We start from the raw sequence: 144,179 nt of genomic DNA, 5'->3' as shown, positions 1-144,179 counted from the left end.
GCTAGAGATAAAGCCCCACAACCCACCAGTGAAAACATACTTGAAGGTCCATCTTCTTCTCTGTCAACACTCTCCCTTCCTACTGTTTTCTTACCTAACACTATTGATTAATTCCCTTTAAAAAACTATCCCATTTTTCTGTTAACTTTCTGTTACCTTGTCACTACCAAGCTGACACAAAAAGTTCCAAGTGAAACCACATACCTTTTGCACTCTGCTCTTTACATTTCAGTAAGTGTGCTATCCACATCTCAGCATTCCTTATTATCTTAATAACTTCTATGTTAACAGACAAATTCTCAAGATATTAAACAGAAAAAAATGACAGTTTCTTAGCATTATTTGCAGTATGTGTTATAATAGTATCATAAGATTAATTTTCACACAGTTATTTCTTTTATTCTTGTTATGGGGAAGGAAAAGAGAAGGTGGAGCCTTGAATATGGAATGTATGCAATCATCACAGCTTTCTGTGCTAACATGACACTTGACTGCACTAGAATACATTAAGAATTTATCAACAACATGGATTGCTGAAGTAAAAAAACCAAACCAACAAACCACCAAACAAAACCCACCAAAACTAACCCCAACAAGATGCATGGAAAAATATAATTAAGAGTGTAATGGCATAAAAATTATTACCAAGATTCTTCATCTTTGATATACTAATGTTATTTGTTTCATAAAGGGCTATTTAAATGTCTACTGCATCCACAAATTAAAACTATAAGTCTGGGTATCCACAAATTGCTACTTAAAAAATTATTTCATTTTTATTATTTACAGTATTTATTCTCCTCCATAACTTGTGAGATGTTTTTGATTCACTTTAAATGATGGAAACTTTTTATGTCTTTCACTGTTAGCTGTCATTGAGCATATTTTTTTAAAGAAAAAAGATAACTTTGTCAGGTGTTTGTTTCTGTGACCATGGATAAGTTCTTCCTACATCAACACCAATTGTAGTATGAGTGTTGCAGTAATGTTTCACGGCTGTGTCTTTCACATTACTATTTTCAGACGTATTACCTACATTGTCTTTTAATATCTACTGTAACGCTTGCTTCAGTCATGTATAATCTCTGTGATCTCTACTGGACTTACTTGTTAAAGATAAGCTAGTTTGGATAGAAAAGGACTTTATAATGAGCCCAGTGTTGGCCAGTGATACATAGAGACCCCTTGAACTGATTTTTCTGGAAGTTGATGATGGGGGCCTTTGGTCCTGTCAGATTTTCTATATAGAATAGCCTAAAGCAAAATAATAAAGATCAATCTTTTCCTCATGGATTTTTTTTTGTAATTTATACTAAAATAAATATCAGAAGCTAAAACAAACAGCTCTCTTTTATACACATAAGAGTTTACAATAGAAAAAGGCAAAGGAAATGCTGTAGAATCCATTTCACAGACTAAGGAGATACAAAGCTTTGTCTAAAGTAAAACAAGAAATACACAGCAATACTAGGGACTGAAAAATACCTTGGAAGCCTTGAGAAGCCAGAAAGTTATTTTTCCTACCAGACCATATGATATACACATTGTTGCAAAAATGCCAGCCATGAAGGAAAAGGAAAAAGTACTTACCTTGTTGCAGCAAGGTTCATTATTCCCTCTTCTGACAGCACTGGAGAGAGCAGTTTTCTTCAGTTCCAAGGTACTTCAACTGCTTTTACAACACAAATGTATTTCTCCTATTTTCTGACTCTTTTGCTATAGAGAAAAGTTCACTGCTCTGGATTGTAAAGTCCATGACTTTGTTTTGCTCTCCACATTTATCTGAAGCCTTTCTCTTTGCAGGCATTTTTTTCAGTCTTTGACCAAAACACTGCAGACAATTTTCATGATTTCCCTAATAGAAGCTGTAATATTTTCTAGCTATATTATTGTGAGTGTTGACTGTACTCAGCTTTGTGGTAAACATGAGTTCTTTGACTCCAACATGTATTGACACTGCAAATAATACCTAAATTCTCCTCTAGGTAATGTACTAAAGGCCTGGAGCTAAAATAAAATACAGAAATGAGTCTCTGTTCACCTTTCTATATCCTTTAATGTGCCTACACAGGTAAGTTAAGAATAATGAGTTCTACACTTGCTCTTTCCTACTCACCATTTAACTTTTATAGAAAAACAAATTTGTAAACCACAAGAAAGTGCAAATTAACTTGACCAAGCATTTAAATATCCCTTTATTTGCCTCTGCTAAGCAAAAAGTGACTTAAGAGAAATCCTACTAAGGGGTGAAAAGAGATTTTGGTATTACTGTAATACATATGTCTGAACACACAGATAGGATTCAATCTGGAAGATTTACAAAATACTACTACAACACAGAGACAGTAAAGTTACAATAGGACAGATAGCAAATGTCCTTTTGGGTGGAAAATACAACGTTAATTAATTCATATAAGCCACAGAATGCAGCATAATACATCTCATCAACAGCTTATTATGTAAACATGATGCAAGACATGAAGTGCCCTAGTGCACTGTAAAATATAAATTAAAATAAAGACCAAACTGGGAAATATGTTAACATAAGAGTTAGTACAATTGCCTAGTATAGGAGCCATATATCTATTATCAGGGACACACAAAAACACATATATTGTTGATTTTTCAATATAGTTCTGTCTATTAAGAACAGAAAGATGACATGTGCCAATGGACAAGCACGGACAAATACATGACAAAGCTATGACAGGGTGAAAATTTCCAAAGCACTCACATTCATTTTTTAAGATCTAAATCAACATTTTCAACACCAATCCTTCCATCTGCCCACAGCTGAAAACTGACCAAAAGCTTTCAAAACACTTACTGTCAATACTTCTTTTCAAATGTATAGTATGAGAGTGCTCCTATGTTCCACCTTTGACAAATAGCCTGGATAACATCACTTGTAAAGGTAGGAATGCAGGTGTAAAAAGGATGAGTGAATCAAATGACACAAAACTATCTGGGAGGACATTTGCCCCAAAGTGTTCATAATAAAGCAAAGGAGAAACATCAGCTGGATTAACTGAGAAATTGAAGAGACTTCTGAAACAAAGAAGTCAGCCTTAAAAGGATTATACAAGCATGAACATTTATGAGAGAGAGGAAACCTTGAGGCTGACACAGAAGTAATCAAAACCTGGGTTGATGCTGCCACAAGTTGTCCCACAAGCAGAGCATCCTCTATCAAGGCCTTACAGAGAATCTTCATCCTCAGACATGTTGACCCATGACACATCAGCCAGGAGAGTGAGACCTCATGGTGCACCAAGGAGGGACCCACACTTGGAGTGGGTGTATATCCCTGGGGGAGGGTGGAAAGGTTGGGGAATTATCAGCTCATCCCTGGGGGTATTAAAACTTTGTGGATTAGTTACATAGGGCTATTTAGAAACATTTTGTAAGTGTATAGATTTAGGGCTTATCTGATATAGATCCTGAATATAGTTCACTGATTGTATATTAACTACACGCTGTTAAGTACTCAGTAAAGTGTTTTGATCCCAATCTGAGCAGTGGTTTTCTTTGAAGCATAGTTTACATATCACAACATTTTGTACTTTTCTAACATTTCAGCTGGACAAAGCTTATGTGCATACACCATACAAAAAAAACCACCAAAGCATTATTCACTTCAGCACTTGTTAAAACTAGTCAGGAGAGAAGAGTGAGAGCAATAATTTGCTCAATCTTAGCTTTTTAAAATATTTAGGATCTGATTCCTGACCAGGGAGGTGGCAGTTGTGGAATCCTCCTCCAGCTGACTACAGTGAAAATGCAGTTACTTGTTGTGACAGCTACTGAATGACCACAAATTACAGCCTGACGTATCATAGAGAACCAAAGGTCAGTTTCAGTTTATTTCAGTACACTGTGCTCTGAGAGTGTGATATTTCAGCTTCTGCTTGTTGTTAATCAAACTGAACAGCTCGGTGCATCCCATTTCTGAGACAGAGGATGAGCAGTGGGGTAGAAGCTGCTATCCATCCTCTATTATGTGACTTGCTCTTGCAATAGCAATTTAAATGCTTGAAAATCTCACGCATTTCTAGAGCTGATTCTTTTTAAATAGCAACACATGAAACATTACATGAGGAAAAAAATGAAACAAAAAATGACTAAAAACATGAAATTTATAAAGTCATCTACAATTTGGATTTTGCCAGTTTGACATGACATGCCATAACCTGTTATTTAATGGCTATAATGTATGTAAGAATAAGAATCATAGAATCATAGAATAGTTAGGGTTGAAAAGGACCTTAAGATCATCCAGTTCCAAGCCCCCTGCCATGGGCAGGGACACCTCACACTAAACTATGTCACCCAAGGCTTCATCCAACCTGGCCTTGAACACTGCCAGGGATGGAGCATTCACAACTTCCCTGGGCAACCCATTCCAGTGCCTCACCACCCTAACAGTAAAGAACTTCCTCCTTATATCCAATCTAAACTTCCCCTGTTTAAGTTTCAACCCATTACCCCTTGTCCTATCACTACAGTTCCCAATAAACAATCCCTCACCAGCATCCCTATAAGCCCCCTTCAAATACTGAAAGGCTGCTATGAGGTCTCCATGCAACCTTCTCTTCTCCAGGCTGAACAGCCCCAACTTTCTTAGCCTATCTTCATATGGGAGGTGCTCCAGCCCCTGATCATCCTCGTGGCCCTCCTCTGGACTTGTTCTAACAGTTCCATGTCCTTTTTATGCTGAGGACACCAGAACTGCACACAATACTGCATATACTGAAATATAATTTATTTCTATTATTCTTCAAGTTATTTATTCACTAATCCCCCAAATTTGTTTCATGCAGACCTTTGTTATTTTACACTACCTAACATTTCCTGAAACAATTTAGGTGCCATTATATACTACATTTAACAGAAGTTAATGAAGAAATAAATTTTCAAAAGTGAAAATTATTTCATATATGCCAAGTTGTCAGTTACAAGTGTTTCTCATACTATTTCTCACACCATTCTCATGAAACTAAAATGAGATTTACTATTAGAATTCTCACACACATTTGAATCTTACTTCTGAATATGAAAATTATAACACAAAACATCACATTTGATTATCAAACTGTAGAAGATAGAACAGGCTAAACTGTAATAGATTTAGTAAGCTTAATGTGTTCTGTTGGGGGTCGAGCATGGGCGCTTGAACAGGCCTACAGCAAGCTGTGAGAAAGTGAACCTCTGACCCAGGCTAAAAGAAGAAGCGTCAAGATCAGCAAAACAGGAGAGCAATAACAAGATGCCAGAAGCATGATGTAACGCTAAGCTGAAGCGAAGGTGTGAAACCAATCAGGAGAGGCAAAGTGGAGCGTGTACCCCTCGTGGGCAAAGTGAAGCAGCCAATCAAGTAATGCGTGATCGCGTGTAAGACAGTATATTAAGAGCAGCCTTGTAATCAATAAACGGAGCATTTTGTGAACCTACATCGTATCGGTGTTTTCTCCCCTCCACCTGGCCGCGGCATTCTGGTGACCCCAACGTGATACCAGGAGAGAGAGAGACCGTGGACGAGAGAAGGTGGAGATCCCGGCTGCCCGAGAGAGGCAGGCTGTCCGAGAGAGGCAGGAAAGGAGCTCAAATTACGTGGCCACGGCTGACCGGTGAGTCAGGCAGACTGCGGTCTGGTTCGGGATGGGTTTCGCTGTATCAGCGATAGAAAAGGCTACGATAGAAGCGTAGCGAAGAAAACAGGGTACTCGATACCCCGACAGGAACTTGTGGACTTTTTATTTTGGTGCCGACGAAGGGGGTTGTTAGAAAATACGGGACAGTTATTCTCCAAAGATGAATGGCGTAAGATAGGGGAAGAACTGTGGGAGTCGGTGAAGCTTTTAATCTTGAGACTTGGGAGAAAATTACTAAGGAAGAAGCCCCTGATTTATGGATGTTTTCAGTCCTTCTTAAGGTGAAGGGAGCAACCCTTAAAGAGACAGACCTAAAGTTAATGTCGAAATGGTCGAAGACATGTTACCCAGAGATTTATGAGTCTACCGGATTTGAGATATCCTTGTGGAATGGGGCAAGAGTTAAGCTGTGGAATGCAGCTACAAAAGGCAATGAAGCTGTGAAAGGAGTTAAGCTGTGGAATGCAGCCACGAAAGGCAATGATGCTGTGAAAAGTTTGTTAGTCATTTGGAGAACTGTTTTAGAGATGTTAAAGTCAAAAAATGAGATCATGGAGACCAGCGTGCCCCCCCTCCCCCCCAAACCTCCGCTGGTTGCTGCCATGGCTGTGAAGACTGAAGATGAGGATGAAGATGATCCTTTCGACTCAGGCCCTATTGACCCCGAGAAGGAGCCTGTGCACGTTCATCAGTTTGCTGTTGCTGATCCTGAGATCCTGACGCCTGATAATGCCAATGCTGACCTGGATGGTGCTTTTGACCTGGATCCTATTCATCCGGAAAAGAAGCCTGATTTATATCCCCCATATCCTCACTATAAATGGGTAGCTGTAAAGGGAGAAGTGAGATGGGTGGGGGATGTGGATGTATTGCACGGTTTCCCGTGGTGTGTGTGCTTCCCACCTGAGATGGGAAGGTCTCTTGTATGCTCTTATCAGGGGTAACGGGCAGAATGTGTCAGACCGTGGAGTTGGGACCCCATATACAACTCCTTTGATACAGTCTCTCTGTGATACTCATGTACTAGAAGTTGGTAAATATAAGTATGTCCATGTTTCTATCGACCCTTGCAGACCTTTATAGATATTGCTGGCAACTTCTTCCAACATAGGCTGGCCACCTGTGTCGGAATGAGTGTGCATTTTGGTCAGTAAAAAAGCCCAAGCCTCATGCGATGTGAGGGAGGCAGAGCCTCTGCGGGGACGCCCGCTAAGGTTGAGCCTGCCACCCCACACTGTGATGATGCTTCTCGGAGCTGGTTTCCTGATAGTCTTTACAGGGTCCTTGTGCCACGTCCTGTATGTGGGACTGTGCAGTGGGAGCAATGATTGTCTGGATTTTGTGTTTCAAATACTGTAGTTGTGTGGAGTGTGCTTGTGGGATCCCATGCGTGTCTGTGTCTGTGTATGTTTGTAATGAGGGCAGACAGTGTTCTGTGTATTTTTTGTTGTCAGGTTCATGTAAAAGTTTTAACAGGTAGCAGTTTAACCTTTCGGGCGAGAAAAGGTTAATGCAAAAGTGCAGATGCCCATAGGCCGGTGGTTTTAGCTGTGCAAAGCAGGGTGAGCGACTTTGAAAAAAAAAGAAAAAAAAAAAAAGATAGAAAAAAAAAAAGAAAAAATATAGAAAAAAAAGAAAAAAAATAGAAAAAAAGAAAAAAAATAGAAAAAAGGTAATGATAACACATTCTAGCTGTTATTAATGACTGTAGTTTTGATGTATGTTGCTTCAAGCTTGTTTTCCAGACAATATGCATGTGTAATCAAAAAAAAAAAAAAAACACATCACTTGAGGGCAACTGAAAATTAACACCTTGAATATGCGTGCTTGTAAAGTAGCTATTATTAGAGGTTGTGATTTTGCATATAAAACCACCTGTATTTACTAGCCAGTTGCTAACAAGAAACTATACCTTGTATTGTATGGAATTGTCACTTGTGAAAGAGATGTTAGAGCATGCAGATTTGCAGTAGCTACTAGAAAATGCTAAGGTAAAAGCTAGAAAGATTCTAATATGATGGTAGTGTTATAAAGCAGGTAATTGAACAAATTAAGAGGGTGGGAGAACTCCACTGGTAAGAAGTTTTTTTGGTTAGTCCCTTGCTGTCATCAGCATCTTCAACATGCTGATGCACTCTGTGATAGTTACTCTGCTAATGTAAATCTGTGTGTGCTTTGCTGTAGTAGTGACTTGTTACTGGGTTAAGCAGGTGAAACTCTGCATTGACAACAAGGTGCAAGGACTGAGATTGACCAAATGCCTGCTACCACAGTCAAGGGCAAGACTGGGTTGGCCTCTGTGTCTGCCACCAAGAAGAACCTTTAGCTCCGCTGTTGGCTGCAACCCAGCAGGTGTAGAGCGGTGGAGACACATGCCATGCCAGACCTTGATGTGAGGGATGGCCTCCGCTGTTATCAGAGAGCCATACAGGAGAAAAAGGGTAGGCCCAGCTGTGTACAGCTATCAACAGGACCATACTGACAGCAAAAAGTATAAAGCTGCAGAACAACATAAAGAAACAGCAATGATAGAAATCTGTGTAAAATCTTTGTAATATCTGTTCTATTATGTGTGACCATGTGTAATGGACAATTATACTGAGCACATCTGTTAAATCCCAACTATTCCAACTTGTTACATGGTGTGTAGGATTCACTGGTATGCCACATGTTATAAAGGTTCAAGTGACTTCAAATCAGACTAATCTTACTGAAATAATGCTGCCTAGAGTAGTGGGTTGTAATGTTACACAAGTCCAGCAGTGATAGAGCAGACATACGAAATTGTAAAAAACTTTTAGTAAAACTAAAAAGGGGGAGATGTGGAGACTGTGTTCTCACAGGAAAATGAATATTTGGTGCATGAGCTCTGAATAACTCCGAGGGATACAGCAAGGCCATGGGAGGCCCGAGGAAGCCTAAGCAAACAAGATAAGAAGAAGCTGTAATTCACTGAGTTATGAGAACTGTGGACTGTTGGCAAGCGTTCGAGGTCAAGTTCTCACACCTGTGCTTAACCAATTATATGTTAGTCACTAAGGGTCTTCAAGACAAGTATCCAATCATGATATGCCAAATTGCTGTAGGTGTGTGTCAGCAATAGTATATAAGGAGTTAATGCTTTGCGATAAAGGGCTTCTTGTCTGATCAAAAAAAAAAAAGAAAAAAAAGGGGGAGTATAACTCCTTGACTGTTAACACTGTACAGTTTACTTCTGCAGCTGCTTCACATCCCCTTTGCATTAGAATGCTTCTGGTCATGTGTTGTATGAATCTTTCTGATCATTCTGAATCTATTCACAAGAAATTGTTTGAACTTAAAGAAAATATGAAAGAAGTTACTGTAGAAACAAATCCTATAGACTCTTGGTTAAAATTGTTAGGAATAAGTAGTTGGTTAAGGAGTTTAATCATGATGTTTAGCGGACCAATAATGATTATGTTGTTAATTTTGTTTTTTGGACCTTGTTTGTTACAATGTATTATGCAATGCGTGCAGCAGATGACGAACGCCTTATTTGAAAAAAGAGGGGGAGATGTTGGGGGTCGAGCATGGGCGCTTGAACAGGCCTACAGCAAGCTGTGAGAAAGTGAACCTCTGACCCAGGCTAAAAGAAGAAGCGTCAAGATCAGCAAAACAGGAATGCAATAACAAGATGCCAGAAGCATGATGTAACGCTAAGCTGAAGCGAAGGTGTGAAACCAATCAGGAGAGGCAAAGTGGAGTGTGTACCCCTCGTGGGCAAAGTGAAGCAGCCAATCAAGTAATGCGTGATCGCGTGTAAGACAGTATATTAAGAGCAGCCTTGTAATCAATAAACGGAGCATTTTGTGAACCTACATCGTATCGGTGTTTTCTCCCCTCCACCTGGCCGCGGCAGTGTTCTTAATGAATTCTATCTCAAACTGCTGAAACTTTCACACAATTGGCAGTAATGACAGCCAAAATAGATCACATGGTTATTGTTCATGCCTATCTCCTTTTAACAAAGAGGAAAAGGCCTGGAGACCTAAATACAGTATGTGCTATTACTCAGTATCACAGATAATTAGCAGGGTCTGATTTATATTGACATCATTCTAACAAGAGCTTTCAGAAAGCAGTGTTTCCAAATATTAGATATGTAGAACATAAAAACAAAGGTCTGCATAATCTGTAAGATTTGAGGGATTGTTCAGTAAACAATCTGAAGAAAACTAGAAATTAATGATTAACAGAACAGGTATTATGAAGTTAACGTAGTTCAGAAGTGCATGGCACAGATAACAGTACAGTGTAGAACAGATCCAGTTAATAGCTCCTGCAAATCACCATCAACGAGTATTTTTCCTCATATCTCCGCAATGAGATGCTTTCTCAGAAGAAAATATTGTGTTTCTCTGAGTTTGACAGCTATATTGATGGTATAACAACAGGTTTAAATAATACCCATAGTTGAACTTCCCCAAGAAAGTTTTGATGACAAAGGGTAGAATTTCCTTTACGCTGGCTCATTCTAATAAGATGTTCAACACAATAATTTTGTCTCAAAGAGCAAGTTCTAAATATCTGTGAGTTGATACTTCTGGGTTTGACCAGTAGAGAGAGACCAGTGTTGTTATGAATTGAATGTTGCAGTGTTCCTGGTGAAAACCAAATGTTTTACCTGTTTTGGGTTGTTTTGGTGCTTGTTTTTTTTTTTTTAACACAGGAAGTGACAGAAACTCTTTTGATGTTTATACCATCATTTTTTTTATCCCACTTTTCTCACTACTTAGTACGTAGGCAGAATGTAACTTTAGATCTAAAATATCTGATATTTAAAAGCAGCCACAGTGAATTAGAAACACCACTGGTGCTAATTCTACTCCATTCTGCACACTGCAGTTTGTCGTAAGTATCAGCTACACGTGCCACTTTACTATTCAAACCAAAAAGTGAAATGCATTACAGATTATGCATCTGAAACATCAAGATTCTCCAAAATATAGTCTCTTTACAGAATAAAGTTGTCAGGTGTAAAATTTGTTCAAAATTAAAGTATCATAAAGTAATATAAAAATAAATCTCAATTAGAACTGTTTCATTGGACTGATTATGATTAGCTTTGCAAAGCAGAGTAATCTCTGGTGCAAAACTGGAAGGAAGGAAATTAATACCTCATCACACTGATTTCCTAAAGATAATATCAAAGCTACTCAATAAATGTAAATTTTGAAATAGTATGTAAATAACACAGAACAAGTTAAGTCTATTTGCAATTCAACATATAGCACTTTGGCAAATTATGTTTCAGAGAAGAAACATTAGATGTTACTCTGGACACTCTGTATTTATTGACCCACTATTTCCACTATAAAAAAAGACAACAAATGATTTAAACCTGATCTGTTAAAACTTGTAATTGATTTCCTTATTGGCAGAGAAAGAAAAACGAAACCTTTCTCCCTTCCTTTTTGTTGTGGTTTAAACCCAGCCATGCAGCTTGTTCCCTCACTTCCCCCCTTCCTCCCCCAACTCCCAGAGAGCTCCCACAGGTTGAGACAAAACCAGTCCACTAACTAAGGTATAACACAAATCAGTACTGCTACTATCAATAATAATAATAATGATAAAGGAAATAATAAGTGAATACAACACCTCACCACCCGCCGACTGATAACTCATCCCACCCCGCCTGACCGAGTACTGACCGATACCTCCTCCAACCCCCTGCCCAGAGAATTAGCCCTTCTGCGTAACTCTCCATTACATCCTGGGTATGATGTGCTATGGTATGGAATACCTCTTTGGTATTTGGTAAGGACAGGACACCTGACCCAGGCCAGGCAAAGGGGTATTCCATACCATAGCACGTCATACCCAGGATGTAACTGAGAGTTACCTGGAAGGGCAGGGACTCTGGGGGTTGGTGGAGACATCAATCGGTGCTCGGTTGGGCAGGGTGGGATGAGTTATGGGTCGGTGGCTGGTGAAGTGTTGTATTCTCTTCACTTGTCATTTGCTTTATCATTATTACTATTATTAGTGGTAGCAGTAGTGATTTGTGTTATACCTTAGTTATTAAACTGTTCTTATCTCAACCCATGGGGGCTACATTCTTTGGATTCTCCTTCCTAACTCTCCAGGAGTTGGGGGAGCAAGGGGGGGAGGAGTGAACGAGCTGTGCGAATTGGGATTAAACCACAACACTCAGAAAGTCCTTGGACAGACCAAACATTTGAGCAGTAACTAAAAACATAGGTGCTATCAGCACCATTCCCAGCCCAAAAGTAAAAACACAGTGCTGCACCAGCTACCAAGAAGGAGAAAGAAATGACTGCTACTGCTTAACCCAGGACACTTTTATATATGTGAGAATTATGGCAATGAAAGACATAATGATATCAAGAAACACCCTCAACAGTACACAGACTGCCACCTAATAATAGTGTCATAGCTATCTGTATTTTCAGACATATATTAACTTAGTGTCCCCTTCTGCAAACTCCAATTAAATGTTTTTTTTTTTACAAGGTCACTGAAGGTAGTGGAATAGTTCCACAGAACAGAGAGGACAGCACATGAGAGATACTGCTAATTACTCAAGGTGGTATTCATCCCATGACTGCATTTGGCAGATGATCTATGATGATAGGGATCCTTTGCCCCTACTTACAGCTCATACCAACTTTCCTCCTTTCTTCCTACTCTGCAAATGAAGCACTGTGCAATGCTGCTTCATCATCCTGACATTTTGCACCAGCTCACTGCACTGTAAGCCATAACTACACAAATTTGAAATATGCTTCTGCTATACTGGGGCTCTATCAATACAAACCAAGGTAAAAAGAAAAGAGAGAAATAAGATTTTGTCACACATAGGTAATAAATGCATTTTTTAAACATTAATTCCATTTATGGAATTTACATGTATTCACCTTCATGCTTTATCCAGTGGATTACCAAAAGGATTACCAAACTCCACAGACTTCTTTTAATCCTTCTCTCTTGCTGACCTGATGATCATTATGGTTTATAAATAAAAGCAGAGTATCCTGATAATTTCCACTGTGCGTAAGTCACATTGCAGCTACAAATATTGTCAGAAATTATTTTAGTGGTTTTCCTCCTCTTCTGAAGTACTTCCTCCTCACATAATATGTTTCTTACAGAAATTTTATCATGTAAGAATGATAATAATAATCACTTTATTTAAGAAATAATCTGCTTTAGTCTGGGACAATAAACAATAAATTGCTTTACTCATAGTAGGATATTAAAAGTGTGAAGCTTTGGGGTTTTTTCTATATATCTTTCATAGCTAATATAAAACAAAAGACTTTTCTTACCAATACCTTTACCACTGAAAATTATAGATTACATATATGATCCCCCATATAGATGTAGGAAGCGAGGCCTAAGTTGATGCAAAAGAAGTCACTGCATCTTCATTGGATATCACATGGATAGACTTACTTCCTTATCCCCCCTCAAATACTGTACATAAAACTATTAAAAGCAACAAAGATGATGCAAGGCTTAGAGGGCATGATTTATAAGGAGCTGCTGAGGTTTGTTCAGTTTAACAAAGAGGAGACTGAGAGGTGACCCTTATTGCTCTCTACAACTTGAGGGGGAGCGGCGGGAGAGCTGATGATCTCTTTGTGTCTGGTGATAGGAACCTGAGGGAATAGCTTATAGCTGCACAAAAGGAAGTTCAAATTGGATATTGGAAAAAAGCTCTTCATTGAGGTGGTGTTCAAGTGCTGGGTTCCAGCAGAGTGGTCATGGCCCCAGACATTTTAGTGTTCAAGAAGAATTTGGACAATATTCTTAGACATATGGTCTAAATTTTAGGTTACCCTGTGGGAAGTCAGGAGTTGGACTTGATGAAACTTGTGGGTCCCTTTCAACTAAGGATAAAAAAAAATAAAAAAAAAAAAATTAATTTAAATTCAATTATAGTCCATTCACAACATTCATTCCTGTGAAATATTAGGATGTCTTATACACTCTAAGTGGTCTGACTGCTGTCATTTCAGGCACCCTGCTCTCTGCTCTTTATTCATCCACAAAATGGATAGAAACATGCTGGGAGGAAGTACCTGGCAGCCTGTAACAATATGTAGCCACACTGACCTGAAGGTGCCAAAACTAGCTCTGTGCTTGGCCTTGGCTGCTGCTGCTACAAACATGAAGGAGGTTATCAGGGCAGCTGTGGTAGTGAGTCTCAGTGTCATTCCTTTGAGAGTGAGAAGCTATTTCCCCACAAGTAAGCATATATTATCACTCTAGGATAGACTTGTGACTAGCCAGTTACTAAAAATGCAAACTTTGAGCTGAAGAATGTCCCTTTTTAAGTGGTGTGACAAATTAGAATCAGTGCTTTCTTTTGCATGTGTCCTGGGTAGTCCAGTAGTCCAGTAGCAGTCATTTTCTCCTTAGCAGCTGGTGCAGTGCTGGGTTAGATTTTCAGCCTGCGAACAGCACTGATAACACCGATGTTTTCAGTTGCTGCTCAGTAATGTTTACTCTAACCAAGGACTTTCTCAGACTCATGCTCTGCCAGGGAGGAGGGGAAGCTGAGAGGAAGCAGAGACAGGACACCTGACCCAAACTAGCCAAAGAGATATTCCATACCACAGCACGTCATGCCCACTGTATAAACTGGGGGCAGTTACTCAGAAGGGTTAGATCACTGCTTGGTCGGGCTGGGTATCTGTCTGCGGGTGGTTAGCGGTTGTATGCTCTCCCCTTGTTATTTCCCTTACTATTATTATTATTGGTGGTAGCAGTACTGGTTTTGTGTTATACCTTAGTTACTGGACTGCTCTTATCTCAGCCCATTAGAGTTACATTCTTTTGATTCTCCCTCCCAGCCCTCCGGGAGTGGGGGGGAGGAAGGGAGGAGTGAGCGAGCAACTGTGTGGTTCTGGGTTGCCGGCTGGGTTTAAACCATGACAGCATGTTACACCGAATGCAAAGAAAAATATCATTTTCCTTTATGCTATTTGCCACATTCTCTTACTTAACACGAAATTATCCCAGCAGTCTTTTTTTCTCCTCCTTCTCTGTAATGAAATCTGATTTCTTAAAAGAAAATTAAGAAAATTACACCCTTTCACTTTATGTCTATAGTGGTTTTTATTTTTTCTTTCACTTCTGCAAACAATTCTTCTTTTCCATTTGGATAAAAAAGACTCTGAAGAATCAGAAGGATCAATTAAATTTGGTATATTCATGCATCTATACCCACACTTTAGGATACTCTGATGGAGCAAAACTTGGTATGAAATCCCAGGCTTACTGAAAAAAATCATAAAATCACCATCTCCTCTTTCCAAGAAAGTTTCACCTTCTGTCGCCAGTTAGGCCTGAATGTCTTGCCTCTACTTCTCATTCAAGTCTGACACTATCTGCAAGGCTCTCAGCTCCCTGTTGTAATTCCATATTCCCACATGTAGGTCTGGAGACTCTTCTGCCCTAAGCGGGCTCAAAAGTTGTCAAGTAGGAAGCAATCTCCCATCCCTCCTCCCAGACATCTTAAAAGAGCGTTAACTCAAATGTGAACAAAGAAACACTATTCATCACATATTCTAACATCTAAGCCCAGAGGAAACAGTGCATTTTGATAAGATATGAACGTGTCAATTTATTTTAAAATGTTCTAAAATGAAATACTTCCATCTGCTCATAATATAACCCAAGACAGACATAACCCATTATAAAATGGGTAGACAGAGATGTGAAGCAAAATGTACATAGAAGAAGAAAGAGCACAGATCTTGCTAAGGAGTTATTTAAGAATGATGGGCAGCTAAAAATATGTCATGCAGTTATTTCAATAAAGTAATGCAAATAACACAGTTTTTAAAATAAAATATTCAAATGAGACGCATATTCAAGCCTGTGACTCAAAATGTTTCTACTGAACATGGCCATCAATGGAAAAAAGGTGAAGAGGTTGTTTTTGATTTCACTTAGCTTTGGATTTGAACCAAGATGACTACATTATCTGTTGATTTGTTGTTTTTCTTGAAAGGTGTTTCAATTGTTTTATAAAGGACAAAAACCATCAACAAAATAGCAAAATATTTGTGAAATATTTAATTTTCAAGCAATTAACTGCAGCAGTGTTACTGTGACCATTTTTCTTCACTGTTTCAGGGTATGTCAGAAAAAATTATCTGTAGGAAGCAATATGAAAAAGAAGACAAAGACGGAAATTTTGAAATGAAAAGGTTAATTAAATATTTGAAACATATCCATCATTAAAAGGAAAAAAACACTGATGAAACTTCATTAAAAGCTATTTTGAATCAATATCCATTCATTTTCTTACCTTTAGGTACAGCTATGGTAACATTCTCTTTAAATACTAACATATTCGCATTATTTGAGACTTTGCAAAATATTAATATAATATAACCTTGAAGTTTTACCTTTACCTTAAGTACAAAACCAACTGTAAGACTCCTTGTAAGTGTTTGAAATCTGTCACTAGCAAGTGACACTACATTTATTTATTATTCACATAAATTAAATATTGTCTTCACAAAATAAAGACATATCCACCAAATACAGGAGTTATTTTATGTATGTTCTCTCCAACATAATGCAACAGCCTCTAATCCCATGTGAAAGAGGAAACAGCAGAGACCAAGCTGCAAAACACCCATCCTTCCTTATTTATGTTTAAAGGTAGCTCTACTGTACCACTGATGAATGAGAAAGTTGACAAGATACATGCTGAAGGAAAACCGGTGGACTCCTAGAATCTTCTGGCAGGCTTTTGAGAGGCAAATGTTTTTTGTCCTGCACTTGAAATCTCCTTCTGAGATTACAGGATTTTAGCCCACTAACCTGAGATGATGCATCATTTTGCATCTCTTGGCACATTCTTCTATGAGATTAAATTTACACTGAACTTAGTGTAAAAGAGGGTAGCAAATAAAGTTAATGGTTTATTTGCAGTTCTGGAGACTGATTTTACCGCTCTATTGTGGTTTTGTCCTGTTTACCCTTCCTTATCTTTCTTTAACCTTCTGGTAGTGGAATTTTTGAAGCTGTTAGAATTCTTTTCCCACTTTAACCCAAGTAATGTGCATTATTTCACAACTTAATTTGTTAAAAGTCATTAGGGGAGTTGTTTTTGTCAGTGTTCATTAAGTTTCTAACATCTCGTGAGATCTTGTGGGAGTAATATGTACATATTACCAGGATCTTTATTTTTTCTGCTCACTCTTTCTAGGCGCTGAAATAACAACTGTACTGTGTTTTCCTCTCTAATTAGACTGCAATTTACATTATATTGTCTGCATTTTTTTGCCACAGATATAAAAATAATAAAAAATAATGCTATGTTCTTATTATTAATTTCATAATAATAAAGCATGCTTCCTGTTGACTATAGAGGTATTTGTCAATATCACAGCAATATCCTCCACCAGTCCTCAGTCTGCTGGGTTGACTTTGTGCTCATGAAAATAGCTTATACCAAAAGCGGTTTTCCCTTTTTCTAAGAGAATCTTCAGGTCTCAAAGCTTAAGTTGGCAATAGTCAGTCAATTTATTTATTTATGACTTCTCTGACTTTCTATTTGTTCAAGGAATGTAATTGTGGCTGTGAAACAAAGATTGTGATTTAATAATGGTTTATCACTAAAGAACTTAATTTAAACACATAGATAAAGCATCCAGATTCCCAAATCAATGAATAACATTAACTGTTACTGTAAACATTTTATGAAATGTAGAGATGCCATAAACCCACTCTGTAATTTAGGATCTGCTGGAAATTTTCCAATAAGGAAGGAAAAGCAATATGTAGTGTACTATTATTTACCCTTTGAAACTGCCTCTTGCTCTTGAATATCCCAATCATCACCAGCATCTTGAGGGCCGGGGTGGTCACCTTAAAGTGAAACTGCTGCACAGCAGAGCCAATCCACCTACAAACTAACCTGGAGAATATGACATTTTGAATGCCCATTTTACTCTCTTGTAATCTCTTTTCTGTTACCAAGTGTTGTCTTCTCATCTAGCATTCCATTTTCTCTCATAACCTGTAGTTGAGACCTTTTGTGTCAGCTCTGGAAGAAATCTGAGTGACGTGTAATATGACTAAAGTGCACTTATACAACAGGCAAGGAAAAGAACAAATGTAATTCTAAACCTATGTGCCTGGGGAGGTGCCAGCCAAAGACTCTGATATAACTCTTCCCTAAGAGCTTAGTTGCATTAATGCTCCAGTGGGTGATTAAATTATTTTGTTACTTCTTTCTACAAAATACATCCTCTGCTCAACACAGGAGTATTACAAAAATTAGGAACATCACAGCTTGTTCTTCCAAAACTCAACATTTCCCCAAACACGAATACAGAAATTAAAGGCTATACATAACAGCAGATTCTAACAGCCCTCCTCGTCATAGCCCCATGGAACATATTTTCAAAAGGGATTTATAGAGGTATAAAAATTCTGTATATATATGTTTCATACCATGTTTTAAAAACTGGGCAAGCTACAGCACTACAGCAGTACAGGACATTTGATGTGGTTTTAATAGGGCTTTAAAATAAATAAATAATTTTATTTTTTTTAAGAAAAAAAGGTTTGTATTGGTGTTTGTTGAACAATAGCAATGTCCTTTCATTTATTAATTATTAAATTTTGCATGATGAAGACCATGTCAACATGTTAAAACCTTTGTCACCTTTGTCTTTCTGACCCTGACTGGGAAACAACTAGCAACATGATAAAATCTTTTTGGGCCTCAAGAACACATTTGAAGTCAAACAGGTACTATAGGTTTGAGTGAGATAGAGACTTTAAAGTTTGCCACACATGAATTTGCAAACAGATTTCACTCTAGAATTTGCTCACGATCTCCTCATTTTACATGTTCCTTTGGTGATTTGGCTGCTGTATATTTCACTAATGTATTCAGTGACATAATTCATCTGCAAATGAGATGCCCTTTTCAATTACATTTCTGGAAAGAAAGTGTTTTCTAGGCCAACTTTTTGACAGTACTTTTGGAAGAGTGGGAATGGAAAGAATAAATTCTTGAAAAAGTGAAAAAAGGGGGGTTGGAATATTTTTCTTCCTGTTGGCTCTTTTAAGTTTTGCTTGTTAGGTTAATACTCTTCCTCCATATTATACTCTTTCAGCAACAATTACTTGAGTGTTGTAATTAACCGCTACACTGCTTATAGCTGTATAGGCAAAATTTACAGTGATTAAATCCAAATCAATTATTTCCACACAAATACTAGTAGAGTGGAATATGTTTGGGTGGGGGTGGAAATCTTTTGCATTTCCTAAGCTGTCACAAACTGAAAATTCATAACCCCTCCCAGAGCAAGGGTTTTAAGAAAACAGACTAAAATGCAAAGAATTAACTTAAAAGGTTTCTTTATGATTTAATTAGAATAATGGATGATATATGACAGGTCAATTTTGGTTAATTGGCAGCTCTAGACCACAAACCAAGGGAGGTTATGAAGTAACCCTCTGTAACATCCACAAATGCAGATAAGTCATGATGGACACCCCACTAAAACTGCATAATGGTCAGATAGCATAAAATACCCCACAAGTGCACAGTTTCATCCAGAGAGAAGCATTAAGGCCCCCAGTTCTTTTTCTCCTGGGCAGAGGTGACATGACTCACTCCTAGGATGTTGACACAACTCCCTTGTGCTTTGGTAGTATGACAGAGGAGTTAGAGAGCAGGCATGGGTTGCTTTTGCATTTATACCACATCTTGCACAGATTTTTCTGACTTCTAAGGAAAGAAATAATCTGGATTACTGGCTACCACAGTTTCACAGTAGATGTTTTAACTGACAGAAGATGCTGTCAGCAAATCAGAGTCCTTTCCAGAAACCATGACCGTGAAGCAGATTATGGTATACAACCCAGGTTCAGGCTGGCAGAAAACCACCATAGTGTACTTGAAAGTCTTCATAAGCAAAACCTTGTAATAGCTAGATTCTGGGAATATGGATTTAAAAGTATACTCTTGTAATTTGTTTGGTAAGAAACATTTTTGTCACCATCTTTCCAAGTGTTTGAATAAGTAAGCAGATGAGAATTAATTTTGCCACAAGGGCTATTACAATAGAGACTGACATTCTTTTTGTCAGAGGACTTGTAAATAGAAGCAGACCAGCTGCACTTCCTAAATAAATTAATAATATACAAACAATTCTTGCTTTTCCAAGATACTGCACAGTATAACACACAATACAGTTTTCTGCATTTATCTTCAATGTGGAAGTTTTATCTTTACAATGGAACATTTCTCTGGGGAAATGACAACTGTGACAATGGATGACAATATGTAGAATGTGCTTTATAGTTATTGTACTACAACAATAAAAAAAAAACAACAATTAAACCAATAATATCTAAATAAGCATTATCATATAGATACATCAATGTTAGATAGTCTCCAGTTCCTTACTCCAGCACAGTTTTCCTTCTGTATTCAAGCTTTCTTCTTAATATCTACAGTCAAGACTCCAGTATTCTAGTATCAAAATAACAAAAGTGACAGGAATACTGTTTATAGCACTAATAGGAATAATCATGTTAGCTAACAGCTGCTATCATTAATCTGTTATTGACACATTTTGTAAAGGGTTTGTGAGGGCTTGTTTGAAATATTTGGCTGATCTCATTCCGAGAGGAAATATTTTCAATGGCCTGACAGAGCAATTGGCAAAATACGAATAAACATGAACTAGAGCAACAAAATTCTTTTCTTCCTGTGAAGCTTTATTAGTGCAGATATAACTGGAAAGAATATAGGAAAATAATTCTCTGAAAGTATAATGTAAGTAAATCCATACTTGCCACACATTCCTCATGTAAGCAGATATGTTGATTATTATGCAAGAAGAGTTATTTCTACTAGAAAGGAGCAATTTTATGCTAAATTAAAACATAATGAAACAAAGCAAAAAACTGTAATGAAACAAAAAAACATCTTAAGCAGATTAGGAAGCCATATTCTGGAAACAGAGTACAGTTCGACAAAATCAGTCCTGAAGTCATAACAAGTCTGGTTTCTCCTATCTTCCAAGTCTTTCTTGACTGACTTATGGGTGGTCAAAAGGAACAATATTTAATTTATAATGATCATATAATTAGAATCATAGAATCATAGAATAGTTATGGTTGGCAAGGATCTTAAAATCATCTAGCTCCAACCCCCCCTGCTATGGACAGGGACACCTCACACTAAACCATGTCACCCAAGGCTTCATCCAACCTGGCCTTGAACACCAACAGAGATGGAGCATTCACAACCTCCCTGGGCAACCTCTTCCAGTGCCTCACCACCCTCACGTAAAGAACTTCTTCCTTATATCCAATTTAAACTTCCTCTGTTTGTTTTAACCTCTTGTCCTATCACTACAGTCCCTAGTGAAGAGTCCCTCACCAGCATCTTTATAAGCCCCCTTCAGATACTGGAAGGCTGCTATGAGGTCTCCACGCAGCCTTCTCTTCTCCATGCTGAACAGCCCCAAATTTCTCAGCCTGTCTTCATATGGGAGGTGCTCCAGTCCCCTGATCATCCTCGTGGCCCTCCTCTGCACTTGTTCTAACAGTTCCATGTCCTTTTTATGTTGAGGACACCAGAACTGCACACAATACTCCAAGTGAGGTCTCACAAGAGCAGAGTAGAGGGGCAGGATCACCTCCTTTGACCTGCTGGTCACATTCCTTCTGATGCAGCCCAGAATACGGTCGGCTTTCTGGGCTGTGAGCGCACACTGAAGCTGGCTCATGTTCATTTTCTCTTTGACTGACACCTGCAAGTCCTTCTCTGCAGGGCTGCTCTGAAACTCTTCTCTGCCCAACCTGTAGCTGTGCCTGGGACCCAGCTCTGACCCAGGTACAGGACCTTGCACTTGTCATGGTTAAACTTCATAAGGCTGGCATCAGCCCACCTCACAAGTGTATCAAGGTCCCTCTGGTTGGCATTCCTTCCCTCCAGCGTATCAACTGAACCACACGGCTTGGTGTCATCAGCAAACTTGCTGAGGGCACAATCAATCCCACTGTCCTTGTTTCCGACAAAGGTATTAAACAAGACCTGTCCCAACACCAATCCCTGAGGGACACCACTTGCTACTGTTTTCCAACTGGACATTGAGCCATTGACCACAACTCTTTGTGTGTGGCCATCCAGCCAGTTCTTTATCCATTGTGTGGCCCATATATGAAATTGATGTTTCTCCAATTTAGAGATGATTGTCATGTGGGACAGTGTTGAATGCTTTGTATGTATTTTTATACATGAATAAATTATCATCACAAGATCTGCAAATTTATTGAAGACAATAGAAACCTCTCTCCCTCATGAGACTGAAATGTTTTTATTAATTTGTAATAGTCTGACAGAAGGTAGAAAGCCACTTATCAACCTTATAGATGGAATTGGTTAATAGTCAAGCAGTTTCAAAACAATTCAATGCACTAAGTTTATTCTCACCACCCTTATACCCCAATCCTCTCATTTCAGTACTGCACAATCACAGCCACTCACACACAACTCTCACATCCTATGTACTTCACATACCGCCTTCTCCACATCAAGTAACAGCATGATCCACTACCTTAGTAACCCAGGTGTACCATAGCAAGCACTTTACTCCAATAAAATCTAAAATCGCACAGGCAGAATCTCCACAACATACTGTGAAGAAAAGCAGTCTGTAAAACCCTAAGATAGTATCTGTTAATGAGATGCTTAATATTCAGTGGGAGCGAAAAACAGAAATAAACTACTCACAGAAGTGGCTATTTAGGAGACAATACAGATAAGATACAAAAGATTGATTCAACTCCTAAGTAAGGATATCTTGGCACATAACCTGAAATTAACCCCTCGTTCTTTGCAGAAGTCACTCCACAGAAGCAAAAATTACCAGGTCTTACTCAGCTAAATTATTTCAGAAAGGGGTACCCTTACAAGACTGACAAGGGATAGAAAGTAAGCTTAAAATCTGAATACGATGGAAAACAAAGTCTGAACAGGAATAACATATCAATAATAATTTCTAAAATCTACCATATAAAGAAAACAAAATCTTCAATCAAGTGATAATTTTGAAATCCTTGCCCAGTGAAATGAGTGCATCTCAAGAAAGATCAAAACCACAGTGTCTGGGCACTAGTGACCTGCTTTATGTCACTCCTAGGGTTCAGAGCAAAAGCTGATAAGAACACCTTTCTCAAAACCAGTAGTGACAGCTTAACCAAAATGTTCTGTTTCCCCTGTTCCTTCCCAGAAAAAAAGAAGTGCTCATATAAACACCCAGATATTAAAAAGCAAGTAAACAAAACTGGACCATTTCTGTCAGTTTCTGATGTTTCTTGCCTGACAAACATCCACACCCATGCCACAGAGCACTGGAATTTTTTCAGACTTTAATTAGAAGTTTTAAAGATTCTCCCAAAGTTGTTTATTTTTTCTCTCATTCTCACACACACAAGCGTATCTATCACCTTTTTCTCTCCTTCCTCCACAAAATGGCTTCTTTTCAAGTAAAACTATTTTCATAGCTTTCTGAAGCTACGATGAAGCAGACTGACCTGTTGCTTCATTTCCTACAAAGCCTATATGTGGACTCAGTATTTTGAGAGGAAACTGGGGAATGAACAGTGACAGTTATGGACTGCCTCCTTGTTCTTGACCAGTACAGTTAGTGTACAAACCTAATGCAACACAACTTTCTATAGTACCTGCTTTCCCTGGAATGTCATAGACAAGTGCCATTAATTCCTTTCCTTCTTGCATGACTATGTGTTCTACCTCTTATCCAGATCCTGTAATGCTAGGTTTTTTTTTCCCTTTAAAGTGCCTGGTCTTTGAAGCATGTAACTCTGAGACAATATCAAATTAAAAAAGTATTTAGGTTTCAAGACAATGGAGTATGAAAGCAATAAAAAGAAACCTGTATTTATTTTTTGATAAAAAAAATATTTCAAATGTTTGGGCCTACTATGATTTATCTAGAAGAACAGCAGCAGCTCTGCAGATATACCATAAATTTTGCTTACTGTCACAGGGAAATAAGGAGATGGCTTATTTCTCAATCCCTTAACAAAGGCAAAGGTTTCTTCAGGTCTTTTCATATTGTGAAAAGTTTGCTTTCACTAATGTTACAGGGTAATAATCATGCATTAGCAAAGAGAGGATCAAAACAGCTATCCATTATGCATAAATATTTTCTTCTAATTATACAACATAAATTAGATACAGGTGTTCATGACCTTCTAGATGTGCTCTCATGGAAATATAGAGTCTTTGTCTTTCTCAAAGATTAAGAAAATCCCTAGATGAGATGTTTTAGTGCTATATAGATGGATATTTATGATTTGTGGCATGTAATCATATAATAGCAGTGGAACTACATATGGTTTTACTTGAATACCTGAAGAGTTTGCTATTTTTGAAATGACTGCAGTGATTCCATAAAAAACAGTGATCTGGTCTTCTAGTACATAAGTATGTCAAGCTGACTTGCACTAGTAAAGTCAAGGAGAACCAGACAGCACCTAATAGGTGAAAGCACATCACTATCTCCTGAAATTTTATGAACAGTCATGATGTCATTTATGTTCCTTCACCTGGAGGGTTGGTTTTTTTTCAGTCTACCTCTCACTCCTGGATTTTTCCAGATCCTTGACTAAAAGTAAAAAGTAATTGTTATGGAGATCTTTTAGGCTACCCTCACTCAGTGAACTAACATGAACATTTCTTAATGCCAGATAATGGCTAAGTCTCAGATCTTCATATGATTTAGCCCAATGGCTCTATTTGCAAACATCACTGTTATTTAACCTGAGTAGGACGGGAGGCTGAGTCATACTGTTTTTTTAAGAGTGATGTCACCTTACTTTCTACAAATAATTAACCTGAGACATCACCCCATTTAGCAGGTGGTCTTGCTGAACTTCCACTCCTACCTAGATCACTCAGAGAAGGAATGAGCATTCAAAGTATGTTCCTTTTTGTTGCAATAAAAAGGGTAAAAATGTTTGGAGAGAGGTGTTAGAGTTTGACAATATTAGACATTATTAGTGGAATCACCATTCCTGGAAGTATTCAAAAAAAGTGCAGACAAGGCCCCTAATAACACGGTTTAGTGATAGACTTGACAGTTGTGGGGTAAAGGTTGACCTTAATGGTCTTAAACGTCTTTTCCAACCTAGTGGATTCTATGATTATGTCCTGCACTACAAAGCAAAAAGAAATTGGCAGGTGATCAATTTGTCATGCAATACAGTCTTGGCCACTTAGATGAATTGTAAAAAGTACAGGGCAGGATATTTAGGCGCACTGAATTATAGTGAGACATTTTAGTGTTCTGTGATTAAAGGAGTTATTTTGATCCTTAAGCAACTGGAATATGGGAAAAAATCATGCTGTGCCAATCTATATGAATTTAACAGACAGTGACAAAAAATACTAAACAGTGGCTAGCAACCCTTAATAATGTCACTCATTCTAAACTATGAAAAACTGCATGGTTTCTTTGATTCTCCTATACTGAATATCCTATAAAAATGGAACAATGACAACAAATCATATAGGACCTTTTGAGAAGCAGGGTTTGCACACAAACTCAAAGTAGGGCTTTTTTACCCATATAATTGATGTTATTATTAGATGAATAAAAACTACACAAAAAAAATGAAACAGTTAATATGTCAAGTAGGCAATTTCACTGGATCCTGTCACAGTGATTTTAAGTGAGGAGCTTAATATTTGTATATTTCTTATAAATTACTTCAGCTGTCAGTCAGCATTATCTGTTACGAAAACATAGTCTTCATTCACACATGTATCAGTAGATTAGCACCAGAACCTTTGTGTAATCATTTAAAACTCTGCACCTCAAGTTATGTTCCAACAGAGCTACATTTTCTGTCACATGAATAAATAAAGAAATCACAAATTTGAGATAAATCAATGACTCTTGCAAAATATCCTTCCATTCAGTCTAAGAAGCTGCAGTTGATTACCAGAGATATAACATAGTCTAGAATAGCAGACTTTATGAAGGTGTCTGTTTTTCCAACAATACTTACAGTGCAATGATACTGCATGCAATAAGCTTTACATCACCTTGTAGAAAATACAATTTTTCATAATATTCTTTGCCTTTTCAGTGAAAAAATGTTAAAATTGATGATAGCTTACATTTTATACCCTTAGTCATCACTAAAATTCATATGAATGTTATTTATCTACACAAACTTTGCTCCCAAGGTATGCACAGCACAGCTGGTTTCATCAATACAAATTCTTCAAGAATCTTGAATGAGAGATGTTCAAAGCATCATAACAGTAAATTGGCCAAGCACTAGTCCTCCTCTGGATGCAGAAAGTGATGAAGCCCTATGGAGTCATGTGCTCCAACTCTGAACTGGTCAGACCAAGCCTAGGCTTAGAACTCCTTGCACATACAATGTTCTCATTTCTCTAAGTAAGTAGTTTTCTTATGAATCAGGAAATTACACAAGGGTAGATGGCTCCCTCCACACATGGACCCATGGAAGTATAGATTCTGCATAGAAGCAGTAGATACTTAGCAAAATTTTTTAAAAAATTACAATTTTTAATACATTTTGCTCAGTGAAGATTGTTGTGGCTTTGCGTGAATGTGAACCCATACCTTGACCTTATTTAATATATATGCTACTTACGGAAAGAATCACACTTCTTGTAAATCAGTGCAGACAAGAAATATGAAAGATTGCATGGACTGTGAAGTTGTTAGTCTAGAAAGAAATTATGGCCAGAATATGTTAGACCTTCATCCAGCAGTGTGTGCCCACTCCTTCTGGAGTTAAAAAATACTTACTCTGCATGACCCAACTTGTGAATTACACGTGGTGCAAACTAATAACCCTTTCAAGGCTCTTTCCAATTACTGAATAGCACATGGTTTAAATAACCCTGCAATTCTGTTACTATGTAGAAACGTCACACATAAATACCATAAGTTGCTAAAAGTCCATAATTATTTCTTTGCAAACCAGGTTATAATGGACCCAAACAAGGTTCTACATTCAACTATGCCAGTTATTCTAGGCTACCAAATGGACTCTTTCATCTGTTCCTTGAAGGTGCTTTTCTGAGCATTAATGGCACAAAAGACAATGATTTCAACTTACATTTAGTTTTAAAAATTAAAAGAAATTCAGAGATAAGAATAAAATTGTGAAATTACTTATACTGCTAGATCTCCCTGCCCATGGCAGGGGGGTTGGAACTAGATGATCTTCAGGTCCTTTCCATCCTAACTATTCTATAATTCTATGATTCTATGTTATTCTTCTCATAATGCCATAAGTGTAGATTGCTTGGCTTGTTTTGGTTTAAACTTATATCTTTCATATCAATTATGTATAGAATGGATTATTTCTTTAGAGTGTTACCTGATCAATTATGGATAATATAAAATTGTTCTTTAGGTCTTAACCACTAGACCCCTCTTTCTAGATAATGACATTATTTTTCTGTCAGATAAATCAAAACCCTCTTGCTGTACTTAAGCACATCAATATAAACGGCTACAGCCTGGTACTGAAACTTCCTTCTCTCCAGTCAGGTTTAGTGAAACAGATTCAGGTAATAGCTTTTGAGTAAAAGATCTATGCTAATACAATTTGGGTAGATTTAAAAACAGGTCTCATAAGTCATTTCTCCAGTGGTGTTTATTTTTATCTTTGTTCCTGATTCTCGTAATGAAAACATTAATCTTGTAGGCTGTGTCAGCCTTTGTTATAGCCTTGATTTCTTTCATTTAAGAGAAAGTAACTTGTCACAGCATTAAAAGTTAATGGACTCTCTAGTTTGCTATGCAAGTTTCTAAAATTTGAGCCAATAAGGTACCAAATAATCTCAGCATGTATTGCATTAGTATCTTTAAATATATATAATTATATTCTCCATTAATTAAAATGTTGATTTCACACATTCTGCAGTACTGTGCAGAAGAGCTCAGATTGATCTACAATGAATGGTTGGATGGAAACTTGAAGGTGACACTGAATTTAGCTAGCACAGACATGAGGGACTACGAGAGAAAAGGCAGAGTTCCACTGAGTGCTGGGTAGCAGCAGAAAAAGATCTGAAAAGCCAGGCTTGTTTGTGACTGTTACTGCTGACACTGCCAGTAGCAGTCAGCAGCTGTAGTTGGTCTAAAACCTTGCTTACCCCATGGCAGTAGTAGCAGCTTAACAGAAACAACAGCAAGGCCCACTTCTCAAGGACCGGATGTAGGCAAAACAGGCAGTGGTAATATTGCTGTTTCATTTCCGAAAGTAATGTTCTGATTCAGACAGCTGCTTCCTTCCTTCTGGCTAGGAATGGTTTCAGGACGGATGAATCTGTTTCTGAATGAAAACTGCCAGATGAACAGCTCTGGGACATGAATTTCTCATACATTTCAGGACAGGAGTAGCATATACAATGGAAATATATGCTCCATAAATGAGGTCTGCTTGAAAAGTAACCATGGAGAATCTGGGTTATGTAAGTCTAATATTCTTAGTCCAATACCTTATGCAGTGTCAGCTGTTCTGACTTGGTAATTTTTGCAAGGGTTCAGATAGCTACTTCTGCATGGCATTCTGTCAGGGAATGTGTGCCCTTAAGGCATGAAATCAATGATCTTCTATAAACGTATATATTTTGTCTACATATACAAAAAAAATTGACAAAATATTGGGGTTGGAACTAGATGATCTTAAGGTCCTTTCCTTTTCCAACCCTAACTATTGAATGATTTTATGAAAACATGTAAAAAAATAATCTCTGGTCCTTCCTATTCCACAGTATTTCTTTCTTGCTGCTGAAAGTCTTACATCTGTAATACAAAAATATTATACAAGATTAAGTGATTTAAGCCAAGTTATTTGGCAAGACTGTGTCAGAAACAGGAAAATAATGTCAACTTCCTAGTTCCCAGTTAAGTGAATATATTTCTATATTATTAAAGAGTCAGGTGTTCAGCATGCTAGGCTATCTTAGTCAAAATCAAATAAGCATACCTTATCCTGAGGAAGTAATATTACAGATAGGATGTATGAGGAATAGACAAGGTCAAAGTTGCATTTCTCAGCAGAATGAATTTTTACTTATTGTGTTTACTGTTCTCCCTAAATATGCATGTAAATCTTCAAAAGTGCACTTTATAAATTACTTCAGTAATGTTAAATTTGAGGACAACTATCCAAAAGGACTAATATGCACAACAGAAAAGTGCATGGCCTCCAGGCTTGAGCATATCTTTTCTGAGTCTGGCTGTACATGACTTGTTTGTAACACCTCTGATTTAACTTTGTATTATTGTCCTTGTTAGGTTTTTATGTCAAAATATTGGTGCTATTTTAAAATACCATTCCCCTGAGGGTGTCCCTGGGAGTACATAATGGACACAATCAAAAGGTCAATAACAACTTCCAGCAACACCATCAGCCTGATTCTCCAGGGCTGTTAATCTTCTACATCTACTTAAATTTGTGTCAAGAGCATACAAAACGTTACAATGGGCATCTGTGAATAGAGAATACCCACTGGGTCATGGACCACAAACTCTCTGCCTAGGTGAATTACAGAGACTCTTCACACAACTACCCAAAGTGAACAGAAGCAAAGAATGAGGCCTATTGCTTTTGATGAGGGAATTATACAATGGTCACAATATTTTATTTTACTTTCCATCAATGTCTGATTCCCCTACTAACTCTTGGAAAGGGGTAGCTAACCATCTTACTGATGGGCATATGTAACTTGAACTCAAACACCTAGGAAGCCCCAAAGAATATAAGGCTGCTAATTCCAAAAGTTCAAACACTCGCTCCATAACAGAGAAGCAAACACAGGAGCAATTTTACTGGCTGTCATTCTTATTGGGTTATCTTACACAGTGAAGCCCTGCATTACTCTGTTTAGATTGACAAGGCAACTTGTGATTATATAGTAAATTTACTGTTTGAATAGGATGAGCATCAAAATAGCAGAAAATGCCACTGACTGCAGTTTCAAATTCCAATAAAGCCTAGCACGCTCCACTGCCTATGAGCATCTCTGAAGTAAAACACTGTAGTTAAGCTTTCACCTTGCATGCTAGTCTAGAATTCATAGAAAGAACAGGAAAGAAATAATAAGAAGCCCTAGCTATTGTTCAGGTTTACTGTTTTACTGTTGGTGAGACAGCATATCTAGATGCTTCTCCGTAACCACTTTTTCACTCTGCTTCTCTCTCCTGACCCCATCTCTTTTACAAGTATTGTCTATAGTGCAGCCTAGAAAACATAGTATAGGGTGTGTGTGTGGTGCTGCGGGAGACTGAGGTGGGGTTTTAAACCACAACAGTTCTTTTTGGTGCCCAACGTGGGGCACGAAGGGTTGATATAACAACAGATCTGACAGGATTTATAGTCACTTGTCACAATACTGATTTATTGGCTCTCACAGTTGTTTCTCTTGAGCTCAGAGTTTCAGAATCTTGTCAGTTACTTTGGGCATGTATTTGCTGTGTTCGTGTTTATCAAGCATGGGGTTTGGGCTAAGTTTCTTGTCTCATTGTACTTTATGTTAATGACTTGTAATACAATAGAAGCATTGATCATGAAACTGATCTGGTTTATGTTCCTGGTGTGGTCACCAACTTTATACTTTGGGAGGTATATAATAGAAGTGCTTAGCAATTTCACATCTTTTTTCTCCTTCTTGGGTGGTCAACCTGTGAAGGAGACATTCTTCTACCTTCCCAGTGCCCCCTCCAGACGGTTTACAGCATCATTTGAGAGTTTTGAAGTTTTTGAATGGCCTTTTAATACTGTTGAGACTTGTATGCTGATTGTGATGGGGATCACTATGGTAGCACACATACAGAGCGTGTTTTGCCCACAGTCATTTTGTCTGATTTCAAGAGTTAAGCGGAATCAGGTTTGGGCCTTTATTGGGGTTAAACAATGATATAGGAGGACCAAGAGATTTTCCCAGAGGCTGGACAGCCATGAGTGGCAGGGTGTGTGGGATAGGATGGGCAAGTATCTAGGTCAGTGGGCCCCTCCAGTACTTTGGAATTTCACTTCCGAACAAGTGCAAAATCTGAAAGAATTAGTAAAACACCTAATGAGGTGTGCTGTCGTTCTGGCCATACCAGAGACGGACAAATCACAGCAATGTGCTGGGGCTTGGCCTATGCCTACAGGGCCTTGTTCGACATTATCCAGCACCTTCAAAAGGAAAAAAATGTTCCTGGATCTGAGGGCAACGCAGGAGTCAGCACAGCTGCTCCAGCTCCAAGCAGAGCAGCTACACCATCGCCAGCGACAAGTACAGTTGCTACCCAAACTTCAGCTGCAACAGACAGTGCAGCTACCCCAGCAACAAGTACAGCAACTATTCAAACCTCAACTGCAACAGACAGTGCAGCTACCCCAGCTCTAAGCAGAGCAGCTACATCACCCCCATCAACAAGTACAGTTGCTACTCAAACTACAGTGATAATCACTGCAGCTGAACTAGAGGACCAATTCGTACCAATATCGGTTGCTCCAGTACACAAGAGAAAGAACAAAAGAGAGGCAAGAAGGAGGAGGCAAGATGAAGAAACTACGTATTCACCACCTGGTCTAGTATCTGATCAGGGGTCATCATCACATGACGAAGAAGAAGAAGAGGTGATTTCTTGATCTCAGACCTCAACTGAGCTGTGGAATATGCAAAAAGATTTCACCCGTCAACCAGAGGAGCACATCATCACCTGGTTGCTCCAATGTTGGGATAATGGGGCTGATGGTCATGGACTAGAAGGTACAGAAGCCAAGCAGGTGGGATCACTAGCTGGAGAAGGGGGAATTGATAAAGCAAATAACAAGTAAAGAGAATACAACACCTCACCAGCAACCGACCCATAATTCACCCCACCCTGCCCGACCGAGCACCAACCGATCCATACTCCATCCACCCATCCTAGCCCTTTTGGGTAACTACCGGTTACATTCTGGGTATGATGTGCTATGGTATGGAATACCTCTTTGGCTAGCCTGGATCAGGTGCCCTGTCTCTCCTTCCTCCCGGCCTCCCCTCCTCCCTGGCAGAGCATGAGGCTCAGAAAGTCCTTGGACAAATCAAATATTTGAGCAGTAACTCAAAACATACTTGCTATCAGCAACCATTCCCAGCCCGAATGTCAAAACACAGCACTGCACCAGCTACAAAGAAGGAGAAAAAATTACTACTAGTGCTGAACCCAGGACAAGTTTCCATGGACAAACAAGCCAGTAATTCAGTAATAATTCCCTCCAAATCTCAACCCACCAGTATTTTAACCTTATTGCCTTACAATGTAGGCTGAAATGAGAACAGCTCTACAAAGCCACTCCTGATTAAGGTCAGATAGAAAAATATAATTTTCTCAATTATATAAAGAAAAGTTAACTATGAAATTAAACTGATGGAAACTGTAGATGCCCCATAACAAGCACCTATAATTACGCAACACATAAATTATACATCTGAATACAGAAAACCCTGACCTATCATCTTGCATGCTCCCTCTTTTCTCCAAGGTGACTATACTATATTTCCCTCCATTCCAGGTTATTAAATGGTTAGCAAAATATATTGAGTTCTAATAGAAGGACAGCAATATATAAGCCCAAAATTACAAATCTGCATTTTAGAGTTACCTTACTTTTATTCAGGTGTCAGTTTCCAGACATTTCATTTAAGTCATTCTCCAATAAACACCCTTTTCCTACAAAGTACTTTTTCATTTTGAAAATATTCATACATAGTGAGAAATGCCACCTCTCCATCTTCCCTGGTGATCAACTAATTTGGCCAACCTCTTTTGTGTCTCTCTAGTAAGTAATAATCTCCAATTCATATACATAGATGTTTTGTTTCTGTTTTTGCATGGTCAGAAGATTTCCAACATTCTTTTGAAGAACATGAGTGCTGGAACTTCACACAGAATTTCGGTAGCAAAAAAAGATGAAAGTCTTTCCCTTCTCACAATCTCTGCTGTAAACAGCCAAGAATCCCCTTAAACCTCTTTCCATAGCTTTGTCTTGAAAGCCCATTTTTGTTTATCCACCTTGACATCTATATTTCTTACACAATTCACTTTTTTAGAGAAGATAGAAAGACTCATGGAATTAATATTCACCCTCCACACCTAATAAGCTGATCAAATTATTTTTCTAATCAGAGACAGAATAATACAATGTAGCTTAGGTAGTTACTGATCAAAAATACAGAAGTTGAGAGCTCTTAATCATCTCCCATAATTTCTGTTTAGCCCCATACAATACTCTCAGCAACCATGTCTTGTAAAAGTCAATATGTTAATAAGCCAGGGAGGGATGGAAAGAGAAGGAAAGGAGGAAAGAATGCCAATGCTCTGTCACGTGGCTGTCAAAGGAAAGCTTTCCTACCTAAACCTCTGCTTAGGCAATCAATTTAATTTATTTATTTATTTTCATAGTATCTGGCCAAAACAGAATTAAGGGGTTTCTATGAAGAGAGCTGGAAACTGAGTTGCACTCGGCAGAAAAGCTATGCCAGTAAAGAGGTGAATTCACAAGGGTCAAGAAAACAGTTTGCCTAGCTTATTTATTTCTCTGTAGAACAAGGAAAAATAAATTATAGGAGAAACAATTAGCACCGTATTTGCTTGCTATCTCTTTCTGACATGACACAACATAGTATAACTTGGAGAGACCAAGGGTAAGAGTGAGTCTTGAATACTTTCAGTGATAGTGGCTTGTTTAATTAAGAGACACCATCACCATTCTTAGCTCTATATAGCCTGTTGAAACCATCCAGAAAATTACTCTATAAGAGATGAAGAAACATCAACTATCTTTTTGTATGTATTTCTCTTGTTCTATTCACTTTTGACAAAAATTAGAAAGCAAGAATGTTCCAGTGTTCATGCCTTCAAAAGGTCAAATAGGTCCCCCAAATCCATCACCTCTCTTACTTAATGTCTTCTAGCTAAAGAAGCATAGGTTCTTTTTATAACCTGTCACATGCTTGTGTCAAAGTTTCAATAATTTAAGCCTTAATTTGAGCTCAAGGTGGAATCATTTCATGTTTCAGTAGACCTCAACAGTTAAGTACCATGAACCAGAGGAACCAACAAAGAAATACACTTCATGCACAGTGCTGTTAAAGGCTAAAATGACTGAAGCATGACATCAACCTGAATTCTCTAGAATTACTTATTCTAGGAGCACCTCTTGCTGAAAATTCCTAGACAGTCATATTAATTCTACTGCTGCACCTAATTGTCCAGATCTGCTACTTATTTCTTTCTTCAGTAGCATGGACAGTCTGTGTGGTATGTAGTATGTATGAGTGATTTCCACATGTATGAGTCATTTCCAGATCTTACCTGCTGTTTTTCAATCAAATAGTTTTTCAGCTGCTCTATTAACACAGCATTCTTCACTCAGCTGCTGAATACATAAATAAGTAATGTGTTGTTTGAACCTGTCAACTTTCTATTTCCTTCAAGGTTTTTAGATGGCTGATGGCACAATAAATTCAATGGTATGGAATCGACTCATTCTTTGATGTTTAACAAGTTATGTGGTCATGAAAAATAAATAGCAATGATTTGAAATTCATCTTATTTACAAGTGAGGGATAATCAAGTAGGATAGCTCTTTATTATTCTGAAACAGCTAAACAACTTCATTGTTTTGGTAGGATCAGTTTTGTGACTGGACAATGGAGAAAGTTTTCCCATATATTTGCCTGGTATTTATTTTTAATTTTTATTCCCCAAAGAGCCTAAATGTGTATTTACTTTTCCATCAGAGAGGGAAAGACAAAACAACCATCTAAGCTTCAACACTCCTAGATCTTCAAGTGTCCTTTTCAGAAGCCAAAGAAAAAGGCAGTTTTTATGGAACATCTTCCTCTGTGGTAGGAGGGCCAACACTCTGTGACAGACATCACTTCTTTCTTTTTTTTTGAGTACATTTGCAAATTGCACTGCAGAAAGTAGAGGCTGGACACAAGAGAAAAACATTTTTACAGCAGGATAGCACAGCACTGGACAGGTGACCAGAGAGACTGAAGAATCTCCAGTTTTTGAGGTTTTATGAGACTCAGGTAGACACAGCCTCAAGTAGCCCAATCATCTGTTGTCCAAAGGTCTATTTTGAGCAGAAACTTGGACTTCTTGATCACTAAAGACTTCTCCTGGCCAAAACTTAAACAATTCTGTGTAATTGCAGGCAAATCGCAGGTCCAACAGAAATTCCCCTTTTGGCACATTTCCAAACCTTGACTCAGACAGTCCTAGCACAGCATTTCTTTTCTGCAACTCAGAGTTAGCATATGTAATCTATAATTTGTGGCTCAGTTTCTCTGTGTGTAAATTGGGATTGATGCATTGCCCAAGAGCAGCTCTCAGGATGACACAGCTAAAGAGTGTGAAGTGTTTTGATGCTTTGAGACTTTCTTTCTGAAGGAATTTGAAAACACAACTCACCTATGCCATGGCGATATCATCATTATATTTCAATTGCTTGGGGAAAAAACAAAACCAAAGGATTTAAAGGTGGCAAACACTCTCTTTTCACTGACCATTGGTAGTACAGGAAAACACAATTTCTTTACAGAGACTGATGAACATGTTATCATATCCACACAACCTGCCAAATTCCTGGGGCATTCATTGCATATACAAAAATGTCCTAACACATTTTTTCGTTAAATATTTTCCTTAAAAGAAGAAAAAATAAGTCACCCTACCCCAAAAATTAACTAAATCACAGAAAAAAAAAATTGGACTTTCTTTTTTTAATTATTGCAATACTTAGAATCATACAATGACTAGGGTTGGAAAGGACCTTAAGATCATCTAGTTCATAGAATCGTAGAATCATAGAATAGTTAGGGTTGGAAACGATCTTAAGATCATCTAGTTCCAACCCCCCTGCCATGGGCAGGGACACCTCACAATAAACCATGCCACCCAAGGCTTCATCCAACCTGGCCTTGAACACTGCCAGGGATGGAGCATTCACTACCTCCCTGGGCAGCCCATTCCAGTGCCTCACCACCCTCACAGGAAAGAATTTCTTCCTTATATCAAATCTAAACCTCCCCTGTTTAAGTTTCAACCCGCTACCCCTTGTCCTATCACTACAGTTCCCAATGAACAATCCCTCACAAACATCCATATAAGCCCCCTTCAAATACTTGAAGGCTGCTGTCAGGTCTCCGCGCAGCCTTCTCTTCTCCAGGCTGAACAGCCCCAACTTTCTCAGCCTGTCTTCATATGGGTGGTGCTCCAGTCCCTGATCATCCTCATGGCCCTGCTCTGGACTTGTTCCAACAGTTCCATGTCCTTTTTATGTTGAGGACACCAGAACTGCACACAATACTCTAAGTGAGGTCTCACAAGAGCAGAGCAGAGGGGCAGGATCACTTCCTTCGACCTGCTGGTCACACTGCTCTTGGTGCAGCCCAGAATACAGTTGGCTTTCTGAGCTGCAAGTGCACACTGAAGCTGGCTCATGTTCATTTTCTCATCCACCAACACCCCTGAATCCTTCTCTGCAGGGCTGCACTAAATTTCCTTTTTGCCCAACCTGTAGCTGTGCCTGGGATCGCTCCGAACCAGATGTAGGACCTTGCACTTGTCATGGTTAAACTTCATGAAGTTGGCATCAGCTCACCTCACAAGCGTGTCAAGGTCCCTCTGGATGGCATTCCTTCCCTCCAGCTTTTCAACCGAACCACACAGCTTGGTGTCATCGGCAAACTTGATGAGGGTGCACTCAATCTCACTGTCCATGTCACCAACAAAGATGTTAAGACCGGTCCCAACACCAATATCTGAGGGACACCACCCGTTCCTGGTCTGCAGCTGGACATTGAGCTTTGCACAGCTACAGGAAGATGACATCAGCTTCTCTACCCCTGTCTGTCAGTTCCGTAGCCCCATCGTAGAAGGCCACCAAATTGATCAGGCAGGATTTCCCCTTAATGAAGCCCTGCTGGCTGTCACCAAGCACCTGGTTGTTTTTCATGTGCCCTAGCATGCCTTGCAGGAGAATCTGCTCCCAGATTTTGCCAGGCACAGAGGTGACACTGACTGGTCTGTAATTCCCCGGGTCATCCATTTTCCCCTTCTTGAAAATGGGGGTTATATTTCCCTTTATCCAGTCATCAGGAACTTCACCTGACTGCCATGATTTTTCAAATATGATGGCCAGTGGCTTTGCAACTTCATTCGCCAGCTCCTTCAGGACTCGCAGATGGATTTCATCAGGTCCCATGGACTTGTGTACATTCAGGTTCTTAGGATGGTCTCAAACCAGATCCTCTCCTACAGCGGGCCCAAGGTCTAGGTTTTCACAGTCCCTGCGTCTGCCTTCCAAGACTTGGGTGCTGCGATCAGAGCCTTTGCCAAGGCAAAGAAGTCATTCAGAACCTCAGCCTTCTCCAAATCCAGGGTAGCCAGTTCTCCTGAAAACTTCCGGAGGGGGCCTATGCTGTCCCTAGTCTGTTTTTTTAGCTGCCACATACCTATAAAGTCCCTTTCTGTTATCTTTAACATCCCTTGCCAAGTTTAGCTCCAGTTGGGCCTTAGCTTTCCTAACTTGCTCCCTAACTTCCCAGACAACATCCCTGTATTCATCCCAGGCTGCCTGTCCTTGTTTCCACCTTTTATAAGCCTCTTTTTTTCCTGTGAATTTTTCTCAGCAGCTCCTTATCCATCCAAGGGGGTCTCAACCCCCCCCTGCCATGGGCAGGGAGACCTCACACTAAACCATGTTGCCCAAGGCTCTGTCCAGCCTGGCCTTGAACACTGCCAGGGATGAAGCATTTACAACTTCTCTGGGTAACCTGTTCCAGTACCCCATCATCCTCACAATAAAGAACTTAAATCTAATGAGAACTTCCCCTGTTGAAGTTTAAACCCATTATCCCTTGTTTTATCACTACAGTCCTTAATGAAGAGTCCCTCACCAGCATCCTTGTAAACCTCCTTCAGGTACTGGAAGGCTGCTATGAGGTCTCCATGCAGTCTTCTCTTCTCCAGGCTGAACAGCCCCAGCTTTCTCAGCCTGTCTTCATACAGGAGGTGCTTCAGCCCCTGATCATCCTCGTGGCCTCCTATGGACTTGTTCCAACAGTTCCATGTCTTTTTTATGTTGAAGACACCAGAACTGCACACAATACTGCAGGTGAGGTCTCACAAGAGCAGAGTAGAGGGGCAGGATCACCTCCTTCGACCTGCTGGTCACACTTCTTTTGATGCAGCCCAGAATATGGTTCACTTTCTGGGCTGCGAGCGTACACCATAGCCAGCTCATGCTCAGTTTCTTGCCTACCAACACCCCCAAGTCCCCCTCTGCAGGGCTGCTTTGAATAACTTCTCTGCCCAACATATTGCTGTGGCTGGGATTGCCCTGACTGAGGTGCAGACTTGTTAAAGTCTGTTTCTAATTTACAGGCAGCCAATATAAAGAAGATGAAGGTCTAACCTGTCCAGGATTGTTCAAAAGCAGAGAACAAATATGTCCTTGATTTCTGAAGAAGCAAAACCAGAGCAGCTACTCTGCTGGAAGCCTGACTGAAGAGGAATTGCAATAAATCAAGCACTGCACTTATTAGGAAGATGTCTTGCAGTTGCCAGGTCAGCATAGGACAAATAAGAGCAGAGGACAAGCAAAATGTACTGAGAAATTTTCATACCACATCCAGAAAACATGGCTTACCACAGAACAGATGTAGTTTGCAACAAGTGACAGAAAATTATAAGATTACTACAATGTCAGTCTTCAGCAGTAAAATAAAGTAGGCAAACTACTACATTCTTTACATATCCATAGCATCACTACTGTTTGTGTCAGAAAACTCTTGTGTCCTTGCAACAATACTCTGTAAGCTTGTCTGGGCAGGAAACATGCATTTATGTACCCGTTGATAAAAGACACCCTGAACGACCTCCACTCAGCAGCCAGGCTAATGTTTTTGTAAAACTAAGAACAAAATAATTTGTATGCATCCAGATGGCAATGTCATGTAAGCAGTTCTCCAGAGAAGAGACTAAGCTCCACAGGGTACAAGATACACAGCTGTGCATTATGAGAGTGCTGATGTTATTCTATGCTGTGTTAGGAAACAATTTTGTCTAAAGGCTTCACATATCCTTTGAGCAACAAAGATTTGGAGACAGATCTTTGAAATATGTCATTTTTTCATACCTCTGGGCACCATCTCTACAGTTTGATTATTTCTTACTGGTCTTGAGAGGATAAGTTCTAATACTCCAGTAGCATCTCTTAGTTGCTGAAGCAATCACCCATGATGAGTCATATCAGATGTTGCTGAAGCATCTGCTCTAAAACACCTATATATTTAGAATCTGCAGTTAGATGGAATACCTGCCTGAAAAGCTGCTGGTGTCTCAGAAGTGATGAGTAAAGAAACATACTCTTTTTTTTCACGAAGTGAAAAACCTAACCAAGACCTGATAGAGCAATAGATAGTTTCTGAGCAAAATGTCAAGGTCCTTGCTAAAAGCTGTCAGCATCATTCCAGCTTTCCAGAATACATTTTTAATACATCATAACCATGTTTTCAAGCAGCTAAGTATACACCACAATCAGAACTGCATATGTCACACCTCCTAGTTATTTTTCACTTCTTACTTGCCCATATAAAACCAAGCAAATCTGGAGCTCCCTTGAAGAAACTTGAGACTATTTCCTCTCATCCCATCACTTGTTAGTTGGAAGAAGAGACTGACACCCACCTTGCTACAACTTCAGGTAGCTATAGAGAGTTGTAAGGTCTCCCCTAAGCCTCCTTTCCTCCAGACTAAACAACCCCAGCTCCCTCGACTGCTCCTCCTAAGACTTCTGCTCTAGATCCTTCTGGAACTTTGCTGCCCTTCTTTGGACACACTCCAGCACCTCACTGTCTTTCTGGTAGTGAGGGGACAAAAAGTGAGCACAATATTCAAGCAGTGGTCTCACCAGTGCTGAGTATAGCGGGACAACCACTTCCCTATCCCTGCTGGCACACTATTTCTAATACAAGCCACAATACTACTGGCCTTCCTGGCTGCAATCTGGCTCATATTCAGCTGGCTGCCAATCAACACCTCAGAGCCTTTCCTGCAAAGCAGCTTTCCAGCTACTCTTCCCCAAGCCTGTAGTATTGTATGGGGTTGCTATGGCCCAAGTTCAGGTAGCAGCATTTTGCCTGTTGAGCCTCATACCATTTGCCACAGCCCATCTATCCAGCCAGTCCAGATCTCTCTTCAGAGACTCCCTACCCTTCAGCACATCAACACTGCCACCCAGCTTGGTGTCATCTGCAAACTTACTGAAGGTGCAGTCTATCCCCTCATCCAGATCACTGATAAAGATATTAAACAGAACTGGCCCCAATACTAAACCCTGGGGAACACCACCTGTGACTGGGCACCAACTGGATTTAACTCCATTCAACACCACTCTTTAGGCTTGGCCATCCAGTCAGTTTTTTACCCAGTGAAGAGTACACCCCTCCAAGCCAGTTTCTCCAGGAGAATGCTGTGGGAAACAGTGTCAAAGGCTTTACTAAAGCCTAGGTAGACAACACCCACAGCCTTTCCCTCATCCACTAAGTGGGTCACTTTGTCATAGAAAAAGATTGAGTTAGTCAAGCAGGACCTGCCTTTCACAAACCCATGCTGACTGGGCCTAATCAACTGGTTGTCCTGTACATGCCACATGGTGGCACTCAAGATAACCTGCTCCATAACCTTCTTGGCAGGGAGGTCAGCCTGACAGGTCTGCAGCTCCCTAGACCCTTCTTTCAGTCATTGTTGTAGATGAACATCACATTTGCTAACTGAAGTCTACCTCATTAGCCAGGACTGCTGGTAAATGATTGAAAGTAGCTCGGTGAGCACCTCTGCCTGCTGCCTCAGTACCCTTGGCTGGATGCCATCCAGGCCCACAGACTTGTTAGTCTAAGTGGTGTAGCAGGTGACGACTATTTGCTCTTGGATTATGAGGCTTCATTCTGCTCCCTGTCCCTGTCTTCAGGGGGCTGGGAACACAGAGAACAACTGGCAAAGACTGAGGCAAAGAAGGCATTATGCACAGGAAAAATTTAGACACATCTGAGTTGTGTCATGGGCACAGTTTACCCAGTAATGGATACAATCTACATAAAAAACACTGTAGGGAACCCCTGGTTACCTACCTGGCTAAACACAGACACATTTAATTGCCTTGTGGAACCTATATTTTATTTGTGAAGTGCTATGCACATAAATGAGGATGTATGGAGGATGCTATTATTTACCTGATAAGAATATTAACATTCTAGTTGTGAGCATTTTCAAGTGACTTGTTTTTCTTCTTTCTTTTTCCTCCTGAGTCTTAATGTAGGATATCTCCTATAAATTACATTGAGGAACTGCTTCAGGGGTAATTATTCTGATTCTTCTTATTCATCATCTGTCATTGGTCCTGATTTTCAAGTAAAAAGAGTACACATATCTGAATTAGCTTACGCTTCTTTTAAATAGAAACAGTTAATTCAGACAATAGCCACACAAGAATGGATCAGAAATAGTTAGCTCCTTTAAACCAAAACCTTGCCATAATACAAATGAATGTTAGCAGATTAGACCTTCATTATGTTCAGTTTCACATCAGTGACAACCCTAAGATCTTGTAGCTTGTGAATCAGCAAACTGCAGTACCCACAACGTCCCTAGTCTTAAAAGTATTTTACACATTAGAACTTCTACAGAATGACAGTCTTGGCAGTGGGTTACTTAGAAGGCTGGAGCTAACATTTACAAAAAACATGTAGGGCCCCCAGGATGTATTTTGCATCTGGAGCACAGGGCAAGATCCTGAGAGGACTTTAGCCGTCTTTGACATTGCCGCACCATTATGCATTCTATCAATATGTGTACAATTTCTTTCAACTAAGGCATATAATTAGTCATTAAAAACATAATACAAATAGGCTCTACTCAGAATCAGAACAGTTTTTATTCTGGTACCGGAAAGAAATGGCTTCCAGCATGAAAGATGTGAGAAACCTTGTTCCCGTATTGTGTTTTTGCTGCCCTTGGCATTGGTTGTGGTACAACAGCACCCTGTCATGACTTGCCATTGGAGGCACATGCAGAATGGATCACAGTGATATTAAAATAAAATAATAATAAAAAAAAAACACAACAACAAAACGGGGGTGAAAAACCGAGTGCGCTGTCTCTGCTAACATAATAAGCTCAATATTGCCACCTGCTGAGAATAAGTTCAAAGTATTGGTCTCTCTGTGGCCAGTGGCTCGTTCAGACAGTATGTCTCATTTTATGCCGTCCACACTGCTCATAGTATGATCTTTTCACAGTTCTGCTTTTCATAACATACTACAATTAGGCTCCCTTCCCCGGGCGGGTTTCATCCTCTTTTAGAGGTGAACAGACACAAACGAGGACAGTATCTATCTAGCGGTTGTCCAGAATCTGTCTCAGCTGAGGTGTAAATGAACTGCAGATTTAGAAGGTGACATGTTGTGTCTTCCTTGCATTACATCAGTTTAAAGGATCTATCTTCAAATCAGTCTTTATTCTTAATATGCTCTCCTCCCTTATCTTAATCAGGCTTTTGTCATCATATATTAGTAATGCTAGCAGCCCAAGCGATAGGAGTTCTTTTCCTTCATTATGCTAAGAGATAAATTATTTCAGAGGAGGATACAGCCAGTGTGCATGAAGGTAAGAAAGGGAAACAGACACAAAACTTAGTTTCCATTGTCAAGCCCAAAACTGAAAAGACTATAGATCTCCTTCTGTAAGTGAATGCTTATGCTTTCACATCAAAAGATCTCAATCTATGTCCACACTGCACAGCTTCTATATCAGTTAACGTAGCCTTCCTATTAAACCTCAAAAACAAATTATTATAGTTAAGGTCATGCATCCACAAAGGGCAAATACTGAGCTGAAGATCTAAATCTTCTTTGGGGCTACTTCACCCTAGTGCCACTCAGAAACAGGGAAGAATATTTTCAAGCACCTGAATGGAGTCCATGCATCAGAAATCTTGCATATCTCCAAAAGACATGGACTACTATTTGTAAGACATAGCCTGCTGTTCCTATATGTATATACTTAGAATTACCCTTGACATAGATTGCCCTGGAATGGATGGATAATTCAGGATCCTGAAGCACATACATTTTGCTTTTTGTTCCCTGCAACATCTTCTCATGGTAAAGAGTGAAAACAAAAGGGGGAAAAACCACAAACCACATTACCTTTTTTCAAATTAATGGTAACATAAAGAAGGACGGCAAGGCTACAGACAGAGTGATAACAGTCCCAGTTCGTAAACTGTGCTTCCTAGTGTGGAAATGAAGCCTACATGAATACCCTGTTAGCAAGTCTAACTCAGGAAATGTTCTGAAGAGAAAAATCAAGTGCAGCTCTAACAGTTCACAGTACACAGCTTCTATAAGTATGAGGAAGGGCATCTTAACCCACACATCTGAAAATGAAATTGGTAAACTCAGTCAGCTTCCAGGATCTATCATGTCACAGAAACCTGCAGAAAGCACCCTGTTTCTGTGTGGGTTTTTTTGCTTTCAAATGCGGCGTATCAAAAATCATTTCATCAAAACTGCTTGATCCCCTCTTTCACTATGGCACTTTTAAATTGTTAGAGTCTACAACACTATTCAGAGAGAAAAAGTGGTTATTTCCCATAAATATTCAAGTTCTTAAGTGGCAGTCATGTACATTGATGATACCTGCAAGTTACCAAGTGAATTATTTATTGGAGGGTGCGCTAGACTTGGTCACCCCCTTCACTTACTAACAATTCTCCTGTAAAAGTAGACTTCTCCTTTTCTAATGTGATGAGTGAATTACAGTCTGAATAGCAGATGCCAAGAGTGTGTTGACTATTTATATCAAATAACAGGCAGACTATCAGTGATCTTCACTGTATTTTCCTAATCTTCTTTCCAACTTTCAGGGTATGCACAGGAATTCACAGTGTGTGAAAGCTTCCAAATGTGACGTGCAGAACTATTTTCATAAGTATTTTGAATTTTATTGTCTCTAGTATGCCATATAAAATATCCTGTATTACAAGAAAATTATTTCAAAGAAGAAAAAGTCCTGTTGTGCCATGAGTCTTCTGAATTCTCTCACTATATGCAAGCAAATGAGAAACATTAATTTATTTGTCAGGCACATGCACCTAATTTTCCAAGACACATTTCAATCTGCACTAATTCTATCTTGATGACTATCCTTGTCAAAGTATAGTTTCCCCTTTAGTTTCATATGGTGAGGAAATTTTCTTATAGCGTTCATCAGGATGACACTGTCAGCTTACTCCGATTTGCTTATGCAAATGTGAATGTACAAGTAAACATGGAAGATATGCCTTGAAGTGACCAACTAGGCAGGTAACCACTAATTTCTGTGGGACAATTTATATAAAATGTTATCTTAAATAATAAACCAACATATCTATTTAGTTCCATGCCAGAGGCATCAATAGCAAACTAGCAAAGTCTGTACCCTATAAATTGCGTGGTGGAAAGGTAAAGGTAGAACCCAGAGATCTACATTTCCCTGAGATGTAATACATCACATAAGTGGGCTGCTATGTGTTAAAGTTCCCTGATATACATGTAAAAAAATAATAAGCAAGCTCAAATTCTCGCTTACACTTCAAGTCAGTGTTATTTTCTGCAGGCTGTTTAAGCAGGCTTCTTCTAAGTCAGCTGCATACCTAAGACAGTGGAATTGTGGCCTCCTCATTTTGTCTAAAGTTGCCTTTTTATTCACTCTGTAAGATCTCCAGAATTGCATAGTACTATTCAGCCAGAAATGGAATAGAGGATAAAGGGAATCACATCCAAAACAGTGAGGACAGATGAAATAATCTTGAAGACATAATCATATAAAGTAACACCTAAATCATCTCTTTCATTCATAACTTGGTTTTTCCTTATACTTTTAAAGGGGACAATATGAATTTGTTTGAGTTCAATGCCATTTAAACCTCAGGCCTCGTTAGTTGCAAAAACAATGGCAGAGTGAAACTTTTAAGTCTTTTGGGCTTGAAAGGATTTTTCTGCTGATAGGAATTTATGCCAAATTTTGCAAAGAAAGGTTTGACTCAGTTTTCAAGATAACTTTTTCCTGCCTCTGGATGGTGCTGGCAGGAGGAATAAAAAGCTTCTCTGTATGAAATTTTTGCTCTCCATACTAGTGAGAAATTTTTGCTCTCCATATTAGTGAGGCATGCAAGCAACCCGATGAACAGAATCATGGAAGCATCTGTTCTTATTAACAACTTTAATATATTTAGATTTCCAAGAGAACATTAAAAAACATAGTCAGTGGATGCCAGGGCTATTTATATAACCACATTGCCATGAAATGCAGATGGATGTTCTAACGCAGAACAGCAGTACCAATCATGCTAACAGCCAGAAGAACCACACATAGTTGGGTATTGAGAGGCACTCAGTAGCAGCTGCCCTTTCACAACAGGTGCAATACCTGTATTATTCCCACTCTACAAACAATACTAAGCCATAGAACCTAAGTAATTTGTCAGAGGGATCAAATCTTTGATTACAGCTCAGACAAAGGCTGAGCTTACTAAATTAGATTTCAGTTAGATCACTTTATATCTTAGGTGTTTCAATTCAATATGGGCAAAGATGCACCTTTTGACAAATTTCTGTACTTTTCAGAAAGCTGCCCCTACCACCTACCAGAGGATGACTATTCCCACCCCACAATTCTCCCACCCCCTCTGCCTTCTTCTCATCCTAGGCCTAATGCAACTATGAGATAAAGTGTTCCCAAAAGATTATTTTGGACTGTTGTCCTTCACTATTATCCCAAATTAGACCAAGATGATACAAATCATGGTTATAAGGGTTAATCAGCTTTCAAATAAACCAACATATCTTTGTCTTTTTTAATATCCACCTATAACACTTTGTACTGATCTGTTCCTGATCACATGGTAATTTCATGGGCAACAACAACAACAAAACACTGTAATATTTAAATTGGATTGATGGAGGGACAGGATTATCAGACTCTAGAAAACAACAAGTCCAGCTCTTTTTGGTGTACATGTAAAGCCAGCTACTTGTCATGGCTTATAACCAGCCAGCAACTAAGTACCACACAGGAAATTGATGTGTTACCAGCATTATTCTCAGACTAAAGTCAAAACACAGCTGTGTACCAACTACTAGAAGAAAATTAACTCTATCTCAGCTGAAAAGAGGACTTTACACAAAATATCCAGATCCACTACAAAACTCCTTACAGGACTCATCCAAGTTCTATTTCATGTCCTATTCTCAGGGCTGAACAGCGTAAACACACTAAATATCCATTAATCAGCAAAGTCACCATGTGCAAACAAAAGTGATCAGACCTTTAAAGATAGTGAGAATATTATTTTTTTTTGTAATAAGAGCTTTCAAAATGTGAAGTTTCCCTGCAGAACTTTAATAGAGAACAGGCTTCTATCTAAATGTTGCTTTACCTGTACTCAGGATTTGACCTGAATCATTTGTCCTTGCTATAAAATTCTATATGATTGTAAAACCTAATAAATATCATCTACTAAATTTTATCTAAGACCATAAGCACTGTCCTCACTGCTGTGTTTGGGATTTTGTCACCAGCTTCAGTAAGGTCTGGCTTTACTCTAAATTAGTTTTAAAGCCATTTTTGTTCCATTATAATGGATGCTGCAAGACTCACTCATATAAAATGTCCCGAACAATATTAGACTAGAATGTAGATTTTAAAACCATGTGGATAAAAGAAATGAATACTTGACTGCAAGAAGCCAGAATGTTCTCAGAGGTACTCATTAAGAAGGATGTGTCTCCTGAGCCACTGCAATAGGGAAGAGGCATGAACAATAGTAAAGTGCATTATCAAATGTGGAGATTGAATGAGCCAGGATAAGAGCACCATGATATGTAGTCATGAGGACTTAATTTGAAATTCAGTGTTTCTATTTACCCACTTACACTAAGGGGACAAAACAGCAATAACCCATTTACTAGCTTATAGTCTTTCTAGATCAGGGTCTATCCACCAGGGATGTTCCCATCAGGGAACATCCACCCACTAGGAACTTCACATATATTAAACACAGCATTCCCCCCACAAACCTTAGTCAACATAGTTCTGTTATGTCATTAGCCATCAACACTACTTTCACAGCTATGTAATCTATTATTTTGACAGACCTGTAATCTCCCCTAATGTGCAAAAAGAAGTCATAGTACAACAGCTTTGGCGTTCTGTAAAGGAGACATTCACCCTACCAGTATTATGCTATACCATCCCATGCCAGAAAATTATGGAATGCTGGCAAATACTAGAAAGAAACTTGGAACAGTATGAGATCACAACTAAAAACAGTGGTGCCTATGAAGGCCGGTGTGCAACGATCAAAAGCCAGTGTTACAAAATTGATTATCCTTCACGTAACTGGATGTGAGAAAAAAGCTGCAATATATCAGGGACATCTCATATGGTACAAGGTTTCATCTTGCAAAATACTGGTGACTACATTTAGGACTTTCCCTTTGTTTTCAGTTTCCTCGTTTTTTACCTCATCACAGACATTTATCAGTTTGCGAGACTTCTTTGGGGAGATTTCTTTATGTCTAAATCTTAAGTCAAACTACCATGAAAGCTTAGATTTTTTTACCTGTTTTGGCAATAGATATATGGTAATTGTTTGCTTTACTTTTTCTTTCTTTCTTTTTTTTTAAGACTGTAACTTAGTTCCTGTTGAGCTGCTTAAATATGCATCAGTGTCTAACCGGTATTCAGAGTTTTTTCCTATGTGTCTCCAAGATGTCTACTGAAGAATAACAGTGGTTACCTAAAAGAACACACAAAATCTTCCCAATTTGCTTTCAGTTCTATTGACCTCACTTTGCTGGCTGCCTACGGAAATTCTTGATGGTAATAGAAGCAGATGAAAGGTTGTAAGAATTCTCTACGTAGAGGCTCAAGGCAGCATGAAGTCAGATACACAGGACTCCCAGAGAATTGATTAAGGGTCTTGACCCTCAACCATGGGTATTAGAGCCAGATGAAATAGAGGAAAACAGCTTGATTACTCCATGTTCTAGTCCCAGGAGAAGCAGGACAGAGCTACGTCTCTATTATAGCAACTATCCCAGGCACACCTACAGGTTGGGCAGAGAGGAGATTTAGAGCAACCCTGAAGAGAAGGACTTGCGGGTGCTGGTCAAAGAGAACTAAACATGAGCAGGCAGTGTGTGCTCACAGCCCAGAAAGCCAACTGTATCCTGGGCTCCATCAAAAGGAGCATGACCAACAGGTTGAAGGATGTGATCCTGCCCCTCTGCTCTGCTCTCGTGACATCTCACTTGGAGTATTGTGTTCAGTTCTGGTGTCCTCAACATAAAAAAGACATGGAACTGCTGGAACAAGTCCAGAGGAGGTCACGAGGATGATCAGGGGACTGGAGCACCTCGCTTATGAAGACAGGCTGAGAAAGCTGGGGCTGTTTAGCCTGGGTAGGAGAAGACTGCATGGAGACCTCCAGTATCTGAAGGGAGCCTACAAGGATGCTGGTGAGGGACTATTCATTAGGGACTGTAGTGATAGGACAAGGGGTAATGGGTTAAAACTTAAACATGGAAGTTTAGATTGGATATAAGGAAGAAGTTCTTTACTGTAAGAGTGGTGAGGTTGCCCAGAGAAGTTGTGAATGTTCCATCCTTGGCAGTGTTCAAGGCTGGGTTGGTCAGATCCTTGGGTGATGTGATTTAGTGTGAGGTGTCTCCTGGGTTTAGCAGTAGCAGTCGTTTTTTCTCCTTCTCAGTAGCTGGTGCAGTGCTGTTCTTTTGACTTTCGGCCTGGGAACAGTGCTGATAACAGCAATGTTTTTATTTACTGCTCAAATGTTTAGACTGACCAAGGATTTTGTGAGTCTCATGCTCTGCCAGGGAGGAGGGGAAGCCGGGAGGAAGCAGAGACAGGACACCTGACCCAAACCAGCCAAAGAGGTATTCTGTACCACAGTACGTCATGCCCAGGATGTAACTGGGAGTTACCCGGAAGTGCTAGGGCCCTGCAGGGTTGGACTAGGTATCAGTCAGTGCTTGGTCGGGTGGGGTGGGGCGAGTTATCAGTCGGCGGGTGGTGAGCAGTTGTATTCTCTTCCCTTGTTATTTCCTTTACCATTATTATTATTGGTGGTAGCAGTAGTGGTTTCTGTTATACCTTAGTTACTGGACTGTTCTTATCTCAACACTTGTGAGTTGCATTCTTTTGATTTTTCTCCCCATCCCTCCGGGAGCTGGGGGAGGGTAAGAACCGAGGAGGGGGGAGGTTGAGAGGGAGACTTCGTGGCTGACTGGTTTTAAACCACGACAGGTGTCCCTGCCCATGTCAGGGGGGTTGGAACTAGATGATCTTAAGATCCTTTCCAGCCCTAACTGTTCTATGATTCTATGCTATTGTAGTATGAACTTCATAACAGTTACTTGTAAGCATGTTCTCCAAGAATGCAGGAATGAAAATACACAAGTTCCACTACAACTACTTCAAGTATCAACAACTGCATGAGACTAGGAACTTTTAGAATGATAATACTTGTAATGACGTCAGTATGTAAGAAAAATACACTGATCTCCTCAAGGTATTCTTCTAAGTAATATTTAATTCTTCACTTTAATGTCAGCTAAGCCACCATAATTTACTTATTTTCAGTATTTTCATGACGCATCTCTACAGTTTCTCAATTCACCAAGCAAAAAATTAACCAAAGGGTTCTTGAATATTATTAGTCTGTAAGTATCATTCTGAATGATTACCAATTTGGCTCATACTGAATGAATATTTAGCAAGGTGCAAGAAAATAAAAATTAGTCTACTTAGACTAATCTAAAGCATGGAACTATTTTTATATTACTCTGGGACTGTTGTACATATACCATTTCTTTTCTGTATTAACTATTCTCTTGGTTAAACATTCTCCCCTAGTAATTTTATAACTGAGACACTAGTTTCATTTTGAAGCTTAGATAACGTACCTTCTTTCTATATAATAATGGAGATTTCAGACTGAGAACAAACAGAATTAGTAATTACACTTGCACGTCTCCAACACAAGCATGTCAAAATTCATAGTTATGAAAAATCACTGAGTAAAAAAGTTCTTAATAGTAATAGCAATTACAACAACAATATGAAGAATTTTTGAAGTCCTTTTACAATGCTAGGCTATCAAATCAGCCTCTAAGATGCAAATCACTGAAATTAATGCGAAGAGTCTTGAGATACTGGTTGATTCAGAAAGAAATATTGCATAAAAAACCAGCACCAGACTGCAGTGGACTGAAAGACATGGACTCAGTGCATGATCTAAGTTGTTTATTTTTTTTATCTTGTCCTTTTTATAGCTACAGTCTAGGATCTTGACTATGCAGCCATGTTCACGTACTTAGCAATCTCACCTCCTCAAAAACATGCAAACATTGTTCCAGTGTTCTGAAACAGAAAGTCATCAGTTTTGCCCTGTGTTCTGGGAACAGATCAAGTCAGCACGATAATCACACTCTTTCTCACATTTTCCTAAACACACTCCTTTTGCACACACAGCTGTGTACTTTTGAATTCCTGATAGTGGCTGGCCAAGAATCCATTATTATTTATAATCTTGCTTCCTTTTAGAGAGCCTGAGAGAGACACAACTGCACTTCCTGCATGTCCTCACTTTTGAAGCATTTGCACACAATACCTTTCCAGCTGTCATTCTCCACGTTGTTATGATGAGGAAGAAAAGCCATGCTGTAAAATTGTAGTCATGAGGTTTCTGGTAGGAGCTATAAAGAAGGTTTTCTGTCTCACATCTCCAGCTTGAAGAAGGTCCTCTAGTGAACACATGAAAATTAATGATCATATTGATTTACTATCCATAAAGCCACGATGTTTCAGAGAACAGTAGCTTTTGACTTAACCTAAAAATTGAACATGTAACATTTGATGTTACAAAAAAAAAAAGTGTTTTGTCTTCAGTATATCTATGCTCTTGCATCTATCCAGGCACATCTTAGTAGAAGCACATTCAGTTTTACAAAACTTTAATTTCAAGGCCTAATGAACATGATGAAGTCTCGGGTAATAAAACATATCACAGCTTGAGTGTCGTTCTTCTTTTTCAACACATAAAAAGATGTTTGCTTCTCAGTTATCAGAAATATGAACCCCCACAGGCTAGAAGAACCAGTTATTGTAGCTGTAGCCATTTGTTCTATTGAAGAATTTCTGAAATGTTGGAAAGAATTTTCTCAAAATTAACAGTGTGATGAAAGACCACATATTAAGAGAGGGGAATCAGTTTTGGAACTCTGAAGTTGAGTTGGAAAACATAGGTTTGGGAGAAAATACTGAATTCTCCAAACATTCTCTGCTTAGTATTAAAAGCAGAAATTAAGCCTTTGATGTAGAAATCAGTATTTACAATTAAAGTAGGAGGCTATTATTATCTTGCTTTCCTTTCCTAATTCAATCCTTTTGACTGAGCATTCTGAAAGAAAAATAACACATTTTATCTGAACTACTGGTGAAAGGCACAATTATCCATTTTTAAGTTTGCTTTTAATTGCTGCTTAATGTTCATTAGTTATTTTCATGTCTAAAAGGCTTTTTCTCCCCTATGATGCTAAAGTTTAATACCAAGATAAACTGTAGCTCCTGAAAAGGAAACCTTGCATATCAACTTTGCCTGTCTAAGTGTCCATGCTTCTGTTGTTATAAGTTCATGGGAGAAATCCTCAGCTTGTGTACGTTGACACAATTCAACTGATTCTACAGAAGCTTGCACTGAAGGTCTGACATTTCATTATGAGAATTTGCAAAACTCTGTTCTGTTGCAGGACTCCAGCTGAGTTCTCAGTTCAGAATAGGGTATTGGCTATTTCTAGATGCCTTGCTCCAAGCTGTATATTGAGAATCTCATTAGTCATTCAGATTGTTTCAAAATAAATCCTGCTTTTAGAGTGTTTTGTCTAACCTTGTAGCAATCTCATCCTCCCACAAAGATTCTCACTGAAAATGAAGCAGTACTCAGAATACCTCAGAAAAAAATAAATAATGTTGACAAAGATTTGCTTTATTCCCTTGCAACTGATACATTTCATCTACAGTAGTAACGCCACAGGACTCTCGCCAGAGCTTCTTAAGGGCATACTTGCCTCCCATTGTGACAAAATATTAACTAGTGTCAGTCACCATTTCAGCACATTAAAAAAAAAAAACACCTATATTTAACTGATCTTTGAGTTGACCTGTATCAGCACATGAAAACATCAGGAACAGTGCTTTGACAACACTCAGCCAGGATTACCATCTCAATCTACTACCGTGCTTCCTCAAGGTCTTATGCAAGACCTCTGTAATTTTCCTTGCATGGAATTCAGAGATATTCATCAACATCATGTGCTTAACAGTTTTCCCTGACCACTCCTGTGGACTTAGATATGCTCTGAATCATTTTTACCAAATACTTGCAGCAGGCTAAATATACTGAACCTTTACTTACTCCTTTGCTCTCACTTCATCTGCTTGCACATATCCACTGACAATGGCTAGGCTCTAACAATGCAGGCATTCTTCTTTCAGTTCTTAAATAAATGCTAGCAAATAATCACCCATGCATGCTAGCAAATAATCACCAGAGCATTGTTGCTCTGGTAATTTAAAATGAAAACTACAAACTTAGCTTTTGCAACTTCATTAACTCATGTTTTAGTATTTTGGTATCACTTCCTACCATCTTATTAAATTGGATACTTCTTGTAACATGTATTTCACTAAAACCATCTTAATTTACCCACTAGATTGTGATCTATAATCAGACTACATCAACTGCATGATATCTAACAGAAATACAGACATCCCTGTGCCCTTGCTCCCCTGTCCCTGAAACATGGAAAAGGCAAACAGTTCGTTGATGGTTGAGAGATTGTGGGCCATGTTTGCAGTTCCAGATTAATTTATACAAACTACACGAACTGTCTTAGCTTTACTTAAGAGTAAAAATCGCTAAATTACTGTAATTAGGTAATTCAGGCTGGGAGTATGGCTTTTCTGTGCTAACATTTTGCAGTATTTTCTGCATCCTCTTATCCTGAGAATGAGCTCTGGCTATCTGGCAGTCACAGTCAGAGCTCACATTTTTCTGAGATACTTCTGTTCATTCCCTTCTTAAGTTTAGGATGTAGAAATGAAAGTAAATAACATTCTGTACCTTGAAAATTCACTTACATCTATGGATAATATGGAACCTTAGAGAGTAATTCATCCATTTTACAGTATACAAGTAAATTTCCACCTCTGATAACATTCCTTTATGTATGTTTTAAAAATATTGATCTAATGAGATAGTTCTGAAAATGCTATATTGTTCTGTGGGCTCTATCCTGCTCTTTCTGAAGTTATTTTCTTCATATAAAGATTTTAGGGAATACCTGGAGACATAGAGGCATGCATATGTAGCTAGTGATAGCTAGGAGAGAAACACAACAAGCTTGCAAAGTGAGTAAAATTACAGCTGTAAGGAACTCCCCTAGAAATATGGACGTACACACTTGTACATCTGGATCAGAAACAAATCCTGATTTTTAAGGAAAAGTATGACGAGATTTCAAAAGCAGAAGGGGAAAATAGTGCCCATTTTTAAAAGAGTAAAGGAGTACCTGAAAATCACAGATCACCCAGCATTATCTGATACGCAGGAGGATCCTGGAAGAGTTGCTAAGCATTCTCAGAACACTGGTAAATAGATAAAATAATCCCCTCCATGATGTATGGTCTTACCAAAAATGTCTTACTAGAACAATTAAATTTCCTTGTAGGTAGCTTAATGAACAAAGTCAAGCAGTAGTTTCACCACACCTCATTTTCAGTGAGGTATTTGACTGTGACACTATAATAAAGTGGAAATATTTGCAGAACGGTAAGCAAAATAATAATCTCAAAAACTAATAGTTTATGTCTAATGACTAACAGTCATTATCACACTAAGAGGTCTGCCCTGAGATTTTTTTTTAACTATACAAGCCTTAATATCTGTAAACTATTTGAGTAATGAAATAAACACACAAAATTCACACATGGCATTGTACTGGGAAAATTTACAAACATTTTGGAGATTATCACAATTTGAAATAACCCTGGTGGATCAGAAAAATGGTTTAAAGTCGGTAAGGTAAATTCTTTTAGGATTAGTGCAAAGCACTGCCCTTAGTAGGAAGGGGAAATAAAGCACATAAATACAAAGAAAGGAAACAATCATTATGTCAGGAAAGAGTCTGGTTGTTAAGATTAAACCTGAAAAATGCCAGCCATATGGAACACTTATTCTGAACTGTACTAACAGGAATATTGCAAATCTGAAATGGAGCAAATTTCTTTGCTTTTCTTCATTCTGGCAAGGGCTCAGCTAGAACACTGACTGTAGCTTGGCCACTCTGCTTAAGGCAGACAAAAGCAAATTGTCTGAGTCCTAAAGAAAACATTAAGAGTAATAAAAGGTTTTTAAAAAGTGAACTAAAAGGAAAAGCTGAAAAATGCAGTAGGATTAGTCTAGAGAAGAGAAATCTTAGAGGTAACATGGCAGCAGTTCTCCAATGTCAAGGTTGGTAAAAATGTTGTATAGAAATTGTTCTCCATTCTCACTGGAAGAAGGGAAAGAGAAACAAACTTTGGTTGCAGCAGAGATTTCAGATAGACACTGAAGGAAGTTTTCTAATTCAGAATGTTTTTGTGTTTAGAGTGGCCATAGAACTTCTGTCATTGCTTAGACAATGAAGAGCAGAATAGCTGCCATTGTTCCCATCTCATCGAAAGGAGATCAGCTACATAAAGGTCTGTTACTAATGTTACAATTCTAAGATATGGTCTTTCACTAAAAGACACAAAACTAAATACCAAAAAATACTGTACAATACAGGTATTTGCAGTTTTGCAGTTAACATGTCAAGAAGTTGTTTATCTTAAAATAACTGAAAGCCCATATGCACCATGAAGTGCTCAAATTGTATTGATCTGTTCTGCATACAGACTACATTCATTTGCACATTTAAACTGTGAACACCATACACATTCATACAGCTTTACAATAAGAATGATAGGTAACAGTAATCTTTGGTTAATGCATATGCCATTCCTGAATAGGAATTTTGATCATAAGAAGCTTATTTGATTGCTTCTAAGGCTTATTCTTAAGTCTTTGAAAGAGTTTATATAACAGCTAAGCCATTTTCTGCTATTCAAAACAAATAGTTTAAATCTGTCTGGTGTTTTGTATGTGAGTCTTGTAAAAAAAAAGTACAATGTATTCACAGTAGACAGGTTCTTTTTTAAATCCTGATGTCCATTGGTATTGCATATCTGAAACCCGCAGAATCTGATGTTGATAATGTTTTTTCTCTATTTAATTACCTGTGTTATGAGGAAAAACCTGAGAATGTTGATTTCTCATGTGAATGTCAATACCTGTGGGCTGGCTGCAAAGTGGTGGACATGTTGTGCAGGCCACAATCCCAAGTCAGCAAGTGCCTATGCGGAGCTCAACACAAACTGAGGATTAAGCCATGGGTAAAGAAGCAAAAGTAACAGTGCAAGCAAGATAAGAAGAAACTGGAATGTGCTAAGACACAACAGTGAACTGTTAGCAAGTTTTAAAGGCTAGGTTCCCATATGCTTAATTTAACCAATTGTATACTAGTTGCTGTGTGTTACACTGTATATGTATCCACTAATACAGCAAGCTATTGAATATGTATCCAATCTTAATACAGCCAGTTATTGTGTATGTATCCAATTATAACACACCAAGCTATTGTAAGCAGATGCAGACAACAGTATAAAAAGGATCGATGCTTTGTAATAAATGGCATTCACTTGATCACATTGATCATTTCTGCGTTGTCCATGACTCCTGCATCATGACATACCATATAATTTCTTTCAAACTATATTTGGGGGAACAGTGCCATTTTCTTAATTCTTAATTAGTAAATATGACTAATAATGCTATGCTATTCAAGCCATTATTTCTTAGCAGTGCTGTGGTGTATTACAAACATACTCCCAAAATGCAGGGCTTTTTAGCAATCTTACTATCTGTCCTGGATTCAGTGGGGATAGAGCTATTTTTTTTCCTAGCAGCTGGTGCAGTGCTGTGTTTTGGCTTAGTATGAGAGCAGTGCTGATAATATACCCCTGTTTTAGCTGTTGCTAAGTAGCACTTACCCTGATCAAAAACTTCAGTCCCTCATGCTCTGCCAGGGAGGGAGGGCACAAGAACCTGGGAGGAAGCACAGACAGGACACCTGACCCAAACTTGCCAAAGAGGTATTCCATACCACAGCACATCATGCCCAGCATATAAACTGCAGGGAGTTGGCCAGAAGGGACCGGTCACTGCTCAGGTCAGGCTGGGTATCCATCAGCAGGTGGTAAGCAATTGTATTGGGTGGGCATCACTTGTTTTTTTTCCCTTTATTCCTTTCTTCCACCTGCCTCCCATTTTCATTACAATTGTTATATAATATTATATTTTAATTTATTTCAATTATTAAACTGTTCTTACATCAACCCATAGGTTTTATCTTTTTCCAGTTCTCCCCATCCTTTCATTCTCCATCTCCTCTGGGGTCTGGGAAGCAGGGAGTGATCAAGCAGCTGCATGGTACTTAGTTGCCAGCTGAGGTTAAACCATGACACTGTCTCTGCAAGTATTCACTGAAGATATGCAAATAAACAAACAAACATATATAGCTGCATTCTGTTGATCACATAAGGAGTCACATCACCCTCCATTGCCAGTCATCCTCCAGTTGTTCCCTTGATTAAGTTAATAAATCCAGTTCTTCTCAGTTAGGAATCTCTTGATCAAGTTGTGGGAGAAAGTCAGGTGAACATGCTAAAAACAAATAATAAAAAACCCTTCACAAAAGAAAAAATAAATCTATTGCAGCTGATACAGTGCTGTGTTTTGGATTTAGTAAATAAATCTATTGTTTGTGTGGTTTTATTGTCTTCATCCACTCTTGGTAGCACAGCCAGAGGGCTACAGGGTACATTAGAAAAATGAGTTGATTACACAAATTCAGTTTCTCTGAATACAGAAGTAGGAGGAAGAGAGAAAAAACTTTTATTCAAAACAGTCAACAGCCTGCTAATTATTAAAACAGCAACCTGATGTAGTAGACCGAAATTCAAGTTCTTGTTTTAAGTCAGCTCTCAGTGATCTTCATGGAGTTGGCTATTTTCAATAGTCATTACAATTGTGAAACCCTGGGTAATATTTCATATTTTTAATTAAACTTTCAAACACTGAAATGAATTTGAAATATCAAAAAGAAAAATAGCATTTTTAGTCTACCACAGTCTTCATGAAAAAAGAGCTTTTCTAAAAGCACTTACCTAAAGACCTTGAAAGCTTATACTGTTGAAAGAACTCTTTGCAGAGAAAATGTAGAAGAGAAGAAGCAGCAGCAACAAATGAAAAAGGGACAAGGACTTTAGCCTGACTCTTAGATGAATTACCGCTTAGGGACTTGCTAGCAGAGACTGGTTTTTCTTTTCCTTTCAGTCTTTGAGGATTTTTACCTTGCACAAAAGTTTCCCATGTGTTTCCATCAAAAGGGAGAGAGAATGAGGAGAGGTCCTAGATTTACATCAACCAATAGGGGACTGGTGGGACAAAATGGCACTCATAGTATCATAGAATAGTTAGGGTTGAAAAGGACCTTAAGATCATCTAGCTCCAACCCCCCTGCCATGGGCAGGGACACCTCACAATAAACCATGCTACCCAAGGCTCTGTCCAACCTGGCCTTGAACACTGCCAGGGATGGAGCATTCACAATATCCCTGGGCAACCCATTCCAGTACCTCACCACCCTCACAGTAAAGAACTTCCTTATATCATTCCTTGTATGTCCCCTGAGGGACACCACTCATTACTGTTTTCCAGTTGGACACTGAGCCGTTGACCACAACTCTTTGTGTGTGGCCATCCATCCAGTTCTTTATCCACCAAGTGGCCCATCTATCAGATTGATGCCTCTCTAACTTAGAGACAAGGATCATCTTTTCCATCTCACCTGAGTACCAGGGCTCTAGCAGCTGTTATCCTCTAACTGTTCCACATCCACTTAAGGGTGAAGCAGCCAGAAAGGATGATGCATTTCTTAGAATTCCTCTCCTTTGTAGGCAAACACATTTCTGTTTCTACACAACCAACCTCTTCTCTACACATCATTGGATCAGGAGCGGCATTTACTGTTTTGGCAACACATCCCTGTATCTTCGCAAAAAGAGGGTACTAGACCAGACAGATAGAAGCTTATTCTCTTGATTAGGCTGGCTTACAGCATTGCATCTGTGTACTATATTTAACATATGTAAAAATTATCCACCAAAATGGAGACCATCAATTTAGCATTATTGTTGATAACCATATTCCAGACACTTAATTTTCCTTAGAAGCTCAAATCAAGAAGTGTTGAGAATCATTTTATCAAATAACGAGGAAAAAAGAGATTTTTCAAAAGTAACTAATGAGTTTAGATGCCTCAATTTTTCACCTGAAGTCATTTGAAAGGATTTGTTCTGCTAAGCACTAAAACCCCACAAAATGTCTCTAACTAACAAAAGAAGGCAATGCAAAACCACTTATCATATTTGAAAAGTTGGTCTGTAGTGTGTTCTCAACCAAGACTGTGCCTGAAATATAGACTGAGATACAAATAGATGAAATGCAGAGTGCTGTCTGCCACGATGATCAATCCTGTGTGTTATATGTCTTGGAAGAACATATAACCATCCTAGCTCATAAATGGCCACTGTTTCTACAAAATAAGTTTTGTCTTGTCCTCTGGCTTTAATTTCAAAAGCATAACACCATGTGCAAGCCAAATGCTATTAGAATATTTACTTTAAAAGTGTGCTGTCTGCTTGTCTCCCAGGTAGAAGGGTGATAAGAAAGTGAATTCACTTGCATTTCAGTACCAGGCCTTTTCCAGTGACACACTAGCTAAGGAGGATTTTGTGCCTGTTCCAAATTTAAAGTGATCAGAAGTATTTCAGGTAACTGTGTCTGCCAAACCTGGAGCAGGTTTTAATTGTGAACATCCAGACAAAACCAGAATGCAACCTACTTTACTCCCTGTCTGTCAAAACTACACTCATCATTTATTTTGATGAGTTATGTACCTCTGTCAAATCTTAGCAGAATATTGCAGCAGGAGTTCACTCTTATAAGAAAACTCTACCTCAATATATGTATTTTGCAAAACAAAGCCAGCTACAAGGGGATGCTACAGTCACCCAAAAGTCTCCTATTTTGTGGATTAAAAATGTGGAAAAAAAATTATGTGCCAGCCTGATTTGGTAAAATACTGGTCTTAAAGATGTGGTAACTAGCCAAAGTACTGGGATTGTGCGAGCAGGACAATCCCAATTCAGCAAGCTTGTCTCGGTGACTAAATCTCTTAAAAATTTAAATAAATACTGTCATACACAAAAATTGGTTTAGAAGGTTGCTTACATGAAATATAGTAACAAAGACTTCAGAATAACTATCACTGTTGAATTATGCACATTGAACAAAACCAAGTCACATGTTGATGCACTTTAAAAAAAAAAGAAAAAGGAAGAGAAAGTGGAACAACTCTGGCAAAATCTTTTTCCTCTTTCTTCACCTTTGGCTCACCAGGAGTTTCCTGACTCTGGCATTATGAGTTACGCATGATCATCAAGCTGAGCACCAAAAATGATGAGCTGGGCTTAACAATTCAAGGCCAGTGTCAGAGCCAAGTTAATACATACTCTCTCAGTTCAGCATTTATGAGCTTAACTCAGCACTATGCTCACTGACTTCAGATCTCTAAGCATAGGAGGAATTCATCCTGACTAGAAGGAAGAGCAGCAGGGGGGGTTTGAGACCCCCTTGGATGGATAAGGAGCTGCTGAGAAAAATTCACAGGAAAAAAAGAGGCTTATAAAGGGTGAAAGCAAGGACAGGCAGCCTGGGATGAATACAGGGTTGTTGTCGAGGAAGTTAGGGACCGGGTTAGGAAAGCTAAGGCCCAACTGGAGCTAAACTTGGCAAGGGATGTTAAAGATAACAGGAAGGGATTTTATAGGTATGTAGCGGATAAAAAACAGACCAGGGACAGCATAGGCCCCCTCCGTAAACTTTCAGGAGAACTGGCTACCCTGGATTTGGAGAACACTGAGGTTCTGAATGGCTTCTTTCCTCGGTCTTCACTGGCAAAGGCTCTGACCACACCACCCAAGTCTTGGAAGGCAGATGCAGGGACTGTGAGAATGAAGACCCTAGGCCCACTGTAGGACAGGATCTGTTTTGAGACCATCTTAAGAACCTGAACGTACACAAGTCCATGGGACCTGATGAAATCCATCTGCGGGTCCTGAAGGAACTGGCGAATGAAGTTGCAAAGCCACTGGCCATCATATTTGAAACATCATGGCAGTCAGGTGAAGCTCCCGACAACTGGAAAAAGGGAAATATAACCCCCATTTTCAAGAAGGGGAAAATGGATGACCCGGGGAATTACAGACCAGTCAGTCTCACCTCTGTGCCTGGCAAAATCTGGGAGCAGATTCTCCTGCAAGGCATGCTAGGGCACATGAAAAACAACAAGGTGCTTGGTGACAGCCAGCAGGGCTTCACTAGTCCTGCCTGACCAATTTGGTGGACTTCTATGATGGGGTTACAGAAATGATAGACAGGGGTGGAGCAGTTGATGTCATCTACCTGGACTTGTGCAAAGCATTCGACACTGTCCCACATGACATCCTTGTCTCTAAATTGGAGAGACATCAGTTTGATAGGTGGACCACTCGGTGGATGAAGAACTGGCTGGATGGCTACAAGCAAAGAGTTGTGGTCAACGGTTCAATGTCCAGCTGGAGACCAGTAACGAGTGGTGTCCCTCAGGGATCGGTGTTGGGACCGGTCTTGTTTAACATCTTTATCGGTGACATGGACAGTGGGATTGAGTGCACCCTCAGCAAGTTTGTTGATGACACCAAGCTGTGTGGTTCGTTTGATACACTGGAGGGAAGGAATGCCATTCAGAGGGACCTTAACACGCTTGTGAGGTGGGCTGATGTCAACCTCATGAAGTTTAACCATGACAAGTGCAAGGTCCTACACCTGGGTCAGAGCAATCCCAGGCACAGCTACAGGTTGGGCAGAGAAGAGATTCAGAGCAGCCCTGCAGAGAAGGACTTGGGGATGTTGGTCGATGAGAAAATGAACATGAGCCGGCTTCAGTGTGTGCTTACAGCTCAGAAAGAACCGTATTCTGGGCTGCACCAAGAGCAGTGTGACCAGCAGGTTGAAGGAGGTGATCCTGCCCCTCTACTCTGCTCTCGTGAGACCTCACTTGGAGTATTGTGTGCAGTTCTGGTGTCCTCAACATAAAAAGGACATGGAACTGTTGGAACAAGTCCAGAGGAAGCCACGAGGATGATCAGGGGACTGGAGCACCTCCCATATGAAGATAGGCTGAGAAAGTTGGGGCTGTTCAGCCTGGAGAAGAGAAGGCTGCGCGGAGACCTCATAGCAGCCTTCCAGTATCTGAAGGGGGCCTACATGGATGCTGGGGAGGGACTGTTCATTAGGGACTGTAGTGACAGGACAAGGGGTAACGGGTTGAAACTTAAACAGCAGAGGTTTAGACTGGATATAAGGGAGAAATTCTTTACTGTGAGGGTGGTGAGGTACTGGAATGGGTTGCCCCGGGAGGTAGTGAATGCTCCATCCCTGGCAGTGTTCAAGACCAGGTTGGACGGAGCCTTGGCTGACATGGTTTATTGTGAGGTGTCTGTGCCCATGTCAGGGGGGGTTGAAACTGGATGATCTTAATGTCCTTTCCAACCCTAACTATTCTATGATTCTATGATTCTATATTCATGTCTGCTTGCAGCAGGAATATGCAAAGTGTTTCCTAAGTTCCACATGAATAAGGATATTTGGATGATATATGCTCATTTTCAGATTCTGTGCACTATACTGAAAAGGAAAGAAGTTAGATATGCCAAACTTCAGAGGGAGATAGTTTTTCAAAGCCCTTCTCTTTTCATCAGTTTTGATGAGGTTTTAACTACCCCTCTCTTCTTTGAGCACTGCATACCTTTTTACAAACTCAATAATTTCATTTTCATAAATTAATTTAGAAATTCAATAATTTTAATGTTTGTGTAACAGTAAAAAAAATCCTCTTAGCAAAGCAAATATTTGGCACGTAACATTTTGTATTAAAGTATTTAGTGTTTGGCTTAAAACTGTGCCATCGTTAACCTATTGCTGTAGTGGACCTTCACTGGAATGAAGCCCATAGTGTAGCAAACACTCTTTCCAATTAGCCCATCATATAGCAAATGCTCTTTCCAATTCTGTCTCCAGCCCACATCCAACTGCCTTGTACTACAGGTTGTAGAAACAGTGTTCATGGCAAGATGCCATTACAGTTTTCCCAGTATATCAAGTTCGCCTGCACAGCCACTCGGAAGGTTCACAACAGTATATAAGATTTGCACTGATGGTGTGCTCATCTTCTGAATGCGGCTGAATTTTTCTCTGGTATGACAAGAGGACTAGACAATGTCAAGAGAAGAAAATAATCTAAATCCCTATGTAGGAAATTAATTGAAGCTGAGGATTATATTCTTTAGAGTCATGATATGCAAGGCACAGACTATGGAAATAGCTTGACATGCATTTACTTGTATACCTTAGAGAAGCTGTTGCAATGATCATCAAACATTAGAGCCTAATTTTTACAGCTTAAGCTCCGCTTTCTACATCTTAAATAACTCCATGAGAGAGTGTACAAGTAAGTCCAACCCTAGATGTTTCCCACTCTGCTTAAGTGCTAAATGAGCCATACCACTGCAATCTTCTAACCTGTACTTGTAGCAGAAAGTGCTTCGAGATTCAACTATGCAATACACTGTCAACATTACTGACTGCTCAATTATAGACCATGACTGGAAATTTAGAAGGAAAAATAAGGTAGAAAAAGAGTCATAAAATACTTTCAAGAAGCATAAGATTGGCAAAAAAAAAGCTGTGCAGACAGCCCAGGCTTTAGTGAAGTCAACCAGAGGTCTACTAACTTTCATCAGGAGCATAGAATATGTTACAAAAAAAGAATATATATGATTGAAACTTAGCTACTATTCATGAATCTTATTTTGAAATATTTTGGTATTTGAGAACAACTTTGACACACATTTGTGGCACTGCTTTACTCAGACTGAATCATTTCTGGAAGTCATAGAATCATAGAATATTTAGGGATGGAGAATTCACAACCTCCCTGGGCAACCCAAGTCTTTCTCTTCAGGGCTGCTCTGAATCTCTTCTCTAATCTAGATTTGTCTCAAATCTAGACAATTTTGATTCAAAAATTTGAGACACATTTCCTTTGAAAAACAACTGTATTTGAAGACCATTCCAAATTCAAAGTAAACACCCAGTAACATGCAAGTTACCATTAAGTAACTTGCATGTTACTGGGTGTTCACTTGTAAGCAACAATTCCTAAGGTGTAGTTAGGAAATGATTTTATAAGATCACTTTCATCGTTACTTTTTTGGGAAAAAAATTTACAGATCCACTTATCTCCTGGCAAACTTTTTTTTTTAATCAGTTATATTTTAGCAGCTCACCTAATGCTTCACATATGATTGACCGGCAAGCAGCTTGCACCAGATACCTAGACTTGCTCTTGTGAGTCATTCATTCAAGGACAGGTCAGTTCAGGCCGATGACCTATGGAGGTTAATGTAAGATGCTCTGTCATACATTAATAGGATTTCCAGTAAACAGCTACCTAATCACCAGTCAGAAAACCTCAGCAGATAAGTCAAAAGCATAAAGTCAAAATCATCTTCCCAGTCACAAAATCTACAGAACCTTGATGAACTGTACATTAACATGGTGCTGAAGACCCAAAACTGCAGTTAAACAAGCTTGCATTCTTCAGTCCAACACCAATGCCTGTCTCTATGCTCACACGTTCTCTTGAATATCATATTTTCACACAGTGGCTTTTTCACTGACTTTCTCTGCTTCTCATATGGGTCTAGCTTCTCTGCCAATTAAGTCAATGGGAATTTTACAGCTGACCTACATCGCAGAAATACTGGTCTTAGACCTATTGAGTTACAATTTCCACACGAGTAACAACAGAGAGGTGGTTTTTACACTTCACTCAAGGTAGAGAGCTTTTAAGGAATATGTGTGAATGAATAAGGTAACTAAGCACATGATTAATTTAGTGACATTCAAGCTACTATTCAGAGCAAAACAATTTCATAAACAATAACAGACTCTTATTCAAAAAATAAATGATATCTGAACACATATTAAAGGATTTTGTATTGTTTACAGTCATGAAAGATGGGGAATTAAAAACATCTGCAAACAGTTTCATTTAAAACACTATTAAAATCAAAGTAAGTCCCTTGTCCAGCAGGAGTTCCTAAACCCTTCACTCGAGATTATTAGGCATGAAAAAAAAAGATTCTTCTTGCATTAAGCTATATTTTTGTTTGGTGTGGGTGGGATTGCTACAAGATAAAAGGTTTGTGAGGATATGGATTTGAAGTATTACAAATGGCTTTTTACTGAATATCAGGACCATTTTATTGATAATGAGGGATTTGCTGATTATCTACCACTGACATTTGGAGCTGTTGTTCTGTAATCCAAAATGATCTCCTACTGTGCAGCATTCACTTTTAAGCTAGGATCCAGAAGGAAAAAAGTAGGCTTTCAGCACAGCATAGCATTTTGATATATTCTGAAGAGTTATTAAAGGACTTACCATCTAAAGCAGTAGGATAGATTAAAAAATATATAAGAACATTTTCATTAAGAGATTGGGTGTTTTCAAAAAGCTCCAACATTTTTATATGAAACGTAAGAGTTCAGAAACACATCTGAAATTTTTTCATAGAATTCACATCTTTGGGGTCCTTCAAATTCATTCCTAGAAAGGTCTTCTTTAGAGACTTCCCTTTTTTTATATATCTTCTTGTACGAGATATTTACAAAGTTGGAAAATTAAGATAAAAGCAGACTTGCATGGATTTCCAGGAGTTCTGGATCAGGCAGGCACTAACAGAGCATTCCTTAAGCACTCAGTTCAAAGCTAGTAAGAACCAGGAATTTAGGAGAGCCTAAGGGGGGACTGGAACTGGGGGCACTGAGCTTTCCTTAAACTTCAAAAGAGTTCTGGTATTGTTACATATAAAATCAGAACTATTTCAGTTTGCCTGAAATTGATTTCCTTTGTTTAACTAAATTTTTTATCTGAGGGTTTTTTTCCTCTACTTTTCTACAGTAACTTTTCTATAATAATTATTCTAGCACACTTTCCAATGGAATTCCTCAAGCATATTTTAATGGTGCACTCAAGTGACTAAACTTACTGGCAAACACTAGTCTGTAGGAAAAAAAAAAAAAAAACACGAGAAGAATCAAGAAGTGGAAGATATCCATATCTCTGAAAAAGAGCAGAAGATCCTGGGCCTGGAAAACTGAGCAACAAGAATAACCAAGTAGAGGCACTGAACCAGTTCATATGCTGAGCTGTGCTATAAATAACTGTTTATTGTTCAAGAAAGCAAAGTCTTATAATTACTGTTGATGAGGAACTCCCATAATGTGTGCCTAAATAGACAAGAACTGTAGCACCTTCTGTACCTTATTATTTTACTTTTATACAAGTAGTAATTTTTCCAACATGATGCACATGCATTGTACATATAAAGTTATACACAATGTCTGAGATTTCAGTTTGGCTACTTCTACTGTGGTGCCAAAATGTGAATTTTGGAGCCTAGATCTGGACATGCAACTAAGACTTTTTTTTTACCATAGTATAATGTAATAATACACATGCTCCTTTAGGAAGTAAAAGAACACAATAAAAGCAATAAACAAGATGTCAATTTCACACCACAAATTCACTGCCTGAAAGGAAAGATCACCATCAAGGAAGCTAGTAATACTGGTCTATGAGGCTTCCTGTAACAGGACATCGCTCAGATGCTACTATAAATTCATTGGGTAGACATAAATCTATTGTAATATTTATTTCTTTCCCTGTTGTCAATAGTGACAAATTCCTTCCTTGCATTCTCTGGTTAGAAATGGGCTGCCTTTGTTTTTTAATTTATTTATCTCCTAAGACCCCAGGCACTTTCTCAGTCACATCTGTAGCTGTTACAGAACTCTTATGCAACAGACTTTATCAGAAGTGCAACAACAGCAGTCACTGTAAAATATATAGCTTAAAGAAGAAACTCCACATGCCTACACTAAAATGAAGCCTTCAACAAATCCTCTGTTATCCTTCAAATATTCAAATAATAAAAAAACAACAAAAAAAAAAAACCAAAAACCAAGACCAACCACAAACACCTCTGTATCTCTATTACATACATATTGTGAGTTTTAATACTGCAAACATGGCAAGAAATCCCAGCTGGCTTCTGTAAAATACTTTTCAGCCTCTTTCAGTAGAACTTCTGCCTCTATTCACACACAATGAATTCCAGCAGCTCTGGTGCAATCTGCAATAAAATAAAAGAGTGTATGGCAAAACCTTTACTGAAAGATGAGCTCCAAGAATAATAATCTGAAAGAAATTCACAAGGACAGATGTGAAAATGTATTGGTTATACCAATAAATTAGCTATAGTCCTGCAGATGGAAAAATAAAATAATCCCTGATGCTGAAAGATTAAAATAAAATTGAGCAAACTTCACATAAATCCAGGGAAGCCATACTAAAATTTTAGTATAAACATGACTTCCAAAAACACCCTAAAACCTTAAATTATTTTGTGATTCTACAATTCTTCCATTCTGAGCTAAAAGGAGTTTCCTTTCTTTCATGCCATGGATAACTTTTTAACTCATGTGCTCTGCAGAATGAAGGCAGGAGATCTTTTATTTGCTGTTTCTAATCAACCACAATTATAATATCATGCATCTATGTTTCATTTTCTCTGTTGTACTCATTATTTGGCTGAAAATGAAATTAACATGGAAAAATCCCACAACATATTAAATAAGCATCAACATTTCATCTGAACTATTTAAGAAAATGCAACTTCAGTTAGATATCCTCTATCTTGCTCTTCCCTACTGAAAAGATGCATATTGAGATCACCTTAGTAAACGAAATCAAAGTAGAATAATGTCATTGTGAAAAACAGGCATCATTGTATTCTTGGTAGCTATTGAAATATTTGTTGTTATGCTCAAGCTTTACTACTGAGCATTATTTCAGCATGTATTAAACAGTCTTGATTTTTAAAGTTTATAAACTGTATCAAAGCATGTCAAATCAACCAGAACATAGTTGTTTACCACCCTACCTTCTCTACCACAACAATTCTACTTTAGCAATTTCTTATTTTGACATTTTCAAGTCTTTAGACAGTTTTCCCTCGCCTGTATACAAATTGGTTTTAGTGCTGTGTAGAGAAATGTGTTAGTGATAAGATTTAAATTTGTATTTTCAGAGACTGATACACTTTATTTCGCTGAACAGAAACAGTTCCACTAATGGAAACACAAGCTGCCCTGATAAATGTGTGTGCCAGCTGTGACTGTGAAGTTGAGAAGGCAGATTTATCTTCTTTTGCATTTGAAGTCTGATCCAACACCCACTGGAAACATTGGAAAACATCTGCATTTTGTAGCTATCCTCAATACTGAACTAATATTTGATTTTGGTTTAGTGAATCATGGGGATACAAACATGCTGGATTTTCTTTTTTTCCTTTAGATTCCTTCTAGATCAAACTTGAACTTTAGACCTGGTTAACACTTGGGCCAGTGAACACTAACCTCCTTAGCAATCACTGAGGGGTTTCCTGTTTCAAAAATCAGCTAATATCTTTCCTGCATTCCAGCACCATTACCCTGGCAATTTTGGGAAGTTAAGCCAAGCAACAACAAAAAAATGCATCTTACCTTCCAGTCCACCTTCATCAGGTTAATATTGGAGAAGGGAGTTCCTTCTCCTTTGGAGGCAACATAGCAGCTTCCTTCCTTACGGTCTTCCTATTTCTGTTGTGCAGCAACAAGTAGCACAACTGGGTGAGTCCTCTCCAGTAGCTAAAGAGCTCTTTAACCAGGATAGTTAGCATCATAGAATAGAATAATAGAATAGTTAGGGTTGGAAAGGACCTTAAGATCATCCAGTTCCAACCCCCCTGCCATGGGCAGGGACACCTCACACTAAACCCTATCACCCAAGGCTTCATCCAACCTGGCCTTGAACACTGCCAGGGATGGAGAATTCACAACTTCCCTGGGCAACCCATTCCAGTGCCTCACCACCCTAACAGTAAAGAATTTCTTCCTTATATCCAATCTAAACTTCCCCTGTTTAAGTTTTAACCCGTTACCCCTTGTCCTGTCACTACAGTCCCTGATGAATAGTCCCTCCCCAGCATCCCTGGAGGCCACCTTCAGATACTGGAAGGCTGCTATGAGGTCTCTTAGTTCAGCACTCCTCCATATATTTCCTACTGCCTGTCTTAACTTGTCAATCTTTAAATCATCAGCTGAGAGAAATCAACCCATGGAAAAAGCTTTTATCAGGCCTGCATTTCAGGCTCAGTACATAGGAGGCTTTTGGCAGATGAAAACTACTGTTGAAAGTCTTCTCCAGTAAACCTACAAGACAAAGCCCTCAACCTCTGAGGCTTCACTTTGGAGCACTCATGAGCAAACTAAACCACAACAGCTACAACCCTCATTCTCCTCCACTGCTTCTGTAGCCGCCAGCTCCTTCAGCCACTCTGACAGTGCCAAAGCACCTCATCCTAAATTCACACAGTGACAAGGCTGAGCTAGAGGACCCAGTTCTTCCGTGCAGCTGCCTCACTGAGGCACTGGGTGCCAGGTGACCAGGGGGACAATAACAGTCAAGTCTGTCAAAACTGGTGACACAAAGAAAACCTGGCAATCAATCCAGGCAAATTCAGGTGATTTTAGGTCAATTCAATTAACTTTACCCAATGCAAAACAAGTGTTGTTTTACTTATTCCTTTCTTTCTCTCTCTTTCAAAAAGGCTGTTTGTTTTGGTTTCATGATGGTTAAAAAAATAACAGACTTCAAGCATTAAGTCTAATGGTCTCATTTGGGCAAGGCCAAAATGAAGCAGCCTTTCACAAAATGTACGTGTTGCAGGGTTCCCAGCCGGACAGTGGGAAGGATGGAAGGAGGAAGAAGAGGACGGTAACCTTCAGTGGACCCGGGCTTCTCAGCTGAGAGACCTGGAAGCCGCGCGAGGGCAGGGGGACCCTGAGGAGCAGCATTTAGTTGGGCGTTCATTTAGGCATTCAACAAATAGATAAGCTTTAGCACTCAAACCCTAATTGTTCTCAAACCCTAATTGTTCTCAAAAAGACGTGGAGGAATCTAAGAAGAACAGAAAGCTGTGATTTGTGGGGAGGTTTAACTTTAAGGAACTCTCCAGAACTACCTCTTGCCCACATCATGCCGCAGGCTGATGCTGCCCTCACTTTTTACACACTAGGTCTTCCCCATCAGTGAGCCTGTGTCCAGCTCTGGGATTGCCTCTGTGATCCGCTTGCCCTCAGCAGTGCCACCCTGCTGCACCTGTGCACCCCATGGTTGACAACACGCAGCCTCAGCTCAACCTATGCATGAAGTTACATGCAACTTGCAGCATAAACCTGAAGCTAAACTGTCAGGAAAAGGTTGATATTTCCCCCTAGACTATTTAAGCTTGAGTAGAAGTAATTTTCATTTGTTATGTACTTTTTAGTCATCTATAGTAGCAAAATTAATGAGAAATCCCATGCAATTAGTTCACATGGTTTTGAGGACCAAAAAGAAATCATTTCTACAAGGCAATGAAATAGTTCAATTGCTTTGTTGTACAGATGGCTCCAAGACAATGTGAGGGTTGTTGGAGCTTCTCAAGATTGTAAGTTTTTTCATCTGTGATAGATATAGACTAACAGAATTTAGGCAGTGGCAGCCCAGATACCCCCCTTGTGTTGACAGACAAGACATTTGTACTTCACAAGCTGTTCTGAGGTGTGTGTGATGGTTGGTATTATTCCTGCAGTGCTGTAGGATTATTCTGACAACACTACAGGATACTCCTGCATTTTTAAATACAGGAACTCAGTTCATGACCTCATTGTATTTCTCTCTGCATGGTTAATTAGTGCATTACCTTGGCGAGTTTTAAACCCTTTCAGATGCTGCCTGACTCCCCAGCTAGTATTCTAGGAGTTAGTGTGTTCCTTGCTACATCTCTGCAGCATTTACATTTACAAGGATTCAGCTACCAGCCTCAAGCCCCACATTTTTCAGTTGTCTCTCACAGCACATTACTAATGTTAAACTAAGTTCATTGATGCATTTAATCTTTGTTACAGCTGATCATAAGGATGCCACCATTGTGCAGAAACAAAGTTATCAAAAAAAAATCTAAATATTATCCTTCTAGTCTTTGAAAACTTCACTTGAAACAGGTAAAGCAACATTAATTCAGTCTTGAGCACTCCATTTATTAGTTTGCTGTTGATACAAAATGAACCACCAAAGACATTGATAAAAAAGCTTTACAAAGCAATGTGGCAAGTGATCATCAATTACTAAAGTGTAACTTGAAATGAACTTTAGCACCATGGGCAGGTGCAGACATAGTTTTACCGAGTGTTAGCCAGGAGGCAGGTTTCTCCCTGGCTGTTGTGAATTTGGTTCATTATTGATAGGTCTGGGGGAGGAGGAGAGAAGAATATAAAATAAAATAAAAAAAAAAGAAAGCCTTGGTGCCTCTTGATTTATCTACAGACTGTGGCCCAAAGTAAATGCATACAAGCCTTTTTAAATCACCTTGACTGCCTCCTTGGCAGAGTATTTTTAGTCCATTGGATTTTAACAGCTTCCCAGAACAGATGGGTTAGCACTTCACAACTGTATGTGCAGTGCTGTAGAACAGAATGAATAAAAAATGACCCAACTGTGAAATCCTTATTCCCTGCTTAGTTCTCATTGACTTCAACAAATTATCTAAATGTCTACTCATCAATAGGAAAACAGTTTCACAAAGCCTTTTTTTCCTTTGCAAACTGACCCTTATCTAGGGTGGGGAAGAGGAAATTAGTTTTTTTCCTGTCATGGAAATATTTCAAGTTTTCCAAAGTTTTCACGTTTTCTCCTGACCCCTTGTCTCCTCAAATAACCAGTGGTCTTTGACAGAGGAGCTGATACTGGACTGACCTGGAACTCTGGATGAAGTCAATGTTTCCAGTCCAGCCTAAGGTGAACAGTTGGAGTTCAAGCTATTCATTTTTGCTGCACAACAGTGGCTATTCTATGGGTTATTTTGCATTTGCATGCAACTGGTTCCTTGCAAATGTTTCTATTTGGTATTCAAATTTGTAGTCAGAACTTTCTATTTCTTAATCAGAAACCTTCATGAAGGAGGAGATATCTGCTGCGATCAGTCACAATGACAACTTAGACAATTAGATCTTTCTTCCTGCAAAAGTTCATGAATAGGCTTAGTTTTTCACATAACCATAGGGCTGATTGATAGAATTAGTCTTTTTCAGAGACACTGGAATAGCAGAATTCATTTCCATTATGTTATTTATTCCATTTAATTATTTTTCATCACTTACACTTTTTAGTAATGTATAAATGGAAATCATACTGTAAAGATCGAAGTGTGCAACATAAAATATTCAAAATCGAGAACAAGATACCTCAGTTCTTTTTTTCTGAACTCACTTGCTAGCTTGATTTTTTTTTTGAGAAAACATTATTTGAGGTCTTATTTATAACTTCATAAATTTATCTCAAGCATCAAATTGGATATTTAATGGGCTTGACATTTTGAATAACTGTTGCCTGGGTATTTCCATTCTCCTTTAAAAGGAAACTAGTGTTAATGAAGAGAATGGATACCTAATGAAATGTCAAAACCATTGCATATCTGTATTGACTTTGGAGCCCAATGCAGCATATTTTCTTTTAGGGCTGAATGAAAAATGGGGGGAGGGGGGGGGAGAGGGAAGGGAGGTGTGTGTTAAATCTAAGTATACTTTTCATATTTTCTACAATTAAAAATGCCTTCAGATACTTCTAATCTTTTTTACACTAAAAAAAAGAAACAGTTTCACGAGGGTTTGCATTTTGGAAACAGAATGTTTCTCCATTAAAAAGTATTAATGGAAGATTTTATCTTTCTGGGGGAAGTGAAAAGTGATTCTCACAGACAATGCTTACAAAAAAAATCTGTATCATTTTTTGAGAATTTAAGAACTCCAGTGGATATTGTAGGGCTCAGCACTGGAATTCAGTGAACACTTTCCTCCCATAGAATAGTTTGCTCACACGCACAGCTCTTTACTGTTTTGTTATTTAAAAACGTAGATAGGTTCTAATGTAGCACACATCATACTGAAATTCAAAATTCAAAATGAAGGGTGTGCTGTGAGTACAGCACATAAATGATAACAACATACTGTCTAGCAGTCAGACCAAAACTGTGTGCGTTTTGTCATATCTTAGATATTTCCATTTTTTCTGGGATTCTGTAAGGACAAATGTTAATAGTAAAAATTATAATGAAACATATACCTTAATACAACTTCTATAAAGCTGGATTTGAATGACTTACTTACTTACTAAACCAATATTTCTCATTAGCATCAGGCTATCAAAAGAAAGAAGAGTTTGAGAACCAAGAACAAGTGGAAGTGCAACTCTTACTAACTGGAGTTTTACTAACTGGAGTGCAGCACTCAGCATATGGCTCTCTGAAATTATTTGGTGTAATATTTAAGTTTGTTATTAAGCTTAAACTCCTAGATGAGATTGTATTTTCCTGTCTACAATATTAAGTGCATTTCCTACAGGAGTATAACTGAGGATAGGCTTTTTTGTTTGTTGAGAAGTTAATTATGCCTTATGCAGTAAACAGTGTTTAGCTTCTACATTCTCATATTCTGATAGTCATGCATAATACAATTTAAAGTTCTCTGCCCAAAATATCATACAGTAATGCTTATTAACTCTTTTCAAATACAAATATTTCTGATTTTCCTTTTAGGCAATCTATGTTCCATGAATTTGTGGAATAGGAAATACATTAAGATTGGCCACATCTTCACATGCATCGACCATTAATGACAATTGTATAATTAAAATAATTAACTTCAACCAAACATGAATTTCTAATAACGCCTAGTTCTACACACCTATATACAAAATATATCTTTACCATGTTCTTGATCTGCACTGCTGTGTCATCCCTAGGGCACTGTAATGTCATTACACTCCATTTGGGCCCTTTTCACATCCAGCATGAATACCCTCCTGTTGCTGTTGTGTAAGGGAAAAGTAGTGATGATAGGTCTCAGCTTAGATACTCTGAATACTAAGCAGAAAAAACACTGCATCCTACAAAATACTGTATTCGAGACTTTGCCTGCTCTTACATGTAAAATTACATTAAATAAAACAGTCCTACCTCCTCTCTACTCTCTCCATTGCTCATGAGTGTGTGACCTTCTCCCACATACTGTTCTTACTAAAACTGAGAACAGGGAAGTAATGGCAGCCAAACTTTAAAGAAGACATTCACATAATAAGTGCTTCCTTTACATATAGGTCAAATGAACACGATATGGAACACATTGAAGGCTCCAGTCTAGCAGAACATTCACATTAGCTATGGGTCACACTGTAAATATGCAAGCCAGAGGACTAATCACTAGCAGTAAACAAATATTTGAAGAGAAGTTTTCACACACACTTGCATGGCAAGAAATTAGCCATAAACATCAATTACACATCATTATCATTAGACAGTACGTATCCAGAAGATTCATTTCAGGAAACACAAATCAAACATCTGGTCAAATGCAAACACCTCATTCTGCAATTGATAGCCCATGCAGGGATGCATTATTAGTTCACAGAGGTCAGTAGCACTGTCCTCGTGGGAAAGGAAAAAGGAATCTTAAAGCAAAGGCATAACAAAACAGAAAAGAAAGTCCTTGAAAACCACTGAAAAAATAAACTCCAACCTGTAAATTATGCAAACAAAGGAAGAGACAATTTTCTTCTACTGTGAACTACCACATTTCACCTGTGACCAGGTTTGTGTTGTGACATTATGTAAAAAGAAGAATTTCGACTGCAGTGAAATGTGGTGTAACTCCATTATTCTTCTATATTCAGGTCTGTGTGGATGCAGGAGAAGAATGAGCAGAAGTAGATTCCTAGTTTGTTCAAAACGGAATTGTTTTACTGTAGTCAGTGTATTAATCTTGGCTCACCTGAGTAAAGAAATAGGTTTTATTCATTTGATTCAAAGTAATTTAAATCCAGTGGAAATTCTCACTCTGAATCTTGTCTTTGGAAACAATTTCTACTCAGTAAGTCTGAAAATAAACTCTATTATATTTAAAGGTTTTAGATATGCCTTTCTTGAGGCAGGAGTTATCTTCTTTTGCTCAATACTTGTTCAGCACAGTAGGGATTTAGTACTTAATAGCCGTCCTGTATTAGTCTTTTATAAAAAACAATATGTAAATACTCATATATAACATTATTTTATTACAGTAATTATAATAGGTAATAGGCTAACATTTACATTATTTGAGTAGCCTTGAAAATCTCATCCATGACGGCTTGCCAATTTCTTAGTTTTTGTTCTTATGATGGTTTTGTTTGGGTACAGGTCATTTTTTGCACAGCAGCTAGTAGAGGGCTATATTTTGGATTTGTGCAATGTTGCTAACACAGCGATGTTTTCCTTAGTGCTGAGCAGTGCTAACATAGTGTCAAGGCCTTTTCTGCTTCTCACCCCACCCCACTACTGAGTAGGCTGGGGTGCACAAGAGCTGAGAAGGGACACACCTAGAACAGCCGACCCCAACTGACCCAAGTAGTATCCTAGACCATATGACCAGATAAGAGCACAGCATGTTCAATATATAAAGCTGGGGGAAGAAGGAGAAAGGGAAGGACATTTCGAGTGAAGGTGTTTGTCTTCCCAAGTAACCATTACATGTGATGGAGCCCTGCTGTCATGGGAAAGAAAAGCTGAACACCTGCCTGCAGATGGGAAGCCGTGAGTGAATCCCTTGTTTTGCTTTGCATGTGTGTGCAGCTTTTGCTTTACCCATTAAACTGTCTTTATCTTAACCCATGTATTTTCTTACTTTTGCACTTCCAATTCTCTCCCCAGTCCCAACTGAGGGGTAGTGAGCAAGAAGCTGCGTGGCACTTAGTTGCCAGCTGGAGTTAAACCACAATAGTTCTCTTTCAGAGAAGACAGCAGTATTAAACTGGAGATGCCTATCTACAATAACAGATTAAAACAAAATTAGAAAGAACAGATGCATCTGTGGATCTATGAAGAAGTAAGAATAAATCCTCATGAGCTGATTTTTTCAAAGACACATGCAAACAAGCTTGGGACTTTGTGTGCCATATTTTTTACTGTGAAACAGGTATGAAGAAAAGTTCAATTAACTTAAAAGTCTAAAGTTTCCTTTATTGCTGTAGCATTTTTCCTTATGAACTAGGATTACTGTAATAGGCCTCTCAGGTATTCCTGGTGGTTTCATTGACAAGAAATATAGACAGGAAATCTTATAATGATAATCCATAACATACGCCTTTTACAACGTGACAATAGCTACCACTACAAAAACAGATTAGAAAGCAAGACCTGAAGGTCACTGTGTAATAGAATAAAACTAGCCATTCTGGACCAGAAAGCTGCAGCAGTAAAAAGATTTTGTATACATTGATGAACAGCTTCAGAGAGCACTAAATGTAGAGGCAGGCAATGTGAAGCAGATGCAGCATTCAGGGCTGCAGTATGGACCAGCCTCACTCTTACAGACTGTGAGTGTAAAGTCTAGCTCCACGGTAAATTTAGCTCAAAGATGAAATCTTGGAGACTTGCAGACAGAAAGGGAGGTAGTAGTGCCCAATCTTCCTCCCAGAGTAGCAAAAATCCAAAATGCCTTCAAAACAGGATTAGCACATTTCTCCCTTTCTTATTTTCTTATTTTTCCATATTTACTCCTTTACTGTTTTCCCTTCTATGTTTTTTACAATTTGGTTACCTTTTCATAGTACATTTATTTCCTCTGTAAAGCAACAAGAAGCATTTGCTGGCTTAGAAAACATCTGCACGCTTGTACTTCGCCCACAGCTCTCAAGTGTATTGACATCAGCTGCATGTCTCTATCAAGGAAAGCTTCTGTTCTTAACTTCTGCTTGCAATGATCTCCTTTTGTTTCCTTCAAAATTTATCTTCAGTTAAGTTGCACTGTATTTTATTGCTGCTGCTAGTTATGTATTGTTGAGTTTTTCTTTCCTTGTAACTCTATGAATTGGCTGGCTATTTTTCATTATTTCTGTGGAGCTATGGAAACAAAAAGCAATTCCTTTACTTGAGAATTCTGGCATTTATTAGCATAATAAAACTCTCAGATGAAATTGCAGTTTTCCAAGTAATTCCATTTTCAGGGGAACTTACAAGGGATTTATTTTAAAGCCAGGTAAAACCTAGAATGAGAAATGGATGGAATATAGACAGAAACATTCAGAAAATTTAAAGTAGGAAATGTGCTCTGGAATGAAAATGAGGGTGCTGTTGTGATGTTAATTACATCACAAGAGGACAGAAACTCAAGAGCTAATATTCCCAAGCCTTTTTATCAGCTAAAAAAAATGCAAGCAGTTGCTGGGAAGTGTGTCACCAGAAATAAATAGCTGTGTTATTATCAGTCTTTGAATGTGAATTCCTTATGGAACAAGTTGTTCAAAATCCTGTCTGTAAACACCCTAAGAATTGTGTGCAATGCAGTAATCTTCCAAAACCTTTGGAAATTGCATGTCTTCTTTTCTAGCATGCCTAGCACCTTTTCCAAAGAAAAGGCAGCATTTTATATCCTCTTTTTGTATAATTTTTTTTACAGTGCATAAAGGCAGAACAGCAGCCTGCAAAGATATCTAGGTGTCTAAATACCACCTTAATTGCTCAGTTCCACCTTTAGACCTTCAGTCCTATGCAGCCATCTCCTGCTCTCTGGCTTCAGAGGTAAGTCTATGAATACATGCATCTTTTTTAACTTTAAATGGTCTCTGTCCATTCTTCTGTGAAGTAGGTGGTGGAACATGTGCAGCTGTGAATAACCTGAGACTGAGGTGGTTCTTGCGATGCATATATAGAAGGACCAAGCACAGAGCCAGTTTCCCAGAGGAAGCAGCTGGTAGATCCTGAAGCTGTTTGGAGGAGGTAGATTGCACTTAGTGAATGTTCTACTGGAAGAAAACAACCTTGTGATTATTTTACAGTGTCCACATTTGAAGCAAAAACAATTACTCTGTGCTGAGGTCCACATTCTGGCAGGTGGATTCAACAACTGCATATACCCTGTACCAGTTGTATTCTGATCTCAGGACACACACACGAGGCTTCTTATTTGATGGAGAAAATAGATCCTACAAGAGGCCTACATAAATGTTGCTATGTTTGGAATTACAGAGATGCATTCCATGTCTAGAATCCAGCCCCTGGTGACCTGCAAAGGATCTCACTTTAAAAAAAAATTCAAGACCACTTGGGATATTGATCCTTTATCTAGCTGCCAAGTCATTTTGTTTCATAAGGTATCAGAGACATTGCTAAAGAATCTCCTGCCTCTGTAAGCCTAGCTCCTATGAAAAGCCCAGCTGTCTTATCTGAGCTCTGTGCACCAAGAACAGTCTGATCCAGCTAATAAGCATTGCTTATTTGCAGGGTACTGATTTGCTTTGTTATGAGGTGCTAACAGTAACTATTTAAAACCTCCTGAGCCAGTGTCTCAAGTGATTAATACAGAAACTCTCCAGCTAAGTCTCTGTGGAAAGTTCATTACAACTTTCTTTTTGTGGGTTGCAAACATTGATAGATTAAATCACACAAAAAGCAATGTTAATGAAAGAACATTTTCTTGAACAACAATGAAGTTTGTGTGCAAAAATCTGTACTTTAATATGTGTTAACTGTAGAATTAATTACAAAAAAAATGTTGCTATTATTACCACAGGTTTTTATTATTATTGTAGCACCTTAAATCTCCAGACTTATAAAGCACCTCATACAAGACAAATGTCTTTTCCCAGATGAGCTTACCATCTAGGTTGGACAAAGTATAGAAAGGAACAGTGATTCAAGAGAAATGACTGTGTGAAGAGAGATGGATTTACCTGGGTTTCAGGAGGGAAGTCTACAGTGGGATTTCAAAGAGAACCAGACAGGAATTCAGGGACTGCCCAAAGCAGTAGCATATAGAAATACACATAGTGTGACTTTCCTATGTGTTCACAGATTTCCAGGAAAAAATTAACTGTGAAGGCACAGTAAAACATATGGATTTGTCCACTTTACATCTCAAAATACACATTACGTATGAAAAAGTATTGAGAAATTGCTTATTAAAGGCATGGCTATAAGACTAACCAGTAGGTTCACAACTACCTCCATCATGTCCCACTTCACTCTTGAAACAAATTAGTTGCACAAAAAAAAAGCTGTTACAACCCTGCTATTTGTAATATTGCCCTGCAAAATTAATGTTTGGAGCTAAAATGAGCACTTCTATACCCAGCAGATTTTACATAGCCATTTATGGGAATAGAGCAAGGAGCACAGGAAGGTTATAGTAACAGTTTTGCAGCATTTTCACTCCATTCCCTGAGTTGGCTGTCTCAGTAGTATCCAGCTTACCTGTGAAACAATGCAGGACTACATCAATACCATGTGACAGCCAGATTGCAAGATGTGCTAAGACACAAATTTCAAGAGAGCATATTGACTACTGTGATGAGAGGAGTTGTTGTTGCTCCGAATCAAACCGCTTTCATTAGAATAAATTGCATTAGAATAAACTGACCACTTTCTATAGAGGAAATTCTTTCCAAGGCTGTTGCACTGCATGAAAATGTAAATAAAATGTATATGACCTTATCCTGTCTCTGCTGTGGTGAAATTTGTAGGTTTGAATTCAAAAGCACAATGTCAAGTTTCCAGCTACATCTAAACACTTAAGCAAATACAGACTTCAAAAAGGTGTTTTAAGACTGCTTCTTTTATCAAAAGTGCACTACCAAGTAATGAGATTGTCAACAGAAACTGACAAAGATTGCTTTGGAAAAAACAATCTAATCAACAATATTGGTACTTCATTCAATAGTGTATAAGTAGTTTCCAGTCATTACTTCTTGCTGCATTTTGCTTTTTCAGTCTCAGACATTAAGAAAATTGAGACAGGAACTTCTCATTCAGCAATTGGCCGTGACCCCCTGAAAAACTTCTGGGAATAGTCCTCATTTGTAGTCTGCCAGTAACTTCTCACATTTAAAACAACAGCAATATGAACAATGATGATAATTCAGACACAAAACAGAAATATTTTGAGCCTTCTAATGAGGGTGCATTTTGGCCACAAGACCAGTGGCATTGGAAGTTCATGAATTAATTTTCAGTAGTTATATTTTGTAGTTATCTGTTACTACAGCTATCCAGAATGCAGTCCTGTTAGTCCTGAATCAGTTATTCAAATAAAGGGATGTAGTCTGGTGGATTCTTCTGCTGTCCACATGGCTCCAGTAGTAGCTCCCCACCTGAGGATGTGATGATTTCTTCCTAGAAAGACAAAATCAATTAAAATATCAAAGGTCTAAGCTGGTCCCTGTCTTCAAAAAAAAAGCAACTGGTAGGAACAAAGACCATCACTCCACTGTAATTGGTAACCAATTATGAATAAATGCTCGATAAAATAAGTACAGGCCATCAAAGGGATTCTATAAACTATTCATATACTTCATGCTTTATCTTTTACTTATGCCAGTAGTAACTTGTGATAGTATCAAACAGTGAAATCAAGCAGTTGATGTACAAGAAAGGCTGTGATATGTACTACCTGTAAGTTCCTACGCTACTTAAAAGAAACAGCAACAGATGCCTACAAAAGATATTCTCAAGGGTTAACAGACATATGCCAGTCCTACTATGCTACTTCCATAGTCATTGGGATGAAAGAAGCTTCCCCAGGCAGACTGAGCAAGAGCTCAATGTCGGGTGCTCCCACATAACAGTAACAGCCTTCTGACTGATTATAGGGAAGTGAAAGATACTAACCTTGATGGGTAAAGACAGTCTTTACAAATAGCACCTATTCTCATTAAATACCCACATGGCAAGCCTGTCATTTCAGTAATTGATTACCAACATGGATAAAAAAAGAAAAACTTACTGGAAAAGTAGAGAACTTGGTCTTTGCACTTATTCCTACAGTAATGATAATTCACAATTTTTTTTTCTGTAGAAGTTTAAGATTTCTAGATGCACCAAATCGAGCCAGAATCCAGAATTATATTGACTAAAATAGCAATCCTTCATCTGAAACTTTAGATCCAACTTATGGATCTATATGGACATAACGTTTTCAGAACTTATCCAGTTTCTATTGAAATTCAATGAAAAATTTGCTGTCTCCTTTCCTCAGAATATGTGAAGGCTCCCAGGTGTGGTTCCATGCCAATCACTACCTCAGACTGAGAATAAGTTCAGAAAGTTACTACTCAAATTAAGTGCTTATGAGAAGGTTATGGGGAAGTAAATACAAAAATTTAACAATGATTTTGGATATGTTATTGTTGCTTTCCACACAGTATCTAAATGCAAATAATAAGAGAAAATGCTCACACCTTCTTCTGTAAGAATGTATTTTCTTCCAGCTAATGGTTAACACCCCCTTGTATCTGTCATCTTGAGTGATCTCATTTTTTTAAAACAAAATGAAGCAGTGTTAGAGTAATAATAAGTAAAAGCAAATAAAACAATAGTTATGCCAGCTATGCCAGCCATGCTTATTTTCACTGCAAGTGAGAAGGACCCTCAGAGAGAAGCCCATGCAACTTTTGGGGTGGGGAAGGACCAAAAACTTTTATTTGCCAAAAATAGTCCTGAGGAAGCAGCAACTTTTCCAAACAATATAGCAATAGCTACAAGAGAAAATGTGCCTGCAGCGCAACCATTTACATAAAGATTGTGTAGCTGGTTACAAAAAGGCTTTGGGACACTTGACATTGTACTCTACCAGAAAGGGCAGGCAGAAAAACTTCAAAGAACACCACACAAGCGACAGGATAAGATACCTCCTGAAGTGATTGCCAAAGAAACCAGTTTTAATATAGCTATTATCTTAGACAGTTCAAAGAGAATTGTGCAGGGACTTTAAAGGTGAACTGGCTTCTCCTATTGGCTTACTGCAGAGAGAGACATTAACTATTGTCAGGGGACAGGAAAGAAAACTTTTGCTTTCTTTAAATGTTAGAAACTAAAAGACATTCTGATTCTGACAAATACTCTGTAGCTGTCTGCAAATAGGTGTGTTTCTAGTGCAGTAATTGCCTAGAGTGAGCTGTGATGAAAATAATGGGAACATAGCTGGAACAGAGATGACTGGGATTTGTTGTCACCATCACCCCTCCCCAGAGGTACATGGAATACTACTTTAGCAAATGCTCCTACATCCAGTGCTTGATAGTCTGCATTTGGCATATTGTATGTGTCCTTTCCTTTCCTGGACATGGCTCTGGTTAGACTCTTTCCAGTTGTACTGGGTGTGTTGGGGATGGAGTTAACTTTCTCCACATCAGTCTGTATGGCAGTATGTTCTGAATTTTTGGCTAAAAGAGTGTTGGTTAACACACTGAAGTTTTGGCTATTGCTTATCAGTGCCTGCATAGCATCAATTTTGCACAGCAAAGACGCTCCAAATGTTAGCTGTGTCAATCCTTATTAGCCCATTTTTAGCCCAGGAGAGTGCACATTGTGTAAGAACCTGCTCAGAAGGGGACACAAATACATGTTGAAGCATTTGACTGGATGGTAGAAGCTTTCTGATTCATTGCAACAAAGACACAAACTAGAAATGTTACTAGAAATGCCAGGCTAACTGCAGAATACATACACATATTCTTTCCCCCACTATCGTTGTTACTGGTTTCCAATGTGGTTTCAAATTGCATGGTTCCTCTCTAAATTATTAATCTGTTCCACTCAGCTATTGATCTCTACCTTGCAAGTGTTACCTTGTGAAAATCAATAAGATCTGTCAGTGTTGCATGTCGGTTTGGATCTACCCCCAAGAAGCTGTAGAAATCCCCTGAAGCATCAACGAGGAAATGCTTGAACCCACTTTGCTGGCGATAAGATAATGCATAGCCCCAGATTTTCTCACTGACTCGCACCAGGAATGTCCCTTCGGATTTATTCATCAACAGCTCTTCTGCCTCCTGGCGGCTGATAATACCTGGCAAGAAAAATAATGCACAAAAACTAAGGATATGCATGTAACAGTCAGAGTAAATCAAATGCAACAAATACAGAGAAGTGAAATTCAAATGGTATAACTTCTCAAGATTGAAATGTTTATAGGATGAGTTAGAGCTATGGAGACAATGTTTATGCCATTTGTTTCTGAAGGATAGCTAAAAGGGTTTTGATGGAGTCTGGTGGGATATGCTTTTTAATTGTCTGGTACAGAATTGCTTACTGCTTTTTCAAAGGAAGCACACAAATGCAACCAGCCTATCAGACTAGCAAATTCTGTACATGGGATCATTTAGCAGACTAGCATGGTTTGGCATTGCAATTTGAATTTGCAGTACACTGCTGATATTTGCAATTGTATTGCAGTATACCTGACTTGTTGCCTTACAACTGTTTTATAGGTCCTAAAGAAAGAACATAAAGCAAGTGCCAGGAGAAAAAAACATTTGTCTGCTTTCATACATCCCTACACATATGCGTCCATAGATGCATATAAATAAATTGGAACACAAAGAAATAAAATCCTGCAACTAACATAGCTGCTAGGAGAGATGAGCGTGTTAGATTACTGTCATGGTTTGAGCATGTTTTGAGGGTGTTTTTGTTCAAGGTTTTTTCCAGCCAGGTGGAGGAGGGGAGGCCAGGAGGAAGGAGAGACAGGACACCTGACCCAGGCTAGGCAATGAGGTATTCCATACCATAGCACGTGATGCCCAGGATGGATACTGGGAAAGAGAGGGCTGGAGGAGTGGAGCTCTGGAGGAAAATGGAGGAGGGAGCACATGGTGCTCGGCCAGGAAGGGTGGAGTGAGTTGTGGGTCGGTGGCTGGTGGGGTGTTGTATTCTTTTCACTTGCTGTTTGCTGTGTCATTATTATTTGTAGTAGTAAATGGCGGTAGGGGTTTTGTGTTGTGCCTTAGCAATTAAACCGTTCTTATCTCAATCCCTGGGGGCTACATTCTTTGGATTCTCCTTCCTAACTCTCCGGGAGTTGGGGGACTTGGTTTAAACCACAACAATTACTTATTCACAAGCTTGCACTTCTAGGGAACATTGTCACAGAGGGAAAAAAGAAACAAAGAAAGCTCATGGCCCTTTCCTTCTGGGACCTTTCAGGCTTAATATCAGAGAAAGACTCTCCTCTAATTAAAAACTGTAGCCATGAGCTAAAGCAACAGAATTATTGAATATTGTATTTGTCAACCAGAAGTTACAAATTCAAACAAATTCTTTACAATTCATACTGAACAATAAGTTATGCACCTTGCTCTGGGACAAGAGAAGACAAAATTAACTGGGGCTCCTTACAGTATGTAACTATCATCCTGTGGTAATATTCTCTATGAGCCAACTTATTTCTCTGGACAACCTCAACGAGTTTGATCAAATCAACCAGGGAACAAATTCTTTTCACATATCCTGGACACCAAGTGGTTGTTTTATAGGTGAATTAATTCCTTTGCTGTATGACAAATGTATTTGTCAGGGCAAAAAGAAGGATCGCAAATTTAGATTTTCAGAGTAAGCAAGAGAAAAAGTTTAACAAGTGTAGAACTTTCAACAATTTTCCCATTTTATGCTTCTGTGTTAGAAGAATATTCATCTCTCTTTTCTTTTCTGATCCCTGGATGCAACACAGAAGTTGCTGGTACTTCTGCCTGCAAACAGGGTATAGCAGATAAACCCCATTCTGATCACATCCCACATAAAAGCCATGATCAGAATTGCACCCAGCACTGAACCAGGTCCATCCACCTAGAGACCCCGGTTCAAATTTGCCTGGTAGGCCTAGAGGACAGTAAGCTCATATCTCATAATTATCTGTGAAATACCAGATGCTCACTTTAATCAGGAACAGATGTTGAATTAGGCCATCCTGAATGCGAACATGGCACAAATGTCAATAAATAATATATGTACATGTTCCAAAGTTACTTTCTGTGAAGCTAAACTTTCTTGAAACAATACAATACTGCTTGTTACTGTAGAAGCTTACACATGTCCTAGTGAGAGTTCCATGGAGTTCAGCTACTGAAAAGCCACATTGGTGTAACATAATAATAACCATAACCCAGGGATTACTAATTTGTACAAAGAAGTACCTACCTTAAAGACCAAAGTTTGGGGTTCTTTAATTAAGCCCACAAGGAAAATTATGCCTTTGGGAGATGTAGGAAGGAACTGAGGAGATCTGGGTCCTAAAAGCAAGCACTGTGTGATGTTAGGAGACAGAGAACAGCATCTCTTTCTTTCAGTTTTTGTCTGCTTTGAGACAATAAATTCCTTTTACAGTTTTACTTGGTGCAATGAGGAGCACAACAAGGGTTCAATCTCAATGGGGCTCAAAGGTTCTTCCTGAAATATCTTCAGTAATTATTAAGATGAAACATACACATATATACTCTGCTGAATAAGGTAAAGTTTCTGGAGGATATTGCATCATTTTTGCACCAGAAATGCAAAACACGCAGCAATCATGCAAACATAAGCTTTTGTTTAGAAACAACAGGCAATGGCTCAGGCAATAGTGTCAATTGCTGCACCTTACAAAACTAAAAGCAGTTTTATTGGAGGCATTCCAAGATTAATTGTTCAAAATTCTTGAACTCTGTTCAATTGAAAAGATAGTACTAATATGAATCCATATGATACAGTATATTATGTGAAGCTGTATCACTAGGATCCCAATACTAGGTGCCCTGTGCCAAGAATTACACAAAAATTGATTCTGAAATCACACTATTTGTTAATCCACTCTTCTCCCAAATTGCCTTTGTTTAAATATACAATTAAAGGTTTCATTAGTGATTATGATGCCTACTTCCTTATTAAATCTCTGCTAGAAATACATGTAGACAAGCCGCACTAACAAGCTCAGAGCATTTAATGATACAGGAAAGGATAAACAATTCCATTAACAGCAAATGTGACATCAATTCCAATAATCAATATTTATGCTGTAATTCTAGATTGAACCCTAAATTTTGATATAGGAATTGGGTGCTGTTAAAACCACCCATTCTCTAAGCAGTGTCAGAATTGTCATGCAGCCCTGCTAGGAAATGAGGTGGCATAGACAATTTGCCACTTAAAAAATAAAGGGTTTGTAAAAAAACAGAGTTGTAAAAAAGAAGGTTTATATTATATGATGGACATTATTCTTAGGATATTTCTAGGGTTAGAATGACCATCACTATCGGGCATATACTACAAAATTCATTTAGCACCAATTGATTCAATGCTAAACAATCTGCTCACCTGCTTTCAACTCCCACCAGTAGAACTAAACCACTGCAGGCTTCCACGTGATGTTATATTCTTTGCCAGACTTTATTTTTGCTCTGGGCACTTCGTATCATTGAGTAGATGAGAAATGTTACATTGCTCACAGCTAAGTTCTTTTCTGCTTTAATTCTCTTTTCTGCTAAAATGGTGTAATAAATTATCAGCCAGCTGTTTTCTTCCCTTTTCTCTCCTGATTCTGTTAACAGTTAATGAGAAACCATCTCTCTCTACCACCTCCTCCCTCTCTCTGCCTCCCAGTTATTTTATTTCTGGTTCAATGCTTTAGTGTGTGGTGATTGCAGCAATGAAAGTCTCCCTTCACCCTCAAGACAACTAGAAAAAGAGTGGCAATGTTCACTCCTGAGACAGCTGTAGGGAAATACACAACATCTGAGAAAGCCCTACATGAGCATTTAAAACTCCTTGAACAGAAGTCAGGAAACTTTGGTTTCCCAGGGCTCTGGTAAGAAGTTTAGAATCACTGATGCTCTTATTTGTGCTCGTTAGGATACTAATTGGAAATACTATCTCAAAAAGAAACCACTGATGCTTTGAAAGCTAATTTTCCCCTCTCACTAATCCTTGCTAATCTCTTTTTATTAAAAAAAAAAAGGAAAAAAACAAAAGAGGCAACATCTTCACTTGATGTAAAGCAATGCTATGTTAAACAAAAGCAGTAATCCTTTAATGTCAGCACATCTTTGCAAACCAGTCATTCAAATAAATACCTCACAATTAATCAATCTATCATCAGTATCATTATTTTAATTTGTGGATGACAGTCAATTCTTAACATTTTGTTGTAATTATGGTCTTTTTACTGCTACCAATCTTCAGTCAACTGCTCCAAAAAAGGAAAAAGAACATCCTAACATTTAGGGTATGTTAATCCCACATGGGAACTAGAGAGTCCATCATAAACTTATTGGGCACAGCTAAGAAATCTTGATACTGCCTTCCAAGTTTACAGCAGCCTCAATAGCAGAAAATGCTGTTCTGAAATATTTAAGATGACACTTCAGCTTCCCACTCTTCTCTCAGCATTATCCTACCTACATCCTTGAGTGAAATTCAGGAGATGAAATACAGAAATATTTGCTAAGAGAATGCCATAAGAAGCATGAATCCAAAATAGAAAAGCTGATAAACTTTGCCAGCAAGGCAGGACTATGTATTAGAAGTCTAAAGTTATTTTTTTATTATACAGATAAAATTATATAATATCCATTGTTGTCATCTACCTGTGGTCTAATGTGCCGCATGTAATAACAATGTCAATACATAAAGAAAATTTGGCCTTTAATGATCGTTATATTTTTAACATGGATATGTGCATTTATGTATGCCAAGGACTAAGACTGGAGGGACAGCAGGTTACAAGCACAGTCCAGAAGCATTCATGTACCCTCCTGCAATAGAAGCTGTTTGCTTAGTCAAAGTTTTCTCTTTTCATATTTTTTCATTAGACTGATCTCAAACACTCTAGTGCATGAGGCTTTATTTACAGAGCAAAAGCATCACAAATACTGGCATGAATAAATAGTAATGAGAGCATTCATGCCAAAAGTGTTTTCATGACCATTATGAAAAGCCTTCTATTTCACAAAATTGATTTGTTGAACAACTATGAATAGGTAATCAATAAAGAGGAAAGAGACTCATCCTGTTTATACAACTTAAGACATCAAGCCAGGGAAGTGTGTGTTTTAGGTCACCAATCAAAACTAGGATCCAAAACACAGAGAAGCCAATACCAGCATCTCTTCTGTTTTCAACAAAGATCAAAGCCCATGTGAATACAAATATTGCTAGCCATGATGTGAATAATCCATATGCTAAAGGTCATACAAACGCATTACACCTAGAGCAAGTGTAAATAATAAATAAATGAGTAAATATGAGGAATTATGAAGAATTAGGAGATAACTCCCAAATAGTGTAAAAGACTATATTTGTCCAATTATACAGGCAGATCTAAGTCATAATTTGAAAGACAGTTATAAAATGGCACAAGGGTTAAAAGGATCAGTTTTCTAAGCACCAGCCAACCCCTTCAAACTTTCAGAACTAAAAAAATAAGCTAGACAGACATACTACTATAACTATACCATTTGGAATAAAATGTTTCCTAAAAGAAAATAAACAAGCAAATATTCAAAAAGTTTCCAAATAAATTTCCTCTTTCTAAGATTTACCTTGAGAATGAAAAGTTGGATTACCTTGTAAAAAAGCTTAAATAAATTTAAGGCAATGGCTATAAAAGCCTGAAAATAAATATGGATTGAGCAGATTTTTTGTCTTGGGTACTTTTAATTAAAAGAAGAATGTTCCACTTTGAGAAGAGGAAAAGACATTACAGGTTTTTCTGCATACATCACTATAATAATACAAATCACGTAGTTGGAATTAAAGACCCAACCCACTTGGGACCAAAATACGATTAAAGGCAATCAGTTTTGAAAGAAATAATCAGAAATGTAAGCAGGAATTCAGAAGGGATTAATCCAACTGCAACCAGTGTGGTTTCAGAAGAGCTGGCAGCCTGTGATAGCATGCCAGCATTAACATAAATCACTGTCAGAAAGTACAAAAGCAGCTGGTAAGAACACTGGTCTATGAACCTAATGGAGGGGTCATAGATTTCAGAGTCCACAGCAAAGGAAGATATATACATCAGGAATAAACACAAACTAAGATGAAAGCTGAAGCAGGGGAACTAAGGTTTAGAATAAATCTGACCTTTTTATGATCCCATAAGGTGGGACAATAAAGGCTTGAAACAAATCTTTGAATGCATGTTACTAGAAACCAGCTCTGGTCTAGGAGAAGGTGAAAATTCCACCTCCTTCAAGCACTCAGAAAGATCAAAAGCATTAAAGAATGGAAGATGAAGCGATTACTTCCCTGCAATGCACGAACTAGAGCAGCTATTGTTTTCTCTCTCAAGGAAAAGTAGTCTCTACATCACTCAAAGCAACAGTTTCCTCAGGGTGTCTTTTTCAATTCTCTCCCACAGGTGCAAGTCTATATGTGGACTCTTAAGCTGAGAACATACTTATGGTTGTTCATTGGGAAGGGCACAATTAATTCACAAAACTATGATGTTTAGTCTGAATATGTTATGAGAAAACCAATGCCATGTATAATTTATAGATCACTGCTATCAGTTATGGTGGTTTATGGACTGATCTGCAACTGAAATAGCTAAAGGATAATGTACATATCTAGGTCACACCTTCTCATTTTTCCAGGTGTTACAGCAGGGGTAGCATGCACAACTGAATACATGCATAAATATTTGCAGGAGTAGGCTCTTACAGTGTGCCACTATTAAAAAGGTTTCTTTCTCTCCTTCCTTTTAGTAACAATACTTTTTTGAATAGTGCAACAAAACAAGTAATGAGAAGATCAACAGCATTGTGTGAAAAAAGCTATGGCAGAGAGATAACAATATCTCTGCCTATGCTATTTCAGAATAGAAGCATTAAAGACTGCAAAGCAAAGCAAGGGAGTAAATCAAAGAGGGCTGGTAACAGAAACAAAGCTGTTGAAGCTATTTATCATCTGCTTTTAAGGCAGGACAAACTCCCATGGGACTAGATCTTCAAAAGAGTTCTGTTCCCATTTAGGCATTGAAATAAATGGCCACTCTTAAAAAAAAAGGCAAAACAGCACAATGACTGAGGTTTTGTGGTTGGGTTTTGTTTTCCCAAAACCTGGCCAAAAGTGTCAGCAAGAGCCCAAGAGCTGAATTCCTATGCAATGCTTTTCCTTCTGACAGCTGGTGAGAACGTAGATATTTCATGCTGTGCTGCATGTTGGTGATCTGATTTAAGTCCAAGTAAATAGCACAGTATCCATAAATATTACTAAGGGACTATAGGCCTCTGTGCTGATAATATAGAGAAAATGTGCAATAGGTTACAAAAAGAAAAACCTAAAATACAAGTAAATAAACTAAAACCTCCCTGTCTGCACATAAGAGCAATAGGAAGCAAAGCTTGGATGCATTTAGAAATCAACAGGTAAAACACATATTTGAAATGCAGTGGCCATGTCACAGATAAAGTTATCCGAGTACTCAGTGGTCAGTACAGGGCTGGCCTCCTCCCAGAGCTGCACAGGCAAAAGAAAGTGACCCTGGTTTGAGAGTCTGGAGAAATCTTTCTTTGTTCCACATTCACCCCCTTTTCACTGTGCAAGCTCAGGAACAAAGCATCCAGCATTGCATACCTAAGATAGAGATAGATGTGTGCTTTTGAAAGGTAAGCAGGAGTCCATCACCCATTCTTCACCATTACTCTCCTTTGTCACCATCCTGGTACATTTAAGATACATGCCACACTGGGAAAAATCACACCAGTGAATTTCAGCTATCTTACAAGCAGGCATTGTTCAGTATAGAAAGTATCCTCTGAGATACAAACACAAATATATAGAAAACAAAGGCCCAGAGGAATAATGCTTTTCTAGTGGCAAGAGATCCCTTCAGGCAAGGATGAGGTATATTGATAATGTACCATGCCCTAAACAAGCTCTTCTTGAAGACTTATGTGGTGCATAGTACTATCTTGATCCTCTATACACAGGAGAAATTCACCAAGGAAAAGCATCATATGTAAAAAAATATAGGCCTCGCTGGTGGTGTTTTGTAATTTGTTGGGTTTTGGGTTTTGTTTGCTTTTGTTACTGTTGTAGGTTTGGGATTTTTTTAACAATATGTATTAATCTCTCTCTTCTGTCAGCATAAAGCTGTTCTAAGAATAAAAAAAAATCAGACCTCAAAAGGTTTCTTAATTCCCTAAGGCTAAGATTCCTTAAAGCAATTAAAAACCTCCTGAAATTCTGAAGGAAATGGGTGCCTTACTCCCCTGGGTATATTTGAAAATGCTACCTAAAGAAATAATGCAGCGATAATTAGTATTTTTCTTCAGGTTTACAGAAAATCAGATGGGCCACATCCATTTTTGCTAGTGTGGCTTACGGTTAATTCCCTAGGCACTCTGCAGAAAATATACCCCTTAATTGTCTCCTTTAAAGTTCATTCTATATCCAAACTGTCAAGTACTATAAAAACCCTTTATACATACTGTCAAAATATTTACACCATATTCACTAACGAGCAGTGCAGCACAAAAAGATAGGTCTGAATACACCATGGGTATAATAGAGCTATAAATTTTTCTGCTAATGCCTCCTCAAAGCATAGTGTTGATTTCTTTCTTTCCTTTCAATATCAGCCTAGACTGCATTAGCCAGGAGGAAAACAAAGATTTCAGACTGTCTCTTTTCTTGGTACATTGTTAATTGTCACATATTAGGGGAGAAATGTAGCACAAAAGGCCTTTAACCTTTTATCTCAGATATATATGTCTTGATTTTTTTTATAGAGATGGACTCTTCTGCCCTGAAATCCCTACAATAAGCCTCTTTTAGTACACTTCAATTTTTCTGAGGTTTCTCCTATCATCTGAACACCTTCTGAAAAAGCATTTTTACAAATGGAACAGTTAACCATTCTGTTTTCTGTGGTTTCTCAGACTACATTCTCTGAGTGTAGTTTACCATGCATGATCAGTAAATTGACAGAAATTGAGGGGCAAGAATATTTCATTTTGTATTATTTTCACTGACTACAATTGGAAGCTTTTATGGTCTAGTGAAGTCAATGGAAGATCAACATGGAGGTTCCAAGCACCTAAATAGGATGCCTTACATAAACAGTACAAATATTCTTGATAATGATGTTTTTTACTTTGCTGATAGGATGACTGGATAATAAGAAAGTGATTGCTTTAAAAAAAAATTAAAAAAAACAGTAAATACTTCCAGGCCTATATAGGCATCTTAAATGCTGTTATAGATGGCTGACATTTCCTGCAACTAACATGGAAAGTAAGCATACTCATAAGGATGTCTGCAAACTCCAAATAAGAAGCAAACATGCTTTGAGAAAATATCAGTACACCAATCCAAATAGGGAATTTTGTTACAAATATTATTCCTGTAGGATACATTCTCATTCTTACAGTACAGATGGGATCAAATTTTTATTTATGTGTGAAAAAGGTAGCCAATTGTACAGACTATCAATCAACTCTTGTGATAGATGAGTTACATGACACATGCAAAGTAGATATTAAAACTTTACTGGATCTTCCAAAACATTAACATCTACTTAATCAGTAAAGATCTCAGAAATACCCTTACAAAGCAGCCTAACAGAGCTAGAAATAGTACAGTGGTGTAATACATAACCTACTGTAAAGCAAAGTAGCTGATTGTCGTGGTTTAAATCCAGTCAGCCATAAATCATGCAATTGCTCTCTCACACACCACCTTCTTGCCCTCCCCCTGCTCCCGGAGGGATGGGGAGGAGAATCAAAAGAATGTGACTCCCATGGGTTGAGATAAGAACAGTCCAGTAACTAAGGTATAACACAAATCACTACTGCTACCACCAATAATAATAATGATAAAGGAAATAACAAGGGGAGAGAATACACCCGCGCAACACCCACTGACTGATAACTTGTCCCACCCCACCCAACCAAGCACTGACCAATACCTAGTCCAACCCCACAGTCAACTAGCCCTTCTGGGTAACTCTCAGTTACATCATAGGCATGACGTACCATGGCATGGAATACTTCTTTGGTCAATTTGCTTCAGGTGTCCTGTCTCTGCTTTCTCCAGGCTTCTCATCCTCCCTGGCAGAGCATGAGACTCACAAAGCCCTTGTTCAGTCTAAACATTTGAGCAGTAACTAAAAACATCGGTGATATCAGCACTGTTCCCAGGCAGAAAGTCAAAAAACACAGCACTTCACCAGCTACTAAGGAGAAAAATGACTGCTACTTCTGAACCCAGGACACTGATTTAAGCTGATACTGATCCAGGCAAAGAGAAACACATCAGTTCTGGTACAGTAGTCACTGATACGGTGTTTTGTGTGAAAATTGAAAAGCGTGGCAGTTTTTTAGAACGTTAGTGGCCAGTATTCATCATCCTTTCTCCAGGCAGGCAAAATATTTGCATTCAGTCAGTCTTGGTCAAATATTTGCATTCAGTCAGTCTTGGTCTTGCAAGCAACAGAGAATAACGAAAGGGAAATTCTAGCTTGTGGGCATCGATTGCAAGCACTTCTTATCCACTTAACTTGTTTACATTACTCACCCTGTTACTTATTTAAATCCTTAAATACTGCTGATTTTGAAAATGAGAGAGAAAATCTTCTGGTATGCAAACAAGATCTAAATCAAAGAACAAAATGAGAAAGTTGATCTGTGAGAAAGAGGATAAGAGTGCAAGATCCCTCCTGGGATCTATATACTTGTAACTCCAGCCATCATAAGTCCTTGTTCCTTCGAAATACTAAGGGCAGCATGGACATTAAAAACCATGGAAGACTGAGCTTTTGCCAAACCAACTGCACAATGCAAAATAAAGCCCACAGTGAGATTTTTTGTTTGCTTTAGATTTCTGTGAAAAAGCAAACTAGAAGAATTAGTTAAAGGTAGCATCTTTGTAGACCTTTCCTGGCTTTGTAGAACCCACTCTGAGACAACAATGCCAGGTGACACTCCAGAGGGAACACATGAACCAAAGGCAAGAATAGCTACTAAATAGCCTTGGCTAGGATGACATTCCTGCAAAGGCATGTTTTCAAAGAACCCATTACTGGCTGATGGATAGTTGCTGATGGAGAGTGGGAAGGTACAGTTTGGAACACACAGAAACTGAGAGAAATTTGTAAGGTTGGAGGGAATTCTTTCTTGAATAAATGACTCCTTTAAAAAAGAATTTAAAGAAATAGTCATTTAAAATTAGAAATTATTTGCAATTCAAACTCATCAGTTGCTGGACACTTTAAATGCTGAAAGAATTGGCATTAGAATCAGATTTGAGTGCAAGTTCTCTGATTTGCCATGCAAGCTGCATTTGGAACTCAAACCTTTACACACCTGCTAACTTAGTGAGTGTAAATGTTACCATTTTGCACTTTCTGCAAGGGGAAGACAAGTATGAAAAATTGCATTAAAACTACTGCCAGTCTCAAAGAGTGCTTTTGAAAAAAACATTTCAGATTTTGATCAGCTTGCTGCTTCTCCCTTCACTCAAGTGTATATATGAACATTTAACCACCACAATTTTCTTTAAAACCCAGTGCCGGAAGAAATGCTTGTACTTGAAAATCAACACGTGTTTAATCTCAACAAGACTGTCAAGTCAAGCACGAAACTTCTACCTAGAAGGAAAAATGATGCAATCCTTTAAATCAGCATACATAATTTACTAGCTCTGAAATGAGCATTTCTGACTGGAGTGTGGAATACTTCACAAAACATACAATCCCATAAGAACTATTTAAAAAAATGAATGTTAAAAAATGTACAATATATTTGTTTTAGCACCAGCACATTTTAATATACTGATGTTTCTTTAGGAGCAAAAAGATTCTTTCATTCCTCAAAAAATCTGACATAAGAAAAACACAATATGCTAAAACCAATTATATATGGTTCTACTTACAGTACTGGTATATAAATCACTTTTGATGCTTCTGAACTGTGAATACATGAATGCTTAGGCAAACAACCATTTTTGTTTGTAAATGCAGACTGGATCCTGTGCGTAACCATCTCTCATAACATGGCCACATTTAAGGGTGTACAGAACAGAGAAAAATAATGCATGTTTATTAAAAAAGCCCTCTGTGATTACCCCCCATTTGTATGATCTGTCATGAATATACCATTTCTAGAGGAAAATGGGATTTAATTAAGTGCCTATAAAATTCCTAATGTGTGTACGCTGTGACTACAATTTATGTTTTACTGAATATACCATATAACAAATCAACAAACTCCGGCAGAACAGTTAGGGCCAGATTTGCTTTTGCCTTGTATATTGTGCAGTCACTTATTCTGGGATAGCTTTGTGACCTGTTGTACTAATTTTTGCATTATGTAATTGAGTACAGAAAATATAGAACGTTAAAAAATCAGGCTGTCTACACAGACTGGACTAAGACAACTGTCTGCCAAAAAGCTTTCTAATAATAAAAGTAATAAATTACTGAGAACTGTAATATGCTGGGATTTTATTTCAAAAGAAATAAGACACCAACATTAAGTAAGTCCTAACACAGTTTTCCTGTGCCATTATTGCCATAGCTGTAAGTAGGTACTTACAGTAGGTACGAAGCATAGCCACTGGATTTACTAAAAAAGTAACAAATTACTTAGGTACTAGGAAGCTATGGGCAAATTTCATCAAGCCAAAGGAGAAGTAGCAAAATGAACAAGAAGAAGATTCTTAAATTATGAGTCAATTGCACTGGAGGCTGCATGATGCTGAAATTGACTATAAAAAAGACAAACAAAACCAAAACAGCCCGATCTATATCACCACATTTTATGGGTACTTCTGCCTTTATCAGAGTATCTTCAAAACCCATGCAAAAAAATAAAGCAGAGAAAAGCAGCAAATTCAGTCATGAGCTAAATTGTAAAAAGCCTGCTATTTTTGATGGTTAAAACTCAGATAAAATTAGCATTGCCAAATTCTCAAACTCATTCCTGGGGGGGGGCGGGGAAATGGAGCAATTCTCGGGCATTCTTTCCTTCTCTATATTGCCATAAAGCTCATTGACATGTCTCACACAAAAGCAGTATATTTTCTTCATTACAAAACCAAAACACATTCAAGGATATCTTCAAATCATACTTAAGTCTCCCACATTTTTTGTGAATTAAAATAAAGCCCAACCTTTCAAATTTGGACTTAGAAACTGAACTTACTGTCTTTATTAGAGGGTTGATTTGGGTGCAATAAAGCAACCAAAATTATAGATTAAGCTTCAGACAATCAGGAAATATACCCTAGTCATATTTAGAATAAAACTTAAAAAAATAAATTAGATGTACTGAAACAAAGCACATCTTTAGAATATCTGAAACGCAGTGATCATGTTAGTGGTAGAAAAAGGAAGACAACTGATTTGGCTTTAGGCTAGCAGATGTCACTGGTACTTCTATGGGTCCAAACAGTTTTCTATACGATGCATCTCTGCTAGAAAAAGAATATTTAATAAACACCTATTGAATAAATACAGCAAATTAATATGCAGATCTACCAAAACCAAAGAAGCTTCACAATTACAACTGTGAAATAAAGAAGTAAGATTTTGACATGAGTAAGGACTATTAGGTATTCAAAATTTGCTTCTATGTAAACTGAAAACCAAATCTCTTCATATATCCATACTTAGCTTTATGTAAATGTCAAGTTTGCATGAACAAATGTCTTGAATAGTGTAATACAAAATGCACAGCTGTATGGGAAAGGTTTTGTAATTCTACTGGTTAGCAAGAAAGAGGTGATATCTAGGCTGATCATGGTTTTCAGCATTTAGAATGTGCAGAGACTTCTTCAGGAGTCTTCCTGGTATATTGCTAGTTTAAATGGCTATACTTTAAGCTAGTATTGATTTGTCATTCAGTACACTGGGAATGGATTATGAATACAACTTCACTAATTTAGTGGGCTCACTGTAAGAGCATTTGCCCAATAGATGGAAACTGAAATGTTCAGAAGTTGATTGAGTTACATGGCAGCAAATAGAATATCACATTGCAGCCTCTGACAAATTGCTAATTTGCTAGTTGCTGATACTTTCCACTGGCCTTTTTGTATTGATGCTGATTTCTATTGATTTCCTGTTGATATCCCGCTATTTTAATTTCTGTGTGCTTTTTATCTGAGTATACAGAAGTTAGATATTCATTCTTCATTGCACCCAACAAGGCTAATTAAACCTCTAGTTCAACCTCCAGCTCCATAAGCAACAAGAGTTGACTTTCTGATTCTGAGGTCCATTTCTGTTGCATGAGGTCCATTCTACATCAGCTTTTTAGAGCTTATGTAGAATGGACTCCAAGAAAGGCAGTTCAAGGCTCATTCAGGTGGGGAGGGACCAGAACAGCATAGGCACTAGAGTGCAGTAAGCTCCAGCTTTTGTCTTCCCATTGAATGTTTTTTTAGGGTTGCTGTACATTCCTAGCGTAAAACCATTAATTTCAGGAAGAACCTAGACCACTGCTATAAATTTGTCCCACAGTTTACAGCTAATTTGACACTCTATAATGAATACACTCAGTAGATATCAGCTGATAAGGTAATTATATAGTGCGATTGGCTTTGCAAACATCACAACAATTTTGAGTATAATGTATAAGTTTTCAGGAGGCTTTCACAATAAAATCCTTGATTGTGAATTAGAAGAAAAGCAGTTCAATGTATTCTCCATTTGCTTTTCAATATCAAAAGCTTCCACCCTTGATTATTAACCAAAATATGTCACGCATTCAAAAATAATCAACCAACCCTACCCCTTTTTTAGAGTCATAGAATCATAGAATAGTTAGGGTTGGAAAGGACCTTAAGATCATCCAGTTTCAACCCCCCTGACATGGGCACAGACACCTCACAATAAACCATGCCAACCAAGGATTCAACCAACCTGGCCTTGAACACTGCCAGGGATGGAGCATTCACTACCTCCCGGGGCAACCCATTCCAGTACCTCACCACCCTCACAGTAAAGAATTTCTTCCTTATATCAAATCTAAACTTCCCCTGTTTAACTTTTAATCCGTTACCCCTTGTCCTATCACTACAGTTCCCAATGAACAATCCCTCTCCAGCATCTTTATAGGCCCCCTTCAGATACTGGAAGGCTGCTCTGAGGTCTCCACGCAGCCTTCTCTTCTCCAGGCTGAACAGCCCCAACTTTCTCAGCCTGTCTTCATATGGGAGGTGCTCCAGTCCCCTGATCATCCTCGTGGCCTCCTCTGGACTTGTTCCAACAGTTCCATGTCCTTTTTATGTTGAGGACACCAGAACTGCACACAATACTCCAAGTGAGGTCTGATGCAAGCAGAGTAGAGGGGCAGGATCACCTCCTTTGACCTGCTGGTCACACTCCTTTTGATGCAGCCCAGGGTACGGTTGCTTTCTGGGCTGTGAGTGCACACTGAAGCCGGCTCATGTTCATTTTCTCATCGACCAACATCCCCAAGTCCTTCTCTGCAGGGCTGCTCTGAATCTCTTCTCTGCCCAACCTGTAGCTGTGCCTGGGATTGCTCTGACCCAGGTGTAGGACCTTGCACTTGTCATGGTTAAACTTCATGAGGTTGGCATCAGCCCACCTCACAAGCGTGTTAAGGTCCCTCTGAATGGCATTCCTTCCCTCCAGTGTATCAAACGAACCACACAGCTTGGTGTCATCAACAAACTTGCTGAGGGTGCACTCAATCCCACTGTCCATGTCACTGACAAAGATGTTGAAGAAGACCGGTCCCAGCACTGATCACCAAGGGATACCACTCGTTACTGGTCTCCAGCTGGACATTGAACTGTTGACCACAACTCTTTGCTTGTAGCCATCCAGCCAGTTCTTCATCCACCGAGTGGTCCACCTATCAAATTGATGACACTCCAATTTAGAGACAAGGATGTCATGTGGGACAGTGTTGAACGCTTTGTACAAGTCCAGGTAGATGACATCAGCTGCTCTGCCCCTGTCCATCAGTTCCGTAGCCTCATCATAGAAGGCCACCAAGTTTGTCAGGCAGGATTTCCCCCTAGTGAAGTGCTGGCTATCACCAAGCACCTTGTTGTTTTTCATGTGCCCTAGCATGCCTTGCAGGAGAATCTGCTCCCAGATTTTGCCAGGCACAGAGGTGACACTGACTGGTCTGTAATTCCCCGGGTCATCCATTTTCCCCTTCTTGAAAATGGGGGTTATATTTCCCTTTTTCCAGTCATCAGAAACTTCACCTGACTGCCATGATTTTTCAAATATGATGGACAGTGGCTTTGCAACTTCATTCGCCAGTTCCCTCAGGACCCGCAGATGGATTTCATCAGGTCCCATGGACTTGTGTACATTCATGCTCTTAAGATGGTCTCAAAACAGATCCTGTCCTACAGTGGGCCTAGGGTCTTCATTCTCACAGTCCCTGCATCTGCCTTCCAAGACCTGGGTGGTGTGGTCAGAGCCTTTGCCAGTGAACATAGCAGACAGCTGAAGTTCCCTGTGACTGAAAAAAGGGAAATATAACCCCCATTTTCAACAAGGGGAAAGTGGATTTCCCGGGCATTGTTCCTATTCTGTCTTTTATTCACTGTGTACCTAGAGAATCCCTTCCTGTTATCCTGAATATCCCTAGCCAAGTCTAATTCTAACTGGGCCTTAGCGTGCCTAACCTGATCCCTAGCTTCCCGGACAACATCCCTGTATTCTTCCCAGGCCACCTGTTCTTGCTTCCACCCTTTATAAGCCTCTTTTTCCCTTCAAATTTTTCTCAGCAGCTCCTTATCCATACAAGGAGGTCTCCTGACCCTCCTGCTGCACTTCCTTCTGATCAGGATGCAACACTCCTGAGCTTGCAGGAGGTGATCCTTGAATATCAACCAACAGTCTTGGGCCCCCCTGCCCTCTAGGGCTATATCCCATGGAACCTTTCTAAGCAGGTTCCTGAAGAGGCCAAAGTCTGTTCTCTTGAAGTCCAGAGCAGTGAGCTTACTGCGCTCTCTTCTCGCTGTCCTGAGGATCTCAAATTCCACCATCTCATGATCACTGCATCCAAGACTTCCCTGGAGAGTCACATTTCCAACGAACCCTTCCCTGTTGGTGAGCACGAGGTCAAGCAGGGCACCTCTCCTCGTCAGCTCCTCTGTTACTTGCAGAAAGAAGTTATCTTCCACACAATCGAGGAACCTCTTGGATTGCTTGTGCCGGGCTGTACTGTCCCTCTAACAGGTAGCAGGGTGGTTGAAGTACCCCACAAGAACAAGGGCCTTTGAGCGTGAGGCTGTTCCTATCTGTCAATAGAGTGCTTCATCCACAGAGTCCTCTTGATCAGACGGTCTGTAACAGATCCCCACAGTAATGTCTCCCATTGCTGTTCTCCCTTTAACACTGACCCACAGACTGCTCATCTGTCCCCAGACAGAGTTCCATACTCTCCAGCCTATCCCTAACAGAAATAGCAACTACCCCACCCTACCTGCTGGGCCTGTCTTTTCTAAAAAGCCTGTAACCTTTCATTCCAACACTCCAGTCACAGGAGCCATCCCACCATGATTCTGTGATGCCTATTATATCATACCCCCATAGACATGCACACATCTCTAATTCCTCTTGTTTGCTCCCCATACTACAGACGTTTGTATAGAGGCATCTGAGCTGAGCTCCAAATGAAGCTGGCTCATTGGCTGGAGCAGCTGGAATATCTCTACATTGCTCCAAGCATTTATTATAGATGCTGGCAACTGACTGGGTGTGTTGGGATGGAATGATGCCCCCTTCCCCCAACGCATCTAGTTTAAAGCATCCTTGACCAGTCTGGCAAGCCTCCTACCAAAACCGCTCTTCCCCTTCTTTGTCAGACCAGCTCCACCAGTCCCCAGTAGACCTGGCCTACTGATTGGGTCCTGTGTTCAAGATACCCAAACCCTTGACTATGGCTCTACCCTTGTAACCATTTATTAACTTGGCCAATCTTCCTAGCCTTTTTAGGGTCCTACCTTGTATCCTGGAGAATTGATGGAAAGACAATCTGAGCTCCAGAGCCCCTAACCACCTCTTCCAGGGCTCTGTAGGCCTTCTTTATGTTCTCCGGGCTACTGCTATCTATATCACCAGCACCTACATGGATCACTAGAAGTGGGTAATAGTCAGTGGGACTTACTAGAGCAGGCAGCCTCTCTGCAACATTTTTTTTAATTATTTTTTTATCTCTGCAATAATATTTTTATAATAAAAATAACAGATCTAATACATAGGAAAACTTCACATGTATACAAATACATTCACATGCACATTATGGTTTTCAAAAGCACGTATGTCATACAGCTTACATAGCATACTGTAATCTCGTAGGCATCAAATAAGCTGTCAAGATACATTTTCCATTAATGTAAATGAAAGCTGTAATAGGAAATCACAGCGTCAGCAGAGCTCACTCAATAAAAGGAAAAAAATAAAAGTCAGTGTTAACATGGAGCCCTGGAATTCAAATTTTACAGCTGGTGTTACAAACAGATAACTAAGCAGAAAATATACTGTGTTCTTTGCTTTTCATGTTTTCTTCATTTGTGAAGAAAAATTATTTTGCTTCACATATATTCTATCTGTGTAAGGTTTAAGAATACATACACTGTTTAGGTACATTTGCAGTCAAATCTGAAATCTTGACTATCTTCCAAATGACATCAGTGATCTTAGAAGAAATCTTTCTGCATATTTTAGAATATCATTAGAACTTGTATTGCTAAAATGGATACAAATTTAAATATATCTGGAGTATTTTCTTATATTTGAATAAAAATAAGAGTTCCAGATAGATTTCTACAAAGCAGATGGATGGTGGTATTTTCTGTAAGAACTTAAAGTATAGTTCTTTATCCAGCTCAAAGAAAATAAATCTTGGTATAATATTGATAATTAATTTTTCTTCTCAGACACTTGGCTAGATTTGGGAACTTTACGCTAACTTTGTTAATTACAGTGCTTTCAAGCTGCTTGCAACATTCTTGCATATTGATTTAGTGTCCTATTCCTCAGGGGAAAAAGTTACCCTTAATCACTCAATACAGCAAGCCAGACACTGAAGCACTGTTGAAAGTCAAATGAGAGTAACACTGGGATAGTTAAAACTTCATGCCTAATGAGTGGCAGCATAATAAGCACATGCAGCTCTTACAGTGATCCAGTTCTTGATATCCTCTGGGGTTTGACCCAGTTCTCAGTTAAGACACTAAAAACCAACCATTAAACAGCCTGACATCCTACTATCACTGGAACTAAGAGAGCTAGCAGCTAGCTCAGACTCACAACAGGATAATCTGAATTAGGTTTTTGAAGCCACTATTTAGTAAGCAGAAATGACTTCAATGGAGGGACCAACTTCTGAGGTTCTGAACGTTACAAACAGAAGCAAACTGATTTTTTTTTTTACTTAATTTCTAATACACAGTCTAGAATTAATCTAAATTTCATCAATAGAACTATTCCAGTTTACATGATAAGGGGATCTGGACACAGACCGCAAGTGTGAAGACTCATTTGTTGCTATCACCATCTTAGCTCTCAAAGCTTCTGTCCCCACCCTCTAAACAGTAGCATGGCTAAGAGAGAAAATAGGAGAGGGAGCTCTATCCCATGACTATACAATTACTTTCTTGTATCTTGGACTGAAATATCTATAAGTGTTTGCTGCTTCTTTCAAGTACAAAAGATTCTTTTCATCAAGCATACTGGAATGAATTTACAATAGCCACATGCATCCATGCTGTGTTTAATTGTGAGAAGCAGTCCTAACAGCAGCAACAGAATGTTCCATGGAATTATATATAATTTAGATCTGAGTCCTCCCTGTCATGGATTAAGAATTCTTGTGTATTATATTACAGATGTTAACCTCAGATAGAGAGGTAGGGTATGATCTAGTCAGAGCCAATACCTACCAGCATGCTAATCTACATAGCAATTTTGGAGTTTTATCTCTAAGAAACATTCATGAGTTCCCGATTGGACAGTCCTTTTCACTGAAAGGCCAGAAGAAGGAAGAACTGACCTTTCTGAAATCCGAGAGGGAAAAAGGGAACTGCCATTCCCTTATCATTTGCAGGGGAATGGCAAATGTGTTTCCCACAATCCACCTCACTCTGTCTCCATGCCAGCATCACATGATGAAGTTTCACATACAGGTTAGTCACCTACAGAGTCAAAGAAATCCTTTCCCTTTATTTTCATACAATCTCCTACTGTTTATCTCAGGTGGTGAAAGCAGCTTAAGTGGCACAATCTGCTCCTAACTGGGTGAACTGAAGCAAAACCAGCAACATAATTTTGTACAGTCACATGCTTCCCACCAGCATGACTACACACCATACCTGCTGATATCTTGTTTGAGAGAGTTGTGCTTACTTTGCAGGAAAACAACATTATTTCAAAGGAGCTGTCAAAGTCATAAGCTGTAGTCTTTTGCCTTGAGGCTGGGTCAATAGGACTGTGGTTTCAATATTTTGTGTGGCAAGACTGAAGGACCAGTAAGAGGGGCATCGGTTGGGAAACCAGTAAAATTTTCTGGCCTTGGGTCTGCAAGTACTTGCTGTGCTTTAAACAGAAAATACTGCAGATAATAAATATAACTTAGTCAAGCATAAGATGAATACAGAAGCCTATAAAATATAAAGCATGTTATTGTACGTGTGCAGGCAAAGGAGCAAGAGCTGGAGTCATGGCGATAAACAGTTAAATATGGACTAAGAAAAAGCAGGATATCAGCAATTCATCCAAAACTAACAAGGTTCTACACAGGACACCTGTGGTATGCTAAAGGGGGTGATCAGGTAACATCCAGATACAGCATTTATAGATCCACAGTATGAGCTGAATGTTTTGTGCTGGTAGCAACTGACATTTCAGTGCATCTTGTACATGAATAAACTAACCATCAACACATGCACAATTGACACTGAAAGGAGAAAGCATGATCCAGCATGTATGGGACAGACTACAGTATATATAAAAGGGTACCATAGCTCATCTGTAGGCAGATGAGCAAAGCCTTCTCTGTGCACTTTGGTTGCCATAAACAGTCATCATCATTTCTTCCAGTCTTAGTATAAATAACACTTGTAGATATCAGGGATCTTTACCTGTTTCTAATTTTCTTTATTTTCTTTAAATTGTCTTTAAGACAATTAATTAAGTCTTTAAGACTTAAATTCTTTAAGTCTTACATGCAATTTCTTCCAAATAACTCATTCTTTTTTGTCACTTGTTTTTTATAAATGATGCTACATTTCCAAACATTAACAGCAGAGCTTTCCACTCAGGAACACCTCTCCGTTTTATATAATGTGGTAAAAAAAACCTGACTGAGGGAGCTGCAGTAATAGGAAAATGCACTCACACACAGCCCACTTCAATAAGGAGACAGAACACAGAACTGTAACCTAAAATTACAGGTAAACACATTAAGCTACCATGATGGCTTACTAAATGAAAACATAATTTCTCAGTATGTCATGCTCTAATAGTGGCACATGGAGAAGTGTTTTAAATAAAGGGGCAGCAGAAATCTTCAGAATGTAAAGCAATTTGATTTTCAATAGCAAAATATTTTTTCATTAAGGGATTAGTAAATTCACTTGGAAGTAAAATTCTATGGAAAACACGTTGCATATTTTTCACAAATGCAAAGAATTGTCTGGCACAAACTTGAACTTGAAAGGATTTACTTTTTTTATAATAAACTTTAATTAGCAGTGCACTATATGAGCACTGCACCTGATTTGTTTGTATCCCTGAAGCACTTCATCAAATGCTCTTTATTGCCTCTAATTTTTAGTGTCTGCAATACTTGTTCAGAAAAACTGCTGACTTCTGTCTTTAGAACATGTCTAATCTTTAGTATATAGCTTCCAGTTAAAAAGCAGTCAAGAAGGACAATGTGTTGTAAAGAAATAAGAAAGCTCATTTCACATTAGCAATTAGCCTATTTACATTAATTATTCAGTTGCCTCATTCTACAATTTCCCTGCTGTTCTTTGTGCTTCCTTTCTCCTTGCAGCATGTTACAGCTCATGTTACCTCACTTTGATACTTCGCTCCATTCCAAGGGGAGCCAAGTCCAAAACTTTTGTTTGCTAATATCCTGTTTGTGTAGATATTTCTAGTGCCACTTTTGCAATGGCACTAGAAAAACAGTTCTGAAACCTTCAAAAGAACTGGCAGACTCATACAATCGTATAACCCAAGTGGAATGACTTAGTATATGAAAGATCATCATATTTCTCAGAAAACAGCATCACATCTCTCATTTCTTAAAGAAGAAGCTAAGAACTGAATTAGAGCTGAGGAAGCATTTGGGTTTTGTTGTGATATGAGTCTGCCTTGAGACATCCATAACTAAGCATCAGAATCTACCATAAGATCTAAAGACATAATTCCAAACACTGCAATATCTTTGAAAAATACTATCAGAACACCCAGTAGGTGTTTGATAAAAATATGTGATGGAAATATATAGCATTCCATCTCACAAGAAATAAACATATGATCATGGCTCTAATATATGGGTGTAAATCCACCCATATAGAGAATATATATAAAACTGCAAAGCCAAACTAGTTCTTGTATAGTGCTCCAATAAAACCTGTACATGTAGGTTATAAACATTACTGCTTATAATTATTTCAAAGTAAAGTAAAATTACAAAATTACTACTATTTAAAGGCTATGGTGCAAAACCAGAGTGAGCCTATCATCAGTCCTTCAAATGCTAGACACAGATTTTCCAACTTGAATTGCCTCTTCAATGTTTAGCAACCCCTTTATATAATAAAATAGAAGGCTCTCATCAACCTGCCATAACCACTGTGATATGGTTATCATTCATCACTGTGTCTGAATTCAACAGTGATGAAAAGCATAGGACTAAACAGCCTTGGAAACCAATGTACTCTGTTTAAAGACAGAATAGGGACAACAGGGCTGACAGCAGCACATGCTTCGCCAATCAGGGCTAACAGTATGCTTCAACACATTCTCTAATGTAAGGTTATGTGATGAGGTTGTAATTTGGCATCCAAATTTGTTCCATATCTGTTCTTCCTAAGTATCCCAGCAAAGGTAACACTCATTCCTAACAATGTTGGCTTGTTTTTTTTTGATAAATCCACACAGATTAGGAATGATGATTAATGCTAAATGATTGTGGCATTACTTGTTTTACACAAAATAAACCAGGTGGCAATAGCTATCTCCTGTGTCAACCTAGGTATATCCTTGCAGCACTCACAAGCCACAAAGCCTCAGTTATTCAAACTGCTGGTCACAGCGGTTCCAGCCCTCTCCTTGGGAACAGGCTGGTAAAGTACAAAACAGAGAAATCTACCTTTATTATAAACAGAATAAGACATAGTCTGTTCTAAATCTAGCAACTCGAAAGTAATTTTTTTTAATCCTTCCCAGACAATTGTTCAAAATATATTTTTATATTCTGTAACTCTTTTAAACTTACACTTCCCCTTCTTCATGTACTTGCATAACTTGGAGACCCAGAGCTGTCCTGTGAATGCATGCAAGATAACAGATACATACTAATGGACAACTTTTATTTTTGCTGGTTTTATCATTTGAGTCAGGAATTCTCTGATTCCATTTCAGATATTTCCCAATCACAGGCTGTCTTAGATACAAAACTTTGCATGTAGGTATTTTTTTGGATGTGTCTTTCAAGGCCTGTGGAGGACAGTGCAAAAGCTCGCAGTTAATTCAGGAGATTTTTAACAAGATCTTGCATCTTTTTCCCCAATAAAGTATCTCATCAACAACAACTGTAGAAGGGGGGGGAAAAAGAAAGCAGACCCTGGGTCTCAGTTTACTTAAGCAGAGAATCTATCTGTGCACTCTCTCAAATAGACGTAAAAGCTAGATAATGAGAAAGCAGTGAATTAGAAAATAGATCATTAATATCAAGAAGGCTGTACTTCGGCTGGATTTACAACACTTTGCTTTACCTCTTCCTAACATGCATTTATTGAATGACTGGAAGGTTCTTCTTCAAGAGCAGAAGAAAAAGTGTTCTTTTATGTTCAAAGCAGCAAACTATTCACTCTTAGATGTATTTCAAATCAAACCACTGCCATTTCTGAGTCCCTTACAAAATACTACAAGACCAGCTATATTTTATGAGGTATATTTCCCACTATTCAGCTATACCAATATGCCTAGTGTCAATACTGTTCAAGGACTCAAAAGTAGTAGATGCTCAGAAATACTAAGTTTGTAATCCTTTACTGAGATCATCTGATCTGCAGAACCACTGGCACTATTTAGGTCTGCTAGATCTACCTCCTCAAAACAAGTTTCTTCCTAAAAACAATATTCACCATCTGAAATTAAACCACAATCTATAACTATTTGCAACACAATCCTGTTAAACCAAAAATTGTCTTTCCTGCCTCCCCTGACCTCAGGAATCACTCAGCTTCTATTTCTCTCAGCATTTTTCAATCCATCCCTCAACATATTCTGATCAGCTTCTTCACAGCTTGCCACTCCCTTAGCTAGTAACTGCACTGCCGCTCTGATTTCCCTTGATAAAATAGTTCTCCGCAACAGGAACCATGCTATTGCAATTACAGTTTAAAGGTACAACCTGTAGGACAACTACCTCATGTTTCCAGATCCTTGATATCAGCCTCTGAACATTCCTCTCAACCTGAAGGCAAGTAGAGATCTGATAATGCTACAGTAGATGTTTAGCAAATATGCACAGAGACACCTCACTGACAGGCAATGAATAAACTTCATTTTGTCATACTGTATTATAATCACTATACATCTAACAGATCCCTTGTGGATAAAATCAACAACCATAACTGGTTGGTCTCAACTATAGCTGGAGGAATGCTTAGAGAGAACTCTACCCTGCAAACATCAACCCTGTCCTATGTTCTGAATGGAAAATAACCAAATACAGGACAGAAAATGTGAGAGTGAAAAGTCTAACACCTGAAGTAAAGCAAACAAACAAACAAAACAAAACAAATCAAAAATAACATCTGACAAAACAGTGGGAATGAAAAAAATGCTGAAAGATATTTCAAGTAAAACAGGACAAAAGAAAGACAGAACAAATAAATGGAACTATAAACTCGTTAAGCTACCAGCATCCTTCTGTGAAATACTTCAAGAAGAAAGAGACCTCTAGTCTTGTTGCTATATGGAATTCTGTTCCTGTTGTTTTATGTCTCCAGAAAATTGAAAACGACAATTTGCTAATGTCTGTGATAGAGTTTGGAAAAACTCTTCAACATATAGGGAAGGCTGGTAACTTCCCATTTACTTGGCATGGGTTGCACAGATCTTTGAAAATTCCAGTTCAGAGCTAAATTTGGCCAAAAAAAGTGTCTCCCTTTCTAGCCTTCCCATCCTCAACATCAAATTACTTACCAGCTTTCAAAACATACCAGCAACTGAGAGCTTGGCAAAGTGTTCTTAAACCAGGGGTTTTTTTTAAATATCGTACATCTTGATACAATATAGGACGCCCTTGTAAGTTAGATTCATCTACCCAGATTCATCGATCAGCAGGTAAGAATTCAGAATTTACCTTTTCTAAATTTAGGAGTAATAGTTTCCTTAGTCAAAAATTGAAGGCATAATTCTTTGAGAATTATGAGGTTTTGAGAACCTGCTATCATAACAGTAGAAAACATTAAATATTAGGCAGCAAAAATGGGGTACTTCGCTCACTTTCATAAATGTCATTGGATAGTCAGTTTCTTAAGATATGAGCAGCATGACCTGAGAAACTAAAGAAAGATCACTAATTCTTCAGTTCTTGCCATGATTGGCATATTAATCCCAAAACACAGAAATTAGACTGCACAAGCCCAGATGCCTTCTTAACTTAAGGCATGAATTATGTTCATCACTACTTGTGCCAATTTATACGGATGTGAACTTCCCACGAGCAGGAAAAACATTTACCACAGGTGACATAGAAAGATCATGGTTGAAAACACTTTTGGAAAATGTCCACGTATGAAATTTTAATCAGTTTGTCTCTCAGAAAAAAAAAAAAACACACAAAATGTTGTTTGTAAGAAAATAAAAACCACTTTCTGCATCAATGCTCCTGCTTGGTTTGCTATTAAACAGTAAATATATTTCGGCCAAAATATTTCTGGGAAAAAAAAAAAAACAGCAAAATTTTGGTGGTATGAATCACAAACTAGTGTATCTAATCAGAAAATAGAAAACTGGAAAATCATATACAAATAATGGGAATGATGCAAAAATCTTAATAGGCACCACGTTTCGCAATGTCAAATAAATGTTCCTTTTCGTGATGAAAGCTGGCAGGATTCATTTCTTGAGTGTACGCTTACAGCCCTATTTTAAAGGAAATGGAGGATCAGTGTATTACCATGAAACCATTGAGCAATCCTGTTGGTGTTCCTCTCAAACCCTGCACGTCGAGGGATCTGCTCTTCTTTGAACCAGCGAATGATGACATCTTGGGAAAAGGGTCTAGAAGGACGCTCCCAGATGTTACTGTATTGAAAGGCAAGTAATTACAGAAAAGAGTCATACAGAGAATTAGCAATATATAAAACCAAGGGACAATAGAAATATTCATCTATTTTTTATATATTTACAAAAAACACACAGCAAAGTAAGACAGACAAGTAAGAAAAAATGAATGGAAGCTTACTAAAGTATATAAAAACTATAAGAAAGAAAGATTTTAAGTAAACATAAAAGAATACTATTTTCTAGAGACTTAAAAGAAAAGACAAGTCAAAAACTAAAGGAGCTATGCTTCATGCTGAATAACTTCAGAAACATAACACCGAACCCACATTCCTTCGAGGCAAAAAAAATCCGTCCCACACTACTGGTAAATAACAACATATTGTGCATCTCCTGTTTGACCTCTCAGGTCACTGGCAAAGTAAAATTTTAGATACACATCTATTCCTGCGCAACCATACCAGTGTTAGCTGTGAGAAACTGAATTATAGACATTCAGGTATATTCACTTTTGAAGTATGTCTTTAAAGCAACTTTTATTTTTCTTGATGCCTTCAAAATCAAGCCATGGACACACAAAGAGGAGCCTTAAGAGATAACAAAAAAATATTTCCTGGTTTTTGTAATATAGGCATAGGTTAGAAACAGATAAGTAGTACTGAACATGAGCTGGAGAATGAGCAAAATATGTTTCATTTTTCATACCCTTTTTGAAAAGGATCGCATCTGGCACAACTGAATTCTATAGTAAATCTCACCTCACAACCTGAGAACTTCAAGTCAAAGTTACAGACTGCCTTTTCAAAATCTGCCACTTTTAATAGTGTTTTTTTCTGCTGCAATTTGAATAAGACTTTAAGTAGTTTGGACAAATAAGAAGATAATTCATTTGACAAGATGATTTGGTGGTAACTTTAAAATCCTGGTCTCTCCAAGACTGAAATTCTGATTGCTCCTCAATCTGGGAGTTTTGGCTGCTGTTACAGGAGAGTTTCTGTCTCAGCACAGTAGAGCAAAGAACTTCTTAAAGCGCAATACATTTCCAAACAAGTCTCACTGGTGCTACAATGACTGGTAAAGAAAAAAATAATGTAATGGCATTCTTTCCTTTCTGATCTTGAGTATTTGTTGTTGGGATTGTTTTATTTATTTATGTGGTTTTTTAGCATTTAATATTACCATCCTGACAGTGCTCACATTGCTTCACATGAAGCCAAATTATTGGTATAAGAAATACCCAGGAAAAGAGTAATTAGTCAGCTCTCTAGTACCCATCTGCCAGTTTGGATTCTTCCCCTCTGCAATTCATGGCACTCCCTAAACAGTCAGATGAAAGAATAATAGACACCAAAGATACCTGATTTTTCCTGAAATAAAAACTTGAACTCCCTGAAACTTAGGAGTATGGCAGCTGTCTGTAAAATATTTCAAAGAGCTGTGATTCAGCAGGCAGTGTTAGGCTTATGATTTGCCTAAGAATTTGTCCATTTGACTTCTCCATACCACAGCCCTGCACACTAATCAAATACTGGCTTTTGAAGGATCCATCTCTCTGTGTGAACTCTAAGAAATCTGTCTGAAAAATAAATGGCATTTAGTTTACATTAAGCATTCATCTGTTTTCATTTTTCTATAAACATTCTTTTTCTCGTTGTAGCGAAAAAGCAAGACTGAGAATTTCCAACACCTGAAGAAAACTTGGTTTTGGAGAACCTTGGAGAAAGATCAATTCAACAGAAAATTATTTCTAAGTAAGTAGGTGACTTGTGTACAAACCAACCTGGATGCTGCAGAAAGAGGCTGCAAACAACTTGCACTATTGTTCAGTTTTATCTCCTGATCGTTATTCAGGCTCGTCCCCTGGAACAAATTACTCAGGCCAGCCACTCTTCCCTTCTGAATGGCACGCAAGGATTGTCGTCGGTATTCATCCCGAGCCCTGCGTGCTTTGTGGCTCCTTTCCTCATCTGCAGCTTTGGAGCGGCGCACTGGGTGGAAAGAATGGAAAGGGTGAGGAGGAGAGACTTTAGATATGCAAACAACCATTTACCCTTTTCCTAATACAGCTACTTTTATTCCTTATATGACCTGATATTAAGAAAGTTCAAATTACAATGCACTACCAAAGAGATTGGTAACTGGATGACTTCCCTGATGCTTCGGTACAGGCCCACCAGTGGAAAAAGCCTTCCAGACTTAAGGTATCAATGATCTGATGACTGCTGGCAATAACCTAGCCTCTACATCGTGCAATTACATCTGACACTTGATTTGGCTGTAATAAGAGAAATTCTGCTTCAGGACATCTTTTCCACTGGCATTGAAGCAAGTTTTATGTTCCAAGAAAGAAAATGTTAACTACTAATTAAACATAAGTCAGTGTTTAATGAAATTGTTTGCAACTATGCACATAACTGGCATTGTAGGAGCTATTCTCAAAATTTACAGTTAGATAAAAACTAGTATATAGGTCACACTTTTTGTTGTTACTGTTGCTTTCTTTCTGAAAGGCCTATGCTATCTTTGTTACAGTACTTACAGAAGTCTCCGTCTTGAAAATTGCAGTCAAAAGATATTTTCAGTAACAATGAAGAAGTTAATTGTCTTTGGAAAGGTCATGTTGATGCTATGGATGGGGTTGTCTCACATTTGAGTCTCTCAAATTGCATATAAAGAAACAGAATCTGTACTGGAAGATTAAATACACATCTAACAATGGCATTGACCAGGGAGTTAAACATTTCCATAACCTGAAATGAGACTGCTGCTCTGGCCCTTGGAGGTCAGGCATCTTTCACTAAAGCTTCTTCATTTTAAAACTAACGTACTAAAAATCCTGTCTTCAAAAGGGTATGTCTTAAGTGGACCAGGAATCGCACTGCAAATATTCATCATCTATCAGCTCTTTTCTGGTGCCTTAAGCCCCATTTTGATTTTTTTTTTTTTTGAGATAGAAATAACTTCAGGCAAGCAAATTATTCCAGTGCAAAACAAATCTTTAACACCCAGTGAAGCAAATATTAAAGCAGCAAGCTATTGCCTCCAGTACCAATTATCAATCCTGCCATGACTATCCTGGCTTAGATCATACCCAATTCGTAAAGTGAACAGACTATTTCCTACTCTGCTGTGATTGCACCTGTAACTAGGAACACATGATATAAAACCAGATAGATGCATTTCATTAGGCTGTTTGCATGCCTCTGGTTTACACTCCTGATTTAAAGCAAGCAGAAGTATAAATGGATTTGTCCAAATCATGAAAAGGTTTCATGGAATCAAGGAATAAAAGTGCTCAAAACAAAATGACATGAAACAAAACCCTTAAATGAGGGAAAAAGACTTTTAGGCTAAGAGTTATATATTATCATAGGTAGCAAGATATACAGGACCAAAAGCTTAGCAACATAGCATAAGAAACGTGTCAAAGATTCTTCATGTGTATATAACTGGCAGGATTTTAATTTCACTTAAGTACATACAGAGCAGTTTTTCTAAACACAATGACAAACAACTGTACAGCACAGAAAATTTGAGTAAGAGGTTCCATTATTTATCTTACAGGTTGTTATTTTTAAGGGTAAATAACGTCACCTAAATATGCTATTTCAATGGCTCAAGTACACTAGTTACCAAAAAAATAAAAGTTCTGTGATTTATCGTTTGTAAAGCCACTCAGTAATGGCTGCTTTAAATACGGACTTTGTATTTGCAACAACATGAGACAGCAAGGAAGATGAGTACAATGCAACTTGGTAAGACACTTAGAAACAAGCCACTGGTTGTCACAGATCAAGGTCAGACTGCCTGGAGCTTTCTGGGATTATGCTCTACTGATGTACAGGCTGCCTGGTAGTAAAAAAGGCAAGGTATCTTCATGCCCCACTTTTCCCAGCAGCAGACACTCTTTTCAAGAGACATGCTTACTGTATTTTTGCTAGCTAATTAAAAAATTTATACCATCAGAAGCTAGCGACTTGGACTATGTTTTCCCAAACTATTGAATTTTAGTATTTCTTATGACAAAACAATGGGGAGAGGTAGCATAGTTTGCAACTTTTAAATATCAACATCATATGAAATGAAGAATTTGATTAACTTGTCAAGTTTGCAGGCAAAACTACAGTTCAGCCCAGTCCTGTTGTTCCTTTTCCACGACCAGTTTTTTCTTCATGTGTTGGTGATACCAATGACAGGTACATCCTCCTTCAGCACTTACAAAATTAAGCACATTTCTGTCTTGATGGCAGGGTAATTGTGTAGCAATGCCTTTATATAGTTTAGGTTTATAGAGAACTGTTTATATATTTTAGGTGCCAATATGATTGTGGCTGCAGTAGAGCAGGCCAAAAATGAGTTATCAAACCCTCCTGGAAAACTGGTAAAATATTGAGACTAAGGTTTGTGCTGTCATGATTACATGGTTATCATTGTTAGAAAAAATAGTTTAAGGCCAGCTTAGACATGTCTACATGACCTGCTGTGTCATGTAGAACATACTCTAACAACAAAAAAGGAACCATACAGCATGTGTATGCAGTACCTTTCATGATCCTATAGGTCTCACTGAGTTTGCCTTGTTTTCCTTGAACAGTTTAAGAGAATCTATTATTCTTCTGTGCCAATCTAAGTTGTCTTTTGAATGAAAAAGCAAGTTTTCCTTTTATATTTTTCTCTTAGGATTGTGAAATCCCTATTAGCAGTCCTGGCAAAGCTCTAAAGCCAAATCTTTGATACAGATGAGGATTTGCTTTGCTGCAGCTGAACTTGATCACACAATTTGTGAAAGACTAGGAACTCTCAATTTTGTACAATCTGTTGTGTGCTTTTGAAGACCGTGAGTTACAATCAGAGCTATATGAAAGCAGAAAGAAACCCATATGCTATGAATATGCATCCTCATTTTTAAATTATGTTGTTTCAGCTTTACCCTTGTTAATAATTCTTGGAAGCTTGTTTATGAGCCATTCAAAATGAGTACTTAATAGATAAAATTCGATCTTTAAATTTTCTGAGTGTGCATACAAATCACACGGTGTTTTCCCCTTTCCTAGTTGGAAAATAACTTCCCAAAAATACTCTGTGATCTGCTCCAGTTCAGCAATCTGCTTATCTGAAAGGATGTGAATAATTCCATCCCTATTCAACAACACACCCTGTGACCTACTGAAGTTCAGTGAGCACATGCTTAAGGTTGAGCACTTTCTTGTCAATACATAGCTGAACTGGGGACTACTCACTTCAAAATTCAGCACTTTATCAAATGCTCCTGCCAGTAAACTCACTCATTTGAATTTATGTGGAAAATAAGCACCAAACAAACATGAATTTCTTTAAAATTCAGACAATAATAAATTCATGGACATTGTAGAGGAACATAAAATGTAACAATATAAAAGAAGATATAATGAGTCAGCCTGGTATCCTACTTCCAACAGAGACCAAAAGTGGGTGCTTTGGGAAAAGCATAAGAGTAGATAAAGTCAGTCAACTCTATTTACTTTTTTATTGGAATAATTTTTTTTAGAGATAAGTAAAGCTGGTCAGATGGTATCTGAGCACTTCACTGTTTGATGCAGTTTGCAAGGGGTTCTAAGTGTATTAACAGAATGCCTTTTGCAATATTCAATCAGATTAATATTTATACTACTGTTTTTCCTATTATGTTTCCCAGATTCCTTTTCTGCTTTCACAAAGGGCCTGCTCTCACACTTGGAGACTGTGATATACAGTATTGTTTACTGAATACTCTAGAAACCTACAAAATAGAACAGCCTGTAGAAAAGTTCAAAACTAGTCAAAATATATGCATTCCTCTATCCAAGCTTAGCCTTAGTTCTCACTTCTCAGTTTCAAAAACAAAACCCCAAAAGAACAACTTTGAACAGCGGATACTTTGATTCAGTCTTTTCCGCTATTCATCTTCTCATTTGCCAACTGATATACTTGACTTCACATATTAACTCACAATTGCCATCTAAAACACCACAACATATATCTATTATATGAAATCGAAGTGTATAATTGCTCTTACAACATTAATTGCTCTGTTTTTTTCCTTTTAGTACTGACTTTTAAAGTTATTCTACATTTGTCATTTAGTACATTAAAAAGCACTAAAATTATGTATTTCAATTAACACAGTGATTCTATGGGCTTTTATTGTTATTTGGCATAATCAGGGAAACAGCAGAAGCAAATTGAACCAGGCAACAGGAGCTAATATTAGCAACACTTTTCTTATTGCCTTGGCAATAAACAACTGAGGGATAATATGATGAGGAGAGATGAATCCTCATCACATTCTAAATTCCAGCTACTAAATAAATTAGTAGTGTCATCAATATCATAGCTACATTTGCTCTCCACAATGGCTGTTCTAGCACTACTTTTCAGTACCGAAGATACTGACCCCCAGCACTGTTGAATATGAAGGGCCGACTTCAAGGAGGTAATACACAAAGAAGCCTGGCCTTGTTCCTAATGGGCAATATGATTTCCATTCCAGGTGTGTAGAGACAAAAGATGTTAATGTTACATCTGCTTGTAATTCTCTTATACATTCATGCATTTGTTTGTTGCTTAGAAAAGATGACAAGTAGACAGCTTTGCCTAACTTAACTAAATTTCCTCTGTGTCCCAAAGGAATATTTGAAGACAAAATGAAAGGTTTGTCATAAAAGGGGGGGGGGGGGGGGGGGGGGGGAAGGAATCTGGAACTGAAATTAGAAGTAAAAAATCTGGTGAACCTGAAGGACTAGTTCCATAGCAATTTCAGATGTTCCCACTTCCTAATAATTGTTATTGCCTGTCTGCAGGGGTTTCCGGCTCCTGTTAAGGAAATAGAAGATGTTAACATTCCTGAGGAAGCTCAATGCAGTCTGATGTCATAGTCTAAACCAGCCAGGAACTGGTTTCAGATGAGGCACTAAACACTGCATCTTCATATCTCAAGTCCTCACACCCATTTGCTAATGGAACGCAGTTCTAAGCTGTCAAACCAACTGGGATAAATTGAGACACTGAGATAAGCGTAAGAGGATAAACAAGGATGTGATACACTCTAGTCATTAGTCTGCACTTAGTTTAATGCTAAATCAATTACTGATAACAGCATAAACTCTGGCAGCACAGAATTTATAGTAGGCTGCAAAACCCAGCTGTGGTGCCACCAGCTAGAAGGTGCTGAGCTTTTGTTTTGCCATGGCAGCACTATTATTGGTGACCAGGCTAGATAGCTTGAAATTACTGCAGTCAGTCACCCTTTTGATCACAAGCAGACAGGTCTATAAGTACCGAGGCACACAGACTGACGGTGATAGAATTCCTTCAGAGCGCACAGAATACTCCAGAGGTTATACAAGACAAAATACTGATGGTAGATTATATTCATCAGCATACAATGCAGTCAAAAGTGTTTTGACAGATCAAGAATGCCATTACAGAAATCATGGTCAAAGCCTTTCAGACCTTATTCCTCTCCTCTCTGTCTTTTCCTATAATTCCTCTATTACATTTCTGATCTCTGTCTCCATATAACCATCATGCCTTAAGAAAACAGAGGCAACAGTTTAAAACCTCAGTTACATCTGTAGTGCAAGAGTTAGAAAATAAGTTGTAGTTACAGTATATAGTTATTGTAATGTTTAAGGTATTTTGTTTTATTGCCAATTTCAGTGTAAAGGGAGGCTAGGTTTTTTTTGTGTGCTTGGTGGTTGTTGTTTTTTTTAATAACATGGTTGCTAATATATTTTTTCCTTATATACCACCAAAGAAATACTAAAGCACATAGTATCATCCTCTGTGCTATGTTGTCAGCTGATGCTAGTTTTTTACAAAACTAAGAGGCTATTTTATTCCCACCAACTCATTCTGATTTTAAACACCCAATATAGAGAAAGCTCCAGTTTTCATTTCCAAATAAACACATACATGTGGATTTAGATAATTCTCCAGGAAATAATTACCTTCTCTTTATTGACAGTGTTATATACAGAGGTTTTATTGATCAAAAATGAGCATAGACTGCTATGAGCTTGGAAAATAGCAGCAGTGCATCTTATACAGATTTAATTCATGTTGTACAAAATTATTCACTATCACATCAATTCCAGGTAACAGGACTCCAGTAATCGGTTCTCAGGAACTCCTAAAATGATGACTAGAACCATAAGATAAACTCAATGCATTTTTGAAACATTTCTTTTACTTCTGTCAGGAAATATGCAACACTACAGCAATATTTTTTCCTACTTCATGAAGTATTTCTTGCAACACATACTATCAGCTCTATATATCGCCATATTTAGTATTAGTTAATGAACCTTTGTGTTATATATAACTAATATAATAACATCACATTAGCTAAAACTTTCTAATCATTACATTTCCTCTTTCTGCAGAGTAATTAAATCAGTATAGATGTGGGAAATAAAAAATATTCTTCCCCCCAGCAAAAATACACAATTCTCATGCAAATTTCCTACTCCTAAAGCCACCTATACAACAGATATCCAGATGGATATAGGTGTGTATTTTATTCATAATATCCTATGAAGTCTTATTTACTCACAATGTGGACCTTTACTTACCTACAGTATGTATGTTTGTATACATATATATGTAGGAATACATTTGTTCTGTTCCTTAAAGGCTTTCAAAAATCACTAACTTATTTTTAAATTAATCACAATGGTGATGGGTATAGCACCTTTAGTAGAGAGATCATAATCATGAATATTTTCAGAGCAACAATCTAAATATTATTTACTGTAATTTTTTGCAATGAAGTGAGTGTCAATGCTCATATCACAGCTTGACTCCATTGCCATATGGAAATAATTAAAATACAGATGAAGACAGATTTTACCCCTTCAGAGACAGCTGAGGACAAGCTGTAAAATAACTGTGTCCAGAATTCTTATTAAGCCAAAATTGTCAATTAATGACATTAGACAAAATATTAATGATCTCAGTCACTGTACATGAAAAAATTTCTATAAGACATTGACATCAATTCTCATTCAGAAAGGTATGTGAAATTGGTAAACCCACTGTAGCTTCTGTTTGTGAGCTCGGGTTGGTATTTTCCTGAAAAATAATATAGCATTTTGCATTGCTCTATGTAGAAGAGATTTTCAGCAACACTATTTTCCATTCTACCAGTCTCCTTTTATTTGCCTTCCAAAATACATTAATTCTGTGAAGGGGATTTTACTCACACTGTTCTTCCCACTCCTGGTCATCATCGCTGTGTTGACTATGCTGCTGAGCTTTCATGAGGCTCAGATACAGCTCTTTTGCTCGGATTTCTTCCTGTTGTTTTATTTGTTCTTCACCTTTTTGTCTTTCCTCTTCTTCTCTTTTCTAGGCAAAATGAAGTAAAATAGAGGTGAGGAAGAATGTGCCAAACATTAGAACACTGTTTCAGTTGCTTCCTCCCACAGGGTAGCTACATTCCCTTTGAAAAATCACGCTCTCTTCTAACTTTGGGTTTCTCACATATTGCAACAGGCATAATAGAAGTTTCCTACCTTTTAGGAATTTCACATAAAGATATGTTTTGAGAGGCACAGGTATTAACAGGAATAAGGAACATATAAGTACCTGAGATTTGAAGTCTTCATGGAAAACATGTTTTGTCATGTGGCACCAAAGCCTCTGCTATCCTGCAATCCACAAGCAATGCTTGTTTTAAGTCCACATGTACATTGGAGATATCCCTGTCATTCGAGCAGTATACACATCATTACAGAATCTATAGAATTCAGTAAGTGATTTACCAGTGTTCTCAATATAGCAACTGTCACCACGTCATTCTAATCAACACAGAGAATAACTTTTTCCAAATGTCAAGATCATTACATTCTGGATGAAAAGCCAGATCTTTCAGTACACACCAGTTGCTTTGCAAAACGTAGCCAAAGGTAATACACAAAAAAAGTTGCCTTCCAAGAAGACCAGATGAAAATCTGGTAAAGATTGCCTCTACAGCTGGCCTTCAACATACTACTAATAATGTAGGAGCTTGATTTGTGCACAAATAGAATCCATATCTGTTTTCTAGTAATCTGCTACCCAAACTTCTTAGGTAGCAGAGATGCAGATCTAATTCATTATTCAATTGAACCCCCTCATCCCCCCCAAAAAAAGCCAAAAACAGAACTTCAAGAAATCTTATTCATATTACTGAAAATCTTGAATTATGAAAAGAACATTTTTTTATTTAATTTTACAATGGAACCAACACTATGCCTTTCTGGGTAACAAACTTACGGATAAGAATTTTGTTATAAGTTGCTGAGTAAAATCACCCTGAATTATTAACCTAGTTACAAGACCTAAACTATGAGTAAAGGGTGTCCAAAGTAGATTGTGAGTTGCTGCACAATGTTAATGTTATCAAACTTCTCATTTGAAGCAACTGACATCTAGCTGAATAAAAACTAGTGAAACTCTAAGTTTTACATCAGGAGACCTGGGGGAGATATTTCCGGCTTCCGTAAATTACTTTTTTTCATTAAATGTCAGAAGTGGGATTTCACAAGATTTTTGCATTTTCCTAACTTTTCTCCATTTCAGTGGGATTTTAATGTTTCATTGCAATGGGACCAGCAAGAGTTGAGTGTGGAAAAAAAAACCCAAACAAAACCCCAATCCAAACCAAAACAACAATATAAACAGCAAACAACCTCCCATGATTACTTTAAACTGGAAAACAATTTTATCAAATGCTCTGACACATTCTATCAGTCAGGTGAGGTGATGTATTTGAGGAAATGTTTTCAGCTACAGACTTTGTACCTGACCTGTATTGTTCTCTAAGCTTAGTCCGTAGGTTCAGGGGATGCAAAATTGAACTTACATGAAGTTGTTCATAATCTTGCAAAAAAGTAACTTGCATGCTTTTTTTTTTTTGTACACATAGGTTGTTTCTGTTTGGTGTCTGAAGATGTAACTTATATGAAAGTTCACACTGTGTATAAATGGCTGCTATAATTCAGCCTCTTTTTAGGCTGAAAGGGTGGGAACTATCCAAAAGCTGTATTTTAATTCAATAAACATATACATAAATTAACACTTCCCTACAGTAAATAGTTTGTGTTTTATAACACATTGGAAAACTTATTCAAAGGTGGTCTGTCCTATCTTCAGGCCTGCCAGGGCTCAAATAGCAAAAGCAGCCTGCATATAGTAATATGGATGTCCAAACAATGTTTAGTGCCCCTAAGAGAGACTCATACACGTTTTCACAATAGTTGAACAGGTGTCTGAAATGTATGTCTGGGAAATATGTCCTTCCCCATGGTATTGTTCACCATGGGGAAGGAAAGGTGCTTTTTTAATCTGCTCTCAAAGCCCCAGTTCTCTCTAGCTCTACAGACATTATCTGTTGTTAACCAAACATCTGGAATTAGAGGAAGACAACTCCAATTCTTTTCAGAAGACTGCTTTCCAAAGCAAACAATATTGCTGTCTACAACCTCTAGAATCAAAGTGAGGGCCAGAAGTAACAGAAGGAAAGAGAACTCCGGTTGTTCTGGTCATGAATCGTACAAAGGCACATTTAAGGAAGAATGACAAAAAGACTGAAGAGAAGCAAGCAATGACAAGCAGTGACAAGCAACACCATCTTCAGAGTGGAAAACCAAAACAAATGCAAATCTCCACCCTTTGAAAGAATTCAATCACTTCTCCATTTCCTTAAGTAAATTAAATCAACTTTTCTCCATTTAACACAGCTGAGCTCCACCAGTTCACACCAGCAGAGGATTTGTCTTTATAACACAACAAATCAAGAAACCTGAAATATTGGGTATTAAGAGTGTAATGAATAATAGCTCCATAACACATATGATGAACAATAAATTAGGCTTCCCTTATTATTTCCAAGAAATAAAAGCCTAATACTGGCCTTCAGTAAATTTGTTCTAATATCTTTGATTACTTCTAACTTCATACTCTCATTGTTATCTCCTAAGTCCTAAAAAGATTAGTTTAGTGGGCAGTTATTTATTATTTTTGAATAGTCAATGCTTTTTGGAAGCATTGACTTCAAAGCCCAGTAGCTTCTTCAGAATAATAAAACCAAAAACTTTACCTTTTTAAATAGAACTAGGGATTCCATATTTCAGCTGCTAATAAAAGGCTCTATTCCTTTCTTGGGAAAACTATGCAATGAGCTATTATTTTTTCTTATAAGAAGAATATTTATTCACCTAGCTTCACAATCTAAAAATATTCAGTTCATCTAGGCTATCTTTTTGGGAAGATAGAGAGACACAGGAGTAGTCCTGGGTTATCAAGATGTCTTCTGTTCAACCTCTCAAATAACAAGGTAAACTTAAGGGAGGGGGAGATTTAAGTCAAAGAAGAGACAACAATAACAGCAAACTTAACACCGACACTTGATTACGAAGTCACAAAAAATGACATATAATTCTCCTTATTAAAGGAAAAAATAAAATTCTATTTATTCAAATTAGTGCACAGATACATGTGCAAATATATTGTACAACTCCTTAATGTGTGTGTGAGGAGAAACAACTCTTGTTAATATGCCACAGGAAAGAAAAGTCATCCTTTTGTGAAGTATTAGTAAACCCCATATGCTTGTATTTAATTTAATAACTGAACTTGCCACACTTACTCCATTGGAAGAACAGAGCGACCAGCTTATCTGCTTCTCCCCGTGAACCCAATCCTGAACATCAGAGCTGAGAGTGAAGAGCAACAATAACCTAAAAACACCACCTGCTGCCTGACAGTGGAGAGATTGTACTTTGTGCCATGACCCTTTCAGCTCTTCCAGAATAATTAGAAAGGTGACAATTTAGTATACAGTCACAAATTGCCAAGAAATACCAACCTGCTGCAACAAATCACAATGAAAGTCCAATAGGCAATAATAATCCTCTCTAGTGTTAACTCCACTGGAGAATTTGAACATGCTAAATGATCCTATGTAGCCTCTGGCAGTTGAACATTTACCACAGACCTTGTTACAGCAAATGTCTGCTTCACAATGCTTGATAGCTTTGCTACGGCCAGCTCTAAATAACGTCTGATGCGTGAACCACCCCTGAGCCAGGGCAGACATGCAGGCTACATGCCACAGGGATGAGAGAAGAGCTCATCTTCAGATCTAAGCCCTTAAGACTTCCTGCTCTGAAAGAGGGAATCTGGAAAACCTGAGTTCAGGGTTCCAGGTTCCAGGACAGCCTGTTCTCAGCAAGGCTGACACAGCAGGCTGAATTCAGAGATCAGTTCTCCATAAACTCACCTGACAGTTTCCAACACAACGTTGATTGAGTATCAGCAGAAATATATCTAACTCCTTCCCACCTTTTTTTCTGAGAACATTCTCTCACTTGCATCAGAAAAGGAAGCAGTTGAAGAGACATTATTTTCTTCTCTACTATCAGTCTCTCAAAAGGAACACAGAGTTTGCATCATTTCATGGTGCATGTATTTGCACTGAGACAAATGTATAAAATGCATTCATGCTTTATGTAGAAGTTATGTTTCAGTCATGGATATGTTCCAGGACATGCTATTCACATATGTCTCATATAGGGAGGTGACAATACACTCTGTTTCACAAAGACCCTCTTTTAGATGAGACAGAAAACAAATCTAAGGACTATTCCTGGTTGGGAGAGATCTAAGATTTATTGCACATGGTAGAGCAGACCCTGCTGGTGTAACTTGCATAGATCCAGTAACAATCTACTAAAGGTTTGTCTCTGAGGCTGGAATTCACAGCTTGAATTCCCTATATGCAAGCTATGCATGGAGGATTACTCATGGAAAATATCAGAGCTTTGCTAGTTTTTATTAGCAATCCAGAATGAAGACAGTGGCTGCAGCAAGTGCACTTGCCACCAGGGAAAAGGTTTTTCTAAAATTAATATCACAGTTCCTCAAAAGTAGGATAGAAAAACCTGGCAACCTGGTTCCCAGCAGCAGCTAACAACTGCCTGACTTCCAATATGGTTCTGAAGACAACTGCATGGTAAAAAAGAAATTCTGAAGTTAACTGTGTTCACGTAAAAGAAAACAAAATGAAGTACCACTGAATTATTGTATTTGTGATTGAATGAACTTAAGTAAGGCATTTTCAGACTGAACAGGGTGCCTGATCTCATATTCCTAGATTGTAAATATGCTGTCCTTGGGAAAGAGTTCAGTGTTTTCTTGATAGAGCTGAACCTGCAGCTTATTTGCATTTAAAGATAACAGACATATTCAAATGCTTGGAGTTTACTTGGAGAGAAGTGTTGTTTTTCAGATCAGGACTGAATGCTCAGTGTATATATCATAAGAAGCCCACAGTAATGCAAGTGGTGACAGTGACATTTTACTGTGTCCCTAAACTCTCCACCTGGCAGCAGTTGCCTGAAGAATCAGGTCCATAGCACTTCTCAGCACGGTAAACGACTCAGATGTGTTGAAAGCCTATCCAACTCAATGGGACTGAAGTGTGTTCTTTCTAATAAGCACAGGCTGTCCTCAGGAAATTAGAGATTTTCTGAACTGAAGCACTAATTATTCTATTATTTTCTGAAGGCTGATTCTATACCTGTCGTCTGAAACATCCAGGACACATAAAATCTTAGATCCACACCTTAAAAAAAGCTCGATTTATTCACTAAAATTCTAACTGGAATTGAAGGTCATGAACTTACTTAACTAACTTGACTGACTGGGAAAGGAGAAATACAATCCCCATTTTTAAAAATGGGAAAAAGCAAAGACCCAGAGAACTACAGGTCAATCAGTCTCACTTTAGTGCCCAGTATGATCGTGGAGCAGATCTTCCTATATACTATGTTAAGGTACATAGAAAGTAAGGAGGTGATTAGTGAAAGCCAACATGGCTTCACTAACAGCAAATCATGCCTGATAAATTTGTTGGCCTTCTACAATGGGCGGATAAGGGCATTGCGGATAAGGGAAAAACAACCAATGTCATCTACCTGGAATTTTTTAAGGCATTTGGCACACAGCATCTTTCTCTCCAAACTGGAAAGACATGGATTTGGATAGAAGGACCACCTGCTGGATAATGAATTGGCTGGATGGTTGCCCTCAAAGCATTGTGCTCAACAGCTTGATGTCAAAGTGGAGACCAGTGATAAGTGGCATTCCTCAGGGGCTGTTATTGAGATAAGTGCTGTTTAACATCTTTCAGGGACATAGACAGTGGGATTGAATGCACCATACAGCAAGCTTGTTAATGAGACCAAGCTGTGTGATGCAGTCAACATGCTAGAGGGAAGGGATGCCATCAAGAGGGACCTTGAGAAGCTTGAGAGGTGGGCCAGTGCAAACTTCATCAAGTTCAACAAGGCCTGCTGCAGGGTCCTGCACTTGGATCACTGCAATCCCAAGCACAGCTACAGACTGGGTGGAGACTGGATTCAGAGCAGGTCAGGGCAGAAGGACTTGACAAAAAGCCCAACATGACTAGGCAATGGGACTCTGCTCTTGTGAGATCCCACCTGGAGTATTGCACTCAGCTCTGGGGACCCCAACACAAGAAGGTTGTGTACCTGGTGGAGAAAGCCCAGAGGAGGGCCACAAAGATGTGATCAGAGGGCTGAAGCACCTCTCCTATGAAGACAGGCTGAGAGATTTTGGCTTGTTCAGCCTGGAAAAGAGAAAGCTCCAGAAAGACTTTATAGCAGCCTTCCAGTGCCTAAATGGGGCCTACAAGAAATCTGGAGAGGACTTTTTACAAGGGCATGTAGTGACAGGACAAGGGGGAATGGCTTTAACTGAAAAAGAGTAGATTCAGACTAGATATAAGGAAGAAGTTCTTTATTGTGAGGGTGGTGAGACACTGGCACAGGTTGCCCCGAGAAGCTGTGGCTGCCCCATCCCTGGAAGTGCTCAATGCCAGGATGGATTGGGCTTTGAGCAGCCTGGTCCTGTGGAAGGTGTCCTTGCCCATGGCAGGGACACTGGAACTAGATGATCTTCCAACCCAAACCATACTATAGCCTATGAGCTTGCATTAAAAAAAGAAAAAAAATGTCGGAGAAAATTATTGTTACTCTGTTGTTGCCTATCAACAGAATAAGGATTATTTCTCCTTAAGTGCCCACTCTCATTAAAATTCCTACTAAATATTTTTTGATGCATGAAGAAAAACAATACCTATAAAAGTTGACATGTGCAAGTTTCAGTTAACAAATATTTCATCTCCCAAGGAATCTTTAAGAAGCAATCTAGTTTTATGGTGAACCGTGCTTATGTTATTAAATTTGGCAGGTGTCTGATCTTGTCATACAGATAGTACTTTAACATTCTCTTGCTTTATGTAGACCACATTAAGAGCAAGCTGAGAGAGAGTATTTCTATATGTAGATTAAAGATACTTCCCATGCCTGGCTGGCTGATATTGGTACCTTGAATTTGTCCTAGCTCTGCACATTGTTCAGGACTCCTAACGACCGCAACTGATTACAGTAGGAAATTATGCCTGTGATCTCATACCCTTTCTAAATTAGCAAAAAGATTAACAATGGTAATTGGCTCTCCTATTTGTCTTTTGCAATAGATTCACGAAAGAATAAACTGCAAAAATAGAGCAGTCAGCATTTATATTCTAGCATCATAAATTAAAGGCATTTCTGCTTAAGAAACACAAAGGAAAGCAATACTTTTCTAATAGTGTTGGAAAAGGAAACAGGGATCGTCATTCACTTTGACACGTGAGATATCATTTATGTAGTGCAGACAGCCCTAAGTCCCACAGTAGGTCAAGAGGAATAAAATCTCTTTTAAAAGGAGTGTATGGGATACAATATGTTTATAAATTAAACACATCAGCAGAAAGTACAGTTTCAATCTCCCAGATCTCACAGGTCAAAATCCTTCAAGAGGACAAAACATTTGCAGATACTAAAGTTTTCATACCCCATTTTTGAAACTGCTTTAAACATGGTGTGTTTGTCATCACAGGATGATTACCAGTGCATTAAATATTTTAAACCTGTTAAAGTGGGCTTGCTAACTGATCTGCATCTCATTTCACACCCTGAATCATTCATGAAAGGTACATTTTTTTTTAATTTCAACAATTCCAGTCATACATGAGTAGATTTATTAATTCATCTTTTTCCCAACACCTTAGTTCTATTCAATTTTTGTAGCTGGAGGTAGATGCCAGGAACATACCTTTCCATTTTCCTGTTTAGGTATCTAACTCATTCAGCTTGTAAATATTTCATGCACTTCTTCCACTGCACAAGAATAGTTATAAAAAGAGTAAAATGTGAAGGAGAAGGAAAGCCAACTGAGTTTAAATAAGCCAGTGGGTAGAGAAGTTAAGTTCCTCATATTAGCCTGTGAGATTCACTTGTCTTTGAAATGCCTTTGCTGTTGTTAAGAATTTCTACTGTCCTATGTACAAAAACCTGCTCTTTCAAGACCAAGTAATAGATCAGCAGCTTTTGTGAGCAGCAAAGTTGTGATGTTATAGTACCAGGGATTAATCGTGTACTTGGATCTCTGCTGTGTTAGTCCAATTTCCTCCTAAAAGTTCTCAAATTATAGATCTAAATGAAGACCCAGGGTTGGAAGTGTAATTATACTATGTTGTATTAATATAGAAAATGCTGGGAGCACACTCATTTAAAAAATAACCACTGAATAATATCTTGTTTCCAAAGACATTGGTGTTCTGCTTTCAGCTGGGACAGAATTCATTTTCTTCCTAGCAATTGGCGCACTGCTATGTTTTGTCTTATTCTGAGAACAATGCTGATAACACACTGATGTTTCAGTTGTTGCTAAGTAGTGCTTACTCTGGTCAAGGACTTCTTAGTCTCTCATGCTCTGCCAGTGAGGAGGGGCTCAAGAAGCTAGAAGGAAGCAGGCAGGACACCTGACCCAAACTAGCCAAAGAGGTATTCCATACTACAGCATGTCATGTCAAGTATATAAACTGGGGGGAGTTATCCAGAAAGAACCAATCGTTGCTCTGGTCAGGCTGGGTACTGGTCAGCAAGTGGTGAGCAATTGTATCGTGCATCACTATTTGTTACTGGAGTTTTTCTGTTTTCCTTTCCTCTTTTAGGTTTATATCTCCTTGTTATTTTTATTAGTAGTAACAGTATACCTTATTTTTTAGTTATTAAACTGTTCTTATCTCAACCCATAGGTTGTGCACTGTAAATCAGCCACAGAGATATTAAGTGAACATCAATCTTTGTTCAAGAGGGCTTTGCTTTCCAGGAAGCAGAGAAATGAGCATTTAATTAATTGCTCTGTTCATTATTCATACATTAATAAAGCACTTGAAAGGTATAGTTTCATTACTTACTGACATCAAATTTCAAAAGCCCTGTTCTCTCCTGTGAATTCAGATTAATTGTGCAAAGGTAAATCAGAAACTCTGTGCAGGAACCACCCTTGTTTTGTGCTACCCTATAACCACTATAACAACCCTCAAATTCCAAGCCCACAGTTCACAAAACGACAGGTAACATGCTGGCTGTAGTTTGTAATCAAACCACATAAATTTAACACTGAGTTTTTCAGCATTCCTCCCGTCACAGAGGGACAAGGTGGGAGTCTATCTACACTTTTAATCACTATGCTGGGAAGGGAAAGATGGCATAGCAAGCCATCAACAGGGGAGAAGCATGTAGATGGAAGTTACTGGGTACAGATCTCCTAGGAGTCATATTTTGCGACAGACTTTCTCCATGGAAACCAAGCTTCACCATCTTGTGCAGTCCTAGTGTGCACATCCAAGACTCAGAAGACTGTAACAATTTCTCTGCTCCCCAAACCAATTATGTTTTAATTTTTCATTTTTAAACAATTTTTCATCTTTATAAAGTAATAGGAAAAGGGAGACAGAAACTATCTTCTTTTAAACAAGAGAATGTGAAAACAAATATTTCAAACAGTAAAAGTCTGTAACTTTGCTCTTAGAAACTTCAGTATGAAGTGAATAAAAATCAGGCAAATGAATGTCTTCCAGCAAAGCCAACTGGACTTTTTCCCATATGTTGAGTAGGAGAAGGATCCACCCCTTGAAGAAAGTAGTGACAGTATTTTCAAGTTAAATATGTGAACAAGCTAGCCAAAATACACAAAATACATCCAAAGAAACTAACTTAAAATGTGACATTTCACAATTGTACATTTTTCCCCAGTATGATTCATTCTGCACAGCTGACTGAACAATTCTGTTAATGTCTGAGCTGAATAACCAGTTTGATTGTCCTGACACTTTTGAATGAGATATATAATTTTTTGCATAACTCACCCAGCTGTTCCGGTGAACACTATGTAGCTATTTGTACAATCCAGGATGAAAAATTACAACTCTGGGTTTTAAAGTTATTAATAAACATGCACTGAAGGTGACAAGAACTTTGAATCTATATAAAAACACTATTAAAAATGCTAAATTACTATGCAAACCTTCAGTTCCTCCTGAATTTTTTCCTCCTCCAATTTGGCAGCCTTCCGATCTTCTATTTCTATTTTCCATTTTTCTGCCACTATTCTGGCTTTTTCTTGAGCCATAGCATCCCGGAATTTTTTTGTAATTTCAGCCTCCTTTTGTCTCCTTCAGAAAAAGATTTGAAAATAAAAGTCATTTAAGACACCAGTTATTCTTTTAAAATCGAGGATATATATTTGCTCACCGGCTGCAACAAATAGTTAGCGTAAGACTTCATGAAAACATGGAAGGAAGGAATTAAAACGTATTTAACAAGAGACACAGCACAAATCAGATTTGAGGAAACTATCCAGAAAGCAGACATTTTCAATTTTTGATGAATGACTAATTAAAATAGCACCTTCTAAATTAAAGAAGTACTTCTTAGATGTCTTCGAGTCATACCCTGTATTTTTCCTTCCCTGGCTGAAAAAACAGTTTTCTTTCTGCCAGTCTATCAAAGCATGATTGGGAATTTATCGTCCTTCAAATGTCAATACAAATGTCTGCCAAATTCTTACACTAGGGTTTTAATCAGTACTGACAATGTAAAACGAATGCAGAGCACAGCCTGCAGCTTTTAATCCCTGCTTAAATATGCAGTCGCTATAAGCAAGAAGGATCTCACATTAAAAGAACAATATAGAATAATCTGATATTTAAGCTGTCACTTTTCAGTGTTGCACTACAAAAGGAAGTGCAGGAGGCAGGTGGCCTATTTGCTAACAATATAAAGCACCAAAACACTTCTGAATCTCTCACAAAGCTGGAAGAGGCCCTGCTGGAAATACCAGTATAACATTTTATGTAATCAGTTTCTTAACTGCTGGGATAAGAATTAACACAAACAATATGCAAATAAAACCAATTTCAGAAAGGATTTTATGTACCGAATCCCCATTGTGGGCATAAATGTGCTATAAAGCAAATATTTCTAATTTAGCTGTTCAAAAACAGGTTGTTTTATTTTTATTTATTTACAAACTGGTCAATGGTTTATGAAAATTCCCCAAAAGGAAAATGTTTGCTTCACTTTTTTTGTGAAAGAGGGTTTTGTTGTTTTTCAGTATTCAATAAAAATAAAATTACATTTTTCATGTGCTGTAAAAAACTTGCCACAATAAGTGGAAGCAAATGTTCACAAAACATACTTAGCAGTTTTACCCACCATTACCTGCTGCCTTTCTACAAGGCCATGTCTCCCAATATGACAATCTGAATTCAGATTCTTAAATCCTCACCATATTTCTTCTGCCTCCTTCTGTGCTTGTTGCCTGGCTCGCTCTGCTATTAGCTCCTCTGATATCTGTTCATATGGCTTGTCGCCTGGGGCTTCTCCCATAACCCAGACCCAGACCTCACCATCCTTCCCACGGAGCCACTGCACATGTTTGCCATTACCTGCAACAGCCACCAAAACCAAATAAAAAATATAAATACTGGCTCAAAATATTATGTGGATATAGAAGATGTGAAATCTGCAATTTAGAAACATTGAGCTTGCAATTTAGAATTCAGAATAAAACAGATCTTGGATTTAATTTTCATGTTTGACCAATCCATGATGCCAGGGGGAAAAAAAGGGCCTGTCCACTCCAGATCACAATCTTAAAGGGCTCACTGTACCACAAAAGTAAGAAATTAGTAATTCTGAAATGCATTTCCCTTTTTAATTGTTATAAGTACATTTTCTTGCTTCACTCAGTAAGAGATGAATGAAGAGAATGAAAAAAGAGACGGACAACAATAACCAGTGATATCGTGTGACTAGTAATGCTTCAGGACACAGAGAATGTTGAGTGTTGAGCATATAGAGAATTCCTTGTAACTTTTTTTTCTGCTTTTATATGTATACCTCATAGATATTTAATGCACTTTACAGGTTCATCATAAAGAACTGGTACGAACACCTCCTATGCATCCATTTTTATGTTTTATTTCTTGCAAATTAGTTGAAACTGTTCTTCACAAAAGATTTCACCATAAAGACCACTGCCCATGAACAGTGGATTTACCTTAAAGAATGTTTACTAAAAGGCCATAAAGGTTCAGCAGTTCATTTTACTTTCTGTGTATTCCAGTCCACTAGATTTCCCCTTCTTATTAAAATATTGAGGTTAATAAATCATGTGTCACCACAAGGGATATTGTCTCATTTGAAAACATGAAGTGGACAATCTGCGGTTTTTCTAGGTAGTTTCTCTCTGATATTTCCATAAAAGTTAAAAGAAACCTGATCTTATTTGTGTGGCCAGTTTCTGCTTCCTCTCTTTCTAAATCATCCTTTATTAGCATCAGTTTAGCTATTCTTACCTTCAACTACCTGTTGTTCTGTAATAGAACAGTATACATTTAACCAGATTAAGTTTCCCAATACACAATCAATAAAGTGTTTTTGACATCGCAGACTTCAGAGAGAAAACTGCAGGAGGGAATGAAGTGGGGCTGTTGACAGCAGGCAGTGCCAATGCCAACCCACACTCGAAAGTGTTGACAATATGAACTGAAGGCAATGAAAATATCAGATCTCTCAATGAAAGCTAATATTCTATATCAAATTTGAAAATGTGATTTATAATAATTCCCAGTAGTGGCCTAATGATAGTGACTTCAAGGGGGGGAGGGTAGAAATCTAAGCTAATAATGTTTTCCTTCAATAATTCTCAAAAGCATTTGCTCTTTTCACAGCCTATCAGATTATGTCTCAGGTTATAAATGTGAATGTATTCTACTAGAGTTACTTTTCTGTATGTTTCTGTGTTCCTGTCAGCACAACATTTTCAATACAACATCTGAACAGTGTCTGCTGAGAACTGATTGGCCATATCAGTATTTGCCTGCAAGGTTTTCACCTACTGCATTTCATGGTAAAGTATCCTGAGAAGTATGAATGATTTCCCAGGAGTACTGATCTCACATAACCAATGGCAACTTCTGTTTTAAAAGTGGTCTATGTCTTCTTACCTGGGAGGAATATGAACATCTTTGTTGCTCCTCCTTATTTAGTAGTTTAAATAGAACACTGCAAACAACATGCCTCATATTAATTTATAACTGGTAGATACCAAACACTTCTAGTGTTATGGGACAACTTCTGCTCATTTATGAGCTTATGAGATGGAAAGAGGATAAAAAAATAACTTTTTAGGTAAGCAGAAATTTTTATCTTTGCTTCTTTCTAGGTTTTCTTTGCCAAAGGGTTATTAATATGTTTCTCAGAAACACAACTTATCCATTACTACCCAGCCCTATAAAACAAACTGTTGATTTTTAGACACATCTTGAGAAATTATACACTTTTTTTTAACACAGTGGATCTCTCTTCTAAAGCTATAGACAGTAGATGTATAAACTCTTGAAAACATCATGATAACTTATGGTTGGTTCAGTGCAAACTCCTGTACGCTACACTACAGTATACTACTGTGCATGTACCCATAGATCAAGTTGAAAGATAATAGTATCAAGCAATCTGGCAATTTGAAGTTTCATCATTAAACAGACAGATTTCCAGATGCACAGTTTTAAAACAATTCAAGTTGAACACATATGTCTTTATCCGGGTTTTTCTTTAGAAAAGGAAGTTTTTTCATACCCAACCTGTTTTACACTTCATGAAATGGCTCCCATGCAAATCTTCCCCTAAACCTCCACTTTTCATGAAGGTGGAGAAGAGATTTACTGTACAATCCGATCATAAAACTTAGAAGTTTCTTAGCACAGAACAACATTCAGTAATGAGAGTAAAGGAAAATAAATAAGCAGCACAAGGAGAAAGTCTGGCACTGTAAAAACAAACTGATTTCTGCCATATGAGAAGTCTTTGCAGCCTGCAGAATCAAATTCATAGTGGGCAGCGTCAACATTTCTAATCTAACAACTTTGGGCATGCACTTTTAAACTAGAACCAATTGCAAGATCTACACTGAAAGTACAGTAAATTATTTTCCTAAATATTTTTAGAAAACTAGTGTTTTCTGCTTTACAGGCAGAGAATTACCACCACTAAGGTCTGACTCTAACAAAAGTAATTCCTGCTTTAAGATGCATCTCAAAGGTGCTGCCTAAGCCAATTTGAAATCTAGGTGAGAAAGAGACATGGGTATCCTACGTTTTCTGTTTAGAAGCAGGGTTCTGAGCCCAGTCATAAGGCCTGATGCAGACTCAGGAAATAAAAATCAAATCTCTTGAGCCCCAGTCTTGACCCTGACCACAAAAGTACTTTTCCTGGAGAAACTGTGGCAGACTGCACATAAATACCATTAGGACATCAAAATTAGTCTGGATTGGAGAGTAGAAATGAAAATGTTTCAAAAACAAACACTATATTATCAGGAAACTCTACTGAATAATTTACCAAGTCTTTTCCATTTCTACTGTTCAATTTATTTGCTGCAGAATTCTACAGGTTGCTTTTATTTTCTTTTTGGCTAAAACAACTCTGTAGCACCACAAATGTGGCAATATTAATTCTTGCAGTTCTCTCTGAATTAGTATTTCCCATGGAGTTCCCCTAAACCTACATCTATATTGATTTGATACCAGTGAGTAGGTTTCTGTGTATTGCTCCGTACTCCAGACAAATGCAAAATCAGGTATCTCAAATTTGCAGCACAAAGGGATCACAATGAAAACTTTCTTTGGAAACCTACAGCCTGAACCAACAGTGGCAAAACTTTGCACATATAAACACACACAATCAAAAATAAGACCAAATCATGTTTTCTATTTGTTTGTGTTTATGCAGTCAATGAAAACCAGCAATGAATGTATAAAACAATGCCCTGGAGAGCCATAGTAAACTCGAGGCTCTTACCTGTAAGAATTACTAGTCTGTACCAGCAGCGCTACTAATCTCATACACACATACACAATGCTGGAGTGCACCCCTGAGTTGTGGCATACAGCACCACAGGATGCTCTTGCCCTTTGTGCTACCCTCGGGAAGTCCCTCGTTTAAGCATGGCTGAATGCTGGCAGAACATACAAACACTGCCAGCCACCTTGGCAAAGATAGAAAACCAGCATGTGATTGCGCAGGGGAGGGGGAATCCTGGCTGCATGCGATGCTCAGGCTAACTCAGGCTCAATTCCAGTCATCTCAGACTTCTACATTGTGACTAAGGCTTAAAACAAATAATTACACAAAGGAGAGCTGGGCCATACAATGCCTCTGCTAAACAGGACAGAGGAGTAGAACGACAGACTGGGTTTTGGGGTTTTACAGGGTTTGTTTTTTCGGGCTGTTTCTTGTGGCTTTGGGTTATATCTGGCTTCATTTTCATGCATGCTTCTAACTAAAAGTGCTTTAAAAATAACAGTAATCAGAGAAAATGGAATACTGCTGGAGTCAGCTTCCTTCCTCCAAGCTTGTTTGGCATCGCTTTAATGGTTACAGCAACCCCGACAATTCCCACTTGTGATCCATCTCCAGTGTTTACAAGGGAACTACTCCAAGGAGTATAAGAAGCCTGATTTGGTGTCAAGTCTCCCAGCTGTGCTGTCACTTAGCCACAGTCTGCCCAGTTAGTCTGGCAAAATGACAGAGCACACCAAGCAACTCTGACTGCATTTCTATCATAAGGAGTATTACAGGCTGTGTCAAGTGTAAATTCAAAGAATTAGAAGATCAATGATTTATAGCAGCAGAAATACGGAATTGCCTTCAAAGTCTGCTGGAACGTTTTCAAAAGAGCCTGCTATTTCCGTGAACAGCTTTGTTTCCCTGAAGTTGGGCTTCCCACCATAGTTTTCCTGCTTGGAAGCTACAGATCTCTGCAACAGAAATTGACTCTCCTTCCTTACCTGCTGGAAAGCTTTGTAGTCACACAAATATCCTTTGACTCTGTAGACAATATTCTTTTTCTCTCACTGCACTAGAAAAAAGACTGCTAAAAATTATTCTGCATTTGAAACAGACTACATAAATCATTCACTGTTGAAATCAAGCTGATCAGTCTGATCTACTTTTGTTATTAAGAGATAAACCACAGATGGTTGAGTTTGGTTTGTTTGTAGGGATGGGGGCTTTTCCGGTTCTTTTGGAGTTTAGATAAGTGATATACTTTGGTCTCAGCACAATGTGTTTTACGTGTGATTTTACCCTTGGCTTTCTGAACAAGTCGTTTTTCTGGCTTCTTTAAAACAGAAGCTTGAATACTGACGGCCTGCAGGGTAAATAAGGTTCCATTCAGGGTTTCATTAGCTACAGGACATGTGTTAGAAACACACTGATTAGGACGAAATGAGGATGTGAGTTTTAGGCTGGTTTTAGTTCCTTGAGCCTGCCCAGTACAAGTTTTTGGGGGTTTTTTGTGTGTTTTTTTATACACGCACACACATATAATTTCACTTCTTTCTGAGGAGAAAACCTAGAAAATTACTGTGGATATTTCGGAGATACTGTTAAAAGGACAGAATGCACTTTTCCAAACATTAGCTGCTATAAATCCATTTAAAAAAGCATATAGAATAACTAGATAGTGATGATGAAAGTAAGGAAAATAACATAGTCCCACAATAAACTAAAGATCTGCTATAATTAATTCTGTGATATGCCCCTGCTAATATTGATTGGACCATGAACACCCCTTTTTCAAGAATATGTTAAAAAAACCCAGTCACTTCAATTCTTAAAACAACAGGAAAATAGAGAAAAAATCTAAACTTTTACAGCATCTCCCCAACATTTCAGTTTACAAACCCTCCAATTTTAGCACTGTGTTGGTGCCTTTTTATTTACAGGATGATTCGCAGAGGGAGAAAGAAATTCAGGTAATTTATATGAATATATCAATAAGGGCTGCAGGATCTCAGCATTGCTGAAAAATCAGCCTTCATGGCTCTCCAGCTGCTTCCTGATCATATAACAAACTCAATCTTCTGTTTATGGAATTACAGCCTGTTACCATGGAAATAATTATGCTGCAATATACCCCTGCAGGATCAAATAAATAAAGAGTGACTGAAGAGAGCAAACAGTAAGGGAGGAAACAATTACTCAAGACTATGGTAATCAACAAATGAAGCAAAGATAACTGTATGCAACACCCAAAGGTATGTGGGTTTGCATCAGCATATAGTATGTATGTATGCAAGATCTAGATACAGGTTTGCATATTATAAACCTAAAAAGAAGAAAACAAAAACCCAACAACACAGAAATAAAATATCATTTCTGCAGTCCCTATCTAGTATGTGCCAGATATTTCTGTGGCCCCCTGGCCAAGGCATGCTGTAACAAATAACTTTGTGATTTTCCCACTTTCAACTGGGAGATAATATTCTGAATTTATTCTTCAGGACATTGTTTAACTCCACATAAAATCTAAAGGTAGTCTCTTGTCTGTCCATTTTGATGACCCTTTTGCTGTTCATAGTATAAATATGCAGGTACACCTCAGAGCAGTCAAAGGTTGTAAAATCATATACAGGGTTTGGTTTCTCACACAGAGCTATCACAAATCATCCAGGTTTTCCCACTGATGGAGAATAAACAAAACCCAAGTCTGCATTTCTACTTCAGGGTCTCTTGGAAACCCAGAAGGATAAGGGTTCTCTCACAGAATGAACAGAGACCTGCTTTCTGCACCAGACTCCACTGCTTAATGCAGCATGGCAGGTTTGCGCTGACTCCTTTTATCAGGACGAGAAAATCAAGGAGAATTATACCACTACAGGCAGATATTCTAGCACCACAGCATAAAAGTGCACTTGAATGTTACTGAACAACCACCAGTGTCTGGCTAAATCCACTGCTGACTTGAATCCATTGAAATTTCCCATGTCTTCCAAACCCTGCTATCAAAACCTAGTGTCTTTGTCCTTGAATATTTTAGTCACTTATGCTAAAAACTAGCAAAACTAGCAAAACCAGCAAGGAAATATTGAATTAGCTAGGGCAAATCCCATTCTCCTCTTGGCTACAGTACTGCTCTTTTTCCATATCAAGTATTCATGAGTTTGCAGGCAGTCACAACCTCATATCATTACCAAAGCACTCGTATGTACAAGAAAGCCCATCTAACACCACTGTGGCCAGACAGGCTGAGGAACACAATGCTGCAGAGTAACACAGGAAAGCTCTCCATGCCAGTGGCTCAATTAACCCAATAGCCCCACTCAGAAAGCAGCTGATGTCAGATGCTTCAGACAACAGGAGTGTTGAGGATTGATCCAATGTAATAAGGCCCAGGTAGCCAACAAAATTCTGCTGTCACTTTTCTGCAAAACAGAGAAGTCAGCTGCAGGGCAGGATATAAGAAGCACAGATTTATGGATCTGAATCCTAGGAAGGCAGAGAAGTCTCTCTGGATTTGTTCCATCTGGTACATATTTAGGTCATATGTTGGCTGGAGGTCTCTTTCTAACCCCATGTTTGGCGAAGTGAAAAGGCAGTTTAGAAGCTGCTGTTTAACCATATCTCAGTACAGAGCCACACTGAGCACAGACTCCGAGCAGCTGAATTCTGGCCCCAAGGTATACAGTACTAAGAAAGATGTATATTACAAGCTGCTCTACAAGTTGTGAATGTTATATTAGAAAACTTTACCAATGACTTCAAATTAGTTGGCTTAGTCCCTTAATCAAAATAATTCTAACATTCTCCTGTTACTTTTTCAGTTGTATCTAAATTGGAAACAAAAGACAGAGCTCTACAGAATTCAAGACCACATTCAGCCAAAATTTTCTGAAATACTCAAGTCTGATGCTTCTGGTTAAAATCACATCCAATGATACAGAGAACGAATACTGCCAGAAGCATACCTCTATAAGAGATAAAAATCGTAGCTAAGCACTACCAGCGTGTGGAGAGGCCTTAGTACAAACAAGGAACACATTTCTGAATTCAAAACCAGAAAAAATGTCACTGCTTGTACAGCCTCTCACTGTTCATGCACACATCCAAACACACACACACTCACATGTGACACTGATGGATTCTCCAACCACCTGCTTGTGATATGTGAAATACTCACTTTCAAATAACTTAAACTATTCTCTAGTGATTTTCTAGCACAAATGTGATTCAGATGAATAAATTCCTTTTTAGCCATGCTGTGATAAGCCTACCTAATTTTCTCCCAGCTACTCTTGTTAAGGACAAGTAAGTAAGAGTGTTTACAAATAGCTCATGTCTGAACATCATGAGCTGCAGTTCACAATAAATAAATGTCAGAATAAGCAGCAGCAGCCGAGCATTGTCTTCCTTCCCACATGTCTGTCCTTCAGCTACCTAATGTTCAGTTGTTTTTGAGATCTCAGTTTGCGTATGCTGACAGGTCTGGATACTGCATCCAAGTCAAAATCCAAATTGGCAGGGTCCTTCGCTTACTCCCAGCTCAACTCTAGTGGTTAAAGGGCTCCTCACAAATCAAATAGATATGTTTCTTTGTAAATTGCAAAGCTGCCCATCAGTCAACTTTAGCAAATCCCAAAGGGATTTTTAAATTTTGAGGACACTTCCCTTAATGATTTTAGCACAGTAAGAAAAGGCAACCTGTTTTATTACTATTAAAGTATGTTCCTGAAAGATCTGGCCAGGAGTAATTTGTAAATGAAATCAAGATAGACCTCCAAGAATTCGACTCGTCAAGCTACTTCAGTACAAGCCAGCAGTCATGATTTAATTAAAGGTACAAACCACTTTTTTAATCTTGAATAAGCACTAAACATTGCAGCTTTCAGAAGAACCAAATGATGCTCAAATTCTAATAGATTTTTTCTCCCCAGTTCTGTAATTGTGGTTTCTGCAAGACAACACATCTAAACCTTGCACAAGAATCCCATATCCTCAAGTCAATGTCGGAAATCAGAATTTGATTCACAATCATTGCTGTTTTGAAAAATGCACCCTTTTTCCTGTGCTGCTAGATTCACACGTACCATTGCAGGTCAGCTTTTGAAGTGATGGAGAATTATACCCATCGCAGAAAGGGAATCCAGATCAAGCCTAGGCACTTCTTGGAACATTCTTAATTAGAGAAGTGCTAATTTTCATTAATTCTTTTTGTTCTATCTCATCCTATCCCATCCCAAAGAAGTGGGGTGAAGTTTTCCTACATTGCTATCCAAACTATGACAAAACTAGAAGGATCTGAAAGGTAAACCTACAAAGATAATTCTGATTCAATTAGTAAAACAAAAAAAAATTATACAAATATGATGTTGTATTCACAAATATATACAACTGTGTATTTGTATATATTCTGTCAGATAGAAAATTTCAAAAACTTGGCACAACATGATGGATATTAAAGTCTCACCTCTGTTTTCTGCCATATGACAGGCTACAAAGATCTCTATAACACCAGAGTAACACTTGGCTTCAACAAAATAGCCCAAACATAACACCTGTGCCATGCAGTAGAAGGTCAAAACCAAAACCTTGCAGGTGAAACTGCTCAAATCTTTCCGTTTCAAAGGAATAAAGAACATGTAATTGCAGTAGCCTGAAATTGCTGGTAACCATTAATTTTAAACAGGACTGAAAACCTCTATATTCTATGCTGTGTAACAGGGGCAGAATGCAAATTCACTTACACATCTATGGAAACTGAAAACTAAGCAGCTTGAAGGTACAAAAAATGTTGATACTAGGGAAAGAAAAAAAAAGAAATCATGTTTAAGAAAATAAAGTATTACTACAGTCATCTACTCTTACCCTTTGAGTCATATAGGCAAGAATATTGCACAGTAAACCTTATCTTTTTAACAAGAAACTACCTCCATTATGAGACCATTTATGAGCATGTTATGGTACTGTAATCTGCATAGTTAATGACCAGGCAGGCCTAAAAGATGGACGTTTTCTTTTGTAACTGGCCCACATCAGTTCATGGAAGTCAAAATACATTTTCAACAGAACCAAATTTCTAACTTGCAAATCTGAATCAAATACTTCTCAAAAAAAAAAAATTGGTAAGATCAGTTCTTTAGTACAGTTATGAAGGAAGTAGAAAGTTTCTAACAGTGGGCAAAAGTCAAAACTAAGCAATACCTTAAACTGGCAATTTAAGAAAGTAAAATGGAAAGGGTATATTGTGAAATTTAACTCCAGGTATAATCGTGAATACTTTCATCAGGGCAAATATAATCTATAGGTTAATCTGCTGCTCTCCTTTCACTTGTTCTTTATAAATCAGAAAATTAATTACCCAGAAAATGGTCTCTTGTAATAGGAAGCTGAACATGTCTAATGTATAATTTATATATGAAAATCTAGGTGTCAACACTGTGAAAGATCATCACATATTTTTGCAGTTAGATTTTTCTGCATCTGTGTTCCTCACAGAATGAGCATAAAACAGGTTATCTCAAAGATGTAATGTTGTTTTAGTATGTGGAGCTGAACTGCATTTTTAATTTCTTTTCAGCTATAAATCAAACGAAGTTTTTGTGCTGTAGGAGAGAGGTTATTTTGACACCATCCCTCTTAGGAGAGTACCATTCATAGTATGAACACTGACATTAAGAAAATAGAAATTAAACAGAACAAGGTTTTCCAATGTACACCCTGCCATCTGTGAGTGCACATTTTAAACTCTTATTAGGGTTGATCAGGGTGGTCTGAACATTCCCCCTTTATTTTAAGGCTACCATTGTATCTTACTCTAGAGCAATTTCATAAGGGTCAAAATGTTTCAATGGAGTCTTGGAAACTAGTTTTGCTTTGAGACACATTTAATAATAGCCTTTGATTTAATAAGTATCACATGGGCATTTTGTAGGGTTCAAGGGCTCTCAACATTTGAAGAAGTCTGACAACTGAATCCAATAATTTATTCATACTGAGGTTCCCTAAGCTTTCTACTACGGGTGTGTTAAGATGAGCAACGCTTCAAAGATTTACTGCAGAGCTACTAGAGTGCTTTCTTAAAATCAGCTGCCCAAAATTATTAGAAATTTTGAATATTCAAGTTTTAATAGAATTAAAGACAAGATAAGATCTTTGGCATTTCACAGGGAAAGAAGTGTTTGACATATCTCTGTGATATTTCCTTGTTGGGTAAGGAATTACTATGCCAACATTTCCAAGAGGAAAATGTTTTCTATCTTGAGTCAGACTAACAATCCTCTGAATTGGGAAAGAGTAGGAAGATGCTTGTTGTGAGAAGAGAGTAAGGAAATAGTATTTTCATTGATCACAAACCACTTGTACTCAAGACCAGACATTTGGAAATTACATCCGGAGAAGTTCTTTTTTTGGCGTTTTCTTCCATGATTTTGCTTACTTCCTTTTTAAGTCAACACACATGTTTTGCATCCATAGCAGCTGGTGGAAGGAGCTCCATAGTTTAACTACATATTGCATGAAAACACATTTCTATTTTTTGTCGGGTTTTGTCTTGGTTTTTGGTGTGTTTTTTTTTTTTCTCTCTCTCTCTCTTTTGGTTGTTGTTTTGTTTGCTTGCTTGCTTGTTTGTTTTTACATGCTTGCCCCACTATCATCCCATTCCCTAGACATAATCTTTTCGAGAGTGTTCACTAGTACAGTTGGAAATGTAGTCTCATGTGGTATAGCTGTTCTGACATCACATCATACTCACAAACAGCCCTTAATAACAAACTCAAATTTATGAATTTATCTCCTACTCCAGCCACCTGACTACATTTAATGCCAGATCAAGAAACCCCAACAGCACAGGTAAGATTGCCTTTTGCCTGGCTGAGGGTGTTGGGTGGGGATGGCAGGTGAAGAAAAGTGCCTTCGAACTGGAGGAGAAACATGGTCATAGTACATCTGTTATCACTAAGACAATAGGATTACTGACTCCTGACTGAAGGAGGCACTTCAGAGCAATTCCACTTGCTCTCAAGCTAAACTACTCCCCAGGAGAAAGAACTAGTCTTGAGGAACAAGGAGCAGGAACGTGGTGCTTTTGCTGCACCAGACTGTCTTTTTGCCTATGGGGACAGCTGCTACTCTTCCTTGTAATCTCTTCCAGAAGCATGCTGCACCATACCCAATTGCATGCCCACCATCCCCATCTCTTAAGTATAGAAGGAGGTGACAAATCTTACTCTGTTTGTGCCTCGCTGTCTTTCTTAAGATGGCCTCCTCCATTCGTGCTTTTTCTTCCCTCTCCTTCCAGCGCCTCAGCTGCTCTTCTCTCATTTTGTAGAACAAGATCTGCTTTTGCTCTTCATTCAACTCTGCCAGGAGTTCAGGGTCAATATACATATCACGCAAAATTTGCTGCAGCATGATGACTCAAAAAAACCAAAAAGGCAAAAAAGAGAAACCCACTTCCAATTATACACTCACTAGAGTGACAAGACCCCACTGACAGCAATTCAGAAAGCAGTCTGTAGCAACGGAGCTCTCCCACACCTGCCTGCCCAGGCGAAGTTTGATTATTGTTCTGGCCCTCTTTGTGCAGGCATATTCTGCTCCTTGTCTCTTACAGGGAGAGAGTTCTCTGCTTACCGCATCATCCAAAGGCAGAGACAGGTATCAAGTGAAAGGAAGGGGGAGTAACAGACAAAGATAAGGAAAGAAAAAATGAAAAAGGAGAGAGAAAAGAAGAAAAATAAAAGTCACTTCAGTGCTCCTGACTTCAGAGTGGTGAAAATAAGGGATTCTTGACTGAACCCATCAGCTGAGCTCCCTTGAGCAGGAGTATATCCAATGTAGAGAAAGTATCAGACCTTCAGCTCAAATGTTTCCCTTCAGCAGCAGTTCACTCCCAAGGGTGTGTCACCCAGGGGTTTAAAGTGATGTCATGGTTAAAAGTATCACCTACACCAACAATATCTATGTCACTTTGGGAACTGATCTCTTCTGATAAGAGAGGAGAACCGGGTTTGCATATTATTTCCCAGCCTAGTCTGGTAACTAATCTAAACAGAGTAGGTCATATTAGAGGTCCTATTTACCTGGTGTTGACAAATATTGTCATGCAACCTAATTAAAATGTCTCTAAAATTGAAAGTAGATGGAACAAAAGCCACAAGAATCCTGTTATCATGTTATATTAATAGCTATATTATGCTATTAATATAAATATGCTATTATATAAAATGTTATATTAATGACAGTAAATAAATATTAATTAAAGAAGAATAAGTTCTCAGCAGTTCATGCAGGCTATGCCAGTCCTGCTGTTGATTCATTTTCAACTGTGTGATTGGAGAAAGCTACAATGTTGCTCTTCAAGCAAATTCTAGCAGTAAAATAATATTATTTTGACAGCAGGGTGAACAGCCACTTCATTATGAAAAAGCAAACCACACACACACACAAAAACCAAACCTATAAAGCCAGAAAACCCCAAACCAAAACCACAACACACCAAAAAGTGAAGTCATAACAAAACACAGATCACATTTACATTTGCATCCCACTGCTTGATGTTATGCAAGAATATAGAGCAAAAGCAGATCAGTACTCCCTCACAAGAAACCTGCTTTATAGATGGGTATCTGTTGAACTCTTCTGTGACTTCTATGACCCTCGTATTCAAAAAAATTAAACTGTTAATGCACCTATTCATGTGACATTCTTTTGAGGTATGCAAAAGACTATCATCTTAATATAGGCAGAAACTACATCAGATCTAAAATTCGAAAGACACTGTATCACCTAGAAGTATGAATCCAAAGGTTATACTTGAGTGATGCCTTCAGCTGAATAGAATTTCATAACCCATTATGTTTGGGCTTTACAGAGTTCAGTTCATGTGCATGCTATTCTGCAGTTCAGGATCTCTCTCATATACAAATATTGTCTCCTAAAAATAAAATGATTTTTTATTTTTATTTTTTAAGAACTACAGTTTGGTGAGAAAAAAACTTGTGTAAGAAAGACTTTGATACTGGTTCTTTCTTCTATTTCACTTGGACATGTATAAAAGGTGAGAGCCTGAGGGGGGTTGGCCTTTCTCTGCTTTTATTCAATTATATTAGAGCTGTGGCTTCACATTTTGGCACTAATTGAAAAAGACTTGCCTTTGCAAAGGCTTCAGGGCAAGCAGTTTTGCTGTTCTACCATTTCTCATCTTTCTTATTTTATTTCACTTGACTCTACAGAAAAGAAATCAAATCCTGATCAGAAATGACCACAGTGCAAAGAGCAAATTCTTCATCAAGGAGTATGTGCATTTAAGCATAATAAGAAGAACCATTTCTGAACTGCATTTAGCTGCAGAAGTAGATCAGGATGGAGATACAAGACAGCATACGAACAAATTTTCAGGCAACTAGCGGTAATGTTCAATGAGTGATCATGCAACAAAAATAGCGAGAGCAAGCAGATGAAATGGATACTTCACAAACCACCCACTGCCTGAAGATTATTCACCAAAAATATCTGAGAATGGCAACCAAATGATCAAGTGGAATTAATCTGTGTGGGACTTTTTTTGTTTGGTTGGTTTTTAAAGGTAGATGTGGTATTGTCACCTAATCACAGCGATGAATCTGATCAATTTCCTCTGTCATAGCTCTTCCTCTTCGGATTGCAACAACCTCAAAATAGAAAACTGTGAACATGCAAAGGGGAAGTAAGGAAGATAAAGAAATACTCCATCTGATCTAAGTCAATATCCTACATAAGTAGAAAGACACATCTTTCTACTTTTCCTGTTAGTTTCTTGACCAAGATACTCTGCCTCAGAATATCTGGTCCTCAAAACCTCACACTGGTGTCAGTTTTTCCATCAATTCTCTCTCTTTGCTTTCATTCATAGCTAAGTTTTGTTTAAGACTTCAGCTTTTTTCTCAAGGTCATTTCCAACCGTAACCGTTCTATGATTCTTTATGAGGTAGAAAATCCAAGAGAATGGGAAGAATTAAAATGTTTTAATCAGTCCCTTCCTTTTCCTTACTAATTAACATTTGATTTGACAACAGTTCAGGAATGGAGTGAACGGAAGGAGTGGCATAACTCAGTTGCAGATTCCCAAAAGTGTAGAAATGTAAATAAATACTAGGCACACTTGAGAAACCCTCCAATGTTCCACTTACCAGAAAAGACTGACAAAGGATGGTGTTCCAGAAATGCAAACTTTGAATATTTTGGGCCAACAGCATATTTGGCCCAAACTAGGCCTAGCTTGTTGGCTTCATCAGGAGCTCAC

At 38.3% G+C, this 144,179-nt stretch overlaps 1 protein-coding gene across 1 annotated transcript; it reads right to left on the bottom strand.

Annotated features, from left to right (window-relative positions):
- Positions 1 to 77,961: 77,961 nt before the first annotated feature.
- SH2D4B (SH2 domain containing 4B) lies at positions 77,962 to 141,307 on the bottom strand. Its single transcript, XM_005153627.3, has 8 exons — positions 141,124 to 141,307; positions 129,342 to 129,501; positions 128,079 to 128,226; positions 117,857 to 118,001; positions 110,416 to 110,623; positions 108,529 to 108,656; positions 81,985 to 82,205; positions 77,962 to 79,531 (listed from the first exon to the last, which is right to left on the bottom strand). The coding sequence occupies exons 1-8, from the start codon at positions 141,305 to 141,307 to the stop codon at positions 79,439 to 79,441; spliced, it is 1,287 nt and encodes a 428-aa protein (XP_005153684.1). The 3' UTR covers positions 77,962 to 79,438.
- Between the last annotated feature and the right edge of the window lie 2,872 nt (positions 141,308 to 144,179).

This window comes from Melopsittacus undulatus, chromosome 4 (assembly GCF_012275295.1).
Source record: "Melopsittacus undulatus isolate bMelUnd1 chromosome 4, bMelUnd1.mat.Z, whole genome shotgun sequence".
In the NCBI taxonomy this organism is placed as follows: Eukaryota; Metazoa; Chordata; class Aves; order Psittaciformes; family Psittaculidae; genus Melopsittacus; species Melopsittacus undulatus.
Note: the sequence above shows the minus strand (reverse complement) of the source record. Positions and strands in the feature narration are given on the sequence as shown.

Coding starts and splice junctions, on each gene's coding strand:
- SH2D4B (XM_005153627.3), bottom strand. CDS start 141,307: ATGCTGCAGCAAATTTTGCGTGATATGTATATTGACCCTGAACTCCTG. Junction 118,002..128,078: donor AAATTCAGGAGGAACTGAAG/GTTTGCATAGTA, acceptor CATTTTGCCTAG/AAAAGAGAAGAAGAGGAAAG. Junction 110,624..117,856: donor CCAGGAGTGGGAAGAACAGT/GTGAGTAAAATC, acceptor CTTTCCACCCAG/TGCGCCGCTCCAAAGCTGCA.